Source organism: Heterocephalus glaber, unplaced genomic scaffold, assembly GCF_053883595.1.
Source record: "Heterocephalus glaber isolate CG9 unplaced genomic scaffold, H.glaber_assembly_v1.0 deba00001498, whole genome shotgun sequence".
In the NCBI taxonomy this organism is placed as follows: Eukaryota; Metazoa; Chordata; class Mammalia; order Rodentia; family Bathyergidae; genus Heterocephalus; species Heterocephalus glaber.
In genome coordinates this window covers 2,481,485-2,625,663 of record NW_028258321.1, presented here as the reverse complement: position 1 = coordinate 2,625,663, position 144,179 = coordinate 2,481,485, and the positions used below count along the sequence as shown (strand labels likewise).

At 38.3% G+C, this 144,179-nt stretch overlaps 1 long non-coding RNA gene across 2 annotated transcripts; it reads left to right on the top strand.

Moving 5' to 3' along the window:
• Window positions 1-71,719: 71,719 nt before the first annotated feature.
• On the top strand, window positions 71,720-132,181 carry LOC147825481 (uncharacterized). 2 transcript variants are annotated; one of them, XR_015440643.1, is made up of 3 exons: window positions 71,720-71,976; window positions 83,097-83,208; window positions 126,411-132,181. It is a non-coding gene; the product is annotated as an uncharacterized LOC147825481 (long non-coding RNA). The 2 variants fall into 2 exon arrangements; XR_015440644.1 differs by lacking the exon at window positions 126,411-132,181 and adding an exon at window positions 86,034-88,556.
• Window positions 132,182-144,179: the final 11,998 nt, after the last annotated feature.

Genomic DNA, 144,179 nt, shown 5'->3' with positions numbered 1-144,179 from the left:
TTACAGATGAGGTAGGAAGACCTCTGACATTTCAAATGCAGTGCTCTAATCAAATCGCCATTCTCCGGAATGATTTCAGAGAATGGATTACCGGACTAAGGAAAGTCACTCATGTCCAACATTTCAAGTGCAACAGACCAACTTGGAGGTAGAGGGAGGGAGGAAAACAGGAGGCCAGAATTTTAGATCAGGCACCTTGAAGTTCCTCATGAAGGAAGCAGAGAATTGTTTGTATTTGCTTGGGAACAAATGAGAACGCAGATCTACTTAGGTATTTAACATCTAGTCCATGTTTGAATGCCAAACTCAAAAGTATTGGGGCAAATAAGAGAACTGTGTGCATGAAACCACCAGAGGGGGTGTGTCTTCATGTCTTGCCAGGCCCTAAATTGCCACGCCCAGGTAAATGGACAAAAGGTATTTAGGTTGAAGAGTTTTAGTTTATTAAACGTGACTTCAGAGGAACAATCTCTTCACTCCTTCAGCCCCCAGTTTCACTGGGTGTGAAAAGAGAGCTCATATACCGGCCCTCTGTTTTCATGTGTGCCTAGGAGCCCCATGATCTGCAGCAGCCTCTCCTGAGGACAGTGAGAGCCGCATATAAAAATACAAAGTCTCTGCCCCTATCTTTGGAGATTCTGAAAGAGCAGGCTGGGCTGGTTTGGGACTATGTATTTTTAAAATCTGTTTCCTAGAAGAGTATAATGTAGGTTTAGAAATTTTTCATTTTTTTTTTCAAGAAATTGTTCATTTTTAATTATACTTTGTAGGCAACACTATGCTTCTCCTAGCAGCAGAGTTATAGGTCTTAGGCAGAACTCCAAGCATGAGGGCCTGACTCTTAGGTTCACACCATTTGGAAAAGTGAGTTCGTGGATTTTAGGCTAAGAGGGAGAATTTTACAGGGTCTCTGGGTGAGACAGACTTTTGTGTCTACTTTCCACTTCCATCACGTACCCCTTTCCACTTTTGTCTGTTTTCTTCTGCTGGTTGATCCTTCCATCTCCAGCTGGTTATCATCCTTGTTTTTATGAGAGGATTCTTCAAGGGAGCTTCTTCTTTATCAATGGCCTGTATTTCTTGTGACTTAGAGCTAACAGCTTTGCTCAAGGCGTTTCACTATGGAAAGTGAAAGATCAAAGGACCCAGACAGATGATAAGGACTCACCTTCCCCTGCTCACAGCACGTGGACAAGGAGGATGCTAAAACTCCCATTAGAAATTTGACAGGATTAGCATCTGAGTTGTAAGCAGTAGGAGCAAGTGGTGGTCCCAGAGTGTGTACACCAGGCAAAAATGTTCAAACAAAAGGAGAAATAGAAATAACTTGAAGCCTACTGAAGTCATGGAGACATTTTCTTGTGTGATCGTGGTGATGGGGATGGTGATCATGTGAGCTGCTTTACGAAATGCAGTCTCTTTAAGCAGTCATTCAAGGTACTTTACATTTGGCCAGCCTATCTGTGGTAGGCAGAATAAGACATGATGGCACAAAGATAGCCATGTCATGAGCAAAAGGCCTATAGATATGGACTTTAACTCTGCAGTTCAGTTAAGGAACTTGTGATAGAAATATTTGCCTGGATTAATCGGACATGTCCAGACGCATTACCTGGGCCCTTATAATCAGAGAACCTTTCCTGGAAAAAGAGAACCAGGACTAAACCCAAAGCAGTCGACTTTGAGAAAGAACAAAGCAGTCAGGAGGCAAAGAATGCAGGTGGTCTGCACAGGCCACCAAAGGAAAGGAAACAACTGTCCCTAAGAGCCCTTGAGGAAATAGAACTGCCTGTGTCTTGGTTTTAGCCCAACCAGGACGTCCAACCTACCTGCTGGTGAGAACATAAATTTAAGCCATTAAGTTTCTGGTAATTTATTATGGTGGCAATAAAAACTGAATACATCGTTCTACTAACTGTTCACTATTTCTGGTGAAAATTTTTTCTCCCATTGTGCCAAAATACTTTTTCTTGCTGGAGTTTTGTGATTGTGGTCAGCTTTACCACTCCTGACTTGCCCACTCTCCTCCACGTCTACCTACAAAATGCCACCTCTCTGCTCATCCGTGCCATACCAAGCGTTATGTCTATATCACCAAAATTTCATAATATTCCACTCACCATTCATTTCATCTTTATTTATAAGCTTGTATTATTAGTATTTTTCAGTGGTTAACTCTAAAAGATTGTTCAAAGACAAATACTGTTTTAATCCAATTTAAAATAGACTCTAAAGAGGTAGAGCCATTCTGTATTTAAAAACATATATATGATACTATAAAACCCACCCACCCGAGGTGGAAGTCCAATGAAAAAAAAGTATGTAAAGCTAAAAGGGAAAAGGAAAATGCTTTATGACAGTTCCTTGATTAGAATGGGAAAGGAAGACGAAATATGGCTGCAGAGCACTCCTCAGTAGGAGAAGGGAGCAGTGGGGCTTAGAAGACTTACTTGAGAAAAGGCCATCTTACAATCTTGGCTGGAAATTTCATCTCCTACAAAGGAAAGGCATCAAGTCAGACAGTGGTTCCCAAACAGGGTGATTTTGTCACCAGGGTGAAATTTGACAATGTGAGGAATCATAAGCACTACTGGTACCCAGCGGATGAGACCCGTGAATGCTGTGTGGCACCCCAATCCACAGGACAGCCCCCCACAGCAGGGCCATGCAGCCCAAGGTTCAGTACTGTGAGGGGAGAGTCCATATGGTGGTGATGACCTAAGAAAGAATAGTGAAGTAAAAGCATTGAAAATGGATTTTGAGATGACAATTAATTGGGAATAATGTCAACATTTTTACTTATTAAGGTCTAGTGTATAAGAATGTGAAAGCTGACTTTCCAATGACTATCATGGGCTTTTAGGCAGGCATGCATCGTTTTAAAATATTCAGGTCCTAGGGGAAATTCTGTGGGAGATCACACTGAAGAAAGATGACTTGAGAGGATTTAAAGGTCCTAAGAAATGCGCTTTTGACCATGTGATTGTGAAGTACTTCAGTGAGAAAGAAAAGAGTAACCAGGATGATCCCATAAAGTGGCCTGTGATGAGCTCAAGTCAGTGCAGAAAAATGGATATTGATCATTACCAGCAAAATTATAGCTGCTTTCATAAAAAGCATAATGGAAGTGAGAGGTCCATAAAGAGTCAGTAGTTTTAATGTTGTTTATCAATGAATATTAATCTGAAATTTTCGATTTCTAAAATTTTAGTCTTCTCAGATGGAGAAAGTGATATGCAATTAATTGCAACAAATAATTACAGAGTTCTAATGTGAGTGAAAAACAGATAGAGTGTAAAATTTCAGACCCAGCCTTAGAAAGACTGAAATCTGGGATGTTAATGGAAATAGTGAGCTATAGGAGATACATTCTAATCCTTGGAAGACTCATGAATAATGAGGAAAACACTAAGAAACTGGAGAAGGGCAAATATATATTTCCCCTAGATGCAAAATGAAGAAGGCAGATTTTATAAATGTCTCACTGGCAAGTTTTATGTAATTTCTAGGAAAGTTTGTAGCATAATGCTATAATAAAATGGTTTGTGGGTATTAAGAGGCAGAAATGAGTTGGTTAAAAACATGAATAATTGAAAATGAGCAGTACCAAAACTAATCTCATTGTGTGTGTGTGTGTGTATGTGTGTGTGTGTGTGTGTGTGTGTAGTTGAAAGATGGCTATGTCTAACAATGGTGAACACACACCAGAGCTGAATTGCAGGAAAGTATTTGAAAATCCTTTCTTCATACCTAGATGAAAAGCTAATCTTTAGAGACTAATAAATTTTAGCATTATTTATAAATGATTTAAGCACAGCTCCCAAAGAGTAGCAACTAATGAATCTGCCACGGGGCTTGGTGCCCAGGCAATTTTATCAAGTTTTCTTAGTGACTTTGCTGAAGATATTAGAGGACATACTTTCAAAATTTCAGTGACATAACCTGAAAGAGTCATTAAATAAAATACATAGAATAATTAGGAACTTAAGCTAGCTTCAGTTATAGAGAAAACATAATAGATATTCATGGATTCACACTCAGAGTTGGAAGATATTTTAAATGTTCATTTTGTAGACAAGAAAACTAGGTTACCTAGGAAAATAATTTCTGTGTGGCTTATATATTGGTTCACAGAAAAGAAATATGAAATCATAGGGCTGATAATCTAAAGTAATTATTTCAACTTCTATGAATTGTGGCATTGGCAAATATAATAGAAACAAAAAAATTCAAAAACTAAAAACTAAAACTAAAGCCATCTCATTCTGAATTAATGAAATTGTGGCTATTGATGCCAAGAAGCAAATGAGTTCTAGATCTCTTCTCACTTTCAGCATGTTTGTACAGTATGTGATAGCTATTTATAGATGCAAAGAGCAAGAATCAATTCTCTCTGCGTTGAAGTTTTAGCTTTTGAAATTATTTGTGGTGGACTAAGCACACAGAGAAGCCTCTGTGAGGTAAAGAGATATGCTAAAGAAAAAAGTAAGAAAATCTTGATAGTTGCATTTTGTATTTAAAAGTGAAAGTGCAATTCTGAGTTCAGGGTGTCAATTAACCTACTCACAGATATAGGAACTTGTGTGATTGTCAAATAAATCATTTAGATGAGGGTGTTAATTTATTTGTGTCAACATGTGTCAGACTGCTTCGAAATACAAAAAAAAAAAAAAAAGAAAGCTAAAGAAAGACTGAAAGAGAAAAAGAAAAGAATATGCTATCTTCCTAAGGACAAGAGAAAGCATTGCTCATAGCCTCAGTCAAAAGAAAAGACTGATACTTTCAGGGCTATTCCAGGAAATCTCAAAAACAAAGAAATCTCAATCTTTGAAGCCTTGAAGCTTGGAAAACAGATCTCCTATTGTTAGTTTGTAGGACTAAGATCAAAGGGGCTATAATCAATATATCTGCAGATATACTTAAATATTTATTGTAATTGCATGGGCATTGAACATGATGAGATTAATTAAATCATTCATTTATTTTTTTCCTGTTTTCATTGAGAATTTTTCTCTAAATGTTTGCCACACGTCAAGGTAAGTGATAGAAATACATAGATAAATGAATTCAGCTCTCACTTCAAAGGATTTGCAATTTTTAGAATACATGTAAATCTCCATTAGCATTTTTGCAGTAAAGCATAATATATTCTATGAGAGTCAATCTCACTAGCTAAATGGTGATCTGATGGAGAGAGATTTTTAAGCAGATTAATAAAGCGTTTACTAAATAATAGGGAACACAAACCCAGCCATTAATTATTCTCAGAATCTTGCTGTGAAGGATTTTTGAAGAATCTAACACAAAACAAAAACCAAAACGTCCCTAGTTGGCAGGGGTTTTTTTGGTATGGAATATTTTTAATCGGCAACTAAGTCTCCGTTAGATGAAGAAATCACCAGAAAATCTAGAAGAACCCAAGGCCTAGCTCAGAATACAACATCACCCCTAATTTGCTTAAGACAGCTGTATAAACAAGAAACAATGGTATTGTGAAGCACAAATTTCAAGTGCCACTGCAACCTTGCATAACAGTCTTCTTTCCTCATTGAATAGAAACATAAATCTCAGAAGTTACTGTGCTCCAGTGGAACATGTGGATAGATGACAGCAGGAGAAAGGGATGAAATTAGATCTACTCCCGGGGCTGGATCCTTTTAACACCAGGCCACATGAAATACAGACCTGGGACCATCAGCTAAAGGTATGCATAATAAACATAGGTGTGCAAGAACCCCACAAACTCAGCCACTCACTGTTGTATGGTCCGGGTAGGAGTGAGGACAAGTGACAAACTGAAGGATGTGTTCCTGGAAACCCTTCCCTTGAGGACAACAGTAATGAGCAGAATTGTGGCCTTCAGCATTGGCTGTCAGCTGTCACTTCTCCTTCATCCTACCATATACATGCATATTGCAGCCTGTGGCAAGGAGATAGAAAGATTTTCCCACCTATTTCTGATCATCAAGAACAACACCCTATAAGCTAACAATTCCTGGTATTTTGCAATTCATATTAACTGGCTTTCAATGAAAATTTTAATGACACTCAAAATAAAATTTAGAAATATCTCAGGTAAGGGCATTCATAAAACAGCAACAGCAATAACAATCCCTACCAGGTTTCATTGTGAAATTTCATTAAACTAGTAATAATTTTAAAGTTTACAAATAGGAATAGGAAATATTAAAGAAACCCTTTTAAAAAAGAATAATGATTGCATTAAGTAGACAAATGACTTTCATACTTTATTACAGATCAGTGAAATTATCATCACAGATTTGCACTGGTCCAAAGATGGATATTTGGAGGAAAAAATGCTCTGTACATTTTATGCACACATACTGATTTATACTGTCTAGAGCAAGCATATTAAGAATTTTGGAAATTATCCTAGCTGAGCTTATGTGGCATAAGAGACACTGACACATTGTACACACTGAAAACTTTACTTACACACTTGCCTCCCCTCATTTGCATCTTTTAAAATCTGTTCATACTTTACCTCCCCAGCCCTCCAGGTAAGTGAGCATGGGTGACAGGCATGGTCCTGGCATTGGTGTTTGGGGCAGATTTTTGAGAAGACGGTGATCCTCAAGGTCCATGAGAAACATTTCAGCTATTAGAGAACTATTTCCCAGTATTGGAATATTTTCCATGCTACTAAAATGTGGACAGTCAGATTAGCTACAAAATTAAAGGATTTTCTCAGAATAATAACCGTAAAACAGTTTTAAAGTCGAAGAGGTAGCTTTATTTTATATCAAATCAGTGCTAACACCTTGCTATCCTCGGATATGGTTCAAGCATGTAGCCCGAGACTCCTGTGCCCTGTGGTAGATGGTGCTGAGGTCATGGATGCTCTGGGAGGTAGAGGATGGCTGGAGTGGGCTGAGTCCCCAGGAGTGGATTTGTTCCCCAGGGATAGACTTGTTATAAAGGGAAAGCCTGGCCCCTCCCCAGTGTCTTGCCTCCTTGCTCACATGAATGTCTTCTGCAGGTGACAGACAGGGGCCCCTGGTCAGGATATTGGTGCCCCTAGAAATGTAAGCCAAATAAATCTCTTTATTTTGTAAAGTACACAGCCTCACATTTTAATATAGCCACACAACATGGGCTGAAACTCTCCGAATCAACAGCAAGGAAAATAGCTGCTTTAAGAAAAGTGCAGTAACAAGTTGCACGATTCAAAGCAAAGCTCACAAGGTCCGCTGTTCCCAGTGAAAGGGTTTGCTGATTAATTTCCCAGTAAGAGCATCAGCTGAGAATTCACTTAATCACCATGACTTGATGTGTAATTAACTCACTGTGGCTGTGAACAAGCACTGAAGGGAAGGGTCTGGTGATTCTTTGCTCTAGATCTCTACTAGAAAGGCCATGACGATCCCACACAATCTTGGTGCTGCACAACTGGCCGTTATGTAAAGTTGTATGGACAGAGCACATGCTGTCTCATAAACATTCGGCTCCAAAAACCTAAAGATTTCCCTAGAGTAGTCGCTGTCACACATCATTCTCTTCAAACTACACTCTCAACATATTTGCTATCTCCAAAAGGCAGTAACTAAATTTTCACCACTGAGCACGACATTATGGTCCTAGTCACAAAACACTGGCTTTTTAAAAAGAGTCAACAAAGTCTCATTTGGAGTTAAAACTTGAAATTGCTCTTCATCACTTGAAATCAAATAAGCCGTAATTGAGTGACATATGACATCCCATCCTTTGTGACAGTGTGTGGATTAATTAGCAGTCTTTTTTTACAACAGAATTCCGGCCACCTTCCCTACCTGTTTTAATATATTTGTGGACTTTAGTATCTGTTGAGGTCTAAATATCAACTGCACTTCTGTATTTATGTCATATCTTTTGTTTCCCACAAAAACACCTATTACTTCATTTCAACATGGTAAAATCATTAACTAGTGTTTTTAACCCAACACCTTGTACCTAAGTCCTTTGAACAACTTGTCCTTATGATTACACACAAAATTCCTTGGAGCTTCTCACCCGAGATGAAAAGCCAGGCTCCTCCTCTGCAGGGAAGGCCTTTACAGAATTGTACAACCTGTATAGTCGGAGATGTTCCTTTCTCACCCAACCCCTTCATCGAGTGAGCAGTTATTGAGGTATACTTCCAGTTCATCTTTTCTTAGGGACCTTGCTTTGACACTTTGAATGCTTTATATAGGCAACACCATGTTTGGTTTAAAAGGATAATTATCAACCTCAATTCTGCCAGAAGATATTGATTTAAATCTATCATATTAGAAATTGTCTAACTTGTGAAGAACTACAAAATGGGAACTCCATGTTTAGTTAAATTCCAGACTATAAAGCAACTCTTTGCTTGAGTGAGTCCTGAAGACCTCATAGAGGAGCCACATAACCCAGCCCCAGTTCTGTTTTCTATTCTGTCAAACTGGGATAGCTACTTATGTGCGGTGGGTTCTACTTAAGTAAAAGAACAATGACATAAAAGAATTTATATGATATGATCCTACATATATAAAGGTAAAGAACAAGTAAGCTGACTTACAGTGACAGCAGTCAAGACAGTGCTTGTATTGGGGGTAAAATGAGTAGTTGATGATTAGCAGAAGCTTCCTAAATGTCAGTGATGAGGGCCGGGGATGCAGCTTAGCGGCAGCAGCACCATGCTTGTCTGGCAAGCTCAAGGTCCTCAGTGCAATCCCTGGGGGAAAAAAGGAAAGAAAGAAAATAAAACTATCAGTGATGATCTGTCTCCTAGTCTGCATGGATGTTACATAAATGTGTTCACTGTGTGATAGTCCAGTGAGCCTGACACTTATAATGGGTTAACTTTTCTTCTGTACAGGTTAGAGTTCAATAAAACTTTATTTTTAAAAATATGCTCACATAGCTAAACCTGCCTTCAGCCAACTAAATCAGAAATTCTAGGCGTGAAGCTCAAGCAGAGCCCAAACTCAGAGGCCTGAGGACGCGGGGTTGGCTTCCTCTCCTTCTCTCATCCTCCACCCTAGTTGTTGTCTGGGAGTCCGACAGCTATGAGCCGCAGCCCCCAGATGCCCTCCTTGGCTTCCCCACTGGTGTTGGTCCACAGAGGGAAATGAGCAGAGGCCGCAGGTGCCTTTGCTCAGCCCACCTTGCACTCTGGGCGTCTGGCTGTGGTTCTAGGTGAAATGCTTCCTCACACGGTCCTGCCAGGACAGTGGCTCTACAGCACTTTCGTCCTTCCACCTGGTATACGAACAGGTGTCTACAGTGTCCAGTTCTTAGTTTTGAAAAAGTGGAAATTTTGAGGCCTGACCATAGGCAATCGCCCTCTCCACACCAGACTCAGCTCAATAAAGGCACTGCACTGGCTGCAGCGAGCTCAGCCCAGGACTCAAGCACCTGTCCCAGTGGTGCCCTTGCACACACCTGCATGCCTAGCCCTGACATTTCACTCCTAAGTCTTTATCTGAGGCTTTGGCTGGAGGTCTTCTTCTCTATGGAGGTACCCCTGCAGAGATGTCCCCTAAAGGAAGGACAGGAAGACTCTGAAGACACATTTCCCATTCTGACTCGATACCCAATACTTTCTCACTGTTGGACCTTCTCCTAACCACCCTCCCCTCTTACTCTCTACTTCCTGATCAGGGTTCCCTCAGCAGTAGGAAGACCCTATATCTGCATCCATCCACCTAACCTGACCAGTGTGCCATTCCAGGGAGGGAAGAGGAAGGGTGAAGTTAATGCTTTCTCTTGCTGAGATTCTTGTCTTTGTCATTGCAGTAAATGACTAAAGGCTTAACTCTGTTTCTTTGGCATGTTACTTTGTTTCCACCAACACCTGGCAGCTAGCTCTTCCTCTCCAGCTCAGCTGTGCTTTTGACACGGTGTTGCTGCTGCTAGTGCTGGAAGCATCACTTTTGATGGTTCCCATAGCTCTGCTCACATCTCTGTAGATAGCAACTTCATCAGTTCTCTTCAGTTTTTCCTGTTGAGTCTGCAATGTGCTCTGAACACAACTCTGCCTTAGTAGCTCTATTGTACAAGTAATGTTGAACAGCACAGGTACTGAATTCATTAGCATTACCATCACTGAGACACAATCCCAACACTTATATCTTGAAGAAGGGGAGGTTTAATTGGCTCACAATTTCAGGGGTTCAGTCTATGGTCAGCTGGCTCCAAGGCAGAGACGTCATGATTCAGGGGTGAGACAGAGCCAAGCTGGTTAGTTCATGACAGCAGGGAGGAACAGCAGGGGGAGGAGGGGTATGCCAGAGCAGAGGGAGCCAGAGACCAGACACAGACCAGGAGGTGATGCCTCTATTACCCATGCAGACATACCAGAGTGGACTCCACCCTAACTACCACTGATACAAATCTTCTATGACACTAGAAGCAATCAATACTTGCCCCTTGTATCAGTTTCCTAAGACTGTCGCAACAAAATACCCTAATCAGGTGGGTTAAACAACATAAAACTATTTTGTCATAGTTCTGGAAGTTAAATTCAAAGTTTATAGGTACTATGGAAGGGCTTGATCCCAGCAACTCTCTGATCTTCCGGTAACTCCTTAACTTGGGGCATCTTAAGCCCCATCTGCACATGTTGTTTTGTGTGTATGTGTCCGAATTTTTCCATTGTATAAGGACATCAGTTATAATAGATTAGAGGCCCATCCTACTCCAGAATGGCCTCAATTTAAGTAATTATATTTGCAATGACTCCCCTGCCAAAAAATATCACATTCTGACTTACTAGGGATTGAGACATAAATGTATAAATTTTGAGAGAACATATGCCAATCCATACCAGTCTTGTTGAACACTTCCTAATGAACTCGGTTCCCTGCTCCTTTTGTATTGTTCCTGTTGTTACTAATTCATCTTGCTTGCTTTGGGAAATTGTCTTCCCATCAATTCAATAGATATGTGTCAATTGACCATAACACAATTTGCTAATTACAGCTGGAAAACATGAGCCATCCCATTTGCCAAATTGTTTCAGTTAGTTCAGAGCTTAGAAAGTGAGCCAAGAGAAGCCAGTGATAAAAATCCCATCACACTTCTACTGAAGGTCTCAGAATATGAGCATTATGCAAGCCTACAGTTACCAGTGCCCCCCACCCCCTTTATAAAAGAAGAACCTACCTGGTAAGGAAGGGGCCCCAAGGAAAACAAACCCAAGAGCTGGGGCGAAATGGAGCTATGATGATACCATCTGAGCTCTGGAGTACTGAGCCATCTGTGAACATCCAGTTCTGGAGCTGATAACTGTCCTCTGGGTTTGCATTAACCTGAGTTGAGCTCCTGACACATAGATACAACATGATTCTGACACAAATACCCATTGTGACAAAAATACATCTAGGGCATTTGTTCTTAAATTTTAGCAGTCACTGGAAAGTGTGATAAAACACAGATTTCTGGCTCCTGGCCTCAGGGTTTCTGACTCAGAAGATTTAGGGTATATCCTGAGTTTTTCTTGTTTTAATCACAGGTGACACTGACATGGGTACATGGTTGGGGATGGGGGTCTAGGAACCATACTTCGAGAACTGAGTATTACGCTACTTTTGTTTTTCTTATCAGTTTTAAAATTACAACTGATTCCAAAAAATGTTTTTTTGTCTTTGGCATTTTATCTGTGTTTCTCCTTGTTAATAATGTCTAAAGAAAAGGCAGATCCCGAGCTCCAGGGCTTCATCTAATTTCCATGTAAATGACTACATTTGTGGACTATTTTCTCAATATCAGAAATCATTTTAGAGTAGTCCTTCAATGCTCCTGGACTGATGGAATTTTCCATGGCAGAACGCAAGATGCAGCAAACGACCTGAAGTTAAGGAATGTATCATTATTTAGTATCAGTAACCAAAAATTAATCGTATGCTGTCCATTCACGTATGATGCATCAACAGTGACACGAGAAACCCACCTGAGACCTCCCTAATGTGACATCATTCCCACAGGCATGTTCATTTGGAAAGAAATCCCTCTTGAGCCTTAATAAGATCAAGGTGCTTGGTCAATCAGTTAATGTATTTCTGGGTTCAAAGTGTACAAACTGTCAAGGCTGACAGAAAGGAGAATGTAAATGGCCCCCCAAAAACCAAAAAGCCAGATTCTTGTAACAGGAATACTCAGTGATATTGTGTAAAGGACTTAAGTTCTCAGCAGCTGATATTAGCCCAGGACTCTGGAGATGCAGGTTTAAGTCTTGGCTTTTGCAACAGTGTTATGAAGAACCCAGAAAGGTGTTTAACTTGGAGCTCATCTGTAAAGACAATGGAGTAGATAACCTGAACTCGACATTTTGCTCAGTTTCCTGGTTTCTGCCCACATAGATCTGTAATTTCAACTGCAGAGGTAAAATTCAGACAAAAGCAAATCAGGGGTAGAAAGTTCAGAGAAAACCAAGCCAGCTTTGGACTCAAACACAACTGTCTGTGAATCTTGGCTGTAGAGCCCTAGACAGATTTGCTAAATCAATCTGAGTCACAAATTCCTCATCAGTAAAACTGAAGTAAAAATACTTACCTTGAGAGTTCTTATGAGGATTAGAGATAATATATGCAAAGCACCACACACCAGTTCTCAATCAAGGCTGCTATAAATCGCTTGATGTTTAAAGTATTTCTGGAAGTAGAAGCTCCTGAATGTGGAAGAGATTTAAATAACAAGTAAAAATAAAAGTCATAAGCATCAGGAAAAAAAAAGTCATAAACATCAGGCCCTAGCTCAACTGAATTTGATCTCAGTATCATTTCTTTGTCTGCAAGGAAACATCTGATGTGTGCTAGGTTTTGACCCACACTGTCCTTCTGCCTTTTGATTACTGCTCTGACTTAGTCATGCCCTTTCGCTCTGGCTTCCTGTAGCTTTGTTCATATTTCCCTATTGTGGAACCTGCCTATTACCTGGCTCTCCTCCACTAGCTTCAGCTTTGGACTCCTTCAAATGAGTATTTTGATGCCTGCTTCTGGCTTCTGATATGATTGTTACATCCCCGAATTCTGCATTCTGCCTCATTTCCAGTATTTTTTATAAAATTGAACAAAAATGAAACATTAGTTTTAAAGCCTATTCATCCCTTGGTACCACTATGAATGTAAAAGAAGAACACTGATAAGGCAGTAGCATCAGCAGATAATTGAATAATCAGAAAAAAATCAAAACAAGACTGAAAGGGAGTTTTAAAGGTAAAGTCTCTGGTACCCACTCAGGATAACATTCTGAGTGACTATTCCTTACCTTAATGGTAAAAGACAGCGACACAGATCTCAAGGGAAAGGATTATCAACACCAATAAATACTGAGGCTGATGTTCCCACACCCTAATAACCAAGAGAAAGATATATTCTGCAAAACGTTTCTAAGGCTGGTAAGATGGTAAACGTAGCAGTCACCAAAAATCACCAAACCTAATGTTCCATTCCTGATAGCCATAAACAAATTAGATTTATTTGGCAGGGTGGTCCAAATGTCTGAGCCACTCCTAAATTGGCCGAGAGGTAGGAAGATGATCTTAATGATCTATGACAAGACTTTCATTGCAAACTAATTTCTTTTACTGGATGCATTAAAAAGCCACTTTGCAGCTGTTAGAAAAATTTACAAATAGACTTTAAATACATCTAATGCAAAACAGGCTTTAGTTTTCTGGTTCTGATTTTAATTTCACTCTAACCTGTATAAACCATCTGGGGAAGGCACTCGGGGATGCACATAAAATGTCCCCAGGGAAACAGAGACAGAATGAAACAAGCAATGCCTCTTCTCACCTAACTTCTATCCCAGAGTCATGAGAACAGAAGAGCCCCCGTCACTGAAAATGATACCGAGATTCTGATTCAGCGTGGAAGGCGCACCGTGTGGGTAAACAGAAGATGGCCTTCAGAGATCCTGAGAATTCTCCCAAGTTCCACAGCCTGGCTGGCAGGAGAGCCTGCCTACAAACCATGCCTGTCAGACCCTGCAGAAGTCCTCACTGCAACAAGACATGGATGATTTCACTTATCACGGTTCTATCTACAACATGGGTAACTGGGGCACGTTACATAACTGCACAGAACCTCAAAGTGTTGGAATACAATCCACAAATAAGGCCTTCTCATGGAGAGTTTTGAGATTATAAAGTAACACTTGCCTCCCCGGCACTTCATTTCCCAATGGCTCAAAGTCTTTGCTGTATGCCTCTCATCCAAAGCAGTCTCTTGAGTCCTCTCCAACTGCATGTAGCCTACATAGCCTTTAAAATCTAATTTAACTTTTCAGCACTCTTCCATGAGTCCTCCCATAGACACCCAACACCACTGTTATCTACCTCTTTTCTGAACCATCAGATTGAATGATATTTCTCACCTTGCAACTAATATAAAGCTATTTCCTCCTTCAAATACTTCAAATAAGCAATTTATCCTCTTAATCAGAAATGAGAGTTGGGAATGACAAGATCTTCTTTTTTAACTTCTTTGTAATTCACCTCAAGACCAATGCAGTGACCTCTATGAAGTAATGCGCAAAGATCATTCTCAATAATATATTCACATTTAATACAATTTTTATGTTCAGTGCTCTCAAAAATATGGTGTGACATGGCCATCAGATCAACCATAAATACACCTTGAAAATCAGTACAGGTTAATGTAAATTGTGGCACCAATATGAGAAAGTCAATAAATCCATTTTTCTTGATATCAATTGATAAGGCAGACTATATAATAGTCTTGTATTAGTCACCTTCACATCCCTGGGACAAAATATCCCATGCCTGTAACTTCAAAAAGGCAATGTTTCTTTTCAGCTCACCGTTTCAGTCCATGGTCAGCTGCTCCAAGGTGGAGGCAGCATGGCAGAGGAGCCTGCTGGGGAGAGCAGTCTACATCACTGTGACCAGCAGCAAAGGGAGAAGAGAGGGGCCGGGGAGAGAGCACACCCTTCCAGGTCACACCTCCAGTGAACCACTTGTTCCAACAGGGTCCACTTCCACAAAGCACTGTCAGCTACAAAATCACCAGTGAACGAATCCACCGATGAATACAGTGCCCCACTATCGAGTCACCTCCCAAATCACCCCCACCTCTGAGCACAAGACTTTTGGGGAGCGTTTCCGATGTAAACACACACCCACATATAGTGATTTTACATATGAAAATGAAAATTTCATGGGAAACACTTTTAACATGAAATGACAATCAAAACAAACAAACACACAAGTTAGAACTTCCTGGTCTCCATAACTAACAGAGATCAGGATGGGGCAATGGGGAAACCTGACTGCACTATGTCCCCCAGCCCCATTCAGCTGCATTCTCACTGTCTTTGAGGTAGGCACACGGCTTAACAGGTCCAAACTCCCACTCTGTCATGACGAAAGAAGGGAAAGAGAAGAGTGCTTTTTTCTCAGTGGCCCCAACAGAGTTCTTGGTTTTTTATTGCCTCTGATTATCTGCCTATCACTGAACCAAGTGCCTTGCCTAGGGCCTGAGGAATTCTGATTGACAGAGCTAATAAACACATTCCCTGGAGCTGGTGACAGCTGACTCCATAGACGACCTGTGCACTGAGAGGAGAAGGAAGAAGTGTTTCCTGGGGGCATAGATGAAGCACTGCTGTCAGAAAAAGGATGAACAGCTACTGGGCACTATAAACAATGCATGTTGTCATTACAGGTGACAAATGACTAGTTGATAGATATTTCAATCCACAGATAATGGAAATCATCAAACTGACACATTTGTTTAATTTCTAAAGGATATATCCATGAGCCCAATATGCAAAATTAAAAACGATTCTTTGGAGGACCATAGTTCCCTGTGTTTCCATTAGGTAAACTGTTACATTTACCAGATCATTCAGTGGTATGACTTAGATCTTCAAAGTCTGTCTGCTTGGGCTACTGTTAAGCCCAAACATGAACCATAAGGAAAACTACAGGCCAGTTTTAATCTTGGCATAGAATATACTACAGTGTTTTGGAAGGTCATGGACTGGACAGTAAAGAGTAAAGATAATTTGCTAATAGATTTCTTTTCCATCAAATGTCAAAGCAGAAGTCTAATAAGACCTACAAATATGATGGATTCTTATTCCCACCCATTTTCTCTAAAGGAGATTTGTTCCACTCTTGTTAATTACATGTTACATCAAAAATATTCAATTTAGGGTTCAGTTTGCTTCTTGCTTTATTTTCATTGTGCTTCTGTATTGTGTCTTAATTACTATAATTCAAATCAAATTAGGTGTTGCTTTTATTTCTTTAGAAAACAAAGTAACATAAACAAATCCTTGCCCTACAAAATGTCAGTGACATTGTGCGAAAACAGCAATGAAAGTATTTATTAAGCACATAGAGGTAACACAAAACCACTTCAGTCTCTAGAGAAAAGTCTTCTGAGGGTGATGAAAATGTGGTAGCATGATAGAAATGGACTAGATGGGTGACTTTTCAGATGACAGTAGCGAAGTTGAAATATGGTTGGCAAGAGAAGTAAACAGGCAAAAATAAAGAGGAAGAGCCTCTCAGCACACCAGGGGAGAGACCATGAAACCCACTGAATGGTTTTGTGTTTTGCTGGGGTGGGGGAAGTTACCTGCTTAAAACTTTAAAAACATTAAAAATGGGCTGAATATAGACAAAGGGTTATATTAAAAGCTAAGCATTTGCTAAAGAATTCCAGGAAACTCTTGGTCCTTTTCACATTTGAAAAGATCTATTTTCTTGTTTCCTGTTATCTGTCTTTTATTTTGCTCTTTATCTATACTTCAGATTTCTCATACAAGAGAACCCATGTGATATTTAACCTTTTGTGTCTGAGTTATCTTACTTAACAGAGGAGCAAGGGAACAAAAAGAGAAATAAGATGTGCTATGTACAAGTACCAACCCTCCCACAAGCAACTATAATCATGTGCTGCAAACATGTACTGATAAAAAATTTTTTAAAATACCAAGCAAGATAGGATGGTAGCCAGGCCTGGTGGTGCATATCTGTAACACGAGTACCCTAGGAGGCTAAGAAAGGAGCATTACAAGTTCGAGTCCTGCCTGGGCTACCCAGCAAGCTAGTGAGATTCTATTTCTAAATTTAAAAAGGGTTGTGTATGGCTCATTGTGAAGCCATGGGTTGGACTCACAGTACTGAGAAGAGAAAAAATGATAAAACAATGACTTGAATGAAAGCAATAGGAGTGAAACGTGGGAGTGCAGACTGGTGCAACCACTGTGGAAATCAGTGTGGAGATACCTCAAAGAACTAGGACTTGAGGTCCCATTTGACCCAGCTATTCCCCTGCTGGGTATCTTCCCCAAAGAATTAAAAGAATCCTACCACAGTGATATATGTGCACCCATGTTCATAGCAGCACAGTTTGTGATAGCTAAAACTTGGAAACAGCCCAAATGCCCATCAACTGGAGACTGGATAAAGAAAATGTGGGTTTTTTTTTTTTGTAAAATGGAGTACTACTCAGCCATAAAGAATGAGAAACTAGAGACATTTACAGCTAAATGGATGCATATTGAGGCCATACTCTTAAGTGAATTAAATAAGACACACATTTGTAAGTACCGAATAGTTTCTGTAGTGTGAGAAACTGAAAGTGTAAATAATGGTTCAAATGATTAAAATGAATAATTAATAATTTGAAATAGGAAAAGGTCCAAAGGTGTAGGGGTGGTGGGTGGGGAAGGGGAAAGGAAAGGAGGGAAAAGAAAAATTATGAGAAAAGAAAAAAATGGAAATGAAATCTGTGTAAATAGGGAAGGGTGGAGGGGGTGAAGGGCGCACAGGTAATGGGGAAAAATAAGAACCAAGATCCATCATGTGCAGGTACAAACACCCAGTGATAAATGTAAATGTATTCTACACCTAAGATGTACCAATAAAAGAATTAAAAAAAAAATAGTAGTGAAAGGCAGGGAAGTGTGTGGCTATTTGATACATTTTGGAAGTAGCATTCCATACTGTTGGTGGATTGCATATAATAAGAGTAGAGAAGGAGTTGGTTAAGGATTTACTGGAATGGGAAAGAAGACAGAAGAAGTTGAGTGAGAATGAGCAGCAGTTAAGAATTTCAGTCCAGATCCACATTGTGATATCCATTAGAATTCCAAGCAGCAAGGGTGGTAGACAGTAATTGTATACCCTGGTCATGGGAGAGGTCAGGTTTTAAGGAGTGAAACTGAAGCTGGAAGGTATGTAAGTGATATTTATAGGGAGAGTTCTGAGTGGGTTTACCTAAGAAGAGTAAGTACTAGAAGGAGGTTCAGAACTGAGGCACAGGACAGGCAGCACTTAGAAACTGAGCTGAAGAGGAACACTTAGCAAAGTGGGCTAAAGACAAGTGCCGGGGAAGTATGAAATCCCAGAGAGAGAGTGGCCCAGAAGTCAGGAGAAGAGAGTTTGAAAGGTCATAGGATCATCAGTCAGAGACAGTGCTTGTTATAGTTCTAGGAAAGAACAAAGAAACAATCACGTTTCAACACAGGATATCTACAACTTTGACACAAGAACGGTCTCAATGGAGACAGATGCACAATCATGACAGATTGGTCAGAAGGTGCTAGGTGATAAAACGGAAACAGAAACCATAGTGTGTTTTTAAAGATTTCATAGCTGTGAAACACAAAAGCAGAATGTTACCCATTAGACTCAACAGAATGTACTTCAAAATAAATATTAACATACTTTTATAGTAATCAGATAATTGTCTGATGAAGAAAGAAAGACTGGTGACTCTGAAAAGAGTGGCTAGGAAGCAGGCATGAGTCCTTGAGCAGGAGGACAGGCTCTGGCCCCAGTGCGAGGATCAGCCTTGTGTAGAAGCAAGAATACACTCAACCATTTTAAAGTAAGGACAATAAGAATATAAGTATAAATGCAGATAGGCTGGTAGACAGAATGATGGAAAATGTATTTATTGTTCCTATTAATTCAATAAACTATGAAGTTACTGGGGAGAATAAGGAGTTGTTGAAACAGAGGAGGCTGGAGGAGAGACAATAAGGCTATACACAGTTATTTGAAGAGGAGGAAATGACACATAGTGGGCATGTAAAGTAGGCTCGCTGGGGAATGCTGTGAGTATATCTGAGTTAGGGAAAAACACAGACAAAATCACTTTGTTTGATCATTCTCCATCAAAACTTGACATGCTCATGTAAGCAGTAAAAAGCAGTATTTAGAAGGAAGGCTGCTGCCTCTGTAAGAGGAGTATGGGCTATGAACAGGCAAGGAATGTTGGCTCAGTAACAAACACACTGACTATGCAGAGACAAAGTTACTGACAAGAAAACACTGAACATGCAGAGAAGAGTGAAGAGTATACATCCAGACTGTGCGTGCGGAGCTCAGCCCTCCTAGTAAGGGTCAGCATGCGAGACTGGACATTAGCACACTAGAGGACAGCAAGGCCCCTCTGCCTCTCTACTGATACACAGCACTTGGCCAGAAGTGTGTGGCTTTTGCTGTGCTCCTTGCTCCCAATTTTCTCTTGTGACGATTTCTGTTCTTGCTGAACCTAAGGCCTGAGCTCCACAGGCTGTGTGCACTCCTGGCCCCCATAGCCCCAGCTCACAGGCAGAGGCAAATTCCTCATCCAAGTTGCTCAGTCCACTCTGTCCTGACTATTTGATTCAGGATTAAATGAAGCTCATCAGTCTGAGCTTCTCAGTCTTTCTAGATTTAGAAACCTGGGAGCTGAAGACTTGAGGAAAAATGCCAAGAAAAATGCCAAGAAAGGGAGACCTTCCCATAAATCTGCTCATTTAGTCCTCTACGTTTATAGGGTCTTTGGAAATTCCTAGTTTTTGTTAGCCTCAGTATATCTCTATAGGGACTTAGCTAGTAATGCTCTAATGTTCATTTGTGATTTTAAAGTCTGTAACATTGAAACCAGCACAGGTTTTCAATTTTCTTAAATTTGACAATGAAAATAGTTGCCTTCTATCTACCTCAGAGTGACTCCGTGTGAAATCTATCAGGATGTAAGTTCCAAAGAAGGACTGGAATTTTAATGCCAGCAACCTCAACCTATATATTTATATTTTAACTATTTAATGCTTTGTATGAGCCTGCACAAATGATCTGTTTAATCTCTTAGTCAATTTAAAAATCTATGCAAGCAAATGAGTAATAAATGTGAAGGGCATTGTATTGATTCAATTTAATTTAACAACATTTATTGAGTAATTATTATGTGCTGATTTCTGCAGTAGGTACAGACATGGTCTCAGGTTTGAGGTGTTTGCAACCTTGGAAGGAGGGAGGAGTTTTATAAGAAAAGCATACAACCAAAATGTTATGAACAATTCAAAAATTAAACTATGAGTATATTTAGCAGTAGTAAACTAGTAAATAATAAGGAAGCATATAGATATGTGTGTTACATGTATCGGCAAATGTGGGTGCCCAGGTGAACATAAAAAATGGCAAAAACTTGGTGGGTAGTGGTGGATATTGTAGCTTGGTTACTCACACAGTGATTCTCTGAGGAGGTGCCGCTTTCAAAGGATGCAGAGAAGGTGGTGTTGGCATTAAAGAGACTGAGATCAGTAGAATCCAGCCAGAGTGGATAGCACACTGATGCTTCCAAACGAGCCCAGCTCGCAGTGCGAGGGAAACCATGGAGGCCAGTATGGCCAAAGCAATGTGACTGAGAAGGACGATGCCAGGCAAAGTTCCAGGAGGAACCCGTGTGTGTGAAGGGAGAGTCTGGGCCTTCACAGCAAGGACGTCATTCCAAGGGTGATCGGAGATCACTGAATGGTTCTGAGTGGACTCTGACATGCTCTGCTGTGTTTCGAACAAGTCACCCTGGCTGCTGGGTGCAGAACTGATGTGATGGGGGCTGGGGCCGAAAGAGGGGAGCCGGATCAGGGCACAGCTGACAGGGCAGATGGGTGTCAGCTAGGCTCAGGTGGTAACTCAGTAGAAGTGGTCAGATTGGAGATGCTTTGAAAACAAAGCTTCTAGAAATTACTGGTAATATATAAGGTAGGAAGGGAAGAGAAAGATCAAGGACAGATTATTTTTAATTTGAAAAATGTTTTGAAACACCGCTTTGAGACATGGAATTGCACAGAAAGGAAATTCTGTAAGAAACTCACTGGGGCTATTTGGGGTGCCTGTGCCAGAGTTCTCTTGGGGCATGTTGCTGTGCAGACACCTATTCGATGTTCAGTAGGGATATCAAGAGTGCAACTAGATTTTCATGCATGGGGCTCAAAGGTGAGGCTGGGCCAGAGAGAAATTGAGAAGTAATCAGCAAATGCATGCTGTCTAAAGCCATGAGACTGGATGAAGTCACCTGGGGGGAGGATGCAGATGGAAAACAAAGAATGAAAACAAAGGTTAAGTCACATCATATATGTAAACAGAGGTAATCAAATATTACTGTAGGTCTCTTACCATAGAATTATGATCTATGAGATTTAATAAATTGGAGATAATGGAAAGTACTCATATATACACAAATATGCAAACATATGCAAATATACACACTAAAAATTCCCTCTAGCCTTGCCAGTACAAAAACAGTTATCTCATCCTGTATTATGCTTGGTTGAGTTTTTTTTCACATACCTTTATCACTGTTTGTAGCAATGATTGCAAAGACAGCCTAATATTACTCAAATATGTATCATAAGCACTTGATAGGCAACTGCAAATATGTCCTATGCTGAATGAGGACACAAAGGAGATACCACCCAGGAGATACCACACAGGTGTCACAGGAAAGAACTCAGAGAAGACACAATAAATATTTGATGAGTGAAGTAGTGAATGAATAGATGTGTTTTATATTTGGTCTCTATTTATGAAGTGCTGGGGGAAAGGGTGAAAATTGTCCATATACTCATTCAAGCACCTTAGGAGTATCGTGGGATGGCACTTTCTCTTTGGGGGTGCAAATGAATCACAAACCACATAAGAAAAAAGAAGCTGTGCATTTTCCTGACAGGGCCCCATGAGTCAGTGCATTTAAATAAATCATAGCATTATTATAAGACATTATAATACTAGTCAATCTTCTGTTGTTTGATACGAATATTTGATTCAGTATTTGGTCTTAATATAACTAAAAATAATCAGACAGTTTTCCTTGCTGTTGTTCAAAGAGGTCATTCTTTAAAACAAACTAATTTAAATGAAAAGAATTTGAGATGCAAAGATGCAGGCTTACAAGTCATATTATTGGTCATCGTCCTGTTTATAGAATTCTATTTCTTCTCAAGATGATTCCATTTGTTTTTCATATTTCTGCAGAATAGAATTACACCTCCTACAGCCAAACAGAAATTCCCTTTACTAATAATGACACAATAGCAGCTATTTAGCAGGACCTACCAAGTCTTGAGATTTTAGTAGGATAATATGGCATCCCTTTTTCTCCACATGGCAATACTATAGCAGAGAAACTATTATGACATCTGTGTGGATACACGCTTAGACATGAACAGACACCCAGGTTAACACAGTTATAGGTGAAAGAGCCAGTACCTAGCTAAGTTCTATAAGATGCCAAAGTTCTACTCTTCAGCACTATACCAACAAAATTACCCCAGAATTTTCTAGCCAATGGCAGAGGAAGTGATATAGTACAGTATGGATGATTTTTCTTTTTTGGGGGGGTACCGGGGATTGAACTTGGGACCTTGCACTTGCGAGGCAGGTGCCAGAACCACTGAGCTAAATCCCCAGCCCTATGGATGATTTTTCAACTCCAGTCATTCTTTATCTAAATATCCCCTCATTGCTCATGTGAAAAAATTAACATAATGATTTATTTCAGGGCTACTAGAGGGAATTCAGCCAAGCAGGCAGTTGTTTGCCTGTTTACATGAAAGAAAAGAGAACATAAAAAAGGGAAGAGAGTTCCCTGCTTGCATCCAAAGGAACACCCTCCTGAACTAGCCCTTGCCCTTGGTGCCAGCTGGAGGGGCACTTCCTTAGAGGACCAGGAAGTCCCCCGAGGAGTGGACACCTGTACACGTCCCGGTGAGGTGCGTCCTGGGCACACATCAGCGTACTCTCCCAACATTGCTCAGGGCAAGTTGCTTTCTCAAGGGCAAATTAAGTGGGGCTCTCCTGAGAGAGCTCTTGTACGCAGGGGCTCCCCTAAGCCACGGGGACACTTCAAGAAATCCACAGTGTTGCCGCTGACTGAAGGCATCCCATTTTGATAGCAGGTAATCTTCTCAGGGAAAGGAGAGTAGAAACTCTGCGTCATGCGGTTGTGTGCACACATCCATGTAAGTGAGTGTTTGCGTAAGTGTGCATGTCTGTGTGTCTGTATGTGGAACAGCTGGTACAAACCAAAGGAATGAGAATCAAGAAAGGCAAGGACAACACTCAACTGCCTTCCCAGTTTGGCAACCCTCACACCAGATACTAATCTCCAACACAGCAGCAGAATCATGGAGATACCTGCTGAATGTAGCTAAGTAAGCAACTAATTAGGACAATAATGAATATGACAAATGGGGTTTTACGCACATAGCACGTACTGGAGTAGGTGCTGCACACACAGGCAATGATACAAAAAGCCAACCTTCAGTGGATCAGAAGAGGCCAAGATTTTCAGTTTAGTTTTAGTAACTGAAACTATGGGAATCAGGAAGATCTGGCTGTCAGTTCTAAAACTTGACAGTTGATGGACCTTGGGCAAGAGCTGCCTAGTCTAAGGTTGAGTCTCTCCTTCAGGAGAAGGGAGCAGTCACAGCCCACACTTCACAGGGCTATCAGGAAGCTGGCGGTGATAACATGAGCACAAGACTGACACTCATTAAAATCCCACTACATGTTTGTGATGGAGGTCGTGGTACTGTAGCAGTCAGAGATCAGCAAATGCCGATGGTTATTAGCATTTAAGAAATGTGGTGAATGCACTGAATCATCATTGTAACCCTATTATTAAGTACAATTATTTCTCCTCTTCTAAAAAAGAAGACTGAAGCACCAAAAGGGTAAACTGACTGTAAATATACAGCTGGTGCATGGTAGAGTTAACTGAAACCAAGACAGACATCTAGAATCTGAGCTATAAATAGCTGCAACAATGGAAGTGGTGGTGCTAGCAGAAGACTTGTGAAAGCTTAGTATTATATTACAAGTCATTAATGTCCTCTAATAAAGACTTCTATATTTTATGTATTCATTCATAAAATGTGAGATGACTTCTGCTTTTTGCAAAGGGTGAGATTTAGAAAGTAGTGATAAGCTGCCTGAACACCTGAAGAAATGTGTGTGGCTCACCCTGGAGTTTCAGTCCAGCCCCCCAGGGTACTGTGGGATGAGGCGATGTTCCTAACTCTCTTAGCTTCAATTTCTTCTTTGGTGAAACTTTATGGGATTACTATGAAGATTAAATTAAGGAGGATAATCACATAATACTCATAACATGTTATAAAGTGGTTGATAAATGTTAAACCTGTTGTATTCTCTCTTCCCTTCAAGCTAGTTGGGTATATTTTTATTTACATAAAAAAGTTAAACCAATAAACACAAATAAGCAGTTCAGTGGCACCACGACATCATACAGACAATATTAAATTCCTTCTTTCTTCTTTCCTTCCAGTCACGTCTTCCTTTCTTGCTTTCCATTATGCACGATGTACTGTCCACCCACTCCACGCTGTTCCTTAAAGAAAAGAACCACATGATAAATATTAAGTGTCACACCGAGTCTTGTAGTGGGAGAAAGTGCTCTTGGCTGAAGTAAAAGCTACAGGGAAGTCTCACACAGACCAGATGAAGAAACACAAGCTGGCTCTCAAGATCCAAGGACCTGGATACGCAATAATAATCTAGGAAAGACGAAGAGCAGAAGCAATGTATCCGAGGCAGAATGATGTTCAGTCCTCAGTGAAGAACCCCTCTTGGCCAAATAACTCTTGACAGAAAACAGCCACTTAAATTAATTCCCCACCTGACAATAGCTCTGCAGTGAAAGCCAACATGTGAATCAACCAACCAACGCTGAGGTGCTCAGATTCATGTTGGAGGAGCTCCAGAGCCTTTGCAACTTATTTCTTCCCACAGAAGTTCCTTTGTACCTTGGGGATAAGATGCTACACAAATAAATAGAAAAATTCCCTCAAAGAAACAGTGAAAATTTAAACATACAGCTGGGAACAGCATAAGAAAATCTGGAATGCAGTAGGCACTTTGTATTCTCAAGTTCCATATCTACTGATCACTTCCAAGGCATGACAGATCAAAAATATTTTGATAAAAAAGGAATCTGTCCTGAACATGGACAGACACAGATTTCTTGTCATTACTTCCTCAACAATACAGTATCAGGACTGTTTCTTTAGCATTTACATTGTAGCAAGTATTAGAAGTAACCAACTGTTGCAGCTTCTATCTAGATCATGCACTCCTAGGTGGGGCTTAGGAGGAGACTGGGTCACAGGTGTGTGATACTGCATCATGAACATGGGATACTGGGTTAGTCCACTGCTGGGCTTAAAGCTGGCTGTGATCTTGGGAGGCGAAGCTTGCAGGGAAGAGATGGGTCACTGCAAGGTGTATCTCTCATCCTGCTTGCTTCTCTTCTGCAATACCACTCTGCCATGCTGCCTGGCCTCGGAGCCAGCCAACTGTGGACAGAAACTTCTACAAACTGTGAGCCAAAATAAACCTTTCCTCCCTTAACTTGTGGGTGTCAGGTGTTTTGTGTCAGTAATGATAATGTAACTAAGACATCAATAGGTGACTTAATATATATGGGAGTATTCACAGGTTATATATAAATACTTGCCATTTTCCATAAGGAACTTGAGCACCAGCAAATTATGGTATCTGAGGGGAATCCTGAAACCAAACCCCTTGAAAACTAAAGGATGCCTAAGACTGAATAAGCCTGTACACAATGGAAATTGGATGAGCAATTAGTGCAAGGAAAAATAAAATCATAAAAATTTTATTAAGGAAAAGTCACCGGAATTAGATTAATTAGTTTGGGAGAGTAAACCATTGCCTGTAAGATAAGTGAATAGATACAACTTTAGTCTAATTGAAAAGTGCTTCAAAGATTCCTGTACAGAAAGCCAGATGATCTGAGTTGTAAGGAAGTTCTCACCGCAAATGTGCATCCACCTCTGAGTGTCCCTTTCAAAAGAGAAGGGCATGGAGCCCATTGCCTGTCAATTTCATTATCAAACATGGATTTACTTTTCCACAGTGATTTCCTAATATCTGTAACAAGTGAGCCCACATTCGTTGTTTATAACTTGGTCTCTCACACAAAAGGTCCACATGCAGACATATTTACGCTCAGTAATTTAGTTTTTGATTCCACTCAAAACATGTCTCGCTGAACTACCTTAATATGTTGCTTTAGATTAAAAGAGCTAATCTACTCCCTTCTGGAAGGAATGCTCCCAAATGAAACTTTGGAGAGTTTTCTCAGTCTCTTTCTATTCTGTGTGAACTAAGTGATAGATAGGATAATGGGTCCCCAAAGATATCCATGACCTAATCTCTGGAACTTTAAAACTATGACCTTATATAGAGGAAAGGGGTCTTTACAGACAAGGTCAGGGTAAAATGCTGGGACCGGGGATTGTCCTGGATTACAAGAGAAAGAAAGAAGAGTCAGAGTAGGCGATGTGATGCCAAAAGCTGCTACAGTCAGGTGACATCATATTCGAAAGGCTCCTCTGACCAGGGCTGTATTCAAAGAGAGAAGCAGGATCGGGACTCCAAATCTGGACAGCCTCACAAATCCAGGAAAGGCCAGGAAACGAATTCCTTCTGGGGCCTCCAGGGGGAACAGTCTTCACAACACTTGGATTTGGGCCTAGTGGACCCCTTCTTGTCTCTTGGCCTTTGAAACTTCTAACATGTTTATGTTGTATTAAGCCATCAAGCTTATAGCAACTTGTTATCCCAGCAGTAAGAGATGAATACAGAATGATTTCAGCTACTTGAAAGTTAGTGAACTCCAGAGAGCATCTGAAGATCAAGGGACTCATCAACTCATCCACAGAGCTGCTGTTCTTAGAATATCTTTCTCATGGTCACTTTGTTCCTCTTAAAACCTCTCAGTGGGCCTCTATGTCCCCAAGTCCTCAAAAACACTACTCTAAGACTCCAATCAGTTGTGTCTTCATAGAACATTAATAATCCTCTTTAGTTTTAAATTTTAATTTCTATAAAACAAGGCCAATAAAAGTATTTATTTAATAGTTTTTGTGGGAGGAAGATGGAGTTAGGCTTACACAAGAATTATACAGCTTAATATGTTTGCTCATTCAAAACACTTGTTAGAGAAAATGTTACTCCATATGAGGCATTTTATTAAACTATCAAGACCAGTAATGAAGACTGGCCTCTACCCTTAAGAAACTTGCAATGTTGAATCACACAAGTGCTCAGTAAATGCTGATTCTACAATGCTGACTCACAGTAAGCTCTCAGGAAGGCTAACAAGATGCTATTGGCACAAAGTAATTGCCAGAATTCCTGGCACAGATATGAGTAGCTAATAAGACCTGTTGGGCTGCTCAATGCATTTTAAGACAGAATTAAGTATGTTATTTACATTCAAAGTCAGTATGTAAATATATAGGTATTATTTTCTTCATCACTATATATAACTCGCCTGGCCAATTACAGGAATTTGCTACAACATCATGTTCCAGGTGACATAAATCCCACCATGATGGCAATTATCTGCTTAAACCCTTTTGGAAGAACCCCTGTCTAGACGGAGGATACTGTTAATTATCTTTTCTGGTACTTGATATTATGGAGAGGTATGAATGTATAATCAATGCAGTAAAGCTCAAGCTAATGATGCGTGGCAGCTTGTCCTATATGTCAGATTGACAAAGGGTCATTTAGCAGATGTAAAGGAATTTCCAAGCAAAGAGCAGGTTTCTTACTTTGCTTACCTCTGGTGTTTTTCAATGTTAGTGTCTCTCAGCAAGACTGGCACGAGTTCTTAGAGGTTGCCAAAGGGAAGCAGGAATACAAATAGAGTGGTACACTGTCGCTTGAGTAAATCACACCAGCCTTGCGGCCTGGGTAAGGTGGCAGAGTGGGCGTTCCCGCAGACAGGATTAATGTGCAGTTCGGGGAAAAGTCACAGAAATGAATACTTCATATTCGAAGGCAACATATATTTACAAAAAATGAAATCTTGGTTAAAATACTTTTGAATCACGTCTGAGTGCTCCCTATAAACCAGAAAGATTTTGCTGATTTACTTGGTTCAATTTCTAGGCTTTTTCCCTCTCTGTGCTAAAGGCAAACAATCAATCATCAAAGCTCTAATCAGATTCTGCAGAGGGCCACAGGCATCATTTTCAAGCATTTAAAAGTCACCAGCCTGCCTCCCTCCTTTATGAATCACAAAGATGAATGTGAAAAGGCTTTTAAATGCATTTCAGAAAAATTATCAAATTATGATTGTTTCTTCTTTAACTTACAGCTCATCAATTTGCTAAGCATTATGCAGAGTCTGCTGTGGCTATGGACATCATTATTGCTCTGAGGAAGAAAAATTATTGAGTCCTCCTCTGCTTAATGCGGGGATGGCTCTTTGAAGAGATAATGCCTATGTTCTACATAGAAAGTTATAAAGAAACGTGCTTCTGTTATTTTCCAGAATAAATGGCTCCCAAATTAAGCTTTGGCTCAAAAAGCAATGTAAAAGCATTTGAGTTTTGTTCTCAGGTTGGTCACCTTTCAAAATTTTTCACAGCCTTTTCAGTCTCAAACTTTTACTTCAATTTGATAGAGAAAAGTTTGAGTTTTCTACCAAAAATAGTTTATGTGACTTCAAAATTTGTTCCATTGATACATATGCGCGCTTTTGTTCCAATACCATGCCATTATTTTTTTATCACTGTAGACTGGAAGCCTAGGACTGCTTTTGTTATTCTGAGTCTCTTATTCCATGTGAGTTTTAGGGTTGATTTCTCTAGTTCTGTGAGGAATGCTATAGGTATTTTGATTAGGACTGCATTAAATCTATGCATCAGTTGTGGAAGTGTATCCATTTTCACAATATTAGTGCTGCTGATCCAGGAACAAGGAATGTTTTTCGATTTTCTGATGTCCTCTTCAATCTCATTTTTCAGAGTACTATAATTTTCTGTGTATAAGTCTTTCACTTCCTTGGTCAAGTTAATAACTACACATTTAATTTTGTTCTTACGAATTGTATTCTTTTGCTAATTTCTTTTTCAGTGACTTCATTATTGGTGTACAGGAGCACTATTCATTTTTGTGTGTTGATCCTACCACATTGCTGAATTTGGTTATTAATTCTAGGAGAGTTTTGTTGGAAACTTTTGGATCTTCTATGTAGAGGATCATGTCATCCTCAAATAATGATAATTTGATTTCTTCATTCCCAATATATATTCCTTTTATTTCTTTCTCTTGCCTGAGTCCTCTGGCTAATGGTTAAGGAATAGAAACATTGACCATGGGCATCCTTTCCTTGTTGCTGATTTTAGAGGATAAGCTTTCAGTTTTACCCCACTTTATTAAATGTTGGCTGGTGGTTTCCCATACATGGCTTTTATCAGATTGCAATAAGGTCCTTCTACACTTATTTTCTTCAGGGTCTTTAAGATGAATGGTTGTTGGATTTTCTCAAAGGCTTTTTCTGCATCTATTGACATGATCACATGGTTTTTGTCCTTAGAAAGAACCACTGACTCATTCAGCTATTTGGTCTTTGACAAAAGGACCAAAAACATACATTGGAGGACAAAGATAATCTCTTTAGCAAACAGTGTTGGGAAAACTGGCCATTCACATGCAGAATAATGAATGTGGACCCATATCTCTCACCATGTACTAAACTAAAATGAACATGGATTAAAGAGCTAAATGCTAACAGAAAAAACCTACTGGAAAATAAAATAGGTGAGACTCTTAAGTCACTGCAGTATGCAAGGACAGTCTGGACAAAACTCCAGTTGCACAAGAAATAACACCAAGAATCAACAAGTAGGAGTTTATAAAATTTAAATGCTTCTGCATAGCAAAGAAAGCAACCACAGAATGAAGAGGTAACCAACAGAATGGGAAAAAATTTGTCAGCTATTCCTCAGACTAAAATCTAGAATACATAAAAAATTCAAAATATTAGTTGCCCTGACACAAGACACCCAAGCAACAAATGGGCAAGTGAAATGAACAGACATTTTTCAGGGAAAATACAAACAGTCCACAAATACATGAAAAAATGTTCAACATCTCTGGACATTAGAGAATTAAAACAACACTGAGATTCCATCTTACTCTAGAAAGAATGACTACCTTCAAGAAATCAAATAATAACAAATGGGCCTAGGCTGTGGTGGAAAAGGAACCCTTCTACATTGTTAGTGGAAATGTAAAATATTACAACTGCTATAGAAGTCATAGAAATTTCTCAATAAAGAAAAAATTAAAATTCCATTAGACCCAGCTTCTCCCCTTCTAGGTATCATCCCCAAAGAACTAAAGACACCATATTTCAGAGCGACATGTATGCCAATGTTTATAGCAGCACAAGTAACACTAGCTAAATCTTGGAAGCAGCCTATATGTCCATCAATAGACCAATGGAAAAAGAAAATGTGGCATCTATAAATATTGGAATACTACTCGGCTATAAACAAGGACACATTTCAGACATTTGTAGGCAATTGCATACACCTTGAATACATAATATTAAGTGAAATAAGTCAGAGACGCAAGCTTAAATACTGTATGGTATCTGTCATTTGAGTAATCTAAAGTACAAATGAAGGGCAAAATAAAAGTTTGATAAAAGAAAACAGAAAGCTGAGCTAGATCTCTTACAAAGGGGAAGAGGACCAAGGGTGTAGGGTGGGTGAGATTTAACATTCATCATGTATGAGTACCAACTACCTCAATGAATGTAATGTTTATATGTTGCAGACATGAATTAAATATAATAACAATAATAATAATAATGACGACAATTGGAAAAGGGGATGTAGAGACAGAGGAAAGGAAGTGAGTGAAGAAAGGAAGGATAGTATAAAGGATCAAGCTAAATTTAGTACATGTACTTACTCCATAAGATGAATGTAAATGCTGCATACTCTAAACATGTACTTTGGTACATACATACACGAGAACACTACTCTGCCATAAAGAAGGATATATTTGAGACACTTGTAGGAAAATTCATGCACCTTGAAACAGTAATGTTAAGTGAAACGAATCAGGCACACAAGCTTAAATAGCACATGGTTTCATACATGAGAAACTCTGAGTATAACTAATGTAAATAGCAAAATCAAAGACAAATAATAGGAAACAAAGAGATAGATGTTTGCAGATGGGAAGCAGATCAAGAAATAGAGAGAGTGCAGAGGGAGGGAGGGAAGAGGAAACAAAAAGAATTAAGATGCATCAGGTCCATGTACCAGCTCCCCACGATGAACACGATCATTATGTACTGCCTATGTGCTAATAAAATTTTAAAATTATAGAAGAATTGTTCCACTCACTGAAATGAGGCTTTTTGCTGTTTATATCATATATTTACTTGTGATATCAAATATAGTAATAAAATATAAAAATAAAAAATTTAAATATAAAAATTAAAGTGACCTAAAATAAAGTCTAAGATAGCATTCATTAATTTCAAGGTAATTATATATATATATATATATATATGTACAGTTATTTTAATGAAGTCATTCCTTCTCTTCCCCTATTTCTTCTTTTTGCTATATCTAATCCCCTCACCCTCCAACACCCTCAATGTTTTGTTTTTCCCCAAACCAAAGTTGGCCACCTGATATATTCCCCCTTATTTTTCCCATATTCATATACAACACACAAATTGCCTTGAAAATAGTACCCCATCCGCTCTCTTTCTCCACTGGGCCTGAAGCCCGGGAAAATTCTCTTTCTTTCCCTGGTCAACGACTCACTCAAAAGATGAGATGACCTCAACATTTTTAGTTTAAGCCAAGTATGATTTGTTGCCTGCGTTCAGACGGGAAATATTTTTAGTTTCACGAGCAGCAGAAGTGGGTGGATTCTTCAACCAAATCAAAGTTGCTTCGTTTAGCAAAATGACAGTGTGCATGTGTCAGTGTGTGCGCGTGCGCGCAGGCCCCGTGGCGGCTGGAGAGGGAGAGGCCCCTGCAGGCCGCAGCCAGACCCCAGCTGGCGCCTGCAGCTTCAACCATACTCACGCTGCAAACTGCAGAAGCAAAACATCCGGGCTCTACTGAGCATGCGCAGCTCTATTTCTTGACAGTATTCCGTAATCAATACAGTCTAACAACGATTTTAGCAGTCAGTGAATTTTCTCTTCCTTACTTTTCCCTTGCCGTGGTCATAAGACAAGACTGTTGTGCCTCCCAAGTCCACTTCCTCTTACTGCTGCCCAAGACGGCCTGCTATCTAAATTCCCCCTGAATGAGGCTCTGACTCCCTCCCAGGCTGAGCGGTTGTTGGCCCCCTGTGATCTAAGTTTGCCCTGAATGGTCAATGGCATCCGGTGGGAAGACTCCCTGGGAGTGGAGAACCACCCTGCCTATTCAGTGCATTTGAAAAGTACAGCTTTTTCAAGTATGTTTCGCTTCATTTGTTCAGAACATTGACATGTGTCCTTAACTACAGATGCTCTACATTTTTCAAGAATTTTATGATAACGTTATGTCAAATATATGTATTTTTAAAAATATTGGTGTCTCTATTTTGTTTTATTTATTTATTTAGGTACCAGGGATCAAACTCAGGACCTTGAGCTTTTGAGGCAGGAGGCAGAAGCACTGAGCTAAATCCCCAGCCCTAAATATATGTAATTTTAATATATAATAGTATTAGATTATTTTCTACAATGTTGTAACAATTCACACTTATTCCAAGAACATTTAAAATTACTGTTTTCCTTTATAGTCTTGCCAGAAAAAGAGGTTTCACTGTTTGTTTTATTGTTTGTTTTGTTTGTTTCAGATGAGCAAGCCTATTTATTACTTTATATTTAACTTCTACCACAACAAATAAGCAACTTTTCATATTTTTTTCTCCTTTTGTATTTTACTTCTATGAACACACATTACATATTTTAATGGTTTACATGCTCATGTCTAATTTCTCTATTTTAGCACTTAATATCATGAAAATATTAACAGTAAATATTTTGAAGACAGTATCTGATAATTCCAATATTTGAGACCCTTCTATGCCTGATTCTATTGTTTGGTCTTGGTTTTCATTCGGATCTTATCCTCTTGGGGTGTGTGACTCCTTTTCGGTGTAGTACAGGACCTAGTATATGAGAAATTGAAAAGAATCTCAGCCTCTAGCTAAAATAATTTAACTTACATCTGTGTGGGTAGCTAAGCCAGAGACCAATCATCTTCATCCAGTAAGGATTTTGAATATTTCAAAGCTTGGCTTTAACCTTGGACAAAACTCTCAATTTCCAGTTTGCTTTTGTTCTGAGGTTGCACCACAGCAGGCTCCCAATACTTGAGGGAACTTCCTCATTGCTCAGCCACGATCTCCAAGGTCTTGTTCCCACAGATATTGTAAGGTTACTTATTGCTTTGCTTAGCTTATTGGCTATCTTTAAACTCTAAAAAATGATAGAAATAACAAACATTGGGCCGGGGATGTGGCTCAGTGGTTTTGCCGACTGCTGCACAAGCCCAAGGACCCGAGTTCGATCCTTAGGACCAAAAAGAAAAAAAAAAAGAAATAACAAACATTAAGAAATGAGCTCAAGTTGGGAAAATACTCCAAACATCAGGCTCATTTCTTTTTAATTCCTTCCTCTTCCAGGTATTGGCCCAGCAGATTATCAACACCTTTAATAACTCTCATTCCTTCGGAGACTCGTTCATTTCTAATGTTATATTTAGCTTTTATGCTTGTCTTACTCATAAAGTTAGTCTGAAATAAAATAATTATCAGGAGTTATCAATTATCTACTCATTTCCTTGACCATTTTCCAGTGGGTTATTTGCCATTCAAAATAAACATATTTAAGCTCCTTGCATAATATAATTTTAATAAATTAGTATCCAAAACTGTACTCTGTATTCACAAATCAGATAGATTTCCACTCCTTATTTTATTTTTTAACAAAAGAACAAAATTCTTGATTGTCTGCTTGTGAAATTCTACACTAGGTGCTAGAGATATGATGAAATGAAAGTTCACTGTTCCAGACCTCCCTGGAACTGAAAATCTAGTGACAGATGCACAACTATGGAAATATTTCTGTAAATATTTTAAATAGAAATATATTATTTTTCAGAAGATGTGTGTACTATGTAGGGAGAACCTTGCTTATATGGAAGAGTCAGGAAAAGTTCTGAACTTATTATAAAGGGAAATGGAAGCAGAAACAGCAGTTATTGGGGCAAAGGAAGAATATATCTTATTTGCACATATACATGCATACATCCATGTGTATCTGTAAAGGCACTGAATTAAGAAGTAATGTCCCAGGATTTAAAGAAAGAATAGCATGGATGGAGTTTGTTTGTTGGGTCAGGAAGATAGACTGCAAAGGGCAGGTACCACATAGATGGCTTGGATTCTCACAGGCCATGTGTGCTGTCTGCAACTGGAACGACAGATTGCTGCTGAAGAAGCGCAAGAGTATGTTTCCAGCTGGCACAGTGTTAGGAATAACACCCGATGCTAGAGAAGTTATTCTCCTCTTCTAGGTGAAGCTTCCCGGGAACATGCAGATGGAACGGTAAGAGACTGGAAGTCCTCCATCCTTAGTGAGTCTGGCAAGTGAGGCAGTTCTAATCGGCTGTTGGAATTAAATTGTCCTGGCGCAAAGTGACTGCTTGGTGAGCACAGTTTTTTGAATGCCACAGACCAAATAGTCCAGGGTTTGCTCCAGATGACACTGTAGAAAAAGAGAACTGCCTTCATTCTCTAGTCTCTTAATATACTCTGCCATCCCTACCCGGGGATAGGTAACTCCTTCCTCAGGCAATACCTCCTGTATAAAACGTCTTTCCATATGGAGAAGAACACGCTCAACCCATATTCATATTTTACCCAATTAGTTTATTTCCCCTACCTGACTCTTCATGAATTATGTCCTCCCAAAAATGACAAAGAGGTCTTCTAAGAAACTGTTTCTTGAGGATCATAACTTTTCCTTGTTGGCAACATCGCCAGAGAGCACCAAGATAAACCTCATGTACTCAAGGGTCTTTGATTTATTATTTTTTAAGCTTCAAGAGGCTTCTTAAAGAGCATTTAAAATTCAGTATTAGGATGAAGTGTGCCTTTGAAAAATTAGCTTTCATGCACAGATGTATCATTTGTTCTTGTTCTGAAGTAATATTGAATAAGAATAAAATAGCCTTCATTGGATTCTATCAGACCATAAAACATTCTGAACAACAGAGAAGACTTTCTGGGAAATCAAAGTGGAATACTATTCACCATTCTGGTTCCCTTGGCATATTGTGTGCCAGGGTCATCACTTTTGGCTCGAGAAAGGCGTGACATGGGTCATCTGGAGTCTGCTTGAACAGGAGCGAAGAAATAAATTGTAGGTAGTGTGCAGTGTAAAGTCTAGGATGAAGAAGCTCATCTGAGACACGGATAGTCTCCAGTGCTCATTTGTTTTAAAATAAATCTAATGTATTACAAATAGAAATCCAATGCTTTTAGTGGAGGAGATGCTGGCCACCTAAGACTAAGTGGAACAAACCATTTCCAATAAATTCATCAGTCAATGATCACTACTCTTTCATTTATATTGTCATATTCCCAGAAATGCAGTTGAATTTCATTCACAGAGCAGCAGGAACCTGCTGTTATCAGAACCTGATTTTAGAGGGTACATTATTCACCATTATAAAGTGATGAGATGTTTGAACCTTGGACTTGACCTTCAAACTAGTTATCAGATGACATTTAAAAGGAAAAATGAGAAGCAATCTCTTCATGGGGATATTTGCTATTTAACTTTTGAATTTTAAAACAAAAAAGAAGAGAAAATATTGACAAGTATTTTTAAAATACTGTTTCAGGTAGATGTTGGATGTGGCATATACATTTTGAAAGCTTGAATCCCATTGGTTGAAGCTTGGAAGCCATGTACAGTTCTTATTTTCATCTTAATTTGAAAATGTTGCCCTTAAAAGACAGGATTTTAGTGAGCTGTAGAATGCATATAAACTCAGATCAAAAATATTTTCTTCTAGGTTCACTCTGTTCAAATTGTTAAATTGCCAAATTATCTTTTTATTTAAAAAGATGACATGGTAGGCCCTGAAAGGTTCAGTTCCTTCTTATGTTTCAATATCCCTTCCCAAAATTAACATGAGGTCATCTAAAAATCAGAAATCCTTAAAAATGTAAGTTTATCAGAAGGTTGAATTTTGGTCTTTAAATCGGAATGTATGGCTCCGTTATTCTTTAGTGAGGAAACTCTTCACCTAATACTTATATTCTCTAGGTCAGGGTAAGCTAAACTCCAGGTTCAGCTTTCCATTCCACATTGCTCAACTTCATGTTTGATCTGCTCTTGAGAAGTCATGTTGTTCATGGAAATTTTTATGAGAAAACAAATATAAGAATAGACTAAGTAACTTTGTCTTAATGTTATATGTGACCTTTCTCCTAAAACTCAATCTTTATATCAACATAGATCAAACAGAATTGAGGCATAATTATCAAAAGTTACTTGTCTAAAGATACTGAACTCAGTGAATAAAACAAGGGTCTGAAGACTTGAGAGTAGTCATCTGAGGGTCTCCACATCCTTCAGAACATTACTTATGTAAGTGATGCATAACCTGAGTGCATTGACAAAAGGTCCTGATGAGTATTCCAATATACCAAAGGATCGCTAAACACTTTTGTGACGTATTACCATAAGTTTGATTATAGAATAGGATCAGATACACTCTGATGTTGGAAACATTCCCAGACCTACAAAATATTCTTGGAAAAATGTACTTTAATATTCCTATCCATTTTATACAATGCTTGGTTCTACTGGAGGCAAAAAAACAATACACACACACACACACACACACATCCACACAGTGTGTAAGAGGGGATCAGCTGTGAGGAACAGGAAGAGCTGTTTCAGGAGGGGCCTTCTGGCCTGAGGCTGTGTCAGTCTGTTCTGTCGGCCTTGCACCTTGACCTTGCATGATGGGAAAATAGAGCTTTGCTTTTGCTGCTCCTCTGGCCTCTGAGTCCATTCTTGGAGTCTGGACAACCAAAGGCCTTTCTCAATTCAGCTGTGCTTTATTCACCAGATAATGAGTGCGTGCATTTTAGTAAGGACAACATGACAGGAATGTCTGCTCTAGGAAGGCAATAAGACCATCTCTGTTCTCCCATCTCAATTTTACCATGGTCTTCTCAGGCTAAAGGAGAATTTCATGATTTGTTCTTTCTTTAGTCCTCAAATGGTGGCTTTTGCTAAATATTGAACACAAGGCCAAGGATCGGGATATGCACGGATGTGGCTCCCATTTGAGTTCATGGGAACAAATTTAATTTAAAACAGAGGTATCTGAATAACTGCATTCCATTCCTCAGCATTAAAGGATAACATCCATTTCACCACGGTACCAAAGTTCTGTTGGTTGCTGCTGATTATTTTTAAATGTCCTTGGAGTCTTTGCCCCAGCCTAGTAATTGTTCTTCCAATATTCCAGGGGAAATGATAACAATGAGGAAACAAATGCATCGTATGTCAGGCTATGGTACATGAGAAGAGAGATGAAGTAGAGAAAGGGTCCTAAAGGGTGAAGCATCACTTGTGTGCTATTCTATATAGAGTCAGGAAAGTAGCTCTCCAATGAAGTGATGCTGGCACAGATTGGAAGGAAATGAGGAGATGAGTCATGTGTATTCTCGGGATGAGAGCATTCCAAGAAAAGACAAAGTAAGTGCAAAGGCCCTGAGGTAGGAGTATATTTGGTGTGTTACAGGAAAAATAAAGGAGGACAGGGTAGCCAAAGAGCAATGACCGAGAGGACAAATGGGAGTGTGTGAAATAGGACAGGGGTAGGGCTTAGATCAGGGAGGATATTAGCTTTTAGTCGAGGCCAGCTAGGACACCATTAGAGAGTTTTAGCTCTTGCATAAAGAATGGATTGCAAAGGGGTAGGAAAAACTGAAAGAAAAAAATATAAGAATCTACCATGTGAACCCCTATGAGAAATAGGGCAGCTTGAACCAAAAGGCAGCAGCGAAATGCACCGACTGTTTCTTCTCAGTCTTTGCCTAGCTGCAACAGACAAAAACCATACTTCCCTTAAACACATGGGAAACGTGAAAATTGGAGTCTGGGCTTCGTTCTTGAAAGACAGAAAAAAATCTGAAGAAGTCTCTCTGGTTAACAGACTGATTGTGTCACTACAAACTCAAGTATCTACTTTTTCTATGCAAAAGCCCAGTAATTAGGCTTATGTCATGTATTTTAATCTATAAGAGAACATTTTAAAGCTACAGGGAAACATGATCTAAGACTAACATACACAACTGTGTCATTTGCTAAATATCCCTGAAAAGCCATGATAAATGCTGAATATTAAATCTGTGAGGAAAAGGATAAATTGTCTGATCAATGGTGTGTATTAGTTTCCTACTGCTTCTATAACAAATTACCACAAATGTCATGGTTTCCCTAGCATGCGTTTATTCTTTTCTGTTCTGGAGGTCAGCCTCAGTCATCTAATATGCAGAGCAGTATTCCTGGGCATTAGGAATCTGGCTTTTTGCCTTTCCAGGTTCATGAAATAGCTGCATCTATTGGTCCATGACCTTTTTCTGCACCTTCAAAGTGCACGCCTTCACTTTCTGCATCTGATGTGATGAACCTCCTCTGACTCCCACCCTCTCCCTCTGGAGTGTCAGGGCCCTCGTGCTCCCACTGGACCCACTTGGGCAGGATAATGTTCCCAAGGGCCTCCAGATGCTTATCACATGGACAAAATTGCTTTTGCCACCGATTTCACAAGTTTGTATTCTAACCTGGGTATCTTTATGTCTCAATGATCCTGTTTATCGTACGATGCTGAAGCACGTGCCTAACACTCAACCCTTTACACATAACTGTGAATTGTATCTACACCTCACACTATGGATCTTTAGAAATTATCCACGTTAAACTCTCCATGTTAACTGTAAGGGCAGCATTTGTAAAATTTTTATTCCAGGAAGGATCCTTACTAAACAAAACAGAGGATGAAAAAACAATAGAGCTACCGGTGGGCGTTAATTTTGTATGTCAACTTGCTGAGTCATAGTGTCCAACGATGTGGTCAAACATTGCTCTAGATGTTTCTATGAGGGTGTGTTTGGGTGAGATTAGTGTTTATATTGATAGAATTTGATTAAAATCAATTGCCTTCTCTTATGGGCATGGGGCTCATCCAATCAATTCAAGGCTTAAAGAGAAAATAAAGACTGACCTCCCCCAAGAGAAAGAATTTGGCTAGCAGGTACCCTTGACCACTCAAACTGCAACAGTAGGTCTTATTGTGTCTCCAGCCTGCCAGGCCACCATGCAGATTTTGGACAGGTCTGCCTCCTTATGTGAGACAATTCCTTTTTTAAAAAAATACTATTTATCTATTCTATGTACCTACTTATCTGCCCATCTTATTGATTCTATTTCTCTGGAGAACCCCACGCTAATATAGGTTTAAAGGCCAAATAAACTGTAACATATACAACAAAAGGGTAAATATCCTAAGTAAATAACAGTTCTTGCAAGTCAGTAGGAAAACACAAACAAAAAATAAACCAGAGGAAAATACTGGGAGGAGAAAAACATATATTTTAAAAAGCAAAATACAAAAATAAGTGCTGGTGCTCTGGTTTTCAAACAGCTGTTGTTTAAAACAGAATGAAAATACCAACAAAAATCAAAAATAAACAGGATGTCTCATTATTATTTAGTATGGTTCAATTAGTATGGGTAAGTCAGTATTCACAACCTTTTTTTTTTTTGGTACTGGGGATCGAACTCAGGACCTTGCGCTTGCAAGGCAGGTGCCGGAACCACTGAGCTAAATCCTAGCCCTCACAACCTATTTTTAAAATGTAAATTGTTATATCCTGTTTTCAAAACATAATCAAATGTTGATTATTCTATCAAAAGTCTAATAGAAGGTATTTGATCTATCAATTCCAGCTCTATAAATCTTTCCCTGAAATAGATTTTAAAATATGCAGAGATATACTCTAGCTCATTTGTTGTCATATTGGTAATGTACTGATTGAGATTGTTATGGGAAGTTTGTAGAACTAATAACTGACATTCTTTAAATCATAGGATTCTTAATAGCATAATAGACAACCATTAAAATACAAGAATATGTCTCATGTGGCATATATTTTATTTCAAAACAATAATAAATAATGAGTTATAGTATAATTAATATATATATATCAGCACATGATTACATGTTCATTTATAGAGAAAAAGCAAGGTTTTAGGAGTGATCACTTCTCAGCGTCAAAATATAGTGTTTTTCATTGTTTTTCACTTCATATGTTACTATTTTATTCTGCACGTTGATTACTTACTAAATGTATATTTTAGATTTTCAAAAATAGATTAACCTACAACAATTTTTTAAAAACCTATTCTGCATAAGAAATATCATATTTTTGTTTGTTTGGTTGTTTAGATCTTAAGTAAACAGTTAATAAGTAAATAATGGAGATAGCCCACAGGAGTGAAGTAGAACTTACCTGGTATAGGGTCACAGGCAGAACCGAGCACTGAGCATACTCTCCGGGACAAGATGTTTGCAGTATTTAGCACTTTTGCTTCCCTGATACAAAAATACAGTCATGTGCTACTCAATAACATTTGGGCCGATGACGGAATGTATGTATCTGTGGTCTCCTAAGATAAGATGATCTCTCCTAATGACATCACATCCATTTCATTGTTTTAAAAATCAGTTTGAACAGGGATTAATATATTCAAAATGCACAATATTGTTACTTTCTCCTTAAAAGTACTGGGAAAGTATGTTTTCCTCACAAAGAATGTATAAATTAATGCCTTACTTTTGACTTTAGAGATATAAAAAGAATGGTAAAAAGAATGCAATGAACAATTGTGCATCAACAATTAGATAAATTAAATGGAAACATTCTAGAAATACACAAACTACTAAAATAATTTTTAAAATTAAAATTGTATATATATGAGTAACAAGAGACTGAATTCAAAATTAAAAATAAAGAAAGGAAAAAAAATTGCTGCAAAAAAATACCATATCTAAAATCATTTGTGGATTCTGCCACATTTATACAAGTATTAATACAAACCCTTAACATAGTCTGCCAAAAATTAGAGAAAGGATAAAACATTTTCTAACACATGTTATGAGGCTGCCATTACCCTAATACAACTGAAAAATATTTCAAAAGGTAGAAGAAATAACTATCAACCAATAGTCTTCAAGAGTATTGACACAATACTCCTCAACAAAGTAACAAAGTAAACCCACCAATGTGTTAAAAAATTATACTTCATGACTATGCGGGATTTACTTCAGGAATCCAAGGTTGATTCAACATATGAAAATCAACCAATATAATACACTATTTTAATTAAGTAAAGACTAAACCCCACATTATTAATAGGCAAAAGAATGAACATACACCTAAATGGATGCAGAAAATTCTTTTGACGAGATCTAATATACATTTATGAGAACAATACTTAATACACTAGGAATAAAAGAGAATTTATTAAACATGATACAGTTTTTTATGAAAATCCTCATGTAACTTCATATTTCAACAGTGATCAACTATTTTCAGGAAAACTGTGTGCATGTTTAGTTTCACCACTTGTATTCAGCATTGTATTGAAGGTCCTACTGAGAACACTGTAATGAAAAAGAAGTAAAAGGATCTATATTGGAAAAGAAAACAGAAAATTACTTCTATTTGCAAATGACCTAAACTTGTGCATAAAAAATTTTGAGAAATTAATTTAACATGTTTAAAGTATAAACAAGTTTAGAAAGGATGCATACACAAAACTCAATTGTATTTCTAGTCACTAGCAAATAAAAACACTTAAAATTAAAAGACATGTCTGTCCATACCATCATTAGAAATAGTGAAATTATTAGAAATGAATTTATTAAGAAAAGTTCAGGTTTCACGTATTGAAAACTGCAGAACATTACTGAAAGAAATTAATGACAAGCTAAACAAATGGCAACCTGTCTTCCTTAAGTGGAAGATGTAATATTAGGATAACAGTATTCCTCATAGTCATTGACAGATTGAGTGCAGTCCCTAGAAAAATTCCAAATATCTGATTTGCAAACTGGATTGGCTAATCCTATAATTCATTTGGAAATGAAGTGGGCTCAGAATAGCTAAAATACAATTAAACAATAACAAAGCTGGAAAACTCACTCTTACCAACTTTCAAAGCTTACTGTGAAGCTACAGTGATACATATTGCAATTGTACCTGTATAGAATGAGACACACAGGTTAGCAGAATAAAATCAAGAGTGTGTATATACATATGTGTGTATAGATATATGTGTATACATATATATATATATGTATGTATACATGTGTGTATATATATATATATATCTTCAAACATTTATTTTCATCAACACACCTAATTTACCTATATGTGCTAATAATGTCTATTGTCAATTTTTTTAAAAACCTATTTTTAAGCAGATTTAGTCTATGACTAATGGCCAACTGGAAATGTTTATCTAAATTTCAAAATTACTTATTTTATATGAAAAGAATCAACCCTGTTACAGAATATAAATACTTCTGTGTAGTTGGTAAAAAAAAAAAAAAAGTAGATACTATTCCAAATATGACCATTTGTCCAACCACGTTTTTTTCTGCCTTAATTTTGCATAACAGTTTTAAGTGCTTTTATTAACTTTTGTGTAGTCACTTCCAGATTATTATAGAAAATAAAAGAGGTAGTATCCTAGAAAATATATAAAAATTATTAAAGTATATTTTGGTAGTGACAAAACGAAAAGCGTGATTAAACAGAGAAAGCAGCAAACTCATGTCTATCTGTCTCACAGCTAGCAATCTGTAGGCAACAATGCAGACCTTCTTCACCTACCAATGTGCTTAATTGCATTCTGTGTTGCAAATTCCTTTTAGTGACTGATTGGAATTATATTATATCATTGTTCCACTTTAAAGATCAAGAGGCCTACCTTGAGCTCTAACAACTGAATGCTGAATAAGAAGGTGAATAAATTATCAAGCCCCCAAAGCCCAGCTTCTGTAATGAAATCCTTTGTTACCTTTCAAAAGTGATCTTAGGAAATGCAGGCTGGGAAACAATACTTTCATTGATGAGAAATGAAGATTGCCCTTTCTTACCTCTGATGAAAATTTATGAGAACAAATAGCAAAAAGAGATAGCATTATGTCGATGTGCTACAGTGACAGCAGGTAAAATGTAACCAAAAAGTTGATTTGTCCCCTAAAGTTTGGTTTCTGGTAGGAATGAGTGAAAGTTCTCCCTTTTACTACATTCCACTGTCAAGTTGGAAGATCCTGACATTGCACATTTAAATTGCCATTTTTAATTATTTGGTTCAGTCAAGCAAATGCCAGGTATGATGATTTGTTATTTAAAAGCCCTCTGGAGGACTCCACTTATATTAATTTTTTTATTGCTGCATAATAAATTACCGTTAATTTAATGCCTCACGTTTATGTTCACATTGTTTGTAGAGATCAGAGGGGTAGGCATGGATTCACTCATTCCTTCACTCTGAGTCTCACAAGGCTTCGACCAAGAAGTCAGATGGACTGTGTTCTCCATGAGGACGATGGAGAGGGTCAGCTTCCAGCTCACTGTGCTGGGAAACGCACTGTGGCTGTCTGATGGACTGAGACCACCTTTTTGCTGGCTGTCAGGTGGAGGCCTCAACTCCTGCCATTACCTGTCACGTGGGCTTCTCCAATGTGGCCCCTTTCTTTATGAAGCTCACAAAGTGTCTCTGTCTGCAATATAATAAACCGACGAGGGAAGTGACAGCTCATCTCCTTCTCATAGTCCATTGATTTTTTAAAAAATAAAACCAAAAGGCTTGCCTACCCCCAGGAGTAGAGGAATCACACAAGAGCCAGTGCCCTACAAAGCAGGAATCATGAATTCACTAGGGACTGCCCATGCTACCCGGTTTTGGGGTTTTCCCACACTCAAAAGCTCAAGGCAAAGACCTAAAAGGTTTAACAACCTATTCTCAAAATAGGGCGGTCCTTTTCTGGGACTTATTTTGTGCTGCAATTAGCTAATGAGTATTGCTTCCCTCAGGAATCACTATGTTACCCGCCAGATAACGGTGGTCACTGAAGTGATGGAACACTGCAAGCAGATTCCTTTCCAACCCTCCATGGGTTATATCCGTGATGCCCACACCCCAATCCCCTGCAGCAATAAAACAAATCCAGCCCTAGGCCAAGGCCCATTTGAGAGAACAGGTTACAGTGTATTTAGCCATGGGAAGAGGTGGTGTGGACCATTACTTCTCTATATTTTGGCCACGACTGTTGTCTGCTTCTAAAAGTTCAGCCTTTGGTGCCTTGAAGACCCAATTAACCAAAGGCCAAAATAAATGTTCCTTTCTTACTTTCTCCTTTTCAACTTCAAATATCTGAGGCTGAAAGTGTCCACACCTGTGGTACCTTAGGGATCGTGCATTTCTAGAAGGAGTGAAAGGTCTAAAAATCCCTTCCACTGCCTGACTTGCTTTAAAAATTTAGATATCTACTTTGCTCTCTTTTCAAAGAATAAATTACGCAGCAAACTCAGGTATCCAATTAATAACATACTAAATCAAAAGCAAATATTTGTTGGGCTTTTGACCTAGCATTGAAACACTTCCAAAACCTACTTTCAAATTTGGTAAAAGTGATACATTATTGGAAAAGCAAGCATGAACTTCTCAGGGGAAATCAAGGCGGTTTAGGATCCAGGAAACAAGACAACCTGTGTTGCCAGGAAACCAGCAACATGATCCATAAGTATTTATTTTTCTTTTCAATTCTTGAAGCTACCTTCTATGTGACCTATTTGAGGCACACTCAAAGACTTAATTCTTATCACTATTTAAGTACAGGCAGTTGATTATCTCGGTAACACGAAGCTTTTTAGAAAAATTAAGCTCATCGAGGAGATCAATAGGATGGTGGGATCGGGCTGTAATCATCTCACGACTGACTCCCCTTCCTCCCACACCCCTAGAGGCCTTTAAAAATGAGCTCATTCTAGTGGACATTTTCAAAAAAGACAAATTCCTATAAAGTAAGTGTGAAACAATTATTTTAGAGTAAAAGAGTATATTTTCTGGCCTGTGGCAGATGTTGTCAGTGAAGAGAAGGCAATGGGAAATGGCTCGCAACAGAGGCCAGCATGATGCATTTCCAGTGGTTCTTACAGACTGAATTTTGAAACATCTGTACAGCAATTCTCAGTCCTGTACTTTCACTGAATCATTCTAGGGGGGCTAATAAAATGCTGATGGTAGGATCTGACTTAGGCTAATTACATCTGCATATCTAGAGGTGAGCTTGATTTAAAAGATCCCAGCTGATTGTAATATGCACCTATAGTTGAAAACCTCTGCTCAAAGCTAGAAAATAATAATTGTATATGAGTGTAAATGTCTTCCTCCACAATAACCCTTTTGGGCTACACTTTGAAATTGTGGATGACATCAAAAAACCAGAATGAAGCTCTCTGGGATAGTGCTCTTAATAATTTAGTTCTCCAATTGATTATTGCACAGATATCGAGGTCTATTTTGGTTGATCCATGGTCCATAGGCTTTTAGACACCACTGCTCTGGTGATTTTGCTTATTTTTTTTTCTTGTTATCCACTAATAATTTGAGTTCAGCAGGCAATGTTGCCTAGAAAATTGTTCATTGTTTACCAGACTCATAAACATTTTTATTGCATCTACTTTGGGCTTGATAACAAGATAGACAACATATGGTCCTTATCCACATACCTCTAGCAGTCTGGAAAGCCACAAAGTATGAGTTATTTCTTAAGGGATTCATGAAAGAAAGAAATCATGGGAAGATTATGAAGACATAGGAAACCATGGAGTTATAGTACTCACAAAGGATACTCGGGATTACAACTATTCATGTAAGAAGTAAGTGTGGATGGAGATGTTTCTCTGACATAAATAAGAAAAATAAAGGTTAGGACCGATTCAAGATATAGTAATGTTTTATGCTGAGGAATAGTAAAGGTAGAATCAAATGTCAGCATTTGTTATTTTATCCTAGAGTCAACAAATGGTAGAAATTTACAAAGACATTTTAATCTTTAAGGACAACAACTTTAAACACAGCCAGATTTTGGGATCAATTACTGGTGGACATATTGCTCATAAGTTAAAATGAATATTGTACTCAATGTGAATAAACTGAACATTTGTTCAGTGTCCAGGTTTAGTCCATTTACTAGCATTTTCATCCATTTTGTGTGTCATATCTTTGCAAAGCAAATACACACATGTGCATACAAGCAGTCATGCAAAAGCAAACATACTTACTTGTACGTGAAAAGTTTCCTTTCTACCTATTCCTTATTTTCTAAAGGGGATCATTCTCAGAGAGTGTAATGAAGACATTCAAAATTCTGTAGAGACACTGAAATTTAGTACAAAGTAGATAAGTAGAAAGCAGATAAGTACTTATCTTTTCCCAAAATTAAAGTAATAAAATATCTATTTTCATGTTGTTTATTAAAATATTTTTGGAATTCCCTGGCAGGCAGGCGAAAATTGACAATTTGTGAAAAATTGAGCTTTTAATCTCAGTTATCTTATCCGAACACTCTACAAAACACTTACAAATACAGAACACAAAGAAATACTAACTAGTCATAATAGACCACAGTGCATTCCCCTATAGGAAGTAACATCTTCTGCCAAATTAAGACCAAATAATTTTTGCAAAATTCAGACTTCTATACATTTACCTTGACTTTAAATAGCAGTCACCACTGTCTTTCCAAAATTGCATAAATCAGTTTTTATAAAGATTATGTGCCACAGTGAAAGCTAGCAAGGAAGAGATTTTTAGTTTACACCTAAATATATACATAAACATATGTAAGCATCAGTGGATAAGAAAGAGATAAATTTAAAAGAAACAAAAGAATTGATGTTTGTTGTTGAAACCATACTTTAAGGGTTCGTTTATAAAACAAAAACTCTTATTGCATTGGTTCCATGAATTTATTCAATGGATTATGACTTGTTTAGTAGACCAGTTCAGTTCACTATATTGAGATTGAAATGGTTCAAAATTAGTGAAATACAACCTTTTCCATAGATTTACCTTCCTTATACACTCACAAATCTTCCTAAATGTGAGCAATATGTTTCTTTTTAGACATCTTAAAACATTAGGACATAAACTCCTTCAATATTAGAAACTCTTAAAAATAAAACTAAAAATATATTTTTAACACTCTCTCTACCACACATGGCAGTGACTGTTCAGTTATACCTGCTAGTTCTTTCATTTTCTTCCACACATACATTTCTTAAACTTTAAAAAATGGTTATCATACATTTAAAACATACACAGAAATAGAATAGTACAATAAACTGCCAATACACACAACCTTTCTTCAATGTTATCAATATATGGCAACACGTATTTAATGTAAACATTTTATGTCTCTTTTCTCATTCAAATTTACTAAGTATTGAGTAATCTATTTTATGACTATTGGAGTATGTAACTCTAATAAAGGATTTTGTTTTCTATGATAAAACCTTACTATTGATATCAAACCTAAAACAATTCTTAAGTATTTAGTAGTATGATCAAATATTTAGTCCCTGTTGAAAAGTGTTTGTTTTGGTTTTTGTTTTTTATAGTTGGTATATTTAAATAAAATCCAAACAGATGCTACAAATATTAAATATTTCTTCCTGTCTTTTTAAAAAACAAATTTTTTTTTTTGATACCAGAGACTAAACTCGGGTCCTTTCGCTTGTGAGGCAGGCGGCAAAACCACTGAGCTAAATCTCTGGCCCTTAAAAAACAAATTTTATTTTTGAGCAATTTGAGATGTACATAATACTAGCGGAAGCTATACAAAGTTCCCTAATATGTTAAGGCCAGTTTTTCCTAGGATTAATATTATCATTACTACAGTATATTTGATATACTTAATTTTCCAATATTTATATATTATTATTAGCAAGAGTCACTATTCAAATTTCCTGGGTTTGTCCTAATGTCTTTTTCTTTCCCAAGAACCCATCTAAAATATCCATTGCTATTCAATTATCATATGTTTTACGTTTCTCTCAGCTGTGACAATTTCACAGATTTTCCTTCTATTGATGGTCTTCACAGTATTTTGTAGAAGGTCTCACTAGGGGAATTGTCTGATGTTTTATTTTATGAGTAGACTCACTTATAGGTTTTGTGGAGAAAATCACAGAGATAGATGACAAAAGGTACCATTTTCATCACATCACACTGAAGCTCCATACTGTCTATATAAGTCAAAAATGTAATGTTGACCTTGATTACCTTGCTGAGGTTGTCAGCTTTCTCCTTTATGAAATTCCTCTTTATAAAATCTTTTTTCCATGTGTACACTTTGGAAGGAAATCACTAAGTGAAGCCTGTCACAGTGTGTAAACACGGTGGTGTAGAATATGAAAGGAGGAGGAGGATACTTGGTCTGAATACCAAGAGGCCCAGAGATGCTGACTCACAGAGAGAAATCAGCATGGGAAAGGCTTGGAAAATGGCTCCAAGCTGAAATCTCTGGGGCTATTTACTTGTAACTTGAGGATATGAGAAAAAAGATGCAGAAGAAAAACATTTGCATCATTTATATAGGAGTTTTGGTCAGGGGACAGGGATGGTTTGCTATGTGACACAGGTTGGTCTAGTTTAAGCAAGCTTATCAGTCAGGAAGCTCTTTGGAGGGAGGGCAGGAGAAACACAGTGGCCAGAGCAAACCTCTCTGAGAATAACTTACTGTTGATTCTGCCTGGCTGTTGCCTCTGCAGATCTTCTCTAATCTTTAACCATGCATTCCATGAGCTCTGGACTCTTGCCCATTCATACCTTGATCTTTGCATTCACTTCAAGCCCTCCTATGGCCAGAGTTTCCCCACAGAATTCAAACTTAAGATACAAATTTCCCAGAAAAAAAAACTAAAGATAATGATCTTAAAGAAACTCAGTGAGATCCAAGAGAATAATCCAAATAGGTAATTCACTGAAATTGGGAAAGTCATTCATGTTGTGCATGATAAATTCATCAAAGAGGTAAACATAATTAAAAAGAACAAAGCATAAATCTGAACACTAAAGAATTTAATTAATATAATAATAAATATAATTGAGAACTTGAACAGTAGACAAAATCAAGGAGAAGAAAGAATCTGTGAACTTGAGGACATATTTTTGAAAGGATTCAGTCAGAGAGAAAAACAAAAATATAATGAAAAACAGTGAAGACAGTTTTTGAATCTTGGGGTACAATTAGATGCACAAGAGCAATAAGAGACCACAAAAATGGGCATAAAGCTTACTTACTAGAATACTTACTAAAATCTGAATTCATGGGAGAAAAATGGACATTCTACCTCATAAGGGTCAGCACAAAGAGGTTCCTCCCAAGCCACATTTTAATCAAACTCTCAAAAGACAAAGACAGGAAGAATTCAAAGAGTAGAAGGCAAAGATGTCATGTCACATTCAGGGGGATCTCTGTTAGATTATCAGTGGTTTTCTCAGCCAGAAGGGAATGAAATGTTATTGTTGAAGTGCTCTCTCTTCTTGAGGATATTTTATTTACAAAAGATATTTGGAAAAGTTTTGCATGGAAAGTGTTTCCCCTCTCTCCAGTTTATATATCCACTCAATTGTTTATTCTAATATTAGTCTGGATTTAGGTGTATGTATTTTGTACATTAAGTTATAACTCAGTATACTTTGTTTTACACTTGTAATCCAGTACTATTTTGTTTTATTGCTCTAGGTTTTCCAGCAATAGCCCCTGAGAGCTCTTTGCATAGGATTCTCTGTGCCTTTATCACACCATCATCATTGTGTTTTGTTCTGTTTTTGAGCACTTCCTTCTTTCTTGCACCCTAAGAGCCTCCTTCCTCACTTTATGTATTTCTGGACACAGTCCTAGAATCAACTATTTCTTCAAGGATTCCTGGAAAGAAGTATTAGAAATCAAGTTCTGGGGACTAGATATATTCATTAGTGTGGGACATATTATTTCTTTTAGGCTTCATTACCTAATGGAACAAAGAAATACATAGGAGTGAATCATCACTGGTGTGATATGTCAACTTGACTTGATTAATAACCACCTCAAAAGTTAATTAAGCATATCATGGATGATTGACATGTAAGCCACAAACTGAGGAGGGAAGACCCACTTGTGAGTGAGTGGCATTAGCCAATAGCCTTATAGCATGGGTAGAATAAAAAGGGATGAAAGAAGGAAGGCTTCCCTTTTCCTCTTCAGAAGAGCTCCAGTCTTGGCTATTGCCTTTGGACGTTTCTGTCTGGTTTTTTCAGACTCATTTCAGTCTTCCATGTCAGATGCTTCAGCTGTCCAACAAAGTTTTCCAACTGGATTCTGCAGGGAACTCCAGGCTTTGACACATCCTTCAGCTCAAATGTGTAAAAAGCTAGTTTGTATTCTACCACCACTGATTCTGTAAGTGGCCATTGTAACCCTAATTGATAAATCCTTTACATAATCATATATATATATATATATATATATATATATATATATATATAATCTTGGGGCACAATTAGATGCATATATATATATAAAATATTAAATCTATTCCTCTAGTAAACACTGACATGGAGTGCACATTAAACCATGTATAGCTATATTATGCTAAACATAAATTCATACTGATGTCTCTAATTCCAATCTACTGCCACATGAATGATTCTAAACATTACCCCTGGCTTATCAGTAAATTCTCACTTTAGCAGCAAGAAACCTGGCTCATGCCCTCTGCCTTCCATTTATTTAATTATTCAGTTACAGAGTGTATGTGTAGCAGTGTCAGATTTGTTAAGTGGTATTTCTAAAGGAAATGACCTGACAAACAGGAATATACTGATATCTCCATTCATGAATTTAATTCCTTGTATGATTCTGGGAATGATGGAAATGTTCGTGTCTGTGTGGGAAAGATGCTCATGGTTGTGTTTGTCACCTGATGCAGAGTTTGCGAACAAAAAAAAAATTGCCAAATGTTTCTGTTCACAAACAAACGCACTCGTGAACCGAAGTGCTGTTTTGGTTTTATGTAATACACTCATTTCCAAATTTGCCTATGTCAGCATTTCCCCTCAAACCCTTCAGTTAGCTGTTTTATATATTCTTAATGCAGTTATATGGGGTTTTTTGGGGGCACATATGGCACCTCACCAGGGGATTCTTCCAAATTCCAAAATCCCTTTTTTTAAGTACATGAATGAAAGTTTATTCTTTATTCTTTGTGCTATTAATTTGAAAGCATTATAAGAAATGCATACTGAGGTCCAGGGATTTAGCTCAGTAGTTCCAGCGCCTGCTTTGCAAGTGCAAGGTCCCAAGTTCTATCCCCAGTACCAAAATAAAAAAGAAAGAAAAAGAAAAAGAAATGCATACTGTCCTATCTCCACAATTATAGTGTGAAGAATAGCTTAACCACCTTAAAAAATCCTCTGAACTTCAACTACTCAACTCCCTCCCTCAAATTCCTAGCAACATCTGATTTTTGTACTTTCTCCATAAATTTTGACTTTTCCAGGATGTCTTGTAAATGGAAGCATAAAGTATGTCACATTTTCATGTGAATTTAACTTAGAAACATCTAAGATTCTTCCAAGTTATTTCATGGCTTGAGAATTCTTTTTACCTCTGAACAACACTGCATTTTAAGAATATACCAGTTTGCTTACCTATTGACCTATCTAAGGGCATCTTCGCTGCTTTAGACATGAGACAAGTATAAATAAAAGTGGTGTAAACATTACATGCAGGTTTACATGAGCACATAAGTTTTCAAATCAATTGCGTAAATACTAACTAGTTACATAAATACAATCAGTGGATCGTGCACTGGGATGATAGTTACCTTTGTAAGAAAGTGACAGCTTGTCTTACAAAATGTACGTAGAATTTTGAATTCCTCTAATTATGTTAAGTGAAATAATCAGACACAGAAGGGCAGATACTGTGGAGCTTAAAAATATGTGGAATCTAAAATATTTAATTCATAGTATGGTAGTTATAAGAGACTGATGATAAGGATTGAGTAGATTGATCAGGATAGAAAATTTCAATTAGAAAGGAGGAATAAGTTCGTGACATGTAGCATATAATGTGGTCAATATGGTTAATAAGGCATTGGAATTTTGAAAATTTCTGAGAATAGATATTAAATGTTTCTGCACAAAAAATGATATGTAAGGTAATTAATGTGTATTGCTATACCCATTCCATATTGTATACAGATTTCAGAATGTCATATTGTATGTAACAAGTATATAGCATCTTACTGGTCAAACGGAAGAAAGGAAGGAAGGAAGGAGGAAGAGAGGTAAAGAGGGAGGGAGTGTGGGAGGGAGGAACCATCTTATATCTTCTTAATTCATATTCTCATCAGCAATTGATATTTTCCCTCTTAATTGACTTTAATCTGTATATTCAACTTTTAATTTATTTCTTTGTAACCAGTATTTTAAATTTTTTTTTTTTTGGTACCAGGGATTGAACTCATGACCTTGCACTTGTGAGGCAGGTGCTGCATCACTCAGCTACACCCCTGGCCCTGTAACCACTATGTTAAAGAAACTGCTTCCTCATTCGTTAGTGTGTTCTGTTTTCTGGATTTTTCTGATTTCCCTTATATTTCTCTGTCTTTCATATTCCTTAGAACTAAAAGTTAGATCCAGAAGTATGATCAAATTTAGGTTTAATTGAATTTTCAAAAGGAAAACATCACAGTTTAGTATGCTTATCTATGTTAGAGGTCTAGCATCTTATCTGTTGCAGTGGGGTATACTCAATGGATATGATTTCTGCTTCATTCCCTCTCTGTGACCTTAAGCCTGATATGTAGGCCTATGAGTGATCAGTCTGATATATAATTTTAATGGCACCAAACTGCTTGTTTTTAAAATTAATTCATTATCCATTTCCTGTGTCCTTCAACTAGACCTGTCTCTCACTTCTAACCAATGTCACAATGGAAATCCCTCACTCTTTTGTACTTCTTCACTTCCCATTATATCTCCAGGTACTTCTGACATTACAAAGCAACAGCTCTGCTGACAAGTATGAACTTCTAAGTACCAAATGTTCGTTTTTAAACTATACGACCTCACTGAACTTGGAGGATGTCCTAGATATGCAGTGCCCTCACGGAGCTCAGTTCCTCCCACCAAGCTTACACGCTCTAGGTTTCCATTAAAATAATCCTGGCATTTTATGCTTTCACGTTACCTCTTCCTGACCTCAGTTACACTTCACAGAATTCTGTCTACAGCCTGCCTCGCCTCATAATTCAGCATCTGAAGCTTTTTAATCCTTTCCTCTCCCAAATTGTCTCTGATTCATTTCTGGGCATCTTTGGCCAGTACGTTATCCAGAACGCACAGCCATGTTGTAAAGGGACAGTTAGAATTGACATCTCCCCCAAATGCTTTTTTTAAAGAGTGAAGGACATTATATATATTTTTTCTTATCTTTTTTTCTAAAGGTCTCACTCTACAGTCCAGGCTGGACTTGAACTTGCTGCAATCTTCCTGCTTCAGCCTACTGACTGCTAGGATTACAGGAGTGTGTCACCACGCCTGACTCCACTATTGCATTTTTAACATGATAAATATTTTTAAAGTACACATTCTTAACTCTCCCAATGAGATATCCTAACCTATAGAAACTTCATTAGTATAAAAATTCTGTTTTTTCAGGATATTGATGCTGAATTGCAGTTTCATTGTAAAAAATTTGGAGAAGACCACATGAAAAAGAGTATAAAGTTTAATTTTAATCCTAAAATACAGTAATAGTTGTTTTAAAATATTCTTTCATTTTTCGGCAATTTTTATTCATAGTTGAGCATATGCTATATGAAAAATTTTGCACTTTCATTTTGCAATTAATGTATGCTGTGCACTTATAGTGTCCTTTAAATACATGCTGAATATTGTGCTTAACACTAGAAATTAACATGCAGTGGTTGTGACCCAATGATTCCTCAACAGCAGTTCTTTCTATGATCATATTTCATTTTCTCCCCCACCCAATTCCTAGCTCCCACCAATATAACTCATACCCTTTCAAAATTAAAAGCTTCTTTCCTCTCTTTTGGATAAAATATCATCCAGGCAACCTCTCCTAAACATCAAATACACACCAAAACTGAGATATACATATTCGTAAAAAATCTCACTTAACAAATGACTGGGGGAAAATAAAACACCAGAATATCTGTTGGCTGAAAATGGAGCTAAATGAAAGGTCAAGGCTCAATTCTTCTAGTTATTAGATTAGTTTCTTTTCAAATTCTCCTAAAAGAAAAAGGAAGGAGAAAATGGCCATTGTGAGTAGGCTCATTGGCATGCACTGCTGTGTTATGTTTTTCATTTTACTAAAGTGATAAAAGTTTCTTGCAGTAAAATCATCTGAGACCTCAAATGACGATATTAAAATTTAGCTTCACTCAAGCCCAGAATAGCCTACTCTTTCCCAAACTAGATACTTTGCTGTTGATCTTTTTACTGTTTGAGACCTTAAGTAATTTTCAAACCACAAGACACTACTTGTTTTTCAGAAAACTTGAATTGATAGAACTTTCACTAGAGACTTTCACATATAATAAAGTAAAAACATATAACAATCACTTCTTTTCCATGGTCTATTAATTTAGTAATCCTATCAAAAAAGCTATTAAATTCCATCTGCCACAGTTTTTCTTTATAAACCAATTCTATTTATTGTTCAGCATTTTGTTACTTCTGAGAGGTTTTTACAGATTATTCTTTTTAATAGCTGTTCCATTACTGATGGATTTAAGTTACAGTCACTGAACCATAATAGCCATGATAGTAGTTCTTATTATCCTGAAAAAAATTCTACAATGTTGGCATTCAGTCCTGTCATTTCCCAGTTCTCAGTAAATTTTCATAAATAACCATCATCAGTGGTTCAGTAAGTTTTTCAACAAAATCCATTAACACCTTAGATGGTACACCATTCAAAGTTTGCATGCTTATTTTGCCCAAGTGTATGCTTACCTATTTTTAATCAACAGCTATTTTTGAAACTGTTATGTTAAATTGAATTCCTGGAGTGAAAATAATGATTTTGTGTAAAGCTATTTCTTTGCATGAAACATAAATCCTATATTCACACTGTACAATGAGAATGACAATACTCTTAGGAGATGCATATGCAAGGTGGGATCTATATTCAGAAAGAGCTCCTCCCACTATGAGTGCCTCAACTTGTTCCTTGTGGTTGTATGGAACTCATCCTGTTTATGTCCTAAGATATTTTGTACAGTTTCCAAATGTGAGGATGAATTAATTTACTTGAATACATGATGCTCATATAGGAAAATAAAATGTACTAGTATCATTGGAATAAGATTCATGTAAGAAATAGAAAGTCTAGGGCCAGGGATTTAGCTCAGTGTTTCCACCACCTGCCTTGCAAGTGCAAGAACCTGAATTTGATCCCCAGTACCAAAACAAGAAATAGAAAACACCCCCACACCCCAAGTTAAAAAGCTGTGCCTATGTTCAAAACTAATGAAAGTACTCATGTTTGGAAAAAAGAACCTTTGTCAATGTTAGTGAATTAAGGATCCTGCTATTAGATCATTCAGATATAGGTGTCTCTTTAGAAGAAAGACACAGGGAGGCTGGAAACAGAGAGACAAAAAGCAGAACATCTGAAGATGAACACAGGTCAGAGACAACCAGCTATGGACCAGGGAACAGCAAGGATTAGACCGGAACCTGGGAGAGTCTGTGGGGTGGATGCTCCCTTACAACGTCTTAGAGGAGTAACCTTGCTGCCACCTTCATCCTGGACTTCCAATCTGAAAAACCATGAGAGGATAAATTTCTCCTATTAGCAAATTACCCAGTTTGTGTAATTGGTTCCAGTGACTCCAGGAAATTAACACAGTCACTTTGAGGGGTTATATAAAACTGAAATCAATAATGTTTAAGCATGTCAATCCTCTCCTTTTCATTTTTTTGTATTCCACTAAAATTATCTTTTAAGTAGAATGTGCATATAGTTGTGATATTTGATGGAAACTTCGACTTAATTCTGTGTCATAGTTTTCATGTCTACGATTCAGTGGACTTTCCTTCCTCAGAGAGTGAGATGGAAAGGTAGACCTTCCCATCACTGTGCCTAATATTATTGTTGTTTGGAGTCAGTTACTTTACCCATGAAAAAGACCAGCGAAGGATTCATGCATTGAGCTGTTTGTTCTACTCAGTAGATATTGGGATAATTCTGATTCCTGGACCATAGACTTTACTAGAGGTTGACTACAAATGAAGGAAATACTTGTAAAACTGTAAAAGCAAGAGGAGGGAGCTATGAAATGAAGGCTTCCTTTGAACAAAATTGTCCTGTAAGAAAACTAAAATATTCACAGATTATGAGTTGCACATGTTTGACTGCAAAGTCATAAAGCAGCTCATCCAAAACCATTGTTCTAGGTCCTAAAAACATGGTGGATACAATTCCTTCTGAGTTCTTCCTTTGATTTATCACAGTTCATTTGGAGAACCATGAAGGATAATGTTGCCTAACCAATTTCAAAGTCAATGCACTTCCTCTGGAAAACTTTTCCCATGCTCTCTTATGCTCTGACTTATGGCTCAGAGATCTTACAAATCATGCTCCAACTTTGGTGAAAGTCAAATAAAACAAAGGACAATGTGCAGTGATGACCTAGGAAACAGGCTCCCCGGTCAGACCATGAGGGAGCAATGGAAAGGAGGCAGCAGGGTTATGAGGGAGACTGCTGCAGAATGCACTTCCGTGGTCAGTGAGGAAGAGCAGCTCTGGTGGGCACTGTGGAACATAGTCATTCAGAGGTGGGGAGGGGAACAAGACAGGAGCACTCTCAGACACCCAGAAAAAGCTGCAAACCTAATTCATCAAATTATCAATGTGAGTGATGCCTACCACCAAGATCATGAACATACTAAAGAAAAGCATATAGGAAAATACAATGTACTAGTGTAATTGGAATGAGGTTCATGTAAGAAACAGAAAGCCTAAAATAATCGTGCTTTAACAAGTAAAAGCCTCTATACAGAGAAAGAGAATTCTTTACATAACACATGTGTGTGCATGTGTGCGTGTGTGTGTGTGTGGTGTGTATTATATATGTATGACTTTCTTTCTCAAACTCCCGAGAACGGATACCAAATACCCTCAATGAATGGAAACATATGTCATAAATGTGAGCTAAGAATATTAACAACGACAAGAGTGGACATGAGGAAAGGAGATTTGGATATATCCAAATAGGGAAGGAGGTGAATGAGACGGGGGAGGTGATGAAAACAGAAACCAGCTGCGTTGTGCACAGGCAGACACTCCCCAAGATGCATGTAAACTTCATGTACTGCAAACATGTACTGGTAACATATTAAAAAGAACCAGCACTCTTCTGGTTCTTCATTCCACTGTCATAAAGGACTAAAATGGCAAAGTCTCATGCTCTCAGAAAGAATGCATGCTCTGCTGTTGGATAGAGTATTCCATCAATGCCAGCTAAATCTAGTTTGTTGCTGTTGCTCAACTCTTCTATATCCTTACTGATTCCTGTCTATTAATAGCTCTTTGATTATTGAGAACGAAGAACCAAAAACTCCAACTGCAATTATGAATTTGTCTGCTTCCCTCTTTAATTCTTTCTCTTTTTGTGGTTTAGGCAAAGAATGTGTAGGTGTGACTCAAAATTCATGTTTCATTAAACTAAGTGGTGATAAAATGCATGTCCACTGAATTTTAAACTCCGTGTGTGTATTAGTTTGCTTCCTATCACTACAACAAAATATCTGAAGCAACTAACTTAAAAGAGATAAAATGTATTTAGCTCCTGGTTTTGGAGGTTCCAGCACATGACAAAGTGCCCCCCAGCACTTTGGATCTTTGACAAAGCAGCTCATGGTGGTGGAAGCACACTGCTCACCTCCTAAGTGAGGGTGGACTGGAGCCCTACAGTCCGGTCCTAGGGAGTGGCCCTAATGACCTAGGGACATCACTTAAGGCCCCGCCCCCTAGATGTTCACCACTTCTCAGTAGTAGCACTCTGGGGACCAAGCTTGCAAGGCTTGGGCTTTTGGAGGACTCTCTTTCAAACACTAGCATTCTCCAAAAAGAAAATGGCAAACAACGGATTAATGAAAATATTTCAAACCACCTAAAAGAAAGAAAAACTAAATTCAAATAGGCACAGGACTCGAACAAACACCTCACCAGAGAAGATCAATGGAGTTGGTAAGGAAAGACCACAGAGGTGTGGTTAGTAAAATTAGCCACTCTAGGATAACAATTAAAACATCAATGGTATGACTACAGGCTTAGTAGAGTGTAAAATAAATATTTACAAGATCAAGGGCCAAGAGCAATTAAACACCTGGAATTCTTACACATTACTGACAGAAATCAGCCCTTTAGGAAAAGAGTTTCTAATTTCCTACAGATATATGCGTTTACTCTGTAGCCACTTCTACTCATACTCCTAGGTATTTAGTTTTCAGACATGAAAACTTAAGTTCACACAAAAACCTCTGCATAAGTGTTTATAGTGGTTCTATTCATAATTGTCTTGAAATGGAAATTGGCAATAAGACCAGCTGCTTTCAGAGGGTGAATAGATAAACTGTGATATATTTATACTCTGAAATATTACTCAGTAATAAAAAAGAATGAAAATTAGTTCAACGATGTGGATAAATCCCACAGGTATTATGTTTAGTAAAAGTAAAGAGTGACAGTCTACAGGAGGGCCCTTAGAGGACATTCTTGAAAAGACAATCCCATAGCAGTTCTAAGATCAGAGATGACCAGCAACTAGGAAGAGGATAATGTAACTGCAAAGAGATTGCATGAAGGAATTATTTGTGGTTAAAAAAAAAAAAATTGCTTTTTTCTTTATTATAATAATGTTTACACAAAACTATGTGAACATTAAAATGCAGAAAGTTAAACACCAAGGCAAGCTAAACTTTATTCCACATTGACGAGAATAAACAGTTTAACAGAACAGAATATACATGCATCTAAGCTTTCTGCAAAAGTGCACAAAAATATTAACTCATTAGTATTTAACTGTATTTAATGTGCAGCGTTTTGTAAGGGATAAAGTTTAAAATATAATTATATGAACTCTTTCATACTTTAGGATATTAAATAATTATTTCAATGCAAAATTTTAAAAGAAGTAGTTATATTAGACAAGGCTGGGCACGTTTAGGGTGGTATGGTCGTAGACAGAAGTAGTCATATTAGAGGTTAGGTTAAAATATTAAAAAAGAATCACAAAATCTTAAGCCAGAAATGGTGGCCCATGACTATAATCCCAGCAATCAGGGAGATTAAGGAAGGAGGACCACAAGTTCCACTCCAGCTTGGGCCACTTACTAACTTGTTGAGCCTTCACCATCTAAATACAAAAATAAAATCCATGATGTAGCTCAGGGTGAAGGCCCAGGATTCAGTGCCCAATACCACACACATAAGAAAAGAAGACAAACAACCCCTTCCACTATCTCACAGCTCTAGACCCTTGAGAGGTGGTTCCTCCAGGTCCAGTCTGCCTGCCACCCACATCCAAGGTCTACTCACCCAAGAAGCGTCCGAAAATAGGCTCAGCAGCAGCAGAGCACCTTGAAACTGGGCATGGCCACTGACAAATGTGAGAGGCTTGCCCTCAGCTGGATAAGGTCAAGTTCAGAGCTTTGAAAACATTTGTGAAACAAGAAAATCAGTAGTTTTGTGTATTTAGTGTCTCCTCTGCAGCAAAGTCATGGAAGAGAAACAATCCCACTTCATGTGAGCTATTCCACAGCCAGAAGACAATCCTCCTGAATGGGCTGAGTTAGAGGTGCACATTATCTGAGAATCGCCCATTTAGCACAGGCTGATAAGTCATCTCCTTTGACCTAAAGACTGTACCAGAGATATGATAAAATGGAACCAAGAGTACATCCTCTTGGCATGCATATTTTACACTGGTGACTGATGGTTTTTTTCAGCATTTCTCTGTAACATAAATCTAATATACTTCCTCAGATACGTGAATCAGATGTCTCTTATTCGTGAAAATATGAAATGTCACCAAGATGTTCATACTTATGTGTGTGCATGCCCGTGTTTGTGTGTGTGCAAAAATATATACCTATACATATATATTTTTTCATTTGTAACAGCAAAGCATTTCAAATGAGGTTGTCCCACAGTCAAGTAAAATGTTCATGTACGTTAACTCCAGGACTTATTTTTAATATGCCCATATAAATCTAAACTATTGCTGCAGGTACACATAACGTAGGACTCCTCAGTCTCCCTCACAGTATAACTCCTGGCGTCCCCTCCACTCCAAACCATATTTGGTCCCAATGCACTTGTCCTGTCCTAATAAACACTCCTTACAGGATGTTTCTGGTTATTCTTCCCAAATTCCAGGGCAACTTACATATCAATGCCAGATTTTTCTTCCTAGTAAAACACTCTTCTGTTAGCACTGTTCCCTCTTCAAAATTACTTACTAGTTCTCTATTATTTTTTAAATCAATCACAGACACCTAAGTGCAATATTCTTGCCCATATATTATATCTGGCCACTCTGAATTCTTTATCACTGTCTGAACAGACGTATCTGTTCCATTTGGATGTGTTTCTATATATTGTGAAACTCTCCCCTCCCTGCTTTATGTATTTAGATCCTTCCATTTTATCAAGGCAAATTTCAAATGCATCTTCATCCATCAAAGCTATTGATGATTTACTGGCAAAGGTGATGTTTCAGGGTTTGGAATTTTCACAGTATTTACCTTTTAAATTTTATGGTAAACACTTGCCAAATATTGCACAGAATCTAACCCTTGTCTACCTTTTTAAAAATCACCTCTAGCAATTCCAAAGTGCACAGTCTCACTTTCAGAATCAGTGCACATTCAGTCCATACATGGTCTACAAATGTATTTAGTAAAATCCTACCGAATGATAAAAGTAAATCAAATTTATGGTGTACATTGTATATATAATTTCTTTCCTACCAACTAACATATTTACACTGGATAATTAGATCTTCATTTTACAATTTCTCTCTTGTAGACACACACATGTATACATACGTTTAAAGTACAGATATGCAATGCCGGGACAATGTGCTAGGTCCCTTATATTTTATATTTATGAAATTCCTGCCAGTTCACAAAAGTTAAAGGTCCCCTAGGAGAAGAACTTTTATAAGAATAGGAAGAGGCCTGGGTTTGACAGAAAGTGAAGGGCAGGCAATGAGGACACATATCTCTCAGCTCCAACACTAAAGGTGAACCATGCTGAGGCATAATTAACACACATGATAGGAATTGAATGAGCTGATTTAGGGAGAGGATGCAGCAAATGTTCTCCACACAGGAAGTTCACACCAGAGGTGAGGCCTTGAGTTCTATGGATGGTGCCTTTAGAGTTCACCATGCCAAAGAATGGCTGCTGAGCCCATGACACAAGATGCCCTTCCCCAGACATATTGGGAAAATGGGAATTTAAGGAGAACTGATGCTTACCAAATTCAAGCTGTATGTTTACATCCATTGTCTTATTTGATCTTCATTTTAAGCCTGAAAGGTACAGAGTGCTGTGGAGGCCCTTTCCAAAGCACATGCTGTTTGAAATGATGAAGTAAAACTTTGCAGCCAGCTCTGTCTGATATTAACTCTGTGCATATTTCAGTACAGTATATTATCATATCATTGGCTATTTTCTCAGGATAGCGTAACTTAGGCATGACCAGATTTTAGTACATAATAGTTTCCTTCTCCTAATGCTAGAACAGATGTTAGTACCTAATGACAGTATGCTTGGAGTGCAGATTCCTCATTGGTTCTTTCTCATCCGAATGACCTGAATGCATGGTAGAAGTCAGAGCTCACTTTCTGGTTTAAACTTACTCAGAATTCCTGATGCCAGGGACTTTTCTAGCAATGAAATCAGCAGCGTGGTCTCAGGATACCATCGGGCTTACAGTTTATATCAAAAGTCAGCAGAAATCAATGCAATGGAGACAAAGAGAATGATACAAAAATATCAATGAAGCAAAGAGTTGGTTCTTCAAAAGAATAAACAAAATTGACAAACCCTTAGCCAAACTTATCAGAGAAAGGAAAAGAAAGACCCAAATCCATGCAATTAGGAATGAAAATGATGAAATTACAAGGGACACAGCAGAAATCCAGAGGGTCATCAATACCTACTTCGAGAACCTATGCTCCAATAAGATGGAAAACAAAGAAGAAATGGACAGATTGCTAGATATGTATAAATTACCAAAGGTGAAGTTAGAAGAACTAAAAATTCTAAACAACAGAATATCAATCAATGAAATTGAAAAAATAATTAAAAACTTACCAAGAAAAGCCCGGGTCCTGATGGCTTCACTGCTGAATTCTACAAAACATTTAGAGAGGAACTGCTGCCACTACTGCTTAAACTCTTCGAAGAAATTGAAAGGGAAGCAATACTCCCAAATTCATTCCTGGAAGCAAGCATCACCTTCATCCCCAAAGCAGAGAAACACCCAAACAAAAAGGAGAACTATAGGCCAATCTCACCAATGAACATAGGTGCAAAAATCCTTAATAAGATACTGGCAAATAGAATGCAGAAGATCCTAAAGAAGGTCATACACCCTGAGCAAGTGGGATTCATCCCAGGGATGCAGGGATGGATCAACATACACAAATCAATCAATGTAATACACTGTATCAATAGAGCCAAGGACAAAAACCATATGATCATATCAATAGATGCAGAAAAAGCATTTGACAAAATCCAACATGCATTTATGATTAAAAACCCTACAAAAAATTGGAGTAGATGGTCTCTAACTCAATCTGATAAAAGCCATCTATGAAAAACTAACAGCCAATATCATACTAAATGGCCAAAAACTGAAATCATTCACACTAAAATCAGGAACAAGACAAGGATGTCCATTATCACCACTCTTGTTCAATATAGTTCTGGAAACATTAGCCACTGAAATTAGACAAGAGAAAGAAATAAAAGGAATAAAGATAGGTAATGAAGAAGTTGAATTGTCATTATTTGCAGATGACATGATACTCTATATAGAAGACCCCAAGAACTCCACCAAAAGTCTTCTAGACTTAATAACCAAATTCAGTAAAGTATCTGGATACAATGTCAACACACAAAAATCAATGGCTTTCCTGCACACAAACAACTGACTCACTGAGAAAGAAATAGGGTAAGTAATTCCTTTCACAATAGCATCCAAAAAACTGAAATACCTAAGAATCAACCTAACAAAAGAAATCAAAGACCTCTTCTCTGAAAACTATAGCACTCTGAAAAGAGAGATTGAAGATATCAGAAAATGGAAAGACATCCCTTGCTCCTGGGTAGGAAGATTCAAGATACTGAAAATGGCCATACTTCCAAAACTGCTATATATATTCAATGCAATTCCAGTTGAGATCCCAGCAGCATACTTCACGGACCTTGAGAAAACAATCCAAAAATTCATTTGGAACAAGAAAGGACTCAGAATAGCAAAAGCAATTCTAGGTAACAGAGACATGGCAGGGGGTATCACAATGCCCAATTTGAAACTATACTACAAAGCTACTGTGATAAAAACAGCATGTTACTAGCAAAGAAACAGACCTGAGGACCAGTGGAACAGATTAGAAGATGCAGAAGCAACTCCAGGCATACTCAGCCACCTCATCTTTGACAAAGGAGCAAAACACACTCACTGGAGGAAAGATAGCCTCTTTAATAAATGGTACTGGAAAAATTGGGTTTCAACTTGCCAAAGACTAAAACTAGACCCATATCTCTCACCATGCACTACACTAAAATCAAAATGGATTAAAGATCTAAATATTTAAACAAAAACACTAAACCGGATAGAAGAGAGGTTAGGTAGAACTCTTAAAGACATTGGTGCAGGAAAAGATTTTATGAACAAAACCTCAGTTGCCCATGAAGTAGCACAAACAATCAACAACTGGAATCTCTTCTTATTAAAAAGCTTCTGTACAGCAAGAGAAACCACCAACAGTGTGAAGAGACAACCCACAATGTGGGAAAAAATCTTCACCTGCTCTTCCTCAGACAAAGGTCTACTATCTTGAATCTATAAAGAACTTAAAAAAATCAGACCTCCCAAATTTAAAGACCCAATCCAAAAATGGGCATCTGAAATGAACAGACATTTCTCAGACAAAGAAGTAGAGATAGCAAATAAACATATAAAAAAATGTTCAACATCACTGGTCATTCGAGAGGCGCAAATTAAAATAATGCTGAGATTCCACCTCGCCCCAGAAAGAATGGCTACTCTCATGAAATCAACCAAAAATAAATGCTGGTGGGGCTGTAGGGAAAGAGAAACCCTGCTCCACTGCTGGTGGGAGTGTAGACTGGTATAACCACTGTGGAAATCAGTACGGAGATACCTCAAAGAACTAGGACTGGAAGTCCTATTTGACCCCTCTATTCCACTGCTGGGGATCTTCCCCAAAGAAATAAAAGAATCATACCACAGTGATATATGTGTGCCCATGTTCATAGCAGTGCAGTTTGTAATAGCTAAAACTTGGAAGCAGCCCAATTGCCCATCAACTGGAGACTGAATAAAGAAGATGTGGTTTTTTATAAAATGGGGTACTACACAGCCATAAAAAATGAGAAATTAGCAACATTTATAGCTAAATGAATGCACATTAAGGCAATACTCTTAAGTGAAATAAATAGGACACACATGTGTAAATAATGAATAGCTTCTCTAGTGTGAGAAACTGGAAGTGTAAATAAGAACTAAATGTATAATAATAGATAATGTGAAATAGGAAGAAAAGGGCAAAGGGGAAAGGGAAGTGGGAGGGGTGGGGGAAAGGAAAGAAGGGAATGGGATTAATATGAGAAAATGAAAAAATGGAAACAAAGTCTTTGTAAAAAGGGGGTGGAGGGGTTGAACGGAAGGAAGAGGAATGGGTTGAAGGAAGGGCAGGAGAATTGGGAAGAAATGAGAACCATGATTGATTACATAAAGGTATAAATTTCTAAAGATGAGTGTCATTATACTGTATACCTAAAATGTACCAATAAAATTAATTTTTAAAAAAAGTCAGCAGAAGAGTGGGAAGTTGAGCTCCACTGGTGGAGCAGGTACTGAGCAAGGCCCTGTGTTTAATTCCAGCATAAATAAATGAATAAATAGCTAACCAAACATACATTCAAATTTATTTGTGCCTGAAATGCAGCAATTTTACTTCTTTATGAACATCTAGAGAAATCTATGGCAGGAAAGTTGTTTTTGTTTTTACATGTACCTAACTTTAAAATTACTGGCCTACTAAACTTATTAGGAAAATCTATAATAATAATTGTTACCAATTATTCAATTCATGCTAAGTGCCAAACATTGTTACAGACTTAAAAGTGTAACAGGGATAAAAGGGATAACATCCCTCATAATACTGACTAAGCTTTACCACAATCTTTGCACTTCCTGATTTTCACACCATCAGGGTTTGGCAGACTTCTAACTACAAGCATTTCCTTTTCCCCCAGTTTGTCTCTGTGTGTCTCCTAGACCAGCATATTCATTTGAAGAGGTCTTTCCCAAATAATGAATAACTATTTGGTCAAAACTATGTTTTTGTTTTGTTTTGTTTTGTTTTTGGTACCGGGGATCGAACTTGGGAACTTTTGCTTGCGGGGCAGGCACTGGAACCACTGAGCTAAATCCTCGGCCCTGGTTAAATCTATGTTTTAATCACCTGGAACTGCCATATAGGATCTTCAAGTTCATTCATAAGGTATTAAACCAAGAACCTCATTTGAGCCTGTGTGGGTTTTGGGACAGGACACATGTTGACTAAAAACTAGATGCATTAGTTAACTAATTGATCTCGCATTTAATATTCCTTCCCCTGTAGTGATAATCAGATGGATGTATCAGTTCACATTGCTTAAAATATCACTGGTTTCCTAGTTTTCTTAGAATGTCTAAATCGAAAAATGTTTTCCTGGTGCAGCCTCAGCCTGTTTTTCCACTTTACCTTTCCTTATTGTCACCAATCTTACCATTCTTCACCCTTATCGCACTGAATGGCTTAGTCCCTCTCATCGTTCATCTTACTGTGACTGTTCACTTATTTTCCTTACGTAGCCTTCCATTTCCACATTGCTTCTCAAAAATGGCTTATTTTTCTCCTTAGGTCTCAGCTAAAACAATACCAACCCTACCGACCAGGTACTCCCTGTGTCACCTGCTTATGGCTGTTGGAAGCTACTGTATATTATTGTTGATTTTTATTTTTAATAAAGGTCTCTCTTGAGGGAGACCTGGAACCCCGGAAAGCACTGACTTTTAAAGAAAGAAAAGGAGACGGCCTGGGGGATGAACAGCAGTTTAATTCCTCTGGCACTGTTCGACCATCACAAAGAAAGAAGCAAGGCTTTTATACATGGAGGAAAGCAGCTTGGTTATTCTGGCTATTGTCTTTCTGATTTTAACCTCTGGTGACAAATGACTTTAAGTGACTCATAACAGCTACAGGAGCATTCACAAGTCCCCTGTTTCCATTCACCAATCCCGTACATCAAAGAGCACACCGCAGCCCTCTTCTTATCAGATGGTATCAAGAGAGCAGGACGACTTTAGCCAAAATCAAGCCCACAGGCCCACCACAAATGTCACAGATGTGCATAGTGAGTCGTTTCTCTCTCACCACCCGTAGAGTCATTGGGTCACTGGTCCTCTGATCCCGGAAAATGGTAAATAAGAAAACTAGGAAAACCTGTTCTTCTCCTGTGAGACTTTTACAAGGTCTCAAAGTTTTCTGGCATTCTTTTAACAAACAGACTTGTGGAATTTCCCAGAAACAACTTAATTCTCTTAGTTAACAAACTTCTTGTGATCTAGTCTTACAACTAGATAGCTGAATTCTATCATTTCCCACATATTATTATGCATATGCTTGGTTTGTTCACTTATTTATTGGATTGCTTTCATAATACGAACTTACTGGATTTTCTTCACAACGGAGTTATCCCACTTCTTGCCATTGCCTCATTGAATATTTACTGAGCACTTGTTATGTGGCAGACACTTTTCCAAACATTGAACATGCAGGAATGGACTCAGTCCAGGCTCTCATACATTTACAGGATGTTCAATCAGAGGGGAGGGATAAAGCAATAGAAAAACCAGATACAGTCAATTCTCATTATCTGTGGCCGTTTTGTTCCAAAACCTCACCATAAATTTTGAATTAGTGAATACTGAACAACTGCTCCTAAGGCAAATACAGATCAGGTTCTACAGGCATCTGACCACAATATTTTCATCAAGCAATCAATAAGTAACTTGTTTTAAAGAATGTTTCTTTTTAAAGACAACTTATTTGATGTATATTATTGCTTTATTAACATTGACCTTATGGCCAATAGCACTTTAACTCATGCTTGACAAAACTTTGAGAAACACATGTACTTTGTCTGGAAGCCTCTTACAGCCTTCTTGGAATTAGGCCTGCTGGGCAGCACCGAAGCCCATGCTGTGGGGCCCTTTTAACAGAGAAATCACCAACAAAGTGCATACGAATTTTACAAATCCGATACTAGTCTGACCTCAGAAAGGACATTTGTCTGCCGTGTGTGCACCTGAGATGGGAAGTTAGAAAATCACTTAGTTAGACTTCAGCAGAAACAGTCTTTGCGGGCTACTCAAGTTGCCAGCACCATGTCCTTGTTTGTGAGTGACCATCAAAATACTGTGCAGATTGACTCTAGAGTTGCAAATACATTCTAGTAAGTAGCAGAGTTCACTACTATTGAATTCTTGAATAATGAGAATCAACTATAATGACACATGATCATATAAAAAAATCCCAAGAACAAAGATTTTTAAACAGAATAAAGAAGACGAATGTACTATTACTGACAGCTTAGTTAAAGAAGGTCACTCTGGTAAAATAAAACTGAAATAGAGTTAAGTAAAAGAAAAGATTGCACAGTAACTTGAATAGAAGGGCATACGAAGGGAAGTGAAGATAAATACAAAATGAAGGGAGGAATGTGCCTGGAATTGAAACAGGTGGACAGGACGATAGGAGATGGCGTGGTGGGATTGGGGTGGGATGGGAAAGCCATGTAGAGCCTTGGGACTCATTCTTGGAAGTTTGATTTTTACCTAGAATGAGATAGAAAATTAATAGGGTGTTTTTAAGCAAAAGAGTATCACCACTCTTCCTTTACACTACACTAATGCTCCATGAGTATTAACATATGAAAAGTTCTTTCTGGCTGCTGTGTGGAAAATAGGATGCAAGGGTCAGAATTGAAAGCTAAGCTTCTAGCTGGGAAAGGTCACATTATTCCAGAAAAGAAAATGTGTTGGATTAGTATATGGTGTATAGGTTAGCAAAGATTATATTTAGAAGGCATGGGATTGGGAATACACATTCCCATCAGGATTACCATTGGTAAGAGCTGCTGTAGATTGTGTATGGTAATTGCATGAGATAGATAGATGATAGATAGATTATATAGATAGATGGGATGTAGCAATTACACGTGATGAAAATTTGTGAACAGATTTACTGGAAGAATGAAGTTCACATTTTGTGAAATGAAGAAGGGAAGACAGAACAGATCGCCGGAGTCTTGGGTGATGAGAGGGAAAGTAGCAGTTCTAATTTGAACAGTAAATTCGAGGTTTCAAATAAATTATCCCAGTGAAAAAATCAGTTGGGAACCAGATATATGAATCACAAATTCAAGGCATGTGTCCACACTAATGGCAACTGGGGAGTCAACAGGTTTTATTTGATTTTAAGTATAAATACTGATACACGAATCTGTGAGACTGATGCTACTGACCAGGGAGTAACAAAGAAAGGAGATGTGAAGAGATCTGAGAGCAACGAAAGGTAAGTTTCAAGAAGGTGGGGATCGTATCTGTTTTATTGATCCTTATTAACTGCATATCATTTTCAGTTGTGTAAAATAATATTCTCAGTAAACAATGTTCAGTGTATTTTGAAAATACATTAAATAATCTATACTGCTAAAATATGTATTGTGGATTTTTCCTGCTTTTCAAGTCACTTTAAAGTATGTTTTCCTATATCTAAGGATCCAGAAAAAAAATAGTTTTCAATAGTTAAATATCCCATATTAGGTGTGATTTTTTCCTCTTTATTTAATTTTATTTTAAAAGAAATCATGTCTTCTTGGTACTTGCTTGTGAGTTTTCAGATTTCTGCAAACCTAAGCCAATGATTAGGATAAAAAAGAATTGGTCTCCAAATGTCAATCAAGCAGAGGCAGTTTATTCTTGGGTTTGACTTTCCACACCCACTGTGAGACTAATAGCTTTCTGAAATCACAGTGATAATCACTGTTGTTGTTACTGCTTCTGTGAGCTGGTACAGAAGAGGTTTTTAAATGTTAATTCCTACGTTGGCTCATCAGCATTTCATCTTTCTCTTTCAAAGGTTATCATCTCCTCCTAATTGAGCAGCATTCTCAGGAGATGATCACATCTGATCCATCATTAGACTACAGTCTAGAGACATCAAAAAGAAAAATAAAAGAGACCTGGCCGTAATGGCCATAGTGTGGGCTTCCTCCCCACTGTATGGTACACATCAGACATCTAACTGCTCAAAAACAAAAGCCAGGCTTATCCTGAAAATTTGAGCCCAAATTGAAACTACAAAACTTCTGTCCTAGTTTCTTATTTGGGCATTGGGGGTACTTTGCAACATAATCCAGACCTTCACTTAATAAGGACATTTCCAATTCTGGTGTTCCAGTACCACTGAAGTATTTCTCTTCACTTTGAAGAAAGTTTTATGTTCAGTGATAGAGATTTAGTCCAAAGTTTTAATAGTCTCTATGTAGCTGTAGAAATGTAAGCTTCTTTTATTTGTTAGCCAATACACATATTGGTATAGTATGTGAATTCTGCCCACTTCTGAAGCACTACAAAAACATCAGCCAGGTGCATGAATCCTCAAATCACATATAGGCTAAGCATTCCCTGTCAGTTTTTGGAATTTTGGAATATTTGCAAAGACTTTAGTAGTTGAGCATCTCTAATCCTAAATTCAAAAACCCAAATTAGGCTGGGCTTATTGATGGAAATAAAAATCAAATCAAGGGAAGCCCTATACTTACCTGGATGGCTTGTTATGAACTCATATTCCCCAGCCTGCTTCTAGGTACTCTACATCCAAACTCACGGGGGGAGAACACAGAAATCATTATTTTTAAAAAGTATGCCGTGTAATTCTCAAGGTCACTAAAGATCAATCCTTCTGCCTAAGAAAAAATTAAAAGTCACACGTGTTACCTTCATGATCATCCCTTGCCTCTTAGAATCTTCTCACATACACTCCTCTGCCAAGCACTCTAGATTCAATGTTTTCTTTACAAAAGTAGGTATATTGATTGTCTTTCTATGGAGTTTCTCAAATGAATTTTCATTTCAGTACATTCTTTTAAGTAGTGAGAGGTCATCCTAAAACTTAGATAAATAACTTTGCACCACTCTACCAAGGTAACAAATATTTATCTTTTGACACTCAATCCAGCATCAACTTTTGCTGGAATCTTGCCCTCATCCCCCAGCCTGTCCCAGTGTAAGTTAGGTATCCATCCTTTATGTTTCAAGAACATTCTGTAGCTAGCACCTAAACAGTGTGGTAGAACCAGCTATTCCCATGTCTGTTTCTTCAGTCAAAGCTTATAGAAAATCAGATTTTGCATCATTTGTCATTCATATTTTTCCAGCATGTTAAGTAGCACTTGAAGTATGATAAGCACCCAATGAATGCTGCTTGAAAACAAATGTGCATGCCTGAATAAATGCATGAAGAAATGATTACAAAAGAAACATGTGAGAAACAACTTTGAAGCTGCAATTCCAGGAGCCAGAGTTTCATTCTCTAGCTGACACCTAAGGGCACAGGCGGACTTATCTGGGAAATGGTTCAGATTACCTGAGCTGCAGAACCTTGCAAAAATGAAATCTGACCATTATTTTGACACTGCATCTGTTTCCCGAAGGAACTAAAGGTAACAACCAAACCTATTATTCTTTGTTTAAGGTGAATAATGTCTCTAGTTTTACCAACAAAAGCAATTGACAGGCGTTTTGCTGACTAAATGGGTCTCCAAGTACAGACTGGAAAATAAAACTAACCAACATAAAAAACTGTGGAACAATGAGCGAAAAACATGGAGAAACAGGGAAAGAAACTTGAAATTATTCCTGTCCCATAGATGCCTTGTACTTTCGGAGTCTGATGTCTTGCCAGGTAAGGTGGATGGAGATCACATCAAGGTAAATTAGAGGTCACTGACAGGTGTATACATTTCCAGCAGTATTTCTGACTACACACAGCAAACACACTTAAGAGAATCAAAATATTTGCCCTAGATTTTTGTTTGTTTTCACACGGCCTGAGGATAGATCGCCCCGTGGGAACAGCGCCGCCATGGACTGCAACTTCCTCATCATTTCCAATGAGTGGCCTGTGAGGCTCCTGCTCGGTTCTTAATGAGCTCTGGTCTACCTGCTCTTCCACAAATCACCAATTAAAGGTGGCCTCTTTCTTCTTTGGATCTAGGTACAGCAGAAAACACATCAGATTTTCCCCAGCTGGTAAGCTACAAGTAAGTGCGATATAAATTGGCTCATGGTCACATCTTAAATAAATTTATAGAGAAACGATATCTGCAAAGGACCAAGATGAGAAGAATAGCCACCTAGTTAGACATCTAGCTACAGACTGCCTCTTCGAAGTTCTAATCTCTGTGTTCTCATTTAATTAATTCTCTCTCTCTCTCTCTCTCTCTCTCTCTCTCTGTGTGTGTGTGTTTCTCCTCAAAATCCAATTTAAGCACTTTCAACTGCACATAAAGGTTATGGTTTTGATAGAAGTTTATGTAGCCAGAGCAATCTAGGTCTTAACTGAATCTCCCTTTTTGGATATTGTAGTTTGGAAGGACCAAAATTCATTTGTGCATTATTGGCTTCAAAACATGTATCAGTCTTTCCTCTGAAAGTTTCTTCTTAATTGGAAACTTTTACCCACAGCTCCTGGGTAAGAGCTGAGTGGTACACCTTGGTATCACGAGACCTCCTGCTAGCTAAGTCTCAGCAGCACCTGGAGGCCTTCCTTCAAACTCTTCCTGGACCAATAATATGACAATGGGTGCTCTGGACTGATTGTAGTCATTAAAATTTAGGAAGCCAAGGGATTAGTCATTGTTCTCTATGCACGTGCACACAGCATAGGAAGTGTGGTTAATCTTATACCTAAAGAGGGCTAGCCCAGCCGCATAGGCCAGGGTCCTGTCTTTTCACAAGCATCCCTTGTTTCTCTCCAGTCAGCAGATACACTCAAAACCAAAGGAGGCGTCTTTCATTAATAAAGATAATAATAATAATGGATAATGATGTAGAGGGATTTTTAATTGTCAAGCAAATCCTAATTTTGTACATATTGCATTTAATCTTCTCAACTGATGAGACAAGAATTATTCTTTCATATTTTCTGTATTCATTTTAATTTCATTTTTAATCCAAAAAAGAACACATGTGAATAATAAAAGCATCAAATAGAATACAGAGGCATACTTGTGTAGTAAAATGTGGCTTTTTATACCTGTCTGATTCACACATTTAACTTTTGATATGGAACGCTCTGCTTTAGCAGTATATGAAGTCCTACCAGATTCCTCAAGGTAACATAGCACCATTTAGTTAAATTCTTGTGCTTTGGTTTTTTGAGACAGGTCTCTCTTTGTAGTTCAGGCTGGCTTTGAAATCACTTCGTAGTGCAGGCTGGCCTAGAACTTGCCTCACCCGTAAGTACTGGGATTAAGGCATGTACCACCGTCTGCAGCTTAATTTTGTCTTGATGGTTAAATACACAGGATAGGAACAAAGCATTTTACATATGAGCTGCTTTAACTCTTACAATAGCTCTATAAAAATGGTGCTATTATTAACTTCCTTTTCTAGAGGACAAGCAAAGTCTTCGGAGAGGTAATTAGCTCAAGGGCACAGGGATAGTACATCAAATCTGGGAACTTAACCATGGTGTCTGCCCATTGTTTCTCTTATTTTTTATTTACTGTCCCTCTGCCTCTCACCTGTCTTACTGTCTCATCCCCCCTCTCACTCCCACACACCACACAACACACGTAACTACAGTTATGTTCTCTGCCTTCTCCCTTGCTGTTTGCTCGAGCAACTGGCAGAACCCAATTACTGGGAGCCCAGAGTGAACAGACTTAGAAATCTTTTAGTTCTTTTTTCTTTTTATTCTTCCTCGTGTAATTGTCTTCAGCTCTGGCCAAACCTATAATAAATAGATGTCTTGAATTCAGTTAGAAATGCAGGGATGCCACCATTTGAGCAGAACTCTTTCCTATCCGCGTCTTCTAATAAAATCGTTGTTCTTGGTTTTTGTGTTTTCCACTTTGTTTCTTTGGTTGATTAGTTTCTTTTCTTCTGTGCTGCCAAGCCCAGGCTGCTCATGTCCCCAGCCCTTGCTCTTCAGTGCTACTCTGTAGTGGCCCCATCCCAACTCCACCCAGCCTGGCTGATTACTGCTTCCAGTGGATCCAAGTTGGCCCTGCCTCATACAAGCCCAGTGGTGTCTGTGTCACCTACTGGTCTGTACCCTTGTTGCCTGCCCACAACCTGAACAGTGCCCCTCACTCAGGAAATGAACCAGCATGGAGGAAAAAGCATCTGAACAGAAAATGGGGTTTGTGACAAAACTTAATTTTAACCCAACAGGAAGAAAGCCTGACAACGCTGAGCACTTCCCAGGTGCCAAGCTTGTTAGTCATTTAGGCCACCAGAAAGCCCCGCACACGAGGCAGCTGAACGATGATGTCCAGGGGACTGCAAGTTTAATATCAGTGGGTTTGTTTGCTTTCTCTGGAGCCTGGGTGAGAGAGTCTGGTCCCTGCCTGTCTCCAAGCTTCTGATGCCTTTCGTTAGCTTGTGGATATATCACTCTAATCTCTGCTCTTATATTCCCATATTCTCCCTGCGAGTCTATGTCTACTTCCAAGCTTTTCCTTTTCATAAAGGCACCAGTTCTGTGGGATTAATGTGCAGCTTAATGAACCCATTTTAATTTGATTCCTTCTCTACTTCTAAATAAGATCATATTCTAAGGTATCACATTCTAAGTGGCTTGAGACTACAAATATCTGTTTTTTGGCACAATTCAACTCGTAACTGTGAATTACCCCACTTACTTCTTACTATTGTTGAGCCCTGAATTATTATATATAATTCAATAAATAAAAATATACTACACTGACATGTAAAGTAAGTAATTAGAGATCATACAGACAGAACACAACAGGACTCAGATTTTATCCCAGGGCAACTGCATCCGCAGCCTGAGGTCCTACCTCTGTGCTCTGGTGCCTGTGTGACAGTAGTCCCTACAAAGTCCTGCCTCAGGCCCTGCGGGTGGGCAGCCTTTATTTCAGGATCACCAGCACCTGCCACATTGTCTCCACTCCAGTTGCACAAATCTGTAGCTAAGCAAAGTGCCACCAAGTGGAATTCTACATTAATTATAGAGATGAGATTTGAGTGCTGACTGGCAAATGGGCTTCGCTCTTAGGTACCACAGCAAGAGGAAGAGTGACACCCTAATGGGTACCCAGTACCCGTGTAATGTGGTCACATGGCCAGAGGGAGTCATCTTTGACAGGAGTGTATCTAACAACATTGCCCCTACCAGTCTTCTCTTTGCTTTCATGTCAAAGTCTGCGGTCCTAACTATGACATCTAAAGGTTGACTTCCTGCTGCACACTCATTTCCAGCGCCGTCTAATATGGACGTTCCCCAGAAGCATCATGTGGTCTGTTTTTTTTTTTTTTGTACTGGGAATCAAACTCGGGTCCTTGCACTTGCGCAGCAGGCCGCGAAACCACTGAGCTAAATCCCCAGCCCTATGTGGTCTTTTTGACATACTGCCAGAAATGATTCTCCCCATCCTAATGCCACCCACCTTCCCATCTTTTTGAAGATCTCGAGTCCAAGTAAAGACTTCTTTTCTTTTCAGACTCACCTCTGGTGTTATTGCGTCCAGAATCAATTTTCTGACGCTCTCTACACCCATAAACTAGAGTAGAACCTGTTGCGGCTGTGTCTAGATGTTGCCCCCAAGTCTCATGTGGATGGAGGGCACTTTCTTTTTCAGAGGTGGCTGACTCCGAAATGCAGGACTCTGGGATTAAGGGCGTGTGGTTAGTAAACCACCACAAGTGAGTGAGTGGTTTGGCACCACACTTACCACAGTCATCTGGATGTGATCAAGGGGGCGAAAGACCCTGTGAAGGTCCCTTGTTGCTTTGCTCCCTTCTGGCGCCTTGAACTGTTTCTCCTCTGGGACGCCCCTCTGCCATGTGCCACCCTGCCTTGGAACCAGCTGCTTATGGACTGAAACCTCTACAAACTGTGAGCTAAATAACCCTTTCCCTTTTAATGTTGCGTGTTGGGTATTTTGTCTCCACAAGGAGAGAAGTCACTAAGACAGCCTTCCTCAGACCCCGATGTAAGTGCTTCTTGCTGTTTACTGACTAGACATAGGTGTCTGTTAGTGGGTCTTCAGCTCGTGTACAATCGCAAGCATGGTGTGATGATTGGTCTTGGTTATCAACTTGGCTGGTTTGAAAGATACGTAGGAGATTAGTTACTGACACTCCTGGATGTGTCTGGGAGGGTCATGGGGACAGAAACTTGGTGACTATACGTGACCCCTTCCTCTCTGGCTCTACCCCATCCCTCTTTCCTGATTGCTCTTAGTTCAGCAGCTGTCCTCCACCAGGCCCTTCCACCATGCCATTTCTACCTAGGGGCTAGCTTACCATGGACTGAGAGCTCTGGAACCGTGAGCCAAAAGAAACATTTTTTCAAATGTTATAATCTTAAGTATTGGTTACAGCAACAAAAAGGTGACAGGTAACACGGTCCATGTGTGGACTTGAAGACTGACAGGGTGTTCTGTATCCAGAAGAAGGTGAGCATCAATAAAGGTCATAAAAACTAGACTGACTGGAATTTCATAGAAACTCCAGCATCTCTGAATAGTTAAGAAAGAATTTACTGGACTGGTAATGTAGAGCACTTGTCTAGCATGTTTGAAGTGCCACATTCAAGTTCCAGGACCAAAATAAAATAATAATACAAACAGTAATCTAATCAAAAGCAAGAGGCAACTTGATTGTGTTTATGGAAAAACAAAGAGAGATTAGACAATGGAAGACAATGATGAAATAGTTGATTCTGGCTAATCTCAAACATCTTTGTGAATAAAATGCAGATTTTCATTTAGGATTTCTGGAATGGACAAGGAAATCTGCCATTTTAATAGACATCAAGACTGAACCCTAAAATCCAAGAGTAATTGTTGTAGGTCTTACAATGAGATCGATGATATAAAATGTAATAAAACTACTGATTGTTTCTTTCCACCTCTTTTCAAGGCAGAATACCATAGTTTGAAACAAGAGCAGGTTCATTAGTGACTGTATATACCTGGCTGTCGTTCTGCATACATCTTCTTTGATCAAAAACTGGTGAGGCATTTTTCCCACCTTTAATTCAATAAAAAGCCAACCCTAAAAATCTGAGTATCATTACTTAATTACATGTATGTGTCAGGCTCTGTCACTGGGAAATTCCTGAAAGGTCACTTTAATAAGTCTTATTAAAGAAATCTACAACTCAAGTCACGGAGTTTGTGAAAAATCAGGTAATTAATACCACACAGTACCTCCTTTTCTAAATAGCTATATAAAATATTTTTCTTAAAGATTATTGCAGCTAAGAGCTTTTAAAAATGTAAAATATCCTCAGTCTCAGTACAAAAGTACCAGAGCAAAGAGCATCTCTTCAGAACCACATCAGAAAAAGAAATCTGACCTGATACCTGTCAAACTGACTTTCTATTTTTAAAATATCCTATGCACTTTCTATTTTTAAAAAATTGTGAAAATAATCAAATTTATTTGCTGGATGAAAGATCTAGCCATAAAGTGAAAGTACCAAGAGAAATTCCAGGTCCCAGTGGATTCTACTGTCTCCGAGGTCACCTGTTTTAACACATCAACGAATCACCTAGGAATTATTCACGGTCAGTGATATTATCAGAGCAAAACTTCATATCCAGAGAATTAGGAGCTATAGCAACATCTCTGGTCATACATCTAAAATAAAATGAGCAATCTTTCAGGAAATGAAAATGTCCTCAGGAATGAATATAACCTGATGGAGGATAAAGTCTATGGAGAGAATATGTTGGCCCTGTCCCCACAGACTTCACAACGACTTCAAGAAGTTCTGTCAAACTCTAGCACAGCAAGCTGGCTCTTCTGACTCTCTCGAGACAGCAAATGTATCTCTTGGCATCGAATTCTGAAGAGCTCTCCACAGAGGATTTATGGGCTCCTACACACTTGAGACTGAAACCTCTGATGCTATGAGGATTTCTAAAGAAGTGAATGCAACCTATAAAAAACAATAATCAAAGAGATAAAAATGCGAGTTAACTAAGTGTAGCAAACAAAGAGATTTCTTGGTAATAAACTAACCAAGCCACTTAATGATACTGAGCACTACTATATCCTAGGCACCATCTTTGTGTGTATTAACTTTCATAACCCAATAGCAACCCAAAGGATTGGGCATTTTCTCCAGGCTCTTTCTGTTCCACAGTTCAAAGGACTGAGCAACCTGTCCAACACCATATTCCCAGAAGCAGCAGAGCTGGAATTCAATCCAGGTAGCCTGATATTGAAGCCCAAAGGCATAGCTACTGTGTATACTGTGTATTCTGCCTCTCTCTACCCTGATGGGTACCTCCCTGCCTACAGTACCTCCTTCCCAGTGAAAGAAGATGAAATGCCAGGCTTGACAATGATGTGGTTTTTTTTAAGAGTAGGAAAAATTTATTGAGAGGAAGAAAGCTTCTGCCTAAGAGAGACAGAAGGGGGACCGGAAAGTGGGTTGCCTCGATGACGATGTTTTTGACAGATGTTACAAATTGTGTCCTTCCTATTTTCAAAAGTCCTTGAATTGGCTTGACTTAGGAATGGGGGTGAGGAAGGGACTCTCTTCTACTAAAGACACTGTAAGCTAGTTTGAGCTTTGAATTCTTTTTCACTCTTAAAGCTTCCCCTCACCTCCCACCTTCAGAGCATAGCTTCAGTTCTCAGTTTTTACAGAAGTCAGATGAGCCAAAAGCCTTTGGTAGCAGCCATTCTTGCAGCAATTCTAGATTGAATGGAACTATGAGCATAACCTTCCTATTCAGAAACAGTGGAAGTGGAACTGTTGTTTAAAATCACAGTGATGTGGGCCAAGATGGACCCTGGTGTTGCACATGGAAGGTGTATCTCCCACCTCTTTCAGTCTGTGTCCTTGAACTAAAATGCTCCAGAGCTTTTCCTGAATGCTAATAGAAGCTAATGAATTTTACAATGCTGTACAATACAAAGAGTAAATATTGGTTATGATCACTGTAAGATTCAAAAACTATTATTAGTTTCTACATTTCAGACCTCCATTAATGATGGATGGGTTCATTAAGTTGTAAGTGTCTCCTTTCAAAATCTGGTGTAGGGACCATTACTATGGATTTGAAAAGGTTTTATTTTGTTTTGTGTTGTTTTTCTGGCCATCCAGTTAGTGACTAAATGAAATCCAGATACAGATCAGCTTTTCAGATTATAACCTTAGCTGCCAATATCCTAATTCATCTTTAATATTGATTTTATTTTATAATTATTTGAATGAATTTGTGTAGTTTTGTCCATTATAGTTCTTAAGAATTTCTGGTCCACTAACATTAAACTAGCATTAGCGCTATTAAATGCTCATTTAGCTCCCCAGTTCCACCTGACATGTCTTTTGTTACATTAGAATTCAAAGCGGCAGCATTATGGCTCTTTTCAGAAGGCATTTGGGGGAGGTTTCAGATAAAACGCATATGACTCACTCTCTACATTGTATTTGGGTAGAGTAAGTCAGAATTTTATTTTTTTAATTTTTTTTTGTTGTTGCCAAATACGCTTTATCTGCCCATATTCATATAGAAGTATTATAATGTGTCCAGTTTTGATAAAACATTTTGAAACTATATTGTAGATATCATGATACTTCACCCACATTTGAGTATATATCTCCTAAAAATACATTTCTTACACCATCACGTAATCACAATGCTGTTATTACAGCTACAAAAATTATCAATAATTCTCCAATATGGTCGAATAGCCAGTCAATACGCAGACTTTTACAGTTTTCCTGTTTTCTTTTCTAGCTGCTGTGTTAGAATAAGAACCAGCCAAGTTTAAAGACGACATCTGTTTACTGTTTATTTAGTCTCACTTATGATAGAACTGATGTTTTTCTACTACAGAAGCCCAGGACAGCCCAGTCCTGCATTTGGATTTGTCTGACTGCTTCCACTGGTGGTTTTGAACCCATTCCTCCAGCCCCTCTGTCCTCCAAGTTAGGACTAAGGCTTGCTTGGTTCAGGTTAGAAGTTTTAGGCAAAGCTACATCACAGGCGAAGTTGTGGGTTTCACTGCCATTAGAGGAAGTGATGTCAGGGTGACGTCCTCTCCCTTCAGGATGCTAGGTCTGGTTGGGATCTACAGGGTGGAGCTTCACCACCACGCCAGCATTCAGTCCCCCACAGCCACCCTACTGGTATCAGCATCCATTGCTGATCCTACTTCAGGCTGGCCTTGAACCCATGCATAGCCCAGGCTCACCTGGCACTCACAGTGATCCTCCTGCTTCAGCTTCTTGAGTGCTGGGGTGGAAGGTGGGCACCACCATGCCTAGCTTGATTTGATTTTATTTTAAAAGAACATTTTAGGAGTCCTCTGCATATTTACCATAGGGAGGGTTGTTGGGATCTAAGTTGCAAATGTTTTCTGTCAGCTAATCATTTGTCTTCTGGTTTAGCTTTGCTTATTTTCATTTTGGGGACTTTTTGCTTTTCTGTTGTTGTTGAGGTCATCTTGCTTGTCACTCTTCGATTGCTTCTGACTTTTTAGCCACTTTTAGAAAGATATTCTTCACTCATGTTCTCTTCTAGTTCTTGTGCAGCTTCACTCTTGACACTTAAGGCTCTGATCCTCCCAGAGTTTATTCTGGAGCAGGGTGTGGAGTTGAGATGATTGTACTTTTTTCCAAATGGCCACCACATATGCTTCGGGGAGGCACAGCCTGAAGAAAACCTCTACTTGTAAGAGCTTCTGTCTTCCAGGCGACCATGAGATTCGGCCAGGCAGCCAGCTGTGCAGCGCGGCCCTGCACTCACTACTACAGCGCATCCAGCCATAGGAGCAGGGATCTGAGTGAAGAGTGGGCCCTAGAGACAGCCAGGGCTCTCCAAGCTAAGGTGGCGGCACTCCAGAATTTTAAAACTTAAAGGAACATAAAAGTACAGCGGGTTCAAGGGTCATTAGGTCATGTTCAGTGGGATTCTGGTTAGTTTTGGCGTGGCCACAAGAGAAAAGCAAACTTGTGGCAGAATGCAGAACTAAGCGATGGAAGAACTTAAGTCTTACATGATGCTGTGGATCTGCACTTTGATCTACCTATGAATTTCTTCTTCCTTTTAACTTGGTTCCTCTGAGACCTCAAAAAAAACTCTTACTCGAAATGCCCTCTACACCTGTACTGTCCAATATACTGGCCACGTCCGCAAGTGTGCAAAGGGCACTGGGAAAAGCTGCAGGTCTTTATTAACCTAAACCGCAAGAGCACTAGCATTTCCTCAAAGAGAACATCCAAACGTGTGTGCGTTCACACACATCGCCAATCTGACTTCTTTTCTCCCCTCCCTCACCAAGGGATAAACTCAAGTTTTAAAGGCAAAGAGACTACGTATTATTTAATTCTGAACCTGGATGTAACCAGCGTTGCTTGAAGTAAACAAAAGGAATGTAATCTTTTCTGCACCTGTGCTTCAAATTGGTACAAAGATTTAACTTGGTTCTGTTACCCTAAGTCCTGATATCAGTACCATTGCACATTCTGTGCACTCATTTTTTATCCTAAATTGGTAATTTATGGTTTATTTGGGACTGTCGAACATAAACCTGGGGGATCAGGTGCTGTCCCTATTCATGCTGCATTGGGGTTATGTCTGAGAACGCACAATCTTCTCACCTCTCAGTGATGTCTCAGAAGTTTATCAGGAGCTTAGCTCTTTTTCTATTATGCTTTGGCCAGTAAAAGTCATCTCATTCAGCTTGCCTTAAAATGGCACATCCATTGGTGACAGTTTCTAATTTGCAGTAGTTGTTCGAGTGAAAGCAAATTCAGAAAGATTAATAGTAACATGCACATGCATGTGTTAAAGTACATCTTACTATAATGACGCATAAGTGAGAGACTTATGCTGAGATCTCGGGCAGTGAATTGGTTGAAAGCACACAGGTCCAGCAAGTCATTACTTATTGCTCTGAGTCTCTATTATGTTGCCTGTGTTGGCCTCTTTGCTGAGATCTATAAGCCCAGATCTTTCTGCTTTGGGGCAGACACCATAGTCAAGGTCCTGCTTGAGGCAGTTTCTCAGATGTTATTTAAATAATACCAGTTCGGGACGGGGATTTAGCTCAGTGGTTTCACCGCCTGCAAGGACCCGAGTTTGATCCCTGGTACCAAAAAAAAAAAAACCAAAAAAAACAAAAAACTGTTAGTGGTCCTATTGCACTTCAGCTCTAAGAGTTTTTGTACAATTTCTCATTTATAAATTGTACCTGAGCACCTATGTACTCTTCAAGAAAAGACAGGTCTATTTTTCTGTTATTAGTTCTCAGTAAATACAGGATATTCCTGGACTACAGCTGAAATCATCTCATGTCTTAGACTTCCAGTTTCTTTCTATCTCAGTGACTCACTAAGAAAATTTTACTGACTTCTGGAAGAGAGTACGAAGGCAGAAGTTATCTTTGACTGAGTAACAAAAAATCAAACTTGGAATACCCTTAATGTTAAGGAAAACAACTGCAAAGAAATCTCAAGAAAAGGCAGCTCCGAAGAATTTGATTTATCTGCTCCACAACAAGCAAGGGCACATTGTACCAGGGATTTCCAGAAAAGCAGCATGAATAGAAAATAGGCTAGGTAGATATAGATAGATAGGTAGATAGACATGTGATAGTTAGATGATAGGTAGATCAGAAATGTATTAGAGAGATTGGCACGCGTGAGTGTCAGGCTGAGAAGGTCCATGCGAGGCCACCTGCCAACTGGAGGTCCAGGAAGGACAGTGATATTAGTCCCAATCTGAATCCACAGCTAGCAGAAACAGGACCTGTCATGGCTTATGTCTGGATGCCCTCCAAGAGCTTCACAAATTCATAGGTGTGGCCTTTGCCAGGGGATTGAATCATGGCAGTGCTTTATCTGGTGTGCTTAGAGACAGGTCACTGGGGTGTCACCTGGAACAATGTACCTCCCTTTCAGCTCCTTCCTGGCCACTGTTATGTGAGCAGCTTTCTTCCACTGGCTCTTCCCCATTCCCTTTTTGGCTGATTATGGACTAAAACTGCCACAAACTGGGAGCCAAAATAAACCTTTCCTCCTTAAATTGTAAGTGTCAGTCATTGTGTCTCAGCAGGGAGAAAACTAAGACAAGCTCCGATGTCCAAAGCCTGACAAAGATGGTGGTCGCAGCTTAGGCAGAGAGTAACCAACTTTTTCTTCTTCTGCCTTTTCATTCTCTTCCAGACCTGAACAAACTGCAAGACACCCACTCCTCTCAGTGAAGGAGATCTTCTTCAGTGAGTCTAGAGATTCAAGCGCCAGCCTCTCCAGAACAGCCTCACAGACCCACTTGAAGGTAATGTTTTGCCAGCTGCCTAGACAGGTGGAAGTCCACTCGAGCTGGTATGCAGCGTATTCTCTGACACACGTAACAGTGCTCTTCTTTCAGCCATCTTCTGATTGTCGGCTGTCTTAGTTACTTTCTCGTTGCTGAGACAAAATACCTGACACCTAAAGTTAAGGGAGGAAAGGTTTACTGTAGCTCAGTTTGTAGAGGTTTCAGTCCACAGTTGGCTAGCTCCAAGGCAGGGTGGGATGGCAGAGGGGTGTCACAGAGGAGAAGGCACCAGAGCAACAAAGTAGTGAAGCAGCAAGCAGTGAGTGGAGCAGCAACAGTCGCCTCTTTCTGTCCTTTACATCCTATCCAGGCTACCTGCCCTTAGGGCGGGCAGCACTCATACCCAGGGAGGGGCTTCCTGTTGTCCATCCCAGAACCTTGCCAGACAATCAGTGGGCTAATTTAGTGGCCACACACCCTGATGCCATCATCACGCACCCTAGATCTAGCCTCCCCTGGAAAGACCCACCTGTGACTGCATGAGGTTTTGTGGGGACAGCTAGACACTAGCCATAACACTGGCTTTACCTTTGTGGTCATAAAATGGTTTGCATAAATTCAGATGTGATTTTCAGATGTAAAAATATCCAATAGAAAAGAAGGGCAATTTATTTCTTATATCTCTTGCTACATCTAGGGTATATTATTCTAGTGTCTCCCCGGGATATTTTCTTTCCCCTGCCTTTCGCCAGATCTATAGCATACATCAGTCACAGGTGACCATGCTTGCGATTAGGAGAGTGGATTACCAAGCAAAATCATCATTCTGTGCTACCATTAGGTAGACAACTATCCATATCTCTAGTCTCTTTCATTATGGGAAAATGAAGCTGGGCCCTGTGTTTGCACTAAATAGCACAGAATTCATGCTTTATTGCAAACCCAGCCACAACAAATACATTTACCAAGTTTTAATTGTCAAAATAGATTGTTTGGCTTTAATTACTAGAAGATCAGGGTAGTTTAAGAACAGAGCAATTTACGTCTGACAGGACTGTAGCCAATATTCCTTTAATGCTGTTATGAATGAAATCTGGATAAAGATGCCAAGACCCAGAAATACTCTGAGGAAGAGGCAACAATGGATTCTCTCATGATCCAAGAGATGCTTCATGTCTCCCCCACAGTAAGCACAGTCCCTAAAGTACTACCAGGGAGTCACAATTTCCAGTGAGATGAAAATAGGGGATTTGCAAATGTAAGTACCATCGAATTGAGAGAAGAGCCTCACTCTTTATTTTGTATCTGCTTATATTTTAATCTACTTTCCTCATAAATTTTCAATAATCTTCAATATAATTTTAGTACAATACTAAAGGACAAGAGAAATGTAGTTTTCTTTTACACACGTTACAGAAGCATCTCGAGAGCATTTGCACTGTCAGGTTTATTAGCTCCTCAGCAATGCAAGAGTTTTATTAAGATGGAAAATTAAAGCAAAGCAAACATATGAGTGTTTCACACCCTTCCTGGTTTTCAGGGTATGCCTGGGACTGCATCCTCAAAGGGACTTGGGCTGAATGCAGCAAGGCAAAATTACACATCTCCCCTTCCTTCGTGTCGTTTTCCTCGTGTAGATAAAAGAGGAAAACACTACCCTAATGATCTATTGGAAAAACGAATCACCCTCCCAGCCTTCGCCTTCTTTCAATTTACTTGTGTTCTGATTTATCAGGCACAGAATGTCTTAAAACTGAGCATCTGTGGAAATCCCAAATCTTTTTGCAGTTGTGGTGTGGGAATTCTGATCTGACAGTCTAAGTGGTCAGAGTGGGTCGAGTACAAGAACTGATGAGGGCTGATCAACACCTCCAGAGCTCGAGTCGGGTCCATGCATTCCAGTGGGGCCAACGTCCTTGCAGGGGGTGGAGTGTGACCCAGATCAACACAGTCCTCAGTTCAGCTCTTTATCATTCCCACACCAAACCACAGACTAGCTCATCGCCCCTCCTTTTTTCTTTCAAATTTCATTAATACCCTAGTGCTGGATTTTCCTACTAGTTGCTAAACCACATCTTTTAGGCTTTCCGATGTGATTTTTATGGTAGGGGACAACTCTGGTTCTTAGGCCAATTTCCTAAATAGAAAACCTATTTCTAAATCTCCCTAAAAGTGAAATTTTTAGCTAAAGCTCTGTAGTGTCAGGTTTTCTAGTACTGTTCATTACTTAGATACTGTTACCATTTATATCTAGATCTCCCCTAAGAGCCTCATGCCCTCATAGGTGGAGCTTTTGAAGGTGAGAGGATTTTAGAAGCTTGAAGCTGACATATTGATAGGAGGTGTGGTCTGCTCAGAAGAGGTGGTTACGGGGCACATAGCCTGACTGCTCACCTCCTTCCCTGGCTTCTCCCCTGAGTGCTCTGTTTCCCAGATGCTATGATATGAACAGCTGTTCCTCCACCAAGCCCCTGTGCTGTGAGGCCCTGCCTTCAAGCCAGCCAACCATGGACTGAAACCTCTACAAACATGAGCCAAAGTAAACTTCTTTAATTTTCAGATATCATGTATTGTGTCTCACTGATGAGGAAAGTGACTAGGACAGATTTAATAAGAATCACTTTTATTTGTGAAATGAAGCCCACTAAAAATCCATCATTGAAAGCTAGATACATGTAGCCCTACATTCATCTAATGAGATATCAGTTACTGATTTGGATGTACAGCGTGACTACCCTCACTGTGATGTCAAAGAGGTCTAATATTAGTCTCAGACAAGAGGCCCCATGCCATAATGCAACCATGTACTTACAATTGCTTTTATTCTCTATTTCTATCATCAGCAGCAACCAGAGGAACTTGGGGAAATTGCTGACCCCTGGAGGAGTTGATTTCTCATCTATGCACTCAGAGAGTTGCACTAAGTATTCTCAAAAATGTTCTCTACCTCTAAAATTTGACAACCATATTATTAAACGACTAGTGATATTTCTGCCTATTAACTGAATGAATCAAAAAGTGGCCTTACTAATGATAATGATGATAATTTAGAATATTGAGGTGTCTTAGTTACTTCCTTCATTACTGAGAAAAAATACCTGACACACCTACAAGTTAAAGGAGGAAAGGGTCATGGTTAGGTTTATTTAGCTCACAGTTTGTAAAGGTTTCAATCCATAGTTGGATGACTCCAAGGCAGGGGGTCAGAAAAGAAACAGCCCCTGGCAGGCAGGCAGGAAGCAGCAAGCCATCAAGGCAGGGGGTATTATATATGTCCCTTTCAAGGCCATGCCCACAGCTCCCCATCTCTCCCCACCAGGTTTCACTGCCCAACCTCACACCTAGCTATAAACCATGCATGGACTAATTCAATACCACACACCCATGATCCAGCATCACACACTCCTGACACGCCCACATCCCAAAGGCCTCTCCTAGAAGCTCATGAGGCTTTGTGGGAACATCTAGATATAGGCCATAACAGAAGGATAAAGGAAACATCAAAATATAAACTCAAGAACAAAGTCTGTGTAGTTGACATCTCTTAGCCCCCAGAGAATACCATAATTAGTAATTTAAACACATATACTCTGCAGGCAAAGAGAGCAATCGTACCTTTTAAAGATTTCTTGATAGTTTTACCAAGTACTTTTATGCCTACTACACTAATGGAATCTCACAATCAGCCTGGAAGGTAAATGATTATCCCACTTCACAGATGAGTGTGTCTGTTTCTGCTAAAGTAAATAATTTAAAGTTAAAAGTTTTTAACTTGAAACCAGGATGGGATTTTTGTCATTTCAACATGCTCATAATAATAAGGTTATTTCTTAGCCTCATGATGGTAGTTGAGACTATGCATAGCTTTTGCTTGGAGCTGGTCTAATGCTTACCCATTTGTTTGAATAAATGATACAATTTGAGGGATTTGACATCTTACAATAGCATCTCTTTATCAAGTAAAGCAACCTGTTTCCATTTTTTTTTCTTATCCTTCAGTAGCTTTATATTTTTCTTCAAATAATTACCTTTTTTAAAAAGATTCGCTGGCTTTAATTTACTCTAGTTGAAAATAGAATAAAACAAATTTGTTGTATAAATATACCCTCTTCTTACAAGAGAAATATACAGAAATAAAATTTAAAGAGCAAATTTAAAACCTATCATTCAGAAAGAGGTAAGATTGAAAATGATTGGGGTATGTCACGACTTTATCTCCTTTTTAATGTGTTTATGGATATTTATTTTCCTACATTAATTTCTTTTTGTTTAATTTCCTTCCACAAAACTGGAATTACACAGCATTTACAACTACATCTTCTGTACCATTCAACATTTTAGGGGTCATGTTTCCATGCTATATAATTGCAACATGTGGATATACCAAAGCAAAAGAGGTGTACGGATGCTCCTCAGCCAATAACAGTTTTACATCCTGATAAACCTCTCATAAACTGAAAATAAGGTCAGTTGGAAGTACATTTCACAGAGGTAAACTACTGAACCGCAAACCTTCACAACACAGGCACCACAGAGACTCAGCTGATCAGAGATGAAGCTCTCTGCCTCTAAGTAGGATCACAGGAAACAGCCTAGAAGCACATATGCAAGGCCAGGGAAAAGATCGGTGGTTTAAACTATTGAATATGCATTGCTTTCCCACTATCATAAAGTTTAAAAAGTAGAACCATTACAAGTCAAATCAGTGTATTGAATACTGGCCCTCTAAAGATTTAAGTCTATATGCAAGTCCCTGAAACCTATGAATGTTACCTTATTGGGAAAAGGGGACTTTACTCATGCAATTTAATTAGACATCTTGAGAGTTGGTCATCCTAGCCTAAACTCCAGTGCAAAGCATCTTGTAAAAGGCACATCCTGTAGATAGCTTGGCTGCTAGGAGGACAAGGCAATGTTACTTACTACAGAGGCCGAGACTGGACTGATCCTTCCTCTCCAGAGAAGCTGCAGTGCTGTCAAAGCTAATTTGAGATTTCTGGCCTCCAAGTGTGCAAGAATAAATTTCTGGTTTCAAGCTACCAAATTTGTGGTAATTTGTTACAGCGGCTCTAAGAAACTAATACAATAACCACTCTAATATTGTTAGACATTTGTATTCTTTTCCATCCCAAAGATTGTAACGCTCTAATGTATTTGTCTTCATATCTAATTTTGACTGGTTATGTAAATTACTAGATGAAAAGAGTATAAGCAGTTTCAGATTACTTGTAGAGAAGTCAAAATAATTGTATCCTCAAAATCTATATATGATACTACTCTTCTACTGTAATCCTTCCCACAATATGCATCACAGTATAATTTGCATGCTTAATAGGATACTTAATAAGTACACTTTGATACTTGAACTTGGGCTATTTGAATTAGAAGCATATTTGGCTATATTTTAAAACCTTATCAGACAATTATATATCTTTCTTGAAATCAAATTTAAATTTACCATTTTTCATTTGGACTTGTTATGCAACAATGCTGTGTATTAGTATATTAGTCTGTATTAGTCTTTAAAATGTTTGTAAAATTTGATTTTACCAGCGTTTCATCTACCTTTCAATTTTTCATATTTTGTGATGCAAATTTTTTCTTTTTATGATGTCAAATAATATAATCCCTCATTTTGTGTAGATACAGGTATTTATTTCACATTTTATGTTTGCATCTTGCAATCATCAGTATCTTGATATCAAAAAATGAGACTGAAACATAACAAATAGGTTAGTGAGCTAAAAAATTATATGTTTGTGTAATAAGCTTTGGTTTGGCTGAAAAAGAGGGGAGGGAGTTTATGGCTTTTGGAAGAAGTATAGTAAATTGAGTAAGACAGTGCACTCCTACTCAGATGGCCTGAGTCTCTGAGCCCTGGGAAGGAAGGAATTGCAGTCAACAGCTGGAAGCTCTGTTTGATTGTAGGTCTTGTCTGGAGATATGCAAATGCAGGTGAAATTGTCTGCAGAGAAAAGAAATGTTCTTATTTTGCTGCATGATCCTTGTAGCCTCAGGACCACAAGGAGAGAGTTCTATGGATAAATATACTGATATTCTCACAAAAGGCTGTATACAAGAGTGGCATTGGTGTGTCATATTCCAGAGGGCCCTCGGTGGTTAGCCAATGTGTTTGGGGAAAGAAGTACTGCATGGAGAATGGAGAAATAGGACACCCTGCAGGGTGTGCCAAAGAACAATGGTCTGCAATGACACCTCCACTCTGGTGACTCTCACATCTGCCTATGTAACATTTTCTAGGAGTTGCAGTTCCCACAAGGACAGGGAAGAGCAAAAGCCAGCAAAGTCTGAGTTGATATCACTTCATCTGACCCCTAGGCTAATGAGGCCTAGGAAAACCCACCCTACCTACACATCATGCCTCCTCAGTGCCCCTTGAAAACTCACTGATTTGAGCGGAATATGAATTTCTCCTGTATTGGCCAATACTCAATTTTGCCTGAAGAAACATTTATTCAACTCCCAAAATCTCTAACTCTGCTGAAGAAAAATAAAGGAAGGACTGTGGAAGAGGTAGATGTCAGAACAGACAGAAGTTATGGCAACTTATAGAATTTTTATGGTTCATATCTAGATTTCCCCCCAAGCCTCATGGGATCATAGTGAGGATTTGGGGAGGTGATTGGATCTTGGGGATGTGATGCCCAATGGTGGACTAATCCACTAGTCCACTGATGTTTTTATAGCTGAATGTGATACTGTGAGAGGAAGTTACTGTGTCAGGCAGTTATGTCGTGGGGATGAGGCCTGGGAGGGTTCATCTCCCTTCCTCCTCCCTTGACCTCCTTCCCCCTTCCGTCTGCCATGCTGCCCTGCCTTGGAGCCAGCAGATTGTTGACTGAAAACTCTAGAGCTGTGAGCCAAGTAAACCTCTCCTCCTTACAGTTATGGGTGTCAGATACTGTGTCTCAGAGATGAGAAAATGACTAAGATAAGACTCTTTTGGAACATATGGGGACAAATAATGTCATATTTCTCATTGGAATAAATCTATTATGTATTTTTAAAATACACATTCACATTAGGCACAAATAAGATCTTGCATGTTTCTCCTTAACATTCACCAGCCATATTTTTTCCTTTTTGATTTTTGTTCAGAAGCCAATAAATCAAAATGCATGTTTGGTTTAGGGGTGGTAAGAGGCTCTTAAGAGCTTTCTATCAATTGGAAGAAGAGGTATATGCTTTCTCCTTAGGAGTAGGCAAATTCAGAATCACTTCTTTTTCTTTTTTACATCAAAAACATTATATAAACACTAAATCGTGACATGTTATAAACATGCCACTGCATCTGGAAAGTGCTCTTTCTCGGGAAAAGATCACTATTTCTCTCTGGCAGCCAAAAGAATGCTATTCAAGGAAATATCTCTCTGCAGGTGGGCACCTAAAAATCTAAAAAATATATATGTTTCTGCTTCCTCACAATTTTCCAGATAATACAAATAGTTTTGAAACCAAAAGACATTTGTGCGTCATTGCCACTTATCAGTGGGTGACATTTAAGGTTTTATTTATCTACTTATTTTACAAATAAAAATGTTTTAAAAACATAAAACACATGCTTTCCACAAAATTCAGGTCACTATGAACGTCTTGGGATTTTTTAATCTGCTTGAGCAATTTGATTTCTATTCAACTTCTAACGCTTATCACAGACAGGAATAAATGAGCCTTTTAGCAGCATACACCACTGTTGGATTCTTTTCTGAAATTCCCTCCTCTGCCTTCTGTAGTAGCACTGAGATATCCTCACATCTATCCTGTGGTTTCCCTTACTTCTTCTGAATCTCCCTCACTATGCAGTGCTCTTATTTCTCTTTGGAAGATGGAGACATCTTTCAAAATTTTTGTCTGAGTCTCCCACTTTACCTACCTGTATTACTGCCTGTATCTCGCTCATTCATCTTTCATGTTCTCAAACTTCTGCATTCATTTCTCTCCAGAGGGCTGTTAAGTCTGTATCTGTAACCCAGAGTGGTCTATTTCCAAATGCCTGCTTGTCAGTTCCTCTCAGAAACCATCCAAATGAACTTTCACCTCCTACTCATGCATTTTATTTTTATTTCAGTTAATAGCTTTACCTTCCTCTCATCACTGATGCTTGAAACCACAGCTGTCCCTGACTCCTTTCCTCACTTAATTTCCATTCTACTTACTCGGGGGCCAAAGTTTCTTGGAGTTGACCCTGATACGCTTTTGTATCTATGGCCTCTTACTGTATTTACTACCAAAAGCAACATTGACATCTTATTTACATGACTATAAACTACTGAAGTAACTTGTAAACTGGAATTTCTACTTCCAAAATTTTGGCCAAACAAAATAAGCTGCTGATACTTATTGATTACTCATCCTAATGTATGATTCTGATTTCAAAACCTCCCTGCATAACGTAGTTCTCTATCATCTTTTTTCCTGGCATATAAAGTTCTCCTGTTCAAACCCTACTGTATCTGTCCAGGCTTGTTTTATTCAAATAGGACTAATTTCCTTATGAACCACCTGTGATAGGCAAAATTCTAAACAATTTCTTCCCTCAACTCCACATTCTTGTACCCTGATTATTCAATCAAATATTAATCTAAGTACTGCTGTGAAAAGACTTTGCTGGTGGAATTAAAATTACTAATCAGATGACTTGAAAATAGGAAGATTACCTTAGATTATGCAGGGGTTACTATGTAATCAAATGAGCTCTTAAAAATAGAACAGGGAAGAAAAAGAGTCAGTCATGCAGATTTGGTAGAAAAGGAATGAGAGGTTCAAAGCAAGAGTCAGACTCAGCCCACCCTTGCTGGAGAGAAGCTACACAGAGACCTTAAGAGGTAGACAAGCAGTCCCAAGAGCAAAGTGCAGCCCCAATGATCAGCTAGTAAGGAAAGCGAAGTTTTCATTCTATAATTCCAAGCAAATAAATCTGACCAACAACCTGAGTGAGTTTGGAAATACAGTGGACCCTTGACTTACAAACTCAGTTCATTCACAAGGGCTAGTTATAACTTAATGGAGTTACAATTAAGGTCAATTGAGGCTCAAGATCCTCTACACAGCCTTCAGAGTCTCTCTCCTGTACATAGGCAGACCTCAGAGTCCTTAGAGAGACACTGGCCCAGGATTTCTCACTTAACCCCACACCGGAAAGGGTGCTATAATGTTCCTTCTGGAACTTTTTAAGGGTTAAATCTGTATCTGAGACCATCTGGAAGTATAAACAGCCAGCATTTGGGTTGTAACTTGAGATTTTGGTTATAAGTTAAAACTAAAATTCTGGTCATAACCTAAGTTGTACATACATCAGGCCAGTCATAAGTCAGGGGTCCAGTGCACATACATGTGTGAGCTTTCAGAGGAACACGACCCTGCTAATATGTTGCTGTTGACCTCATAAGACACTAATCAGGGTCCCCAGACAATTGACACAATACTTGACTTCTGACCTACACACCAGCGAAATGACAAAGAAATATTATAAATCACCACATTTGTGGCATCTTTTGACAAATTTATTTGGCAGCAGTAGAAATTCTATACGGCATCCAGTTTATACAGTGTTTTATGTTTCTTGTGCTCTCCATTTTCTAAACTAGGGTTACCTGTCCAACTTTCCCTTGTCTCCCTACAATATGCACCAACCCTACCTTTGATTCAATGAACAATAATTGCTGAAAGATTCATGTCTTTATAAAACTTAGGCTTCTCACCTTTTCTGTGTCCCGTTTCCCAAAATACTTTATACTTCTCTCAAAATATTCTGTTATTCATTAATATAGTTGTTCAGCTACATATTATTGTCTTTCCTCTAAATTAAGATTTATATAAAGACTAGCCTTTTATTTCTACATCAGCTAGCTTTTGCTGCACAGCCAAAACTTCCAATATTTTAGCATCTGATAACAAGAAGTACTTGTTCTCCTGGTCTTGATCTGCAGGTTAAGCACAAAGCTGCTCCAGTTTGAACTCTGCTGGGCAGGTTGCCACCAAATACCAATCTGTCTGTATGTGGATGTATTCTACGAGTAGGGTTAGGTCTGCTCCATGGATGCTCTTCTTTGAGGGTAGGCAGAAGACGAGGTACACAGTTAATGTGCTTTACATGGAGCTCAAGGATATGAGAGAGCAAGTCCAGCAACACAAACATACTTTATCTGTTCCCATCACATACACTAGCATCTCATTAGCCAGAGGAAGCGACGTGGTCAATGCCAAAGTGAAGGGAGAGGCTCTGCTGCTACTGAGAGTGTGATGCTGGACAGGTTGTCCTGTCTCTTGGGCTGGCTCCTCCACTCAATGCCTACAGCTTTTTGCAGCACATATTCCACATTCTTAGCTTCTACAACTTCCTGTAGTCTCTACTGCTCTTTTGACCTCTATCTCACAGTTTCACATACTGCCCTCTTGAGGGCAAATTGCCTGGCCTCTTAGGCCATTTTCAGAAGTCAAGATAGAAGTACTGATAGCCCCACAAATCACTAAGTTGGCATACCTGAAAAACAAGCACCACAGGGCTGAATGTCACTAAGATCTGCTGCAGCATGAACAGTAGCCAGGACCCCTTGGGCCATGACCACAGTGGCATCTGAGTGCATGGCTGAGCATAGTGAAATGAATCCCAGGGAGCCAATTTCCAAAGCAGCCCTTCTTGAACATGGGGCCTAGGAACTCTCTTCTCAAAGGAAAAAATGTATACTTTTGCACCTTCATCCTATAGTAGATAGGGGTCTTGCTGATTCCTGAGATGCTCTCGAGCCACTTTTCCTATTGTCTTGATGCAAAGTATTTGGTTTCCTTTTAGGTTAGTCTCTTTTAGCAACTAAGCTAGTCTCTGCCCCATCTTCACAAGTGCTTCCTTTCTGGCACCAGCAATTATTTTTCTTCAATTATTCATTTCTGCCTTTTGTTCTGATTGCCACAGTAATTATAGCTCAAAGTAGAGTGCAGTACCCATGCCACAGCCTGAAGGTTGTGCTCTTTTGAAATTTCCACTACTGTTAATCTCATTCTCCTACAAAGTGTTAGGACATGCACAAAATGAGGGCAAATTTTATGCCAGAATGTAACACACTGGGTGCCAAATCTCACTGCCAATGGAGTCCTTGTTCCCAACTGAGTCTCCTGAGACTAGCATTTAGTCTTTGCATTGTAGTCAGCATTCTAGTCTTCTGACATCCAACCAGAATCACCTTGAAGCTCAGATTACAATGTTCTAAGGTATCTTTAGCTGACCTCTCCAAGCCTTTCTCAAATCCTCTTGGAAACCAGGTCCAAAGACCTCTGAACCACATGGTCAAGTATAGTCATAACAACAACTCTCTCTGTTACCAATTTTTATATTAGTCACTTTGCAATTTCTGGAACAATGTACTTGATACCTGCAACTTAAAAGAAGATAGTTTTATTTTGGGTCATGGTTTTAGTCCATGGTCAGCTTGATCCAAGTCAGAAACGGCATGACAGAGGGGTGTGGTAAAGGTAAGGTGCTTAACAGAAGGCAGCCAGGAAGCAGTGAAAGAGAGGAGCCAAGAAAAAGAGTGCACCCTTCCAGGTCCTAACCTTGGGAACCTAGCTCAGCCAAGCCCCACCTCTGACCAGCATAGTCAGCTACTGAACTTATCACTGGAAGAATCCACTCATGAGTACTGTGCCACCCTAATCCCATAGCATTGCTAACACATGAGACCTTGGGGGAACCTTGTAGATCTAATCAGTATCACTCCCATAGGACTGGCAAGAGGATAGATATATAATTCTATTACAAGAAAATGTAAAGTGGAAGTTTTCAGCCAATTTACCTGGGTATTCTTCATGACAATATCTTTATCCTCATCCAATATAAGCAACTGTTTAGTTTATTTATTTTACATGTTAGGTGGTCAAGATGGAATTGATTTATTTAAAGTCTCCCTTGACCATACTTTGTTTCTCCAAGATACTGGTACCTTCCCTGATCATTCAAATGCTTATTTCCTTTATCATCTTCATACATGAACTTTCCTTCTATGCTCAATTTAGCATTTGATTCATTCATGATTTTAAAAATTATTCCTATAGATGTTTTTTCTCTTTAGAGAAGGCATGAATTACCAAGACAAATTTTGTTTCATTTACTTTTTCTAAGTTTGTCACGTGTGTAGGTGAGGGCTGAAAAAGGAAATACCCAATAAATACTGAATGACTGCAGTTTCCCATTAAAAATGATGAGTCTTTATCTCTGGGCATTTTCAGAATGTGTCACCCATCTCACTATGCAGAAAACATCAATGGTGCTCATCTCATTACAAACCTAAGTGTCAGGTTGAGCTCCATTTTATTTAAAGCTAAATAACAATACATCAAAGCTCCCAGGGAGCCTGCAAAAGCTGACATGTGACATTTCCTGTCAATATGGGTTTGTTCTGTCAGGGTAACTGACACTGTTCTTGAAATTCCTGCCAATGAATGCACATAGGTTCTGTTGAGGGAATTGAAGAACTCCCTCCTGCTTACACCTAGTTATTGGTACTAATTTAATGCTACTATTTTTTTTTGGATGGTGGACATTGATACCAAGTTGCTAAGGGACTGTAGGGGCTCAAGAAGGCTTGGAGAGAAAAGTGGTACAGATGGCGCATTTGGTTACATTCTATAAGGAAAAAATGAGGGCAAAGAAACCTCTTCAATGCACTGCTGGAGCTGCAATGTAATACCATCTCTGTGACTTCATTTCTACTCATAGATATGCCTCTGACAGGTTAACAAACCATCAAAGGCTTTGGCGTTGTAGTTTGTGTTATTAAGACAAACCATAGCATTTAGAAAATAAGATGATGGGTTTCTTAAACATCTCCCATTGGTTATTCTACAGCATGACATGTGACTGTGAAGTATGCTCCCACTTCATCCCAAGTTCAGTTGAAACCAAAGCCATTGGCAAAATAATCATTTCCGTGTGTGTTCAAAAGCACGTGGCTCCCCATAAACCTGAGGGGCAGAATCACCTGGATCCCGTGTTCCCCTAAGACATCAAGGTCTATGCTCAAACGTAACAACATTATTCGATGGTTCTACAGGTCCCGGGAGCAGGGGAGATAGTAGTGAATGACTGCTCCAACAAGACTGAACTCGGCAATTTCTTTGCATTTGCAGTTTCTAGAAATCATAGTAAATGCGCAGAGGACTCCTTACCGCAAATGTTGCATCTAAGCCACTGGAGGCACAGTGATGTTGGGAAACTGTTCTGTTGTTTCACCCATAAAATATAAAATACTTTTACCTGCCCTCTACCTTCTATCTCCTCCCATTGTTTGAAGTTTGCATGACATCGGCTTTCATTTTTGGGGATTGAACCTGGGCCTTCATATCCTTCATACAGAGGTTCATCCCCAGCCCTTTTCCTCTATTTTTGAATTTTGGTGCAGGGTATCACTGAGCTGCTAAATTTACTTGCAATCCACCTCCTTCACTGTCCCAGAATGCTGTAATTATAGACATTATCTTTTGGTGGACCTGTAATTTAGAAATGATCACATAGAGATCCATAGTTAACATTTAATGTATAGGATAAGAACAAGTGTTTGTAGAACTTATGTGAACACCCTTTCAAACTTTTCAGGATATGTTATTGTATAAAAATCTCAGAGAGTAGCCTCTCCTATCTATATCTTCCAGGTGAATAGCCTCAGAGATCTGAAATAACATGTCTGAGGCTATATAATTGGAGGTCTAGATTCTGGGTCTGCATTAGAGAAATTATAGTAATATTATTTTTAAAATGGAAAATACCTTCTCTCAGTCAATTTGCAAGAGTGTATTGAGTCTTATCTGAGTGGAAGGTACTATTTTTAACTTTCCAGAAGTTAAGTGACCTTTTCCTGAGCTTGGGATAGTTGTTTCTATTCTAGGTCTTTTAGTATGGAAATTTGGTGACAGTGGTTTGTTTTGTTCAGTTTTGTTGTTTGGTTTTGTTTTCTTTTCCCTCCTTGCTCCACTCACCAGTTTGCTGAACACCATATCTTAGCCTTTCGTTTTGTTAATCAACTGAGTTGAACTGTGATGCCTCCTGCCCTATGTACTTTACAAATGGCCACACTCCCTGCGCCTTAACATTTTAGTCCTCACATGCTCCTCACTAAAGGAAAAGTCCCCTTAGTTTAACTTATGACACAGTATATTGATTCCCAAAATAAAGAGAAAGTAGAAGTTCAGAGAGATAATTCTGCATAGTTGTTTATAAAGTTGAAGGTTGTTGGAGAATCATTGCAGGATTTATTGTATGTTTTATGCATTAATATGGATTACACATGGATTACAGTCAACTGCATGATAACACTGCTCCTGCTACTGCATCACAGGTTGTCCTCCTCAAATACATGCTGTACAACTATAGAGAGAGATGATGTCATATAAATGTGACTGTTAATATGTTACTTTGACAATGAATGAAAATGCAAACATCCAGGTGACCCTAAGTGGCTACTTTGTAGATTAGCCATGAGAATCTATGGCATAAGTCTTCATATGTCTGAATACACAAATCTGCACTTTTTGGATAAATTTTTACTTTTATAGAAAACTGACACTTGCCAACCTCCCTCGGTAAATTTCCTATCTGACGTAAACTTCCCACATTCAACATTTGTCCCTTTTGTTTTCTGAGCTTGCTCAAAGCTTTGATTGGAGAATTGCCTCTCTCCAATTGTAGGTAATATGGTGTAATTTCTACTTGTGGTTCCTTGTGTATTCTTCAGTGACTCAAATCGGGCCAGACTGGTGCTCTGTCCCCGCAATTTTTCTCTTGAGATCAGTAAAACAATGACAGAGAACATAGAGAGTTACTCAGTACCAACAGTGCAAATCTAAATGGGCCCTACATCCAGTCTGTTACATCCATCTGGTTTGAGACCTCTCTGAGACCCAGTTAGTCTTTTAATTATTTAATGTCCTATAGCTTCTCCATATCTTGCTTTGCCTGTAGTAAAAGTTGACTTGAGTGAAAGCATTTTTATTTGACAAAATTGTTTTTGTCTAATGAAAACTACATGCAGATTTGATAAGGAAAGACTTCATTCAAAAGGGTACTGAGATCATTAGAGGGTGGAGAGGAGAGGCTGTGTAATAAGGGAAGGGCATCCATTGCAGGAAAGAGAAGTTCTGATCATAACATCTGCGAGCATTCTCAAATGCTAGCCAACAGCTAGAGTTCTTTCTTTCACGAAGAAGAATAAACAGATTAGAAAGATCCAGATGTGGGAAAGTCAAATGATCAGGTGACTTAATATATAGCAGATCAAAGAATGTTTTGCCCTGAGACCAACCAAGGTTTATTAAAGAGGAGTTGTTTTCAGCCTAGGGGTGAGGATATGTCAATTCAAGGGCTTGGCAGGAAGGAGAAATTTTGAGCAAACTCTGGTTAACAAGCATTCTGCTCAGACTGATCAGTAAGGACAAGCTCATCAGCTAATCATTTATGAGACTAAAAGAACTGGCATTTTGGAGAGCTACTTCGCCATAAGAAAAGATAAACTTGAATCATTTGTAGGAAAATGGATTAATTTTAGACCATAGTGTTAAATGAAATAAAAGAGGCACACAAGTTAAATATCCCATGATTTCTTTTGTGTGAGAAACCCAAAATATAAATACTAAAGAGCAAAATAAAATATTAATAATAGGAAATGGGGAGATGGGTCTTCCCCAAAAGGGAAGGGCCCAGGAGATAGAGAAGTGGGAGGAAGAAGCGAAGAAGTGAAGGGGTGAAAAAATGAATTAAGATGTCTGGTGTACATGCACAAACTCCCCTCAGTGAATGTAATTGTTATGTACTATACGCATGTACTAAGACAAAGGGAATTTCTAGAAGAATATGTAATTGGATTTATTATCATGGGTTAGCAAGATAGAAGGGGCTTCTGAATCATATGTAAGTCGTATATATAGTGAAGGGCGACTCTCGGCAGCAAGCTGTTTTATACAGCGTGAAAGGGTTGCGGGATTTCTTACACTCCGTTTCCAGCTTAGGTAAAGTTCAACATTGCCTGTTTCTACCGCTTGCAGCGAGACAAAAGAATAGTAAATAATGCAACCATCAGTTCCCATAAGATTTTATCCGGAGTCTTCTTTAACATCTTATGTCATCTGATGTGTGATGCAAGAAAGGAGAAAGAAAGATGGGAGGAGGAAAGGAGAGGAGAAAGAGAAGCCTGCTACAGTCAGTCCCGCCTGCATCATGAAAGCAGGAGCGGAGGCCAAGTCCACCGGGAACAAGTGCGAAAAGAATCTACCAAGTCCAGCGGGAACAAGTGCGGAAAGAACCTACTGCTCAGAGTCTGAACGTCAGCAAAGGCAAACGGGATCCCGCAGGCTCCCAGGCTCCCGCATCCCACCCTGCCTGTGAATCTGGAAGATGCTGGGCCACCTCGCCAGGACATCACAGAAAAGCCCCCAGAGCGCTGCCTGCGCAGCTACACACATGATGGAAAGACTTGTCCCAAAGGCCAGCCCCCGAAAGCAGAAGAGAGCACGGTAAAGACTAGATCCACGGCAGTGAAAGCGCTTCCCTCCTGACTTCCCTCCCTAGTCTCTGCTGCCAAGACTTGCTCCAGGGTTATTGTCCATTCTCAGGACCACTTTGAATATGAATGCAGAGAAGGCAAACCCGACGGGCACTCCTTAGGAGCAAAAGGAAGACCTTCTAGCACATTCTCCCCTGAAATAAAATTTCTCATAGTATAACATTTTGATTAAGAAGAATAAAAATTTGCGAGGCACATCCTCATCCCTTTGGCAGTCACTGAGCTTGTCTTCATTATGGCAATTTGTCAGCAAAGAAAAAACTCCTAAGAGGACTCGAGGAACCAACAGAAGGTTTGTCATTTTTAAACAAAGATACAGATATAGTCCTTATTAAGATCTCAAAGACACATTATAAATTCCCATCTGTCTCCCGGGACGTGATTCAGCTATTCCTGGATTGTAACTGAACACCACCTCTTATGTCTATTTCCTGGAGTTCCCTGAGGAACAGCCATCTGCTTTCCTTAATCGCCCCTCCTACAGAGCACATCATTTCCGTTCCCCTGCACTTGGACTCTGTGACTAACAAGCCCCTTCTCCAGTGGTGAAGAGGCGTTCGGCACCCAGCTGTGCAGCCCCAATTTCCATGATTGTGGGCAGTGTCTTTTCTCCTTCCGCAGTGGTTTTAAGATGCTGAAAATGGCATTGTTGCTGATTCACCTGCAAATGAAATTTAATGTCTTCTTTGAAAATGCTATTTCTCTAAGTTGTCTGAGTATGTAAGAAAAGAAGACCCCTGACCCCCAGAGAAGTATCTAGAAAATAGCTGATGGTACTCTGAACAGAAATTATTCATTCAGGATGGCGTTTATCCTGAGAGAACATAGGGTCTTGATGGCAGAAATTCCCTTTTTCTTTCCCCCTAGTTGACTCTGATCTGTCTCCCCTGGCATGGAATCTTTTCACTAGTTTCTTTTTGGCTTTCTGGTTCCTTAATTCTGGTCTCATTACATTATGCTAATTCCCATCTTGCTGGATTTGTAGCTTATTAGACCACACACTGAAATAATCAAAATCCCTCTGTGATTCAAAGTCATGGTCGTTTTATCTTTCTCTTTGCTGAATCCTTCCTAAACCATTTCAGGACAGAGATCTGTCTAGTGATTGGAGATCTTTCCCATTTTAACCTCTCCTGTATCAAACCCCAGGAGAATGACAGAGACCTCTTTGAAAATTCAGTGCTTTTGATTATTTAAAAAATGTTGTTCACAGAATTCCCTATTTTAGAGAGGAGATAAAGTTAGTTTCAATTTGAGGATGGTCTTCAAATTGTCTCAATTCTATGCCCAGGGAAAATGGCCCATGTTATATAAACAGATTGCCCTGGGTTTAGAAGCTTCCCCTTCTTTTTTAACATTGAGTTTATTGGTACATTTAGGTATACAATATAATGACATTCATCATTGGAGATTTGTACTTTCACATAATACATCTTGATTCTTATTTTTCCCCATTCCCCTGCCCTCCCTTCAACCCCCCAGACAAATGGCACTAAACCATGACTTTCTTTGTATTGTTAGGAATAAAACAGAAACTATACTTTCTTTTCTTTGAAAGTCAATAATAAAAATAATTTTAAGTACTCTGGCCATTAGGAGAGAAGTAGAGGAAATGATTTAATACATTTAAAAATGCTGAGGTTTGAGCACTTCTTCTAGGTAGAGACTGCAAGAAGGAGGGTGAAGGAACATAACCATAATGTGTCCTATAGCCAATGGCACCAGTGACCTGTTGGGAAGAAAAGAGCAATATAGAAGCTTTCGAAGCTTTCTGAGAGAAACAATGAAAGAAAAGGGCAGCCAGCTGGTGACTAGTCCCCCAAGAAAGGCTGGTCTGTCTGTGCTTAAGACCCCCAAGCCTTACAAGGTTTTACCTCCTTATTTCCTGATTTGGTCACTTCATCGTCAACATATCTGAAATTATATTATTGAAATATACTTTAGATTAAATGAAATGGTTTTTTAAAAATAGAAGTGCCTTTGAGACTGCTGTAATTCTACCACTGGTTCTGAACTTTTCGTAAATTTAGCAGTTTACAGTTCTTCTACAAATACATCAGAGCAGAAGTACCAAAGGGAAGGAATAGGAAAGGAGGTTATAGTTTCCCTGGGGCAGGAGGAAGCTGGGTTGGGAGGAAGGGGAAAGAGGGCCTTGTAGTCGGAAGCTTGGCGATACAAGAAAGCCAGGGTGATAAGGAGGTGAAAGGCTTATAGAGACAAGGACGCTTTAAAGACAGATTCACCCAAGTTTTCCTAGAGTCAAACCCACCCTTAACAGGGAATTTCTCTGAAGCAAAGGCATCACCAAAGCTCAGCTATGCTATGGATTCTTCTCTGGGACTCAGGGCATCTTCTTATATAACTTTTCTGGAATGGAGGAAAACTGTGCCTCCTTGCTTTTATAAACTCTGCCTTCCTGTTCTTTACCTTTCCACATTGCTTCACTTCCATTTCACTTCAGCCTTTCTCTTATTCTTTCTATTCTCTATTTCTCTTGATTTTTTGATTCAATTAAGATTTAAGCACCAAACCTACACGTCCTCAGGTGTCTCATAAGTTAAGTCAGTTTGGGGTCTTGGCTTGACATAAGAGCTTCATTCTGAGAACAATGTATTAAGAATGTACAGTGAACAAGTTACACATTTTGGGGGTGTATGAATTAGGTCTAGAATTCTTCAGCATTCTAAGGCAAAAATGATACAACTGGTTATACTGATCCTCACTGAATGATTTCCTAAGCAGAGCTGACTCTGAATGGTGTGGACTGGTTTGGTCCTTAGCTCTCTGACTAACTTATTGGGAAATGATGGAGTACTGAAGACTAAACACACATTTTCCTTTCCAAAATTACTACAGTTTTGCATGAACCTCTGTTGATTATATCCATTCTGAAGTAATCATGTTAGTGTCACTATATTGTAAATGTTTCCTTGTTTTCATTTCATTAAATTTGCTTGGAATCTATCTGAAATATTCCATTTTAGGTAACTTCGTTAAATCACAAAAGAACATGTTCAGCATTTAAGTGTTCCACCCTGAGATTTTGTACATGAATGGCATGGCCCCATAGCCTGGCCAGAGGGTACAAAGAGACTTTTCCTTATATAAAACCTAAATCTGGTGGACTAGGGCATTCCTTTCTGAATATAACACGCCTATATAGTATTTGTTACTTCAGAGGGGTGTGGCCAGCCATTCTTGTGTTCTCCACATTGACCCTGGTTAAATTAACTGAAGACTGTGCTCTGTCCACTAGCTTAGAAGGGACCACATCCCTGTATCATTTAAGTTGGACTCCTAAAAAGCCAGGTGTGAGAAGGCAAAACTCGAGCTACAGAAACAGTCCGTACTGTGTATGATTGTGGGTGTGGGCTCCACCGGCACAGCTGCCATGCCCACTACAGATGCACCATGAGGCCAAACCCTGACATCCATCTCCCCACCACGGGCAGCTAAGAGTCTTGAGCTCATTTAGAACCTGTGCTTCTGTATGGCTCTCTCTTGATTATTGGAAACTCATTTCGAATCATGATCACCTTGCTCTTTTCTTTTCAACTGGTATTCCAGTTAGGAGTCAGGCTTCCTAAATTCGAATTCCCTCCCCTCCCCTGCTACACAGGAAGTTGAACGCAGGGCCTTCACACTGAGCTACATGACCAGTCCATTTTAATTGAGACTGGGTATCTCTAAAGCGCTAACCTGCCTAGGTTTGGCGAGAACTTGCAATCCTCCTGTCTCAGCTGACCATACATTTCTTTATGTATCAATCTTACAGAATTATAGCCTAAGAATCTTTTAGGAAAGTGTTTCCTCAAACAATAACTAACACTTATTGAGCTTTTATTCTGAAACCAGAACCATTTTAAACATTTTGTATCCATTTACTTCTTTGAACTTTAGAGGAACTCTGGGGAAAGGTACTCTAGGCTCTGTAAATGAAGAAATTAAGAAACAAATGCTGCTTGAAAAAGGCAGAATACAATTAAAATCTAAACATTCAGAGGCCAAATTCCCAGCTGCACCATTTTAATATAATTCAAATGTCATTGATGGAAATAAACATATAATAGTTCCATCACAATATTTACAGCAGAATAGCACTTCAAACAAAGTTAATACTCAAATAAAGTTCATGTTGATGCTGGACCGCGTGGCATAGGCCTATAATCCTAGCCACTGTGGGAGGCTCAGATAGTCGAACGGAAAATGTAAACCCAGCCTAGGCAATTTACTGGCTTAGTAAGACCCTGTCCCAAAATTAAATAAACAAATAAATAAATAAAAAAAGTCTGGGACTATAGCTCAGTACAAATGCCCTGAGTTCAATCCCCAGTGCTACAAGAAAAAAAAGAAGAGTTTGTGTTGAAATCACTTAATTAGCAATTACACTACTGAAATATTAATCAGATGATAATAGGTCTCACTGAGATGTCTTGGATTTGTGCACCAAGCAAAATAATCATAATCACCAGTCCTGTGGCACCTACAGGAAAAAAAGCAGAGGGATAGATTTATATTGATGACTGCTATTGTATAATGAATACTGTACAGTAAAACCTTGTTTGAAAGCAAAATTTGTTCTGGAAGCATGCTTGTAATCCAAAACACTTGTATACCAAATTGAATTTCTCCATAAGAAATAATGGAAACTCGGATGATTCATTCCACAATACCAAACTATTCACATAAAAATGATTACAGTACTGTAATATAATGCAAAAAATAAAGAAAATACAAAATTCAAAAAAGAAACAAATTACCCATTGCTTACCTTTGAAAACCTTCCTAGCTGGTGTGTGGGAGATGAGAGAGGGGAGGGTTATTGTGCAGGATGATTCACCATCACTAATGGAATCACTGCTACTTATTGGCTCAGTGGAATCTTTCTCTTTTCGTGGAACTTTAACAACCCTATCCAGTGACATTTGCTTTTGCCTCTTTTTGAGTTTTTCACAGCAGTGTGACATCACATTGTTGTTAAACACTCATCACTCGTACTGCTGCTACCTTATTCAGGTGGTGTTTTCTACAAAGTTTTGCACTGTTTCCCACATTTTACACATTTCCTTAATCTCACTGAAAGTGAGTGAGTCCTCTGCCTTTGCTTAATAATGACTGATGGCAACCGGTGTATACATAGCCCAATTTCATTACCTCTTTCTTGAACAGACTTGGGGCCATGTTCCCTGATTTCCCAGCTGAATGAAGCTACAGTTGGTCACCATGGGCAACAGCTTTATAATACAACTTCTAGCCATCTCCTCTTTACAGTCTCACTTGCTTCCCCTCTCTATTAAAGTATTTGCTTTCCAATCTTCAGTGTCTGCCTCCTGGAGACTGTAAAATAGAGAAGATCCTTTTATCCCGTCACATTGGTGGAATTTGATCACAGCAAATAAATATCCCTTATTTCCATAACAGAGTTCTAAATCAACGAGCCATCATTTAAGAGGAAAACTATACAGACTCCAGAAATATCTTAACTATTTATAAGTCCAGTACATGTCACTGGGTAAGAGGTCATCCTGACAATGACTCCCAAAACTCTGCATTTACACACTCAGTCTCAGATTTCCCTGGACAGGGCATCTTTGTCTCTCCCCAAGTGCGAGGTTAGGGGTTGAGTTCTGTAGGAACTACAGCATGGAGAGTGGAAAAGAAGCACTGTACCTCTGATGTGTCACCTCTATTACATAAGAGGCAAGAGCTGAGCACCGTGACCCACATCTATAATCCCAGCACTCTAGGAGGGTGAGACAGGAGGATTTCAAGTTGGAGCCCAGCCTGGGCAATTTAGGGACATAAAGAGACCCTATCTCAAGATAAAGAATAAAATGGACTTGGGCTGTAGCTCAATTTGAAAGCCCTGGGTTTGATCTCCAGTACTGCTTGCAGGGGTGGAGGCAGACTCTCGGTTACATATACCAAATTTTTCTTTAACCCTGCTAATTAGGTGTCCTTCCATCTCCCTGAGGCAGGATTAAAGAGAATTGAGAGAAATTATACCAGTTGATGTTGATACACATGGAAGTAAATATAAAGAATAGCAAATGCACACTTCTAGCACACACGTTGAAGATCCCATTATACATAAAGCCATAAATGAAATTAGTAAGTTTCAAAATATCTTAACATATTGGACTCATAAGTAAAGTATAGTGAAATAGAAGACATTAATTATATTAAAACAAAATCATTGTGTTTAGTAGGTGTTTTCTGAAAAGCCAATGATTAGCATTAAATTTTATCTGTTTATTATTAGGAATTAATTAAGGTCATGCTAATAGACATAGAAAAAATTCAGAATTCTCAACATCAGAATTTTTTTTTTATTATTGAGATAAAATATCCAAACCCAAAGTTAAAGGGGAAATAGTTTATTTAGCTCACTGTTTGTAAAGGATTTAGTCTAGAATCAGCTGGCTCCAAGCAGGGTGGCAAGACAGACAGGCAGAACAGAGGAGAAACAGTTCATGGTGGGCAGAAGGTAGCAAAGCAACAAGAGACAACCACAGCTCTTTTAAATCTCTTATATCACATTTAGGCTATGTAGGATGGGTAGCTCTCACACCCTTAATCTTAGTGCCCTTCATCTTAGCATAGAATCATGAATTAATTTAACTGTTACATACTTTTGATATAGCCATTTCTGAAAGAGTCCCACCTATGACTGCATGAAGCTTTTGGGGCACATCTGAACACAAGCCATAAAATTCTGCCCCAGCCCCATAAAAGAATTATGCATATCTTTTTATATAAAGAGCAGTTAGTCTCTTTTTAAGAGTTGTCAAATTTTTAACAGTTTCAGGATTGCTGAAAGGTCAAAGTCCAAACTCTCTTCTGAGATTTAAGGCAAACTCTTAGCTGCAAGGCCCTGTATAAAAGAAAAGAAAGTTAAACAGTTTTAACGTGTAACAGAACAATATAGACATTTTTATTTTTAAAGTTATAAACTGAAGGATAGCAGGGAATGGGAACAAAGCAAGTCCAAAATTTAGCAAGGCAAACAGTAAATCTCAGAATTTTATTTTTAGCATCTCCAGCAATCTGTGGCAAGCTGTGAACTCTGGAGGGCTTGGGTGGCTCCAGCCCTATGGCACTGCCAGTGGTTGTTGTTTTCTCTTTTCAATTTTCTTTAGGCAATCCACATTTCTGGCTGTTCTAAGTTTTAGGGTCTCTACTGTACCTTTGATTTTGCACTTACAGCTTCACACACTGCCCTCTCAGCAGCACACTGCCTGGCCTCCCAGGCCTTCTTCTGAAATCTGGGTGGAAGCCTTCCTGACCCCAAAACTCTTGAATTCTGCATGCCCCTAAAACCAGCACCATCACGTGGATGAGGCCAAGATCTGTCTCCAGCTGGAGCAGTAGCCAGGCTTCCTTCTCTCTCGGCTGTAGGGGCTGAGTGTCTATGAATCAAATCTCAAGGAAAAAAAAATTTTTAGGCCAGTGCCATTTGGGAACATGGTGTGCTGGGGTCTTTTTTTTTTTACTGAAGTCTTCTACCCTTGTAATTCTGAGGCTGCAAAGGCTGGAGTCCTGCTGGTTCTTGTGATGTCTTGGGGCTTCTCTGTTTTTTGTTGTTTTTTAAATATTCAGCATTTTTTGTTAGCCTTTCTAATGACTAATTTTTGTTTTATTTGTTTTATATTTGCAAGCTGTGCATTTATTGGAGCTTTTTTCTAGCCAAACTCACAACATTTTAAATAGTTCTGCTCTTTGCTCTTGATTTTCATCATAAATCTGGCTAAAAGACCCCAGCATTAGCCATGGCACCACGACATTAGACTGTCCTGAAATTTCTTCTGCAAGATTAATTAGTCTGCCACCCTTAATCTCAGTCTCAGGCAAAGCCTCTGGACAGGAGCAAAATACAGACAAAGTTTTTGCCAAGCCATAACACATGTCATCTGGAGTCCAACTGCCAATGCAATCCTTCTTCCCAGAAGACACCTTCTGAGCCTGGTCTTTACTGGAAGCATTTCTGTCAACATCCTGGTCCTCTGAACTGGGACCAGAGTCTCCCATAAAGTTCAGCCTAATGCGTTCCAACTCTACTTTTGCAGCTGGCATCTCTGACTCCTTCCAAACTCTTCCCACAACCCATTCTCAAAGGCTCCTGAACCACATGGTCAGATATAATCATAGCAATGACCCCACTTTTCTGGTACCAAATTTTGCTGTAGCTATTTTTTTCATTGTTAAAATAAAACTCTCCACACCCAAAGATAAAGAAAAAAAGATTCATTTAGCTCAGAGTTTGTAGAGAGGTTTCAGTCTATAATCAGCTGCCTCTAAGACAGGGTGACAAAGTAGACAGGAATTGCAAAAGAAAAACAGTTTATGGGAGACAAAAGGTAACAAAACAACAAGGAACACAATGCTTTCATCTCTTGATCATATCTAGGCTACTTAAGGCAGATAGCACTCACTTCCTTAATCTTAGTGCTCTCAATCTTAACATTATACTGTAACTTATTTTTAGGGTTACATGCTTTAGATCTAGCCACCTCTAAAAAAACTTCACCTATGACCACATAAAGCTTTAAGAAACATCTAGACATGAGCTGTAACAGTAAATATTTTCTGAAAAGCAAATAATCAGCATTAAATTTTATCTGTTTACTATTCAGAATTAATTAAGGTCATTCTAATAGACATAGCACAAAATTCAGAATTTTCAGCATCAGATCTTACACTGTCCATTGATAAACTCTTACAGGTCACTTGACCTAACTCAAGAGTCAAGCTGTCTCTTGACTTCATTGTCATTATTACCTGTTACCCTCTCTATTATAACCCAGGTTATATATAATTTGGGGTTGCTGATAGAGCATGACACTGTCTGAACCACCGTGATCATAGCCAGACAAATGATACACAATGAGCACATATTTTAATGACAGACATGTGTATAGTCAAGGCAGCTAGTGTTTTCTTCACATTTTCATTTTCATTGCCACACGTCTGCAGTGTATAATTACATTCACTGTGGGGAGCTGGTACATGTACATAACACATCTTAATTCTTCTTAGATCCCTTTCCCTTTCTCACCTTCCTGCCTCCCTCCATCTCTTGAACACCAACCATTATATGCACAAACTGTCCTTCCTACATTAAAAGCTGAAAAGTGCTGTGAGTCTCAAGTGAAAATTTACCTAGGAAAATTGAAATGCCTCCTTTTGATTCTTACGCTTATATTTTGGCTATCAAGCCACTGGAATATAAGCTTATTTCACTTGTACATGTGATAATTGAAAGCATGCAGATCTCTCTTTACTAAAAATTCAAGCAAATAGAGCACTTGAGACACTCATCAGAATAAGAGTATACCAACTGGATGCGACATTTGCTACTTAACATTTAACCCATTACTCAAATTTCCATCTAAATTTTAGATCTCTTATTCCTCTATTGAGTTACGGTATCATGTTTTAAGATAATCACTGTACTACTTAAATATGTTATTCCTGCCTCTTTGGAGAGATATAGGTAAAGAAAATTTTAACTATGGAAATTTCTATGGGAACTAATATTACACTAAATCCAAAAGCATAAGTCACTACTAACTTGAAGCTCCAGTAATTTAGATTCATAATGTCATGGGAAATATGAAATATTATATCTCCCAGCCTGTTAACTGTATGACACACCAAGTTCTTGTTCTTTAAAAATCAAACAATGAGTCCTAGGAATGACAGAGATTAAAAGTAGGAAGATATTTATTGATAGGACAGCTCCTGAGGGGCAGGAGGGGTCCCAAGAGAGTAGCCAAGGACCCCACTTTACAGAGGAGTTTTATAGGGTGAAATCCATGTGGGTACAATGTGGGCCACAGCCATGAACATCCAATAAGGTCACAAATATAGTCACTTAGGTAATGGTGTCCAATTGGGAAGCAAATCACCTAGCAAGCGTGGATGGAAAGAACAAGGATCCTCCTAGGAGGCAGTGGGTCCAGAGGTCTCTGGTCACCCCAGGGTGGTCGACACCTATCTATACTTCACTAAGCCCAGTTCCTTGGAGAAGTATGTGGGTCTGGTCATCTTGTCTCCATCTTGAGGCCTGGTTTTCAGCCCATGTGCAGCTGTGGTGTGTTTCACCTTTGTCCTGGCCCTCTCAAGGACTTAGCCCTATCTGCCTGCCTATAGTATTTTTACCTAGCTCATCTATCTATGGTAATAACACTTAGGACCAGAAGCTGTTTTTAGTTAACTTGAAACTCAAATAATTTAGAGTTTGTAATACTTTTGACCAGAAGCTGATTTTTGGTTTACTTTTATCAATCATATACATTCACACACACACACACACACACACACACACACACACACACACATTCAACAGGATAATTGATATCAAAATTATAATTTAGAGTAAACAAATAATTGAAAACCAAATAAATTCATTTTAGCTTTTCAAAAACCTCTTAAAAGATATAAATACATATATCTGTAGTAGAAAATTAGGAAATGGAGTATCATCTGTATTCACTTTCAGGTAGATAGTATTCAAAATTTTTAGTATATATCACTAACGTATTTAGCTGACATCTTCTCAGTCATTTCAAACTTTATAATCTACTTCTCTTTTTATTTCTTCTGTTTTATTCTTCCCAATGTGACATCTAGTAAAGCAAGGAATCATATACTGGCTCCGAACAGTGAGAAAAGAATATAAAGTAAGCTATGGCATTTCAACATAGTTGAATAGACATGCGTTTTTAAAACACACATAAAATGTTGGACAGAAAAGACATTAATTAACACAGTTCATAAGCAGGTGAGGGTCTATAAAGATCCTTCATGAAGGAAACAACATACAGTTTCCCTCACTAACTTCTGTAGAATATTATAAAGTAAAAGCCATTAGTGATGTTTTCTTAAAAGGGGAAAAAACCCCTGCTCTTGCTCAAGAAAAAATACAGAAAAGAACCAAAATCCAATGATTTGAATATATGTGAACCAGTTATCACTGGGCCATGAATATTTATTGAGGTTCTATTATGTGGGCACTATTGTAATTCATACAAAGTTTTTGTACCTTTTCTCCTCTTCATGGTTCTGACATTTTTGTGGGAGAGAAAGATGTGGAAGGAAATAGTAATGTCTGTTATAATTATGTGACAATGTAGTAAAGGCTAAGTTCTAAGCATATTTGAGTGCTATGAAATTCCAGATGGTGAGAAATTTGTTCTGCCCTAGGACAGAAGGAGGCTTTGTTCACAAAGCAGAGGGAAAAAAGAAAAAGAAAAACCGGGGTTAATATATTCCACAGGCTGGTAGATTTTAGAAATACTTGGTTATGTGTGGCTGTCATCCATCCACCCACATATCAATAACTACATCCTGATTTTCCAATGGAGACCACCCTTTATCTACTTCTATCAAAACTTTCTACAAATGGCCCACACCTGGACAATTAGATGTGTTCCATGCCAGCCAGATAGAGTAAGCAATTCAGAGATGGCAGTAGTGGCCAAGCTGATGGAAGCAAGACGTTGTTAATATGGGTTTTATTCAGCCAATAAGATTGAAAACATGCAGCTGAACTCACTGTCCCAAGGCAGGAAGCTGCTTATGAGTAAACCCAAAGAAGACAGAGCTGATATATGTAGACACTACCTGCAGGTCTAGTGCTACTAGTTCAGGTCCGGAATGGAGTTCTGAAAATCCTATCCTAGGATTTTTAGTGATGTGACTGAGAAAGGGAGGAGAAGAGAAATTTCCTCTAACTTCAGCGCTTTTCCATTTTGAGGAGTTAATGATGAACATCTTAACTTCAACAAGGAGATAACGTTATAGCCTCATTTAACACAGCATAAAATTTCCTAAGAGAGAACCCATATTGGGGCAGGAGTGCAACTCTGTGAAAGGAGCCTGCCTGGCAAGCACAAGGTCCTGAGTTCCATCCTTCGTACCACAAAACAAACAAACAAACAAAAACTTGTATGTATAAAATACTGTCCAACCAACACTTGGCAAATGGTAGTATGATCTGCTGTAATAACACACCTCCCAAGAATAAGACCTTCTTTATGCCCTTTTCTGCAAGGTATCTTCACTAAACTGGTAGTCAGTGCTGATGAAAAACCTTAGCAACCCTATGTGCTTTGTTTATTTTGTTTCAGACTCACAATTTTTCCCCCTGCAGTTTTTCTTATTTTAATTGGCATGCCAGCCTTGCTGGAAAAGGATTGGTACAATTTGGTTCATTGCTACCTTCAGAACTGAAAGCTGGGCCATTCCCAGGCCAGAGCAAAGGGCTTCCGGGCCACCATCCCTCCTGCCACTCCCGGCCCAGAGGTAGGGGCTTCTGAGCCGCCCTCCTACTGCTTCTGGTCCAGAGGAAGGGGCTTCCTGGCCACCAACCCTCCCGCTGGTCCCAGCCCAAAGAAAAGGGCTTCTGGGCCACCACCCCTACCACTGCTCCCGGCCCCTGTCCCACCTCTCCCAGCTCAGAGGAGGTGATCCTCACGGGCGTCAACAGCACCACCCACCCCCAATTGAAACGAGAAAACACGTAAATAAATCTCAAAAACAGACTTCCAGATCACCTACAGCAACCACAAAGGGAAATGAGATGGAACACTCTCATACTCAACCACCTGGACCCACTGAAGGGGCAACAAAAGCAGATCTGGAAAAAATGAAATCAGAAATAATTTCTCACATAACAGGAGAGATTGTGCTCCTAGAGCAAGACGTGATTAATAAATCTAGAGAGGAGCTGAGGAACATGATGGAATCCCAACATAGGAAACAAATGGAATCCATAAAACAGATGCAAATAGATTTCCAGGAGATGAAAAACTCCATTGAAAGTCTATACAGCAGAATGAGCCAATGTGAGGACAGAATTTCAGATATAGAAGATAAGATTGCAATTAATGACCAGGAAAAGAAAAATTCCTTCAATATTATAAGGGAACATGAGAAATCAATCCAGCAGCTGCTAGACGATAGCCTTGATCAAAAAAGCTCCAAATAGCCTTGATCAAAAAAAAATCTACACATAGGCATATAATTGTTAAGATTCCAGAAACTCAACAGAAGAACAAAGCTTTACAAGCAGTTAGAGAAAAGAAACAAATCACATACAAAGGAAAGCCCATCAGAATAACAGTAGACTTCTCAACAAAAACCATCAAGCCAAGAAAAGCTTGGAGTGACATATTCCAAGCCCGAAAAGAAAACAGCCTCCAACCCAGATTGATGTACCTTGCAAAACTATCTTTCAAAATTGATGGAGAAATAAGATACTTTCATGACAAAGAGAACCTTAGGAACTTCATGAATACCAAACCAGCACTCCAAACAATTTTACACAATAGCCTAGGAACAGACATTGAGGATCACAACCCCAGGAAGCAAAGCAGAATGAACCCATCTGGCATGACAAGAAATTAAATGTAGAGGGGGAGAACCCAACAAAAAGAAAAAGTCATGTCAATGACAAGCCAATACGTTTCAGTTATAACCATCAATGTTAATGGTCTCAATTCACCAATCAAAAGAAACAGATTGGCAGAATGGGTCAAGAAGCAAAATCCAACAATATGCTGCATACAAGAAACACACTTAATTCAAAAGGAAACTCATAGACTGAAAGTTAAAGGGTGGCAAACAATGCTGCATGTGATGGGAACCAGAAAAAAAAGCAGGAGTAGCTATCCTCTTTGCAGATCAAGTAGATTTCAAACCAACACTGATTAAGAGAGACAAAAAAGGACACTACATCCTTGTAAAGGGAACAATCTAAGAGGAAGAGATGACAATCATAAATATCTATGCACCAAATACTAGTGTGCCCAACTATATAAAACAAATACTAACAGACATGAAAAGTCATATATGCACTAATACAATTGTAGTGGGGGACCTCAACACCCCACTGTCATAAATAGATAGATCAACTTGACAAAAATTAAGTAATGAAATACTAGAACTCAATCGAACTCTTGAACAAATGAACTTAACAGATGTTCACAGAGTCTTCCACCCCACAAAATCAGAATACACATTCTTCTCAGCTTCACATGGGTAATTCTCCAAAATAGACCACATACTCACACATAGAACATGTTTAAGTAAGTGCAAAGGAATTGAAGTTATCCACTGTATATTATCAGACCATAGTGGGATGAAATTGGACAGCCATAGCAAAAGGAAGTGGAAAAATTTCATAAACATGTAGAAATTGAACAACACACTTCTGAATAACCAATGGGTCACAGAGGAAATTAAAGAAGAAATCAGACAGTTCCTTCATTAAATGACAATGACAATACAACATATTGGAATCTATGGGACACAATGAAAGCAGTCTTAGGATGGAAATTCATAGCAGTGAATACACATATTAGGAAAACAGAACAAGCTCAATTAAACAACCTGATGCTCCACTGCAAGCTTCTAGAAAAAGAAGGACAGGACAACACCAGAGCTCATACAAGGGAGGAAATTTTAAAGATCAGAGGAGAAATCAATGCAATGGAGACTAAGAGAACAATACAAAAAAATCAATGAAGCCGAGTTTGTTCTTCCAAAGAATCAAAAAAATTGACAAACCCTTAGTCAACCTTATCAGAAAAAGGAAAGAAAAGGCCCAAATCCATGCAATTAAGAATGAAAAGGGTGAAATTACAACAGACCCAGCAGAAATCTAGAGGATCATCAATACCTACTTTGAGAACCTATACACCAATAAGATGGAAAACACAGAAGAAGTGGAAAGATTCCTAGATACATATGAATTACCAAAGTTGAACAAAGAAGAAGACCTAAAAATTCTAAACAACCCAAAATCAACCAATGAAATTGAAAACGTAATTAAAAACTTATCAACTAAGAAAGGCCTGGGCCCAGATGGCTTCACTGCTGAATTCTACAAGACATTTAGAGAGGAACTGCTGCCACTACTGTTTAAACTCTTCAATGAAATTGAAATGGAAGCAATACTCCCAAATTCATTCCTGGAAGCAAGCATCACCTTGATCCCCAAAGCAGAAAAAGACCCAACCAAAAAGGAGAACTATAGGCCAGTCTCACTAATGAACATAGATGCAAAAATCCTTAATAAGATACTGGCAAATAGAATGCAGAAGATCATCAAGAAAATCATACACCCTGACCAAGTGAGATTCACCCCAGGGATGCAGGGATGGTTCAACATACACAAATCAATCAATGTAATACACTATATCAAGAGAGCCAAGGACAAAAACCATATGATTATCTCCATAGACACAGAAAAAGCATTTGACAAAATCCAACATGCATTTATGATAAAAACCCTACAAAAAATTGGAATAGATGGTCTCTACCTCAAACTGATCGAAGCCATCTATGAAAAACCAACAGCCAACATCATACTAAATGGTCACAAACTAAAATCCTTCACACTAAAATCAGGAACAAGACAAGGATGTCCACTATCACCACTCTTGTTCAATATAGTTTTGGAAACATTAGCCATGGCAATTAGGCAAGAGAAAGAAATAAAAGGAATAAAGACAGGAAATGAAGAAGTCAAATAGTCATTATTTGCAGATGACATGATACTGTATATAGAAGACCCCAAGAACTCCACCAAAAGTCTTCTAGACTTAATAATCAAATTTAGTCAAGTAGCTGGTTACAAGGTCAACACACAAAAATCAATAGCTTTCCTCTACATGAATGACAGACTCACTGAGAGAGAAATAAGGCAAATAATTCCTTTCACAATAGCATCCAAAAAACTGAAATACCTAGGAATCAACCTAATGAAAGAAATCAAAGACCTCTTCTCTGAAAACTATAGCACTCTGAAAAGAGAGATCAAAGATGATATCAGAAAATGGACAGACATCCCCTGCTCCTGGGTAGGAAGGATTAATATAGTGAAAATGGCCATACTTCCAAAACTGCAATATAGATTCAGTGCAATTTCAATTGAGATCCCAGCAGCATACTTCATGGACCTTGAGAATACAACCCAAAACTTCATTTGGAACAAGAAGAGACCCAGAATAGCAAAAGCAATTCTAGGTAACAGAGACATGGCAGGGGGTATCACAATCCCCAACCTGCAACTATACTATAAAGCTACTGTGATAAAAACAGCATGTTACTAGCAAAGAAACAGACCTGAGGACCAGTGGAACAGATTAGAAGTTGCAGAAGCAATGCCAGACACACTCAGCCATCTCATCTTCGATAAAGGAGCCAAACACCCTCACTGGAGGAAAGATAGCCTCTTTAATAAATGGTGCTGGAAAAATTGGCTTTCAACTTGCCAAAGATTAAAACTAGGCCTATATCTCTCGCCATGCACTAAACTAAAATCAGAATGGATTAAAGACCTAAATATTAAAATAGAAACTCTGAACCAGTTGGAACAGAGGTTAGGTAGAACCCTTGAAGACATCAGTGTAGGAAAAGATTTTATGAACAAAACTTCAGTTGCCCATGAACTAGCACAAACAATCAACAAGTGGGATCTCTTCTCATTAAAAGGCTTCTGCACAGCAAGAGAAATCACCAGCAGTGTGAACAGACCACCCAAAATGTGGGAAAAAATCTTCACCTGCTTTTCCTCAGACAAAGTTCTACTATCTCAAATTTATATAGAACTTAAAAAGATCAGACCTCCCAAATTTAAAGACCTAATCCAAAAATGGGCATCTGAAATGAACAGACATTTCTCAGACAAAGAAATAGAAATAGCAAATAAATACATGAAAAAATGTGAAACATCACTGGCCATTCGAGAGATGCAAATGAAAACAATGCTGAGATTCCACCTCACTCCAGAGAGAATGGCTGCCATCATGAAATCAACAAATAACAAATGCTGGTGGGGCTGTGGGGAAAGTGGAACCCTTCTCCACTGCTGGTGGGAGTGTAGACTGGTGCAAGCACTGTGGAAATCAGTATGGAGATATCTCAAAGAACTAGGACTGGAAGTTCCATTTGACCCTGCTATTCCACTGCTGGGGATCTTCCCCAAAGAATTAAAAGAATCATACCACAGTGACATATGTGCACCCATGTTCATAGCAGCACAGTTTGTGATAGCTAAAACTTGGAAACAGCCCAAATGCCCATCAACTGGAGACTGGATAAAGAAAATGTGGGGTTTTTTTTATAAAATGGAGTACTATTCAGCCATAAAAAATGAGAAATTAGAGACATTTATAGCTAAGTTGATGCACATTGAGGTGATACTCTAAAGTGAAATAAATAGGATACACATGTATAAATATCGAATAGTTTCTCTGGTGTGAGAAACTGAAACTGTAAATAAGGACTAAAATGTATAATAAGTAATGTGAAATAGGAAGAAAAGGGGCAAAGGGGAAGGAAATGGGAGGGCTAGGGGAAAGGATAGAAGGGAATGGGATTAATATGAGAAAATGGAAATATAGGAACAAAATCTTTGTAAGTAGGGAGGAATGGAGGGGTTGAAGGGAGGGCTGGGCAAGGGTGAAAAATAAGAACCAAGAGAGATTATGTAAAGGTGCAAATTTCCAATGATGAATGTCATTATATTGTATACCTAAAATGTACCAATGATTAGAATGAATAATCGATAATGCAAAATAGGAAGAAAAGGTCCAAAGGGATAGGGGTAGTGGGAGGGCCAGGGGAAAGGAAAGAAGGGAAAGGAAAAATGATGAGAAATGGGAAAAATGGAAATAAAGTCTTTGTAAATAGGGAAGGGTGGAGGGCGTGAAGGGAGGGCTAGGAATGGGGAAAAAATAAGAACCAAGATGCATCATGTAAAGGTACAATTCCCAATGAGAAATGTAATTGTGTTATATACCTAAAATGTACCAATAAAAGAATTTAACAAAAAACAAACAAACAAATAAATAAATATATCACATAAATTTAAAAAAAAAGAAAAAAAGAAATGAAAGCTACCATATGATAACTACTGGTTAGAGGCACCTCACTGTAGGCTTCCTAGTTGCAGCGAAATAGAGAAGGGTTTATTTAATCTTCCTCTTCAGCAGGCTGTTTGGCTCCTCATAGAATCTGTAAGCTATGTATTTCTTAAGGGAATGAGACAAAGACACAGTTAAGTCAGGATTTGCATGTTATAGCAGGAAATTGGCACTGACCTGGAAATCTACTAGAAACTAACAATGCCCATGGGAAAAATGAGGGGAGATAATAAAAGATATTTCTTACTATCATAGAAAATGGCTTTCTTTGACTTAATAATAAATCTTTCCTGGGAAGATTGAATGCTGTTAGCTACCAACACAAATCTGATTAAATCAGTGAAATAATTTTTCTTTTAAAGGAAGTAATCAATAGCCACAATGAAAGGGAAGTTGGCACATGACAGGGTTGCCGTAAGTTATTGGGGAAGGGATTTTATTATTGTTATCATTATTAATTTGAAGGGTGATTTTTCAAAAGGACTAGACAATGCAACAGAATAGGGTACAACTTAAACACCAACAAAACAAAACAAAGATACCCATGCCTTTATTTTTCACAGTTCAGAGATGTACTCATTGTAAATGAAGCTATACAATAAATTACATCCTAAGATTTCTATGTAACAATAACAGTTGAGTTATTTGAACAACTGATTATTAACTGGTGTAAACTGATTATATAGGAATTTATATATTTAACTCTCATGGTTCTAGTTAGTTTTGGTGGAGATTTATTTTCTTTGGAGTCTGTGAAGTCTTAGCCACAGAGCAAAAAACATAGTGGTCAAAAGAAGCAGCACTGTCCTGCGACTAACTTACCTCCAATGTGTTGTTGCCATGTTTCCCTGAAAATTCTGGGTCTGCTATGTGTTAATTTTTGCTCCAAAAGATACAATAGGACTTATTTTCAAGAGGTGTTTTATTTTTCATGTACAACCTCTACATTTGTTCATGTAGAAAAATCTGCATTTATTCAAATATAATTACATTATTTTCTGAAACATCGGAAGTCTCCAAACCCCGAATTCTGGGCTGAATTTTCTTGCAACAGCATTTCCTATACGAACGTTGGCCTCCATCTTCCATGCCCAGGGACAGAGCTCTCCTTAAATGAGAGCTTCCTGTCCGTGTCGCCTGGTCTTAGTGCACTGGCAACAAGCTGTCAGTGATTTTACCCCATGTTTTCTTCACCCAAGTCATACCTTCTTGCAAGCAGGGCTTCCCAAAGTTTCCACTACATCAAGAATTAATTGAAGACTTATGAGACAGGAATGGCAACAAACGTGATAACAGGAAAGAATGATGGTCCATGCAAAAGCAAAATTTCCAAGCAATTCAGAAAATGTTTATTTCACATAAGTACATTAAGTATGTCCATTACATCACACTATATATTGAAGTAAGAAGATTTATCTCAGACACAACCACACCCATTCATTGTCAAGTGTTCATATATTATTCATTCATTGTGCCTCTATCCTGGTCATTTAGAAATAAATATTGAATTCATCTGTTTACATAGGCATTTACCTCTTGTCCAAAGGCATCCACTTGAGTACTTACAAATGCTTAGTTACAATTTATATTATCATTTAAGTATTGATGTCAATAACATTACTTATTTATACTGAATTATATGTTAATATTATTAACTTGTAATTCACTATGCCTGTCATGATTTGCAATGGATGTACTAAATTAGTCCACCTGGCTGATGATCTTAACTATGGCTTATTTGGAGGGGGTAGGGCTTACATTATAAGCATCTGAAAAATCATAGTACAGGTTATTTTCTCTCTAGGTTTTATTTCAAGTAAATACTGTAGCTTCCATTACATTTGCTAGGCAAGCTGCATGTATAACACAAAGCTTAACAAAAATCCAGGTTTCCCCAAACAAACAAATAAATTTCTCAATAAGATAGGTGAAATGCACATGTTTGGCCCTTATAGGAAGTTTTGGAAGGAAGCATTCTAAAGCCTATACTTTTCTAGAAATACTATAGTCCAATTAACAGATACTTGTTTGGAGAAACTGATGGAGAGTCTGGAGTTATCTAAGAAGAAAGATCCAAGAGTAAGGCAGGGGGCATCACAATCCCAGACCTCAAGTTATACCATAAAGCTACAGTGATACAAACAGCATGGTATTGGCAAAACAAACAAACAGACTTGTGGATCAATGGAACAGAATACAAGATACAGAAACAACTCCAAGCATACTCCAAATCCCTTTATTAGCCACTTTAACAAATGGTGCTGGGAAAACTGGGTATCTACATGCTGATGAATAAACCTAGACCCTTTATCTCTCACCATGCAGTAAACTTAAATCAAAAATGGATCAAAGGTCTAAACATTAAAACAGAAACATTTAACCTGCTGGGAGACAAAATAGGTAAAACTCTTGAAGACATAGGTGAAGGAAAGATTTCTGAGCAAAATTCTGGTTGCACAAGAAATAATACCAAGAATCAATAAATGGGATCACATTAAATTAGAAAGCTTCTACACAGCAAAGGAAACCATCAATAGTGAAGAGACAACCTACAGAATGGGGAAAAAATTGTCAGCTACTCCTCAGACAAATGACTAGTATCTAGACTATAAAAGAACTCAAAAAAATTAGATCCACCAAATTTAAAGACTCAATCAAAAGATGGGTATCTGAAATAAATAGATCGTTCTCAGATGAAATAGAAACAGCTAATAAATACATGAAAAAATGCTCAACATCGCTGGCCACTCAAGAAATGCAAATTAAAGCAATGCTGATTTTCTATCTCACTCCAGAAAGAATGGCTTCCATAAAGAAATTAACCAATAACAAATAAGGTTATGGGGAGAAAGGAACCCTTCTTCATTGTTGGTGGGAGTGTAAACTGATACAATCACTATAGCATGGAGATTCTGAAAAAACTAAAAATAGAACTTCCATTCAACCTAGCTATTCCTCTTCTAGGTATCCTTCCAAAAGAGTTAGAGACATCATACCACAGTGATGTATGCATATCCATGATATCCATGTTTATAACCGTACAATTCATAATAGCTAAATCTTGGGAACAGCTTTTATGTCCATCAACAGATGGGTGGATAAAGAAAATGTGGTATTTACACACAGTGGAGTACAGTACTACTGTTGCATGCAGAAGTATAAACCAGAGTCATTTGTAGAAAAAATGAATGCACCTTGAGACCATAATGTTAAGTGAAGTAACTGAGACACACAAGATTAAATATTACATCATTTCTCTTATAAATAAAGTATGCAATAAAAGATAATATGAAAAAAGAGGGAAAAAAAGGTTATTGTAATCCCAGCCCAAGGTATCTAAATGTACCTTGACTTAGTAAATTGTCTTACAGGTTTTGTATGTTTTCCCCTATTAGTCTGATTTTTAATCTGTATATATGATAATTAGTTTATGTGATCTTCTAAGATTAATAAATGAATTTGATGGTGGCAAAATAAAAGGGGAGAGTGAAGGGAAGGGGAAAAAATTGAAATGTATTATCTACATGTACCAATTCCCTTCAATAAATGTAATCATTTTGTACTGCAAACATGGACTAATAAAAGTCAACAAAGACATTAATTAATTGATTTAATTAATTCACAAAACCAGAAGTACTTCAACATTACTAGGGGCAGAATATGCACTGAGCAATGAGACCACGGTTTCCCCGCAGCTGTAAGGGTTGCTTCCCACTCCTTGCACAGCTACCTTGACCTCCCTAGATGATCCCAGGATGGTGAGCCACCAAATACAGGCCGTTGTCACTGGGACAAGGGCTTAGCAAGGAGGCTCTGTCTGTTGTAATGAAGCTTCCTAGAAGTTGGACCCAGAAACCTTCTCCAGAGCTTGGAGCTTGGAATCCACAGGTGGTCATGTAATTAGTATGCAACCAAGGCAAAACTGTTCCTTTCATCTTTTCAAATCCAATCCTCCCTCTCCTCCCTTCCCTAATCACCACTGCACAATCATTCCTTCCTTTTCTGAATGTCATTGCCATATGATCTAATGCTCAAATTCAAAGCCTTTCTCGTTCCAGAACAGAGCAAGTACCCTCCCCTGCCAGCTTTGCTAAATGTCTAAAGGTACCACTGTCCCTCCGTCCACTGAGCCTTTAAAAAGCATGGTGGCCTTTGATTTCTGTTTTCCTCAAACCTCCCTTTTATCTAGTCATTTGCTAAGTATTATCAATTCTACTACTGCAGTATCTTTCATATATTTTTCCATTATTCACAATCCCATGTCCCACTTCAAGAGCTTCCTCCCTCACCTGTCTCTTTTTGGAGACATTTTTAAACATATGTCAGGCACTTAAAAAATCACCACATAATGCTCAGCTCTTTTGAACTTCACTGTCATCCATCTTCACTGATTATTATGAAGTTTCAGTAGTCAATGGCGAGTCCACTATTCTTCCAAGAAAAGGCGAAGAGCTATATAGGCATTTGGGTACATTGTTTTATCTTGATATTTTGTGATTGATTGCTTTGATTTCTTCAAATATTTGTTGTCTGTTCTGGTTGAGTAAAAAGAAAAATGTATCAAGCATGAAATGAAGAAATAGAAAAAATAACTAGGTCGATCTGCCATACAGATCTGATCAGAGATGTGTTGAGTCAAACTCCAATAAATGGTGACAAATTGGAAAGGAAAAATCGTACCCTGGATATATAGTTCAAATAATTACTGGTTTGCTGAAGTGAGCTAGGCATCCTACACAATCAAGTATTTGCTTCATCCTTTGCCTTGCTAGGACCAAATATGGAGCCAACAGAAAATGAAGAGGTAATTTCTACACAGAAATTTTCTCACGATTTTTAGTTACCCAGTTTCTGGAACTCCAGGTTCTCATTTAGTTTTGGGTCACTCTGACATTTTCATCTGCATAAAAATAATGACTCTGCTCTAAGTACCTCCAACTGAACATGGCCAAACTGAACTTGCTACATCTGCTCCATAAGTCATGCTCTTTGATACTTCCCTAGTTTTGTTCATTACACTGCTATTTGAAATTTTTGATCGGAGCTTCTTCATTTCAATCACTCTCTTCTTTATCAATTCAAATTTACCAGTTGCCCTTGAATCTGTGTCTTCCTTTATTCTTCTGCTATTATTACAATGGCTGAGTTCCTCAGAGCTCCTTGGCTGGGAAGTCTAACTGAACTCAAGTTTCTTTCCTCTTCCTGAATCCATCAAACTGCTACATTTCTATGTGTGTAGTGGCCAAAGCTTCCTGCCACTCCATTTGATGAGGTGTTAGGTCCAAGTTAAATAATCCATGGACAACTCTATTAAACAGTAAAGTGGTATAACAGTGACAGACTCATCACCTTTGACTTATGTCCAAATTTCATAATGTTTCTTAAAAGCAATATGGAATAGAAGATGCACATATATTGATAGCCCCTGTCTAGAGTTATGAATAACTAAAGAGAGCAAAAGTAACAATAATAAAAATGAGAAAAGGCTTTGGCATTTTAGAAAACTATAATAATTCCTTACAATCACATAATGCTCTCTCTTTTTTGTATGCTGCTTTCAGATATTACTTACATTTCAGATATTACTTTAAGATATTACTCAGTTATATTTAAGATATTACTTTGCTTATATTAACTGATTTATTCATTCCAACAGCTCTATGTAATGAGTATAGAAAAGGAAAAATAGCACATTTTATTACTTTTCCAATACATCCACAACTTTCAAATCAAGATCAGAGCATAGCATTTATCTCTAATAACTTTAGATATTCCTCCACTGGTTAATAAAAATGTTCAACTGCCTAGTCCAAAATTTAGAGCCCTGCATGTTCTGATTCTAACCTTTTTCTTCATCATCCTCTACTCCACTACTGTAACACCATGCTGTGACTTCAAGCCCTCAACACACCCCATGTTATTAGTTAGGGTTCTCTAGAGGATAGAAAATCTATGTATAATTATGCAAGGGAATTTATTAGGTGGCTTACAGGGTCAGAGGCTGAAGTGTCCAGAACAGCCATCTGTGCACTGGAGAGTGGGAGAATCCGGTAGCTGCTCAGCCCACAAAGTTGGGAGCTGCAGAACAAGAGGGTCCAAGGACGCTGGTCCCAGAACCAGTCCAAGATGAAAGGCTCAGAGGCTCACTGGAGGCTCAGTGCAAGTGTGTGAAGAGAAAATGCCAAAACTGGACCTGGAGGCCTACACGCAAGGGCAGCCACAGCAATGGATGCACCACCTCAAGACTGGTGCTCCTCAAAACAGACACTTCCTTGTTCTCCACTGTTTTACTCCATCCAGGCAATGAGCCTATTGGTTGGTGGCACCCATAGCCCAGGTGGGCCTCCTCCCATCACTTTGCTGGCCTGGATGTCAGCCATCCTCGGACACACCCAGAATCCGGATTTCCTAACCTGCCGGGTTCTTACTTCATTCAAGTTGACATATCACAATTAAAGGTCACACCATACTTTCTCCCTTTCACATCTTTTTCCATACTCTTCTCTCAACTCCTCCTATATCTGCAGCATGAAATTATATGGTCTTCTGCTACTGGTTATTTTTTGAATATTTTAATTAACCATCTCTATGTGATCTCTCCATTTGCAATACCTAATAGAGTGTTGCAAATCCCTTAGGATTTACTACCTTTCCCTTGAAAGATACAGCAGTTTATGAATATATTTTTCTACATTGTGATGAAAATTAATTGAAGACAAGTATGTGCTATTTTAATTTTTCCTTTTCACAGCAGAAGGAAAAAAGTTGATGAATATAAAATGATTGGGATAGTGACTAACATATGGTAAGTTCTCACTAAATAGGAGCTATTATTAGCTAGAGAAACTATTGCATGTTCACAAGAAATCCATCAGCACCAGGGTCCTTTGACTAGAATATTATTATTATTATTGGGGGGTTTTTTTGGTACCAAGGATCGAACTCAGGACCTTGTGCTTTCCAGGCAGGCATGGTGCCACTGAACTAAATCCCTGACCCTGATGTGAATATTAATTGCATTAGAGGAATAACAAACCTGCACCTTAGGCGAAATGACAGTCTCAGTCTCACATTTTTATAAAGTAAGTAGTGGTGGTAGATGTAAAATTTGCAATCTAGATCTTTTTACTTGTAAGGCTAATACTATCTATATTTTGCTATTAACCCAGTGGTGCTCATTAATAAGCTAATTATTAGATTCTGAAGTTAAAAGCAGTATTAATGGATTATTAATTCAAATTCATAATGTCAGCGCAAGCCTGATTTAGTGCCTCTGGTTATGAATAAAGTCACACCCATTTGTTTGCATATTGATTATGCTTGCTTGGTACCAGAGTTAAGTAGCTGTGACAGTCCTTCCGGTCTGGCCCTTTACATTAAAAATATTGACTTTGGTCTATGTTAGTATTCTCGACTCTGGTGACATTGAAGTCTTCTACCAAGGAAGTCCCACCTTTTGAGATTTTTATCAAATTTATCTGGAGTAGAAATGTTAGTGTTTTTTTAATAAGAAACTTTTGCTAAGAAATTTTGTCTGTGAACCTAAGGTGCACTCAGGATAAAGAGTCATTGGCTAGGAAAGTCCCTTACATGCTGATTATGATGACAATTAAAGCTATTGGATACAAATTTGGAAACTATGGCCAAGTCACAACTCTGTATTTTGTAATATGCCTGCTTGGCAAAGATGCCGCCATGATTTACTCATTGATTTACTCCTGTGGCTTGCAGTTAGAAGCACTAGTTTTCATGCTCTACTAACAAAGCCATTTGGAACGAATAAAGAGAGGCTTCAGGCAAGGAGATTCTAACACCTACTTCATTTACCTAAAACAACTACATTTTATTGCTGAAGATCAGACAAAGGCAGGCAATTAGAAGATCACTTGTGCCTTGATTAAAAACCTCATTTGCTGAAAAATACAAAATGCCACTTATATTAAACACAATTGGAACAAGTGGAACCCAACTTCAGTGCACTTGTGGTGTCACTTACTTACCTAATCAGCTTATAATTGTAGACACTGTTGTCATGTCTCTCTTGTAATAAAGAGTGATCCTTGAATAGGTTCCTTCTCTCTCTCTCTCTCTCTCTCTCTCTCTCTCTCTCTCTCTCAGATAGATGGATAGAGGGGGGAGGGAGAGATTGAGAGAGAGTAGATAGATAGATAGATAGAAGATAGGTAGATAGATACATAGATCCAGCCCACGTTTACATAGAAAGGTTTATAAATCATCCAATCTCAATTTTTTGACTCTGCAAGTGCACGTGTGTGTATGTGTATGTAAAGAGAGACAGAGACTACTACTTAAATGCTACCAAGATTAAAGTTCATAGCTTGTGTCCTTCTAATTTTATAGCATTTGGTAACCTCTAGGAATCGAGAAAGGCCCCAATGAGGGGTAAGTCTGTGAAGAGAATATCACTGGAGTTTTCTCCTTATTCAATTCATGAAAGATACTTGAACTCAATTCTTCCCACAGGGTTTGGTGAGTTTCTAAGGAGATGATGCTAGGGAGAACATCTGGAGTACCAAATATCCAGGGTCTGAAGTTTGCTCTCTGGTGTCGGTTGAGTGTGTTATGGTCACCAGAGGAAAATCATCCTAAAGTTGCCACTATTGTTCCTCACATTTATGCTGTGAAAACCACTGACTTTTCAGGTCACTTCACTGTGCCATAAGATCCTCATAGAGTTACCTCTTGTTTTACTTAAAAGAACTCAGAAAGCCAGCATGGTGGAGGATGCCATTAGTCCCAGCTACTCAGACGGCAGAGCCAGAAGGACTACAATTGGAGACCAGCCTGAGCAACTCAATGAGGAGGAAGAGATAGAGGAAGGAGTGAAAGAAGAAGGGGAAGAAGGAGAAGCCACAGTGGTAACACAGCAATAATATGAACAGACATTAAGTATTCTCCCCAACTCCTGCCAAAATGTATGTAAATGCAGCTGGCTGGATAAGTCCACACTCTACAAATCCAGTGTCCCCATCTGAATTTTAGACTTCAAGAAGATTTGTTAGAAAGCTTAATCCAAGTTTTTACCCTTGCTACACACTTTATGCAAATAGGAATGAGATCTTTTCCTTTGATTCAGAATCTGGAGGACAGATGTTTGTGATTAAATCTCAGCTTCAACCACCCCCTGCCAAAAATAAACAACAACAGCATATGACACATTTACTATTTTTCATACGATCCAAAGAAGGGGTCTTTTTCAATCACCCTGTGAGGCCAAGGAAATAGGGACTTCTTTCTTTCCTCTTTTGAAAATCTCTGGGTCTCTTCTCCCATTGCATTCATGTGACTGTAAAAAAAACTACTGTAATTTTTTAATCCCTCTTTCCATTCATTTATCACTCCTCCATCAAATTTGTCCCTTTAGGCAACACAAATATTACCCCAAACTTTGCCCCGAAAAGCAGTCTCATCATTACTTTTGAGAAGGTTTTACTCCTTAGCCAAACACAAGGGGTCACAAATCTCTTGGGCTGACATACCTAGAGGGACAGAAGAGAAGAATGTGGATATTCAGTCTCATTCTCTGGGTAAGACTGTTGTCTTCACTGTGATGTGCTAGGCAGTAGAGAGGCAATGGAAATATCAGTGCTCTTCACTTTCATTGATTTTACAGTACAGTCCAATGGTCAAAGTCCAGGTGGACATTACCTTGAACAGCCACTGGATACTACAGAAGCCCTACATTTGTGCTTTTGGTACCAGTGCTGCCCTACCCTGCTCATGGAGTGCTATGGCCACAGGGCCTGCTCACATTAATACAGCTCCAGAGAAAAGTGGGAAATGTAGTGCAAAGCCACTGGGTACCTGGACTGGAGCACTTAGTTCTCATCCCTATCCTCTTGGTTTTATTTTTTTAAGGACATGAAAGGGATTTTGTAAAATCTGATCCTCAATGTTCCCAAATCACAGAACCAGAAAACCACACCAATCAAATATAACAAAGTTGCTCATCCATCCCCATGACAACTAATGATAAAACCAAAAATTATTACTTCATGTGAGAAGAGAGTAGGAGGAATAGATGGACTTTTAAAAGCAAAAATTTTATTTTCATTGAAGTGCCTTAAAGAAGAAATTTTTTTAAAAATATACAGTATATGAACAAGACTAGATGTAGAAATTAGCCAGAATTTCTTCCAAAATATTATGGAATCTTCCTTTAAAAATGGCCCCAAAGCATCAGGGGCTGCTTAAGTTTCAGTAATCAAATAAACAAACTGAACACTACTCTGCATTATTATTATTTCAGTGATGAGGCGCATTTTCCAGAGACTGGTTTCACATTAGCATTCTGGAAGGCAGGTGGTCATCATCATTTTAAGATCATGAGTTAATCTTGGCCTGGGCTTGCTGCAGACAGCATAAATCATAGGTCCCTAAAATACGACAGTTTCAGTGCAAATTGATCTTTATGTTTTTCTCCAAAAAAATAAGCTCCAAAATTGCCTTCCTGAAAAAATTCATCTATCTCTCATGGTTTGAAAAGATAGAAAGAAATTGGAAAGAAACCTGTTCAGTTTGAGTATTTGAAAATTGCAATGAAGATTGCAATCTTTATTAATTTAATTATCACCACGGATCTGACTTTTCAAATGAACTAAAAGGCAACTGTTAAATTATAGAGGTTTAGAGTATATTTATATGTTAACTGCATATTAGTGCAGTTTCTATATTTTGGGCATGATTTCCTGCATATAATGTCTACTGTGAGCCTGTTTCATAGATTTTAAAAATCAAGATCTAAAATCACTAATGCTCCATCTCAAAAAGCATGCACAGGAAAAAATATCAATTTTGAAATCATAATCCCACAATTTCTTAGCTGAATGCCCTTGTTCTGAAGATCTCCCATCTATAAAATAGGTATAACAATAACGCCTCAAAAAGTAGAGAGTAAAGAGATGGAAGATTTTCAAAATTTGTTTTTAAGCCTTCAAACAACACATAGCAGTCTAATCTTAATCATGATTCTCTTATTCAGTATTTTCTCAATTACTCGTTTCTGCCATGTGCATTAGTCCTTATACAACAAAAAGTATTTTTGCAGAAATGAATTTAGACTTTGAAAAGAAATTCTAGAATTTGCTTCTCCCAGATTTTGGATTTGAGATGGGAGTTTTGGCACTGGTGTGAGAATGGTAAGTAGCTGCCAGGGAACTGTTGTAGTCTAAATATATTACTGTTTGCCTGTGTGAATTATCTCCTCATGCTTGTTGAGAGAACAGTGCTTACCTGAAATGCTGCAGTATCATAAAATCATTCTTCACTAATACATTCTGGTTGAAGAGGAAATATATCAGTCAGATAGGATTCTCCTACTGTAAGGTTTTAGCAATCAAGTCAAGTAATCAATGGATTTTATAGCTTATAATGGATGGATGCATCTTTCACTTAAGTAGCTTAAATAGCTAAAAGCTTTTGATAATTTTCTCATTATAAAATTCACTTGTCTAAAGACAAACTGTTTTCTGAAATTGACCAAGCAAATTCTATAAATCACAGCTCTGAAACTTTGCTATTATAGCCCCATATAAATGCCTTGCTTTCTGAAGTAAATTTGGGACACCAAATATTCATTTGTATGCCTGAACATGCCATGAAACAAAAAAAAATTCTGCATGATAAGACAGAATATATTATTATTCTTATTTGCATAATAAATCAGGCCTACACTGTGGGTCACTGAGAGCTAGTCATAGCATCTAACAAGTTCTGCCTTCAACTTTGCTTTCAATTTTCAAATTAAAATAATTTTAGGGGGTACAAGTTTCCACATTGTGAAATCGCAAGTAGATCTTCAAAAATATGTGGCCGCTAATACGAACATTGCAGGAATGTGATACCAAAGTAAACGGTTCCATCAATTACAGAGCTTGGGATTCTGATCATGACACCGTGTCTGATGCACCTACTTTTGATTGGAACAGTGTAGTAGGGAGGACAGACACTAGCTCTTCTCATGGTTCAGACTCAAGTACAGCAGTGGTTTAATTTTCTGCACTTGTGTCACTGTTCTCTCCATTTCCTGTTTTGATAAAAAGACATTGATTATATAATCTTCAATGGAAGTATATACCATGATAAGTAATATTATTAAAAATTCACTGTAAAGGCTTTTATCATTAAAATGTTAAAATTGAAAGTCATGACTCAATCCACATTCTGCTTGGAATTAATCATTGAATGCATTATATATGGAGAAATTCCTATTCAGGGATTCTGTGACTATTACAGTTGAAATTTATATGTAAACTTTTGCACAGAATAAAAAAGGATGGTGAATGTAAAATACACTGATACAATGCATATAGAAATAAAAAGGGGCTCCCATGTTGAAAATAAACGGTATTCTTCCAAACTTTCAGGTTTGTCTGGCCAAGCCTAAAGATGAGTAAATCAGCTCCTCCAGAAGCCTATTTATGGAACAGATCTAGCAGCTTTCTGAGAAATGATTCACCTTAAGAAAAAAGTCAAGAAACAATAAGTTTATCCAAAAACAATAGAAAAATACTGAAGAAGAAAAGTAGTCCTCAGAGAAGAATATTGATTATTCACTACTGTATTACTCAATCACATGAAGCTTGGCCTGACAACTGAATAGACTTGTTAGAATTTTTTAAAAATCAAACAGCTACCTTGTTGACATTTTTTAAAGCTCAAAGGAAATGAGATGGTTCTACCATGTATCTTGGGTAACACAATCAATAAAAATTGGGAGTGTGAAATATCTTTGTTGGCGTAATGTGATTCTAAAATGCAATCTATGGAGGTTACTATGAGCAAAATTATGGACAGAGAAAGAAGTGCTTATTAAGTTTTTGATGGCCTCAGCAGAATGGATCAAAAAGAAAACAAACAAAAACATGCATAAGTTCTATATTTTTAAATCAAGACAACAACATCTTTAAAAACATGGAGTCAACATACCGTGGAAGCATTTGTTCTTAGTTGAGTATTAATGGCTCTTGGATTACATTTTATTTCCTTGAATTACTTTCATAAATACCATAGCAGTCTACTTTCTCCAAAAGAAATCAACACGATGATTAACACTGATCTTTGCGATACAATTTCATGTCATTAACACAGTAAAGTCAATAGCGGTATTAAAATAATGTGTATTTTAAGCTTCCCAGCTCAGACCCATTTCTGTGGTATTTAATACTTTATTATACAGCTGAAGTTCTGTAGTTTTCTTAGAAAATTTAGTGTTCTAGAATGATACTGGCTCCTTTCCTTGTTGTTTGAACCAACATCATATCTATAATGCTATCAGATAGGACCTAGACCATTACACCATGAGAGTATAATACAGTGGAGAAAGATTTGTGCCATGGGATAATCCAATTCTAAAACATTGCATAAGGAAGTTTTGTTTGTTTTATATACAATTTAGAGATAATACTAATTAGGGATTTGAACTGAATGTTTTGAGCCAAAGTGTTTCAGCTCCAGATTCTTAATTTCTGAAGACTTGAATCCAAACAAAGTGCATATTTCCTGACACAATAGACACTTGTAATCAGGAAATGCTTACAGGGAAAATGAATGAATGAATCCTTCATTTTGAAAGTGCCATCAACTTGCAAACATCTACTTTTGTCACACATATTAACTACACAGGATGGACTATGGATGGTAGAATTGGAGTACTGGAAGACGTTATGTCAACGTTGCATTTTTCCGTCACGTGCAATCTGTCCAAATATTCTTTGTGTTCATTCTGCATATCTCTGCCCAGTCTCCATGCTCAGCCATTGTCCCTGCTGTCCCATTCCTCTACCCAAATGTCCTGCAATACTTGTAGATTTTAATTTCTTGTCCTGACTTTCCAGGATTTTTATGATCTGTAGCATGGTGAACTTCACTACCTTTTATCCTCTGCCCTGTACCTATGTACTTACCTTGCTTGTATTCTCATGACTTCCTAACCCATGAACATTGAAAAACCACTCCCAACTGTATGACTTATGTCACCAAATTCTCAGTATTGCACACATTCTTTGCCCCTTATGCAAATTCTTTTCCACATAGTCTTGAATATCTAAACTCAGATTCTTCATGAAATCTCTTCAAACTATCAATCAGATTAATCCCTTGTCACTGATCACCATTGACTTACTTGTACAGAGACACAAAGTTTAGTAGCAGCCAGAGCCACAAATAATAGTATGCTTACATCTAGATTTTTAAATTCTTTTATTGTAGAGTTAAAAAGTAAAATCTAGGTAAATAATTTCAATAAAAAAGGTAAGCACAAACCTGAATGCAGAATATGTGAGTAGATACAAGGGGTGATTGAAAACCATAGTGTCATGGTTGAGAGGTTCTGTCCCTAGACCTCTGTGTTCAGATGAAGGGAAGGTGATTGGATCATGGGGTGCTCTGCTATCAGTGGATTAATTCACTGCTGGGTGACCCAGAAGGAAGCTCCCCCGCTGCCATCCCAAGCTCCTAGGGCAGAGAAGGTGAGCCACGCAGGTGCCAGAAGCACACCCCGCCCCCCCCCCCCCGCCATGGAAATGAGAAGACACGTAAACAAGACTCAAAAATGGACTTCTAGATCACCTACAGCAACCCCAAAGGGAAACGAGATGGAACAGTCTGATACTCAACCACCTGGACTCTCTGAACTGGCAACAAAAGAGGATCTGGGAAAAATGAAATCAGAAATAATTACTCAGATAACAGCAAAGATTTTGCTCATGGTCCAAGACATGATTAATAAATCTAGAGAGGACACAGATTAAAAAAATAGAGGATCTGAGGAACACGATGGAATCCCAACATAGGAAACAAATGGAATCCATAAAACAGATGCAAACAGATTTCCAGGAGATTAAAAACTCCACTGAGGTCTGCACAGCAGAATAAACCAATGTGAGGATAGAATTTCAAATATAGAGGAAAAGACTGCAATTAGTGGCCAGGAAAAGAAAAATTGCTTTAAAATTGTAAAGGAACATGAGAAATCAACCCAGCAGCTGCTAGATGATGCAAAGAAGAATAACATAAGACTGATTGGAGTCAATGAAGAAACAGGAGAGAGTGCAGATGACATAAAAAAAAACTCTTCACAGAAGTGATGGCAGAAAGCTTCCCAAGGAGGGGAAAAGAACTTGACATACAGATAAGGGAGGCATATAGGACTCCAAATAGCCTTGATCAAAAAATATCCACACATAGGCATATAATAGTTAGGATTCCAGAAATCCAACAGAAGAACAAAATTCTGCAAGCAGTGAGAGAAAAGAAACAAATCACATACAAAGGAAAGCCCATCAGAATCACAGCAGACTTCTCAATGCAAACCCTCAAGGCAAGAAGAGCTTGGACTGATGTATTTCAAGCCCTAAAGGAAAACAGCCTCCAACCCAGATTGATGGACCCTGCAAAACTATCTTTCAAAATTGATGGAGAAATAAGATACTTTCATGATAAAGAGCACCTCAGGAATTTCATGAATATCAAACCGGCACTCCAAAAAATTTTAGAGAATACCCTAGGAAAAGACAATGAGGATCACAACCCCAGGACACTCAGCAGAATGATTCCATTGGGTGTGACAAATTAAATTCAAAGGAGGAGAATCCAACAAAAAGAAAAAGTCATGACAAGGCTTTTAAAACTTTTAACTTCATCTCCCTAATGAGTGTATAATTCAATCTTGTTATTGTACTGATTAGTATTTTTTGGATTCTAGAGTTGCACACCTTTCCTTGTGCTATACTGGCTATTTATCATCTTCTTATGTCTACTTTTTAATTGGGTTGTCTTTTAACGAGCTCTAAGAATTCTTTATATATTCTGGTCATAGGTTATATGCATTGTAAATATGGTCTGTTTAAGGACTACTTTTCATTTTAATGATGTCATTTAAAGTTCTAAATTTTGATGGAATCTCATTTATCAATTTTTTCTTTTATGCATCATGTCTTTTGTATACTAGGTAGTTCTTGCCTACCCTGAATTCATACACATTTTCCCTTATAATTTCTTAAAGTTTTATACTTTTAGGCTTTCATATTTAGGTTCATAGATTCCTTCAAGTTATTTTCATATATGGAAATAAAGGGTTGAGGTTAATTTTTTATATACGGATACCAAGTGTTCTAGTGCTGTTTGCTGAAAACACTATCTCTTCCTCAGCTCTTGAATTGAGTCTATATTCTATAAAATGCTAATGTTAAATAATCTTTCAAAACTCAGGGGACCATATAGGTGTGACTCTATTTCTAGATTCTCTATTTTATTCCAATGATCTATATGTCTTTCCTTACACCAACACTGCCTTGATTACTGTAGCTTTAGAAGAAGTCTTAAAATTAGGTACTAAATGTCTTCCAACACTGTTTGTTTGTTTCTTTCAACTTTTCTAGGTCCTTTGTACTTCTACATAACTTTTAAATTTCAATATCCAATTCTTCATTTATAGCAAGTATACACAGATCTGAATTTTTATACATACTTTGTGTTTTCTAATCCTGCTAAATTCAAATACAAGTTCTAGGGGCTCCTAGAGATTTCTTAGTATTTTCTCTGTAGATGATCATTTCATCTACATATAAAGATTTTGCTTCTACCTTGCCAATCCTATCTTAATTGTGTCATTTTATTGCCAGACTATTTCAATGGGGCCTAAGTTTCAAAGTTTAATGGACAGATAAAGAGTGAGAATATCTGCTCTTGTTCCCCACCTTAAGGAGAAAGCATTGTATCTTCTCCATTCATATAAGGCATTCTTGCTAGAAGTATGGAGTTCATGTCTTTAATCTGTTGAGAAGGTTCTGTTCTACCTCTAGTCTCCCGATAGCTTTTACCATGAACAGCTGTAGAATTTAGTCCAATACTTTTTCTCCAACTAGTGACAGGATCATATGGCTTTTTCCTTTCCTCTGTCAAAATGATGACTTTTGGGGGTGGATCTTCCAATGCTGAACCAACACTGCCATCCCTATAACAAAACCACTTTCTACCTACTGACTTCTAATAGTTTGTTTTGTAAACAAATTTCTATCTATGTTCATACTTTTTTCTTCTATTATCTTTATCCAGTTTTAGGATTAGCACAATGTTGAATTCCTAAAATGAGGGGAGAAGTGTTCCTTCTTTTTTCTGCTTTAATTGTTTGATATAATTTACCAGTTAAAATGTATATGAGCCTGTTGTTGTCATATAGGTAGGTTTTCAAGCTAGGAATATACTTTCTTTAATAGGTGCTATTCAAATTTTATATTTCCTCCAGAGTTAGTTTCATTAATTTGTCTTCCAAGGTACTTCTTAGAAGTTGTCAAATTTATTTCAAAACAGTTTTTTGAAATATACTTTTTATATCCTTTTACATTCTGTAAAATCTGTGGTAATGTCTCCTAGATCTTGATATTGTAATTTAAAATTTATATAATTGATATTGTATAACAGGAAGAAAAGGTCTAAATGTGCAGGGGAAGTGGGAGGGGTAGGGGAAAGGAAAAAAGGGAAAAGAAAAAATATGAGAAAAGGAAAAAAATGGAAACAAAGTCTTTGCAAATAGGGAAGGGTGGAGGGGCTGGAGGGAAGGGAAGGGGGGAAAAAAAGAACCAAGATACCTATGTAAAGTTACAAGATCCCAATGATGAATTTAACTGTATTTTATACTGAAAATGTACCAATAAACTTAATGGGAAAAAAAAGTTCACTGTTGGGTTTGTGGTTTACGAGGTGGGGGATGCTTAGAAGAGGTGAAACAGTATCTCTCCCAACCTGCCTTCCCCCTTCTCCCTCTTCTACCTAGTCTCCAAGATATGAGCAGCTTTCCTTCACCCAGGCTCTTCTATCATGGAGCCAGGTAACAATGCATGGATTGAGACCTCCAAAATTGTGAGCCAAAATAAACCTCTCCTTCTGTAAGATCTGGGTATTGGGAATGAAGAATAACACAGATTTTGGTACCAGGAGTGAGTTCAGTGCTATGAATATCCGACCATGTGATTCAGAAGCCTTTGGAACTTGTTTCTCAAGAGAGTTTGAAAACAATTGTAAAGGCCAGCTAAAGAAGCTCTAGAATTCTGTAGGTTGAGCTTGGTGGAAGACTCTGGTTGGAGCTCAGAAGACTACAATGTTCACAGAAATGTAGACAGTAAAGACCAACCTTGGGAGGTTTCAATTGGGAACAAGTACTCTATTGCCAGTTGGACTCAAGACTATATGTATTATACTCTGGCAGAAAATTCATCTTAATTTTGCCTATGTCTTGAGACACTGTGGGAGACTAAGATTAAGGATGATGGATTAATCTTGTGGAGAACATTACAAAGCAGCCCGATGTTCAAGCTGTAGCATGAGCACTGCCTGCTGCTTTGAGTGAGATATATAATGAGAATTAGGAGCAAAAAAAAAAAAAAAGAAGCTCCTTTAATGTTGAACCAAAGTAGAACATAATTGCTGAAAAGATTAGCATATAATGTTAAGTGAAATAAATTAGGACCACAAGTTTAAATATCACATGGTTTCTCTTACATGAGAAACCCAAAATAAAAATAAAGAGTAAACTAAAAGATAGATAATAGGAAACAAGGAAGGAGACCAAGAGATGTAGGGAGCTTGTGTTACAGTTTTCTTTTTCTGATTTTGGAATCAGGCTGATGCTGGCTTCCAGAAATGCATTTAGGAGCACTCCATCCCTTTCAATTTCCTTGAAGAACTCAAGAAATACTGGTGATACAATATCTTTAGAGCTTTTGTAGGATTCAGCAGTTCAACACATCATATCTTATCTAGGCTACCCACCTTTAGGGCAAGTAGCATTCACACCCTTAATCCTAATACTGTATCCTTGATCTCAGCATCACACACCTTAGATCCAGCCACCTCCAAAAAGCCTCACCTGTGACCTCATGAGGCATTAGGGATGGGCATCTAAACAGAAGCCATAACATGTACTATACACATGTGCTAATAAAATAAATTTTTTAAAAATCCAACTACTTTGTGTCAGCACAAAAGAAAAGATGCCTTGAGGGTATTTCAGGAATCAGCAAGACCTTACCCTCCACAAGCTCACAAGCGGAAAAATGAAACTTTGCTTTGAGAAGGAAACCCTAGCACACCTTGATAAAGAATGCCTGCCTAAGGAATCAGTTCCCTGGGATTCACTTCACAGTGCTTAGACATGCATGCACTCAGAGGCCTCTGAGGCAATGATCCAATGTAGCCCAGCTACTGCTCAAGCAACAAACAAACTTTAGCATCACTTGGTTTTACAGGCATGCAGAAGACAAAACCTGTGAGGTTAGAGAGGCTTCACCCTGATTTCATAGGAAGGTCTGGGAGATGAGGCAGTGTGCTCCTGTGTGGGCAGTGCAAGAGGCTGTGATGGTGAAACAGAAAGGGCAGTGGAGACTCCATGGGGCTGGAGGTGACAAGGATGTAGAATATCTGCTAAGAAAACCACAGGCAGTGAGCAAAACTGCCTCTAGAAAAGGGTAATAAGGGCTGTAAGTAGCAAGGCCATAAGGGCAGGGCTGCCTGTGTCCTTTGGAGCTCACATTTTGCCATCATTTACCGCATGTGCCGGGACCAGAGGTACAGAATTTAATGTTTTCCCTGCTGAGCTTCAGTCTTGTGTTACTCCCATCTCTTTCTATCTCCCAATTTCTCGCTTTTGTAGTGGAAACATTTACCCTATGTCATTGGACAACAGTAATGTTTAACTTTAGTTTTTATTTTGACAGAGGATCAAAGGTAATATTGTGCCTTGAGTCTCAAAGGAAACTTTGGTCTTGGACTTTTCAGCAATGCTGAAACTGCAAAGACTCTTAAAGATGAACTAAATACATGTTACGTAAAGGGATAGGTGTGTGTCTTTTGGGACACAGGAGCAGAATGTTTTGATTTTGAAATATCTCCCCAAAGCCTTGTATGTTCAGATATGGAACTTCTGGAAGGAGATTTGGCCATGGGGAGCACTAACTGTGCTCATTAGTGGATTGATTCACTGATGAGTTCATGGCTGAGTGTGCTGTTAGGAAATAGGACCTAGTTACAAGAGGCTGGGACTGAGGGCATAACCTGGAAGAGTGTGTCTCCTTCCTGGCTCCTCCCATCTTCCTCTGCTTCCTGGCTACCATGATATCAACAGGTTTCCTCTATCAGGCCTTTTCACCATGCTGCTTCTGCCTTGGAGTCAGCCAATCATGAACTGTAACCATGAATGAATCAAACCTACCATTGTTTAAGTTTGGGGTGTTGGCTATTATTTTTGCATATTTTTATATATGCTAAATGTTTTAAGTTTTTAAAAAATGACATTTTAAAGTAAAAGATACATTATCAGGGACAATGGTATCTGAGTGTTCAAAGCAAGGGGGAGTATTTTAAGTATCTTGAGGGGGGGTTACTGGCAATCTATCTTTTACTGTAATAATTTTTTTATTTAAAACTTTACTATATTTTTTATCACATCTCATTGCCCAAACATTTGCAATAGTTTCTGTCAAATAAAAACATGTGCCCTCATCCACCTTATTTACCAGATCTGGCACTGTGAGACTTCTTGAATTTCAAAATGACTATGGAAGGTCAGCATTTTGCATGGATAGAAGACATCAAGGCAGCTGTGACAGTGCAATTAAAGACATTCATGAAAGAGAACGTTTACAACTGCTTCAGAAAGTGACAAGAACGATTGGGTAAGTATATCCAAATAGAGGAAAGGTATTTCAAGGGGGATTATGGCAGTGTGCCTTTCAGAGTAATACTTTCATTTAAAAATACATTTGTTTAAACATTCACCATATTTGGACCATGTCTCACTTAGAAATCTTATTGTCTTTATCATATACTTGAGAATTCATTGTATATTTATTGTCCTCTGATGCTGTATGTTTATTTAACTTGGTTTTCAAGTTGAGGGTAAACACCTTGAGGAAAAGAACAATGTCTCCTCGCAATGTTTTGTGTTCTCACTGTGCATAGTACAGTAATCCTTATTGCTTGATTTTCCATTCCTAGTTTGACCAACTAGATTTTTAAGGAAAAATAGGCAAATTATTATAAATATTTGGAACTCAGTATTCACATTTTCCATTTTTTAAAAAGCTCTCTTGGGGCTGGGGATTTAGCTCAGTGGCACCGCGTCTGTCTTGCAAGCTCAAGGTCCTGAGTTGGTTCCCTGGTACCAGAAAAAAACAAAAACAACAACAAGAAAAAAGAAAAGAAATTATCTTATTAACAAAAAGAGAATAAGCAGATAATATAAGGAAATACAAGCAAAAACTATAAGAATAAAAAACTATTCAGTCTATTCAACCTAACTAATACGGTGGTGAAATATAAACAAAGCTCCATTTTGTATAAAGTTACCTAAATTTAGACTATTATTATAAATGTATAAATTATAATACTTTTATGTGTAAATAACAAACCCTGCATAAAGGTTGTTTAAATAATAAAGACTATTCATCTCAATTTATAAAATAATCTAAAGGAATATATAGTAATTCACCAGAGTGACATTTCATTCATTTGTCCTACTAGGGATTTAGCACTAATAAAATAGTCATTATTTTCTTAAAATTTTATTCCAGTTATGTTAGAATTTTAGTGTAAGAGAAAAATGGAAGAAATATATGTTTATACATTATATTGTATAACATGATATATGATCAAAATATGCTATGAATTTTTAAATTTAAAAAAATGGATTACATTAAAAGACTCATGGTAATTAGTCTCAGTTAAAACACTTCCCCTCATTTTGAACTCACTTATCTCATCATTCTTGTCATTTTCTGAAACAGTTCTGAAAGCCTTCTGTTGTGAGGACTTGCATAAATATATATATATTATATATATTACTGGCTCTGTTCCTCTGGAGAACACTAACTTATCCAGATTTGGGTACCTAGAATGATTTTTAATACCTCAAAAAGGAGCATTAACTCTCAAAACACAAAGCTTGAGGGACACATTCAAATATATCCAAACCATGATTGCTAGCATCCCCGTTTCTTGTGTGGAAGTACAAATCTAAACAAGTGATTGAGAACAAAAATGTGACTATCGTAACTTTCTTTTTAAAAAAAGGATTACACCTCTGTACCTGAACAAATAGTTCACCTTCTATAAAGTATATGCTCACCTCCATGCCTGAACCAAATCAGTCTTTTGTTAGCAGAAAGAAAAGAAAGAAAATAGCTTCATACAACCAACAGTATCTATTGCAATGTTAATATAGAAAGTTTACATTGATTACCTAGTGTCATTTGGTCCCTAGTTCACAAAGCCTTAACTAGAAGCTAAGTCTTTGCCTCAACTTTCAGATTTTTTTCAATACTGAGTAAAATGAGCTCTATATGTTTATTCAGCAGTACATACACATTAGCACAGAGTTACAGAGTAAATATGTGTAAAAGAATCGCTAAATGTATACACAGGCTCTCTCAAATATTTTTCTAAAATATTAAGTGTGATTTGCTTCACTTTTTAAAAAAATACTAAATTCTTTCAACTCCTCAAAAGAATATATATATATATACCCGGAACTGAAAACACTGCTGAATTTCAGGGTTTTTTATTCTAAAATAAGAGATTACACCTTATGGTTTCATGGCTTTCCAGCCCTGTGTGTTTTCCAGCTACAGGTTTATTCCAACTTCACACAGAAAATAAATTTATATTCTTAATTGACAGACCTCCAAGTACTTTATACTTACAAAAATGTATCATTGCAGTGTTGGTATAAACACATAACTAAGTAACTCATTTTTCAGAGGATGACTACATTAGTAGATCTTACAGTGATCGACACATATATAGCATTGATATAAAGGGAGAAGACTTATCTTCATGGAACATTCCGGCTACTGCCTTCCAGCCTGGATCTGAGTTTCTCTACGTGAAGTGACTGTCTAGAGAATGACTAGACGTTGGGCTTTGCTGGCCCAGTCACATCTCTACCACTAACTTGGCAAGCAGCCTTGACCAATCACATAATCACTCATGACTTCTTTTTTCCACTATTAAAGAAAATGAACTATATCTATTTTGGTGCATTTAGGAAAAGATCATATGTGATTTTTGTATGTGCAATAAATGCCTATTCTTTCCTAAGTGATAACTATCACTTTTAACAATACATTGTACTTCTTATATCTATATTTGTTCTCTTCTCTAGTAACTTTATTTTACTTACTAATGTTTTCCTTTTCATTTCTGATTAGAGGAAAAGAAAAACATGAACTCGTTTATCTTTTTTATCCTAAATATTTCTGGGTGCACATTAATTACTGCTACATATACACCCAATGTATGAATAAATATAATATATACAATATTTGTTATGGGCCCTAGATGTAGAAATGATGAAAAGGTAACACTTTATAAACCTCAAAAATTGTAATAATGGCTGATAGGCCTAAAATCTGAATGACTAATGTAGAGTATAGAAATCCCGAAGAAAATAATTCACTTTTTCTGTTTAACCTAAAATAGGAAGAAATATGTCAAACAATGTGAAGCATCTAACTCAATCTGTAAAGACTATGTACTTCTTAATGTGAAAGTCAAAGCAGTGATCCAAAATAAAACTTCATGAAATATTGTACAGAACACTACCAAATTTAGCTATGAAGTGTTTGAAACTATTTGCTGTGGAAATAAGAGGAAATACATTAACCTGGTTATGTCTTTTCCCATTTTGTGCTGGAAGAATACAGCTTATTTTATTTTCAACAAAATCAATGCTTGTAGTGCTGGCCCACCAATGTTGACATCAGCTCAGTTTTTCTCTTCCAGCAGAAATTTGTAGCAAAGGCCCAGAAGTTTGTACTTTCTGTTCAGTTTTCTCCAAAGGAAATACTATATGAAGTGTGCATCTGCATGAGACTAAGCATACGAGTAAGGGAAAGAAACTGAAGCCTATGTGCTCAGGCGCAATGGGCTTTCTTTGAGCTTTGTTCCAGAGGGCAATGGGCTTTATCCGACCACTGAAGGAGAGTATCTAATTTTCCATGCCAATCCCCAGGGCACACTTGCTATTAAATGAAAACAGTAAACTAACACATCGAAAAGATTTGGTAAATCATGGACAATGTCTTACATAACCTTTGGATCAGTCCTACCAGGTAGGCTTTCTTCTCCTCATTTTGCAGATAATGAAAAGAAGACCCACCTACATCAAAAAGTGCTATCAAGCAGAGCTGGCTTTGCTGCTTCCAACTCTAGCCTTGCATAATGTCCTCTTTCCACTATTTGAAACCTCCACTCTTCCCTCCATGAGTCAACTTTACTGGAATCCATCTGCTGTGGACCTTCTACACCCACCCATGGTCTGGGCTTCTCTCAGCTATACAAACTGACACTGAACAGTATGGCACCTACCTGGCTCGTTCCCCTCACTTGTTAGTGGCAATGGGACTTGGACCTTATTATTTTGCTCAGGCACGACTTAAACGCATGAGCCAGGGAAGTGTTCAACTTTTCATAAATGATTTGTCCTTATGATAAAATCTCACCTGATACTTTAGAAAAATTGAACAGACGCTATCACTTCAGGGCACCTTGGGTAGATCAGAGCCCAATATCACAGGAGCTTTTCCTCAGTCTTTTCACATCATCAAGCTAAATAATGACTCTGAAATTTCCTGATGTCTTTCCTGCCATGAAGTTTAAATTAGATGTGGCGTCCCTTGAGAACTATTCAAAAGAGTTCTAAAGACAGTGTAAAAGTATTGAAGGAAGCTCAACGAGATTCTTTTACTTAAATATACATAACTATGTATGTATTAACTTCACTTCATTGAAATGAAAAGGAAGAGCTAAGTTCAACGTTAATATCATTCTCCCACTGCTTGACTTTGTATATAAATGTCAATATTCTGAAGTTCTGCAAGATGGATATTTATAATTACTGCCTATTTCATTAGCTAAAAAGCCAGCATTAGAAAGTAAAAATTAGATTTTAATGAACAATTCTTTGGAAGGATGTCATGAATTGGTATCTGGAGGATATAATCACGACTTAAAAATCAAGTAGATTAAATGAGACTAGGAAAAGGCTAGACAGAATAAAGATTAAAATAACTTCAAAGACAGGCCTTTCTTGAACCACTTTTCCTGGCCCCTGGGGGAAAATGAAGTAGGAAGAAAAGGAAATAAGAAAGAATAATAAATGTGCACTTTAAAATATAATTTGTATTTTAATACTTTGTAGTTGGTGGGTAAGATTTGGGTTGACACTTTTTACAGTTGTGATTTAAAATGGTAAATTAAGGGGTTTGGCAGCAAATAAATAGCTTCATGGTGACGGGTGCTGAAATTCAATGTCCTTCCATAGGTTACTGCCCAAACTCTGCCCGGTCTGGCTTCATAGGTCCAGCGCCATCTCAGGAGAGGTTTATGACCAAGATACATCGCCTGCATAGGTTTTTCCAATGCAGCCTGGGCAGAGACTGTTGCTGATGACGGTTGAAATGATAACGAGTAATATTCCTGTCTCAGCAAAGGCACAGGGCCGCCTTCCACACCGTGCACTGTGCTAGACCCTCTTTATCCTTAAAGCATGTTGACTTAAGGGATAAATTAGCAAGGATATGGAGGAGCCAAAACTAAGGAGAACCTGGACTCAGCCTCAGTTCATTTCTCCTAAGGACTGTGCATGCTGTCATCACTATGAGGGCTTAAACAGTATTGTGCTTGAAATAAATTATGAAGAGCTTGGGTTACTCTTCTGTTAAAGCAAGAATTACAATTCCATCTATATAGTGGTCCAGCAAATCTAATTTATACTCATGGCCATCCATAATCCCACTTCTCTTAGCTAAAATATATCTTCTTTTCTTTAGTTTTCTTCTGAAGTATCTCTTTATCCTATGAGTTTTATTTCATAAATAAAGCAAGGAAAGGATATTTTATGGCTCTTTGTCCACAATTCCATTATGGGGGTATCAATAGTAAATATTTCAAAAACTGATACTCTTGAATTGTTTGAGATATTTTGGTCCTTCTAGAAATTTGACGCTTGTTTGCTGTTACTGATTTTATTCGTGAAAGTGTATATGTGTGTGTGTGTGTGTGTGTGTGTGTGTGTGTGCGCCCTAAGGAATTAACTCATAATTACAACAGGGAAAACAGCACACTTTAGCAGATATATCGATGTGGGGGAAGAGATGTAACTCCCAACCTGCTAGATATCCGAAACTCAAGTTTGTGTTCTCTGAAATCAAAGAATGAGTTCTAGGCACAACAGAGGTGAAGAGTAGGAAAATTTATAGAGAAAGATAGCATTTGTCTAAGAGAAACAGAAGGGGGACTGAAAAATGAGTTGCCTGCCCCACTTTTCAAAGGTATTTTATACAGCAAAGTCATGAGGTGAAGCAGGTACAAAGTGGGACAAAACTATAAGACCCAAAGGAATATTACAAGGTGGGCATGAGGTATGACAAAACCATGACCAACCAATAAGATTACAAATACGGTCACCCAGATA